This window comes from Salvia splendens, chromosome 13, assembly GCF_004379255.2.
Source record: "Salvia splendens isolate huo1 chromosome 13, SspV2, whole genome shotgun sequence".
NCBI classification, from domain to species: domain Eukaryota; kingdom Viridiplantae; phylum Streptophyta; class Magnoliopsida; order Lamiales; family Lamiaceae; genus Salvia; species Salvia splendens.
This window is the reverse complement of record NC_056044.1, coordinates 21,232,183-21,375,615: the sequence shown is the minus strand read 5'-3', so window position 1 is coordinate 21,375,615 and position 143,433 is coordinate 21,232,183. Positions and strand designations below refer to the sequence as shown.

Sequence of the window (143,433 nt, the reverse complement as noted above, 5' to 3'; positions counted from 1 at the left end):
ATCGACCCCAAAGAAGTGTTCTACTCTACTCAATTCTCGTACGCTATGGTCAAATTGTATTAGGAACAAATTGTAAAGTGAAAAACGGTAGACTTTATCCTGTCCTGTATGTGTTTGATGAATTTTCCAGCTGAATTTCCGATTCTCAGTTTAACTTTCATTTGCTTTAACTGTTTCTTATGAGATGAATGGTTTGTCTCACACAGTTGTTTGATGAGAATAGCTCAAAACTGGAAGAGAGATTAATGTTTTATATTTTCGAAAATATTGCTTTATTTCACCTTTTTTATATCTTCTGCATTTTTGTCTTGTGACTGTAGTTTGTTTTTTATTTCTGTTGCAGGTCATATCCTTTAATCTATATGTATTCATAGGGCTTCTTCACCGCAAATTTTTGGGTGATCATGTTTTGCATGTTAACCGTAGTGATTAAAATGGCACAAACATCCTTTCAACTCATTTCAGTTCTAAACTTTTGTAGGTTTTCTTGGCATTGAAAGTATGTGCTTTGTTATCAAGAATTATATATATATATATATATATATGTATGTGTAGTAAAGCAGTGCCATGTTCATATTTCTCTCATTTGGTTGAATTGACACAACATACACGTGCTTGTCTGCCTAAGACGTGATGTTAAGCGCTTCATTGATCTCACTGCTGATGAGACGAGCGATCTATAGCTTGAGTCCTACCACAATTCATCTTCACTGACACTTGCAATCCAAGTAAGATCAATGATGAATGAGAAGGAACCGTTCTTTGTCTTCGTGATCTCTTTTTAGGCGAGAGTGAGATTGTTGGTTTCCATTTTTGCTGTCGACTAGAACTCCTCTTGTAATGTAATGTTGGGGAAAATCCAATAAACTTTATGACAATGATTTGATTTCTTATTGACAGTAGCTACATGTCTTCTTCTGGTTCTTCCGAGTTCTGATATCTGGATTTTCCGTCTTGGCATTAGGACGGGCATCAGGCTGGACAGACCGTTCCTCATGTCCACATCCACGTAGTTCCACGGAAAGGTGGTGATTTTGAGAAGAATGATGAGATCTACGATGGTGTAAGACAAATAGCTCCTATCCTAATCCGGTCATGAATCCCTCCCAACTAATCCTTCCGTTGAACAGATTGATGTGAAGGAGAAGCTTGATCTCGACAGGGAAAGGAAGGACAGAAGCATGGAAGAGATGGCCGAAGAGGCGGATCAATACAGAAAACTATTCATATAGAAACCACTTGCTATCTTCCTTGTGTGACCGTGTCTAACATTTTCACTTCCGCTCTTTATTAATAAGCTTGAGGTTCAAGCAATTCGAATGGTGTGTTCTTGCCTTGTAAGTGACTAAATTCATTATTTGCTATAGTATCTCTTTTTTTTTGGTTTCATTTGGCTTGGCTGATATCATATACTAGTAGTATACTACATTTGACCTTCTACTTGTCTCTTGTAAAAATACGTTATTACTCACTTCTAACTGAAAAAATAGGGCTGTAAATAGTGAGTCAAGCAAGTTTTAACTTATATTCCACACTATCACGAAGAATCTGCCACCAATATTATAGCCGTGAATAAGGTTGACCAAAATAACCGAAAATCAAATTTCTATTCTTAAAATCCAGCTCGATTTTTCTGTTCAGTTTGTTTAAAACTTTTGGCAAATCTTGGTTTTTTGGTTCGAGTATAAAACCGAAAAAAAAATTAAAAAAAAATAAAAACAAAACAAAATCCTGAATTTTTTTGGTAGTAATGTATGAGTATATTTTATCTAAAAAAATAACCTCTATTTGTTTTTATTTATATTAATAAATGTAATACTAGTATTTAAATTGTATAAAGATTTTAATTGTTTGGGTATGTTATTTGGTTGATGCCATATATAATTTTTTGTATTTTCAAAAAAAACTCAATTTTTTTAATATAGCATTGTGCAATTTCAATTTTTGGGTTCAGTTTTGAAGTTTGGATTTCAGTTTTTGAATTTTTTGGACGTATTTATGCAATTTGATTTCTCGATTCAGATTGGTTTTTATAGTTCGTTTTTTTGAATAATTCAGATCGGTTTGGCAAAACCCCAAACCGAAAACCAAATACCCACCCCCAGGTGTGAAATCTTAAATAGATGGTACATAAAAGATATAAGCAAAGCGAAGCAGAATTGATCAAAAACTTGGATTTTCTCCAATTATGAACCTTCCAGCTTCTTCTCCTCTCCTCTCCTCAAACACACACGAAAACGGTGGTAGAGGAAAATATGTACACTCTTTGCCTATTTCTATTATGGAGTCCAGCAGCAACAGCACCAAATGAGCATCTCCAGCCATGCTGCATCGAGGACAGCCTGTCCCTCCCTCATTTCCCTGTGTCAGAGCCTGAGAAATTGGCTGCCGTGCATTGTGTCGTTGGTGCCAGTCCTAAAATGCTGCAATTATTTACTAACACTCTTTTACTAGCACTTAACAGCCAGCCCACAATGTTTCTTACCTGTGGCTGTTTTGATCTATACAAGAGATGCTGCTGCAAGCTTGGTCTATAGGCCAGGGCAAGGCTTCAAGAGCCCATTTACGGCTGCATTGGCCTGATCACGTGCACTGTCTTTCATACTCCATTCACTCTGCAGAAGAGGGGAGCAGTCATGAGCATAACTAACAGCTGCAGCAGTGTCAATATGGCTATTCCAATTCAAGCGCAAGCACTGACCTGTTATCCGAATCTGTGATTTCTTCGTCTTGCTTGATGTGGAACGATGACAAGAGGCATCACATGAATGCTGCACAAGTATGGTATGGTCTGCGAGCCACTGATGCATGCTTTTCAACCATGCTCGTTTCATTCTCAGAAAACTAAACAACAATATACAGGGTGTCGATTGTAAAAATTGTAGATGACAAAAAAAACATAGTTCATCTGCAAATATTCGTTGAGTTAATGAGGAGTTCATAATTTCATTTGTGTTACTAATAGCCACAATGAGATAATTTAACACTAGCAATCATAGAAGCCAAGGAATGAATGTACAGCACAAATTGCAATATCATTAAGGTCAATTTTGTATGCATCACAAAACTATATATGTCACCTCAAAACAGTCAGAAGCTGATACATATTACTAGGGTGAGCAGAGTTACTTTTCAAGTCCTCTGTGGTCTACAGTTAAGAAGTATTGAAAATTCCAACTTCAAGTCCAAATATTGGCCGAGGCAGCACAAGAAAAATCATGGCAATTTATGGAGCTTTTGGTTAATTGTGAGACTTTTTTTTTCTTAAGAGATATAAAGTGAAAGCAAGTAGTACTAGCTAACAAGGTATCAACGATTGTGAAGAAGGTCCTCCGGTTCCAATTCAACCCCAGTCCGTTTCTTGATGGATGAACACGTATCATGAGGCACCCTGCATTTCTTCTGCAACTCCAACAGCCTCTGGATATCAAAATTGTGCCTCTTGATGAGCTTCCTCTGCCTGGAGAGGAAGAGCCTCTTCAGCAGATCTTGGTACGACGGATCTCTTGAAGTGATCAGGAAATAGGCGTAGCCTATGACTATCCCCGTTGTGGTTGTAAAGAAGGCAATTGGTTCCATGACGTCCCAAGAAAATTCCCAGAATGTGAGACGAAAGAAGAGTCCAACCTGGCACACAGCAAGCCCCAATCCAGCCCACAATATACGACGGACTTGCTTGTGTGCCAGCATATCAATTTGTTCCTTCTTCTCCTGCAGCTCCTGGAGCTCGACTTTGCAAGGGTCGTCTTCCGGCATAAGGGAAAGGGGCACTGCCTTCCTAACCAAATCAACCACCTAAAACACCCACATTTTATATCATCAGAATCAGAATAAAGCCAACATTCTCTTAAACAATCCAGTTTCAATATCATTTTCTCAATCAATCAAGACATCATCGAATACAATTTGATTCAATTCACAAATAAGCCATCACGAATCCAAATCACAAAAAATGAGTATAATAAAGCTAACTTTCTCAACCAATCCCCTAATTTTCTCCTGTTCATGATCCCACACTCGCAAAATCATGAATTGAAAATTAAATTAGGTTTACCCCACAAAATCGATAATCATCAATCACCACACCTTTACAAACACATACACACACACAAATACGATTTAACACGTGAAGCAGCAAAAAACCTAAAAAAATCCAGCAATTAGACCTTATCGGGATGGAGATACACTCTGTCGCGAAACAGCAATACAACCCCAGCCTCATCCAGCACTCGAGCAAACTCCGCAGCCTCCGCCGCCGACTTCGCGACGCCGATGCTCTCGCACGCTTCGAGAAGCTCCGCGTAGGGAATCACCTCCTTGTCCTCCATCCCTAGCTTCTCCTTCAGCGCCCCCACATTCACCAGCCTCATCAATCTCTTCGCCTCTACATACGTCATGGCATTCCCATTCCCATTCCCATCCCCCTCTCCCTCGCCGGCGCCGGCGCCGGCGCAGTAGCGGAGGGATAACGGCGCCGGTGACGATAAACGAGCGGCGTGAGACGAAACCGGGGATCTCAGGGCACGCCTCAACAAATTGGCAGCTGGATTTCTCCACATCTTCCTTTCTTCTTGGCGAAATCTCCAATGGCGCTTTGATTGTTGAGATGTTGAAACGTAACTGCTCTATTTTTTAAGACAATTATTACTATGCATAGGGCTCAGCCCGGCCCGAAAACAGCCCGCTTATGTCGACAGTTTTTGGTAAACAAAATCTATTCCACATTTATGAAATACGGAGTAATTAATTTATTATTAACATAATAATTTATAGATTTTGGCGTCTTTCCAAACTGAAATTAGGCAATTTTAAGAGCGCCACGTTTTCCCCATTAGATCTGAGATCTGTAAGGTCGGATTTATTTTGGTATTTTTGAGAAGTTAAAAGTATTGTTTCCATAAATATGAAATTAAGTGTTTGGAGGCAAAGTGGGTGTTGTTGTTTGACGCTTCAACTGCCATTATTCCGATTTACTATTAATTTATTGAATTTATTATAATGAAGCCTTTTTATGGTGTAGAAATTATTTTATTGAATTCGAATTGCCCTATCTACACTATATTCATGCATCTTTCTAACTATTACTTGCGAAATCTCAGCGGCTCCACAAATAGTTACTTTTTGGAGGAAAAAGGCATTATTTTTCTAGTAAAAAGGCAATATTTAGTTCACGAAATTCAAAACTTTCTTTAAATTGCCAAATCCACAAAATTCATAATTCGATTATCTCAATTATAAGATAATCGAATTATGAATTTTGTACATTTTCAAGATGTCCACCTCAATAATATTGTCTGTAAATAAGATAGGAAGCTTCCTTGTGAATGGTGGACCGAAATCACTGAAATAGCCTTTTTGTCCAAGTCAATCACTACAAATCTTCAATCTTTTGCCGACCATAAAATTATCTATATTTATTATTCTCTTGGTCCCATTTATCCTGATACTATATTTTTTGGCCCACAATTTAATGAGCCAGTGTCTTTAGACTTTATATATATGACTTATGATAAAGTAGGTAAAATAATTATATCCTTCTTTAAAACTTTTGTGAAAAAAATAAATCTACATATTTTAGTTATATTTTTAGAGTATAATTGGTCGATTCATTTATCCTTAGTAGGAGTATATATTTTTCGTTATTTTTTAACACTGCCATTTTAAAATAATAACATTAATTTAGATTATTAATTCATTACGATAGTACTACCTCTTAGTTAACACACCACATAATTAAATTTATATATTCAATTATAAAATAATTTATAACTAAAGTAATATTAAATATTATATGAATAGTGCTAATTTCGCATGGTGGGTCAATCATTGGACCCGACTAATGGATGTGACAAATTTGCTCTTATTTGGCACAACTAATCCTACGTATATTTTTTAAAATATAATTAAAAAATAAATAATTTAATTTAAAATATGATGTGGATTTTCATCCTTATGCTTATGCATCATATTTCAATATTATAAAAATAATATAATTTAAAATTTGTTGTGAGTGACGCAACGGCCGTGGAGCCACATTTCCGGCCGGCATCAAACATAAATCAGCATCATCCCCACCACCATCCTTCAATTTGCAAAACAATACACCTCCACAAATATGGGATTAGCACAAGAATGTCCTTCAAACAATGGGATTCAAATCTCTAATTAACACTATAAATTTATTTTAAGAAAGATAGCCACGGACAAATTTTTCCCTCTTGCTGTCATAGTTGAATTGTGTTCAAGTCCTATCTGTTTACCAATATTCTCCATTATTTGTTTCACAAAAATTAACGCGTCAATTCTTATTTATAATGTGATTCAAACCTGTGATTAAAGGAACAAAAAATTGTTTGGAGCCTCGAAAAAGAAAGATCCATCAATTTTCAATTTTAATATGACACGGATTCAACCAAATACCACAAAACAGATCAGGAATTTAACATAATGGCACAGACAATGTTCAAGTGACGCTGGCAAAAGCAGCAAACTTTCATAAGAACACAGAACCATCCCTCTGTACAAAGCTTTCATCAAGAAAAGGGTCCGAGCCTCGCATATTTTGTGGGCTATAGCTCGGATGGAGAGGAGGGGGGCGACTTTACAGTTGGTTGCTAGCGTATAGATCCTATAAACCGCAGTCTCAACAGGGCCAGCTCGAAAGAATTTACATCCTAGATAGTTTTATCACTATTTTAGGTCTGTTTCGACTTTCTCAAGGTTTTTATCATACCTCTCGCAATTTTCCAGAACCAGAACAAGTTCATCAGTGACAGCACTGGAGGTATTGCAATCAAGCTGTAGAACCCCAACCAGTAGACTTTCTTCACCTGAGAGATGAGCAGAAAACACTTATAGAAAGACGCGTGTCGTAGCTGAGCTGCAGTCTCTCCAATATCCAAAAATTCTAAAAGGATGCCTAAATATTCCTATTATATTTGACAATGTACTGCTTCAAATTCAAGAAGACAGAATCATGCTAATTTCAAATTCTTGAATAGCATTTCCTACTAGATGGCAAATATGATAAATGTAACTCAAGAAGCGTTAACCAGTAAACATGCACGAACGCACCTGATCAAAATGGACAAACATGTGGAAGAATAGGAACACAAACAAAATGATCCTTGCAACCTGAAAGTAACAAGTTCACATGTTAAGACTGATAACAGTAAAAATATGACAGCCAAAGAAATTAGGTGTCTTAACCGACCAAGTAAAAGACTGATATGCCCTTAATGGCCGCAGGGGCAAAATGGTAAAAAAAAATGGCACCTAAAATGTGATTATCCGTTGTTTTGGACATTGGGTACCAAAAAGGTGCGATTGCCATTTTCTGGGTACCATTTTTGTAGTTCACTCAATTAACTACTCCATTTATCTAGTTAAAACCATTATACAGACAGATTTCTACAGCAGTAATAAGACAGTAGGTTGGTTTTGAGCACATATTTTGATGACTGGTCATTGGCTAAAAACAATTAATCAACTAATGATTTTCATTTAGCCGTTGCGACTTGCATGAGTAGTACTACCTAATTTTTAGACTAGAAATAAACAAATGAGTCTTCTGAAACTGAAACAAGTTTGATAGATCATACCAACCACCCAATGAACAACGCCACACCATTGTAAATGTAGAGTTTTGAATTCTTCAGTCCGGCAGCATCAAGACGCCTGAATGTGTGTGAAAAGAATGAATAGATGTATAGATTAAGAAAAATGGAATTGAAAAATGGGTTGGCGAGTTCATGTCTCCTAAGCTTACCATCTTAAATTAACAAACGGGGTAGTGATTTCCGTAAACAGAACAATGAATATGTAAAATTGTGCTTGACCACTCAAGAGGGACTGAACGATGGAAAACATGGATAGCCCATGATGTAGGATCTAGCAAAACGGATGAGCACATATGTTATATCAGCCAAAAAGTGAAGGATTAATCAAAATTATAAGGCCCTTCAAAAGCTTGGGTCAGACGAAAGATACTACAGTAGCCCATTTATGTACTTTAGAAACAATATGATAGATAAAACAGCGATTCAGAAAAGAAATTTCTGATGAATTCAGGTGTGTTCCCATACTTACATACTCAATTCCACCTAAAGCTGGATAATTATAAATAATCATTGCCAGGTCAGACAGAAAGTAGCCAATTGATACCTGTGACATTGAACGACAGGGAACATCTAAGTTAATACCTTCTCCTCTATATCACGAAGGAAACCTCAAAATACAGAAACAAAAGAGTTTATATCTGTAATTTACAAAAGGGGAAAGTTGTATTAAAGGAGCACATTGGACGATAGAATACCAATAGAGAAACATCTCAAAGATGCATAGACGGGAAGCCAGAGGCATTGAGATACAGATGGCAATAAGATGTTCCCTCTCATTAGTCATATGAAACCCAAATAGTTTGTAAAATCTTCAAGAATATTATAATGATTTACATTAGCTGAAAGCCTGAAACATACCCCCATTATGGTTTCTGACAGAGTCGAGGACTTGTTGATAAATAACACATCTTCACTATCGATAAAGAGATCTGAAAACAGAAGCAGATATAGAGAACCAGCAGCTACGACAACGGAGTGGAAAGTGGAGAACCCCCTGCACAACCAACCAATAGTAACATACCAAATCCAAGGTAGCAAACAATGAAACTGATACTAAGAATTACTACCTATTGTTCCATTCGAGCTTTTCTTTGTTGCTAAGCTTGCTGTATCCCTTGAAAAATGAAGCACTGATTGCTCCTGTTAAGTCATATACCTTGAACAGCAAAACAAGAAAGGGGATTCAGAAATAACTAACATGCTTGTTAGCTGTGAGCATTTCAATGGTCATTGTCTCATTTAGTGTCGAGAGGATGGTCAATATAGGAACCAACCACACAGTATCAACATTAGACCGGACTAGGAGAAATTCTTGATTTGCAGCGAAACACAAATGACAAAATAAAAAAACAGCATTAAATTCGTCACCACACTCACTCACGCATGCACATACCTCTCATCATCAAATGCACACAATTTGACAACGGAAGAAACAAACAACTCAATATAGAACAACGCGGCCATATTCTTGAAATCGACTATATGATCATCCGTCCCACCCAAAGTTCTTTTTACAACAACTCAATCTCTATTCCCATGATACTAATATAGACATGCGCAAAACAAATGAAGAAAAGTAACACCAATTACCATAAGTCCACCACCTCTAAATTCCATCAACACGACAATACCATTAGCATCCACACCTCAGGAGATGAAATCTACACACAGCATATACAACACAATCAAGAAAAGCAGACTCACAATCTTGCACATAAAAATCCCACAAAAAACAGACGAGAGCCACTGCAGTTTCTTGATTGGAACCATATCCATCAGCTCAGTTTTTATATGATCTTTTCCCCCTTTTTCCTTCCCCTGCAGAATTGAGAGTTGCAGTAGGTGAAACAAGTAATCAAAATTCAACTGGAAGAAAGAAGAGTGTGGGATTCAACCAAATATTTATATGTGAAAACAATTATTGGAATAGCAATCAAATATATCAAAAATTATGGAGCTGATATATAGAGTGATCAAATTCGATGACACATGATTTACCTGGTAAAGAGAAAAGTGTGTATAACCAACAGGAGGGAAAATGACTGCTACGTATAACTATATATATATATTGATTGTCAGGCAAGAATGAATTTACGCTTAATTTTGATTTTATTCTCCATGAACAAAGTGCTGGAATTTTGAAACGATCAAAATTGGGTGGGAATTATTTGTTTGGATTCTCCTCGAAAAAAAAAGTTCATCTTTGACCTAATTTTGAAAGAAAAAAAATAGACGAAATCATTGAGATTCCACCATTTATTTCTGTGTATTTTTCATTCTCGTTTTTGTTTAATGGCACACGGGTTATCGGGTCTACTTGGAATTAGTAAAAATATGAATTAATACTATTTGATGATTTTGCGAAAGTAACATTTTTGGGTTTATTTTGTAAACAAAACTACGTATTCCAATTGTAAGGTCGTGGTTGGTCACTTTATTTTTTAGTATAAACTTTGTTCCATTTGCATCAACTGTTAAGTTATATATTTGGACGCGTGTGTCTGTTTTCTATCAACGTTGAAATTACAATTTTTTGATGCCAGAATTAAAGAACCTCATCATAATTTCCTTTTTGGCGTATACCCCTAATCTTAATGACACATTTCTAGATATAAAAATATCACTCTCTCTATTTTAATCTCTGTCTTATTATCTCCATTTTACACGAAAGACAACACTACATAAAATAATGTGCTGAATTATAAATGCTCCACTTAGAATGTAACGGAGAAAATAAAGAAATTTTATATTTTTAATTATTTAAAAATTAAAATTTATCAAATGAATAAAAAAGTAAACAAAGTTCAAATAACATTAAAAAAATTGTTTTACAAAATATATAAAATAACATTGTCTTACAAAATTAAACTAAACTACACATTTTTCATTAAAAAGATGCATCATTCGCTCTTCCATCTGTTGCTCCCTCTTAGCCGGCCGCTTCCTCCCGTACTATTGTAATTTTCCTATCCTAATCAGCTTGCATTTGTTGTTCCCTCTTCTCTGCTTTATCCTGCATCTTTACAATTTTTCTATCTAAATCGGCCTGCACTTTTTCAATTTGCAACTGCAGTTGTTCACGATGTTCTTAAACTCATTGCTCAGTCATTTCATCGACCTGGCTAGCATTGACGGTGGCAGAACCCACAGATGAGTAAGTTGCCAATGGGAAGTATATGCTTGTTGCTTGTCCCGTGAGCGCGAGGTTGATGAAATGGTTGAGCAACGAGCTCAAGAACATCGTGAACAAATGCAGCTGCAAATTGAAAAAGTGCAAGCCGATTCAGATAGGAAAATTGCAGTGGTGCGGGAGGAAGCGGAAAAGAGGGAACAACAGATGCAAGTTGATTTAGATAGAAAAATTGCAATGGTCCTGAAGGAAGCGGCTAAGAGGGAGCAACAGATGGAAGAGCGAATGATGCGTCTTTTTAATGAAAAAATTGATTTTTCTTCTTCACCTTCCTGTATTTAGTCGTTCCATGAAGATGGCTTCATGATCCGGGTTCTCTATTTCTTGAGCCGTTTGTTCTTCGGCCCTTGCCATAACGCCATCCTTCCATGAAACAAACACGAAAACATTCAAAATGTGCAAGAACAAGGGGGAGAACCTCACAAACAGACAAGCCCATTATAGAATATCAATTAAACTTCACATTCAATCTATGTAGAGGAAGTTAAGACTCAAACCTCAAGGTTAGTCTAATTTTATCACCCATTACCATCATGCAGTACCAAGATGGCTTTCTTGCTTAGGAATATTCAAAACAGAATTTGTGTTCAAACTCCCTCACACACCACGAATGCACCATTGCTCCAGTAATTTCATGTACTATATCTCTTTTTGCTTAATTAAATCTGTTGGAAATATTGCAGCCTTTACACGGGAAAACTCTTGCTATTACAAAAGAACAAAACTGGAAGGTAAATATAATAATAAAAATTACAACGAAAGTAAAGAGATGCAAACTATAGTATTCTTCAAGTCGAGTCGAGGTGACCCTCTATCCGCAAGACGAAATACGCCCCGGCTAGTGCTCACGGATTGGCGTAATGTCTCCAAAGATGAAACGACTTTCCTCCTATCGAGTTGAAGCACCTCAAACTCGTAGGCACCGGTGAACTTGAATTGGAGGCGAGAACCGAGATATGCAATGCGAACTAGAATGCTTAAACTAGAGAAAGTAGATAGTGTAAGTTGTGGTGTGTCTTCCATCTCTCAAAACAAGCCTATTTATAGGCTAGGAAAAATAAGTGAAAGGTCTTGCAATTAGGGCACCTCATAAACATTTGGAGGTTACACCATATGAAAGGCCAAAGGCCTAGCCTTTTGACATTTTCACACGTGTTTTCCTACAATCCCCCACATTGGTTAGAGCGCTGCAAGCTTAAACCAACACCAGACACAAATGCATGTATGCAGACTCTTTTGCTCAGTTCTCAGGAAACGATACTGTATTTGGAGAGGTAACTTGTGGTTTTGAACCTTCCATAGTCAACACTATCGGACATACCGGCGGACTAGTGGACGCGATGCCTTGAACTATTTCTCCTTGGTGTATGCCTAGTCAATAGCATCAACACAATATTGTCTCAACTCCATCAGTTCTCACGTTTGTGTCCGTTTCGGCCGTGGAACACCTCTTTGGAATTCATAAGTGACTCACACACACGAAGCGGCCTCACTTCTCACTTATATAGGTGATTCTTTCATGAGTATCCTGCCATACTGCATCTCCTTGAGATTTCAAGAATCATTAAAAGTCAAAAGACTTAACCTCTTACCACGTGTAGGTTACAACACTCAATGCTTTCTAAAGAATGGGCGAAGATTAAAATCTTCTGAGTGTTACAGCTAGATTTGTATAGCTTCATTTTCCCATTGAACCAATCCCATGGGATCTCCAATCGTATGGTTGGGTTACCACTATACTCATCTTTTAAGATGTGGTTTTCAGTCCCATTCCTTTTAGCAATTTATGCATTTGATCACGGTTTAAACCTTTTGTTAACGGATTCACTAAGTTATCCACTGACTTTACATAGTCAACTGAGATAACGCCACTTGTGATCAACTGCCTTACGGTATTATGTCGCCGACGAATATGTTGAGACTTACCATTATAAAAGCAACTTTGTGCTCTACCTATAGCTGCTTTGCTATCACAGTGTATCAATACTGCGGGCACTGGCTTCTTCCAACATGGAATACATTCTAGGAAATTTCTGAGCCACTCGGCTTCTTCCCCTGCTTTATCCAATGCGATAAACTCAGATTCCATGGTGGATCGAGCTATACACGTTTGTTTCGTCGACTTCCACGAAACAGCACCACCCCCCACAGTGAACACATAACCACTTGTCAAAAATGAGTCTTTTGAATCAGAGATCCAATTTGCATAACAGTACCCTTCAAGTACTTGGGGGTATCTTATGTAATGCAACCCAAAGTTAATAGTATAGTTCAAGTATCTCAAAACTCTACACAGAGCTTTCCAATGTTCCTTACTCGGGTTACTCGTAAATCGGCTCAACTTGTTTACAGGACAAGCAAGATCAGGTCGAGTACAGTTTGTGATAAACATCAAACTTCCTATGACCTTTGCATACTCTTCTTGAGCAACAGAATCACCCATATTCTTGCTCAGATGGACATTGAGCTCCAAAGGAGTCTTTGCTGGCTTACAATCAAACGAGTTGAATTTCTTAAGCATTTTCTCAACATAATGAGATTGCGTTAAGGCAATTCCCTCATTAGTCCTCAATATTTTGATTTCGAGAATCACATCAGCTAGACCCATATCTTTCATATCGAAATTTCTTTTCAACATGTTTTTTGTCTCGTTAATAATGACACTATTGCTGCCCATTATCAACATATCATCAACACACAGACACACAATAACAAACTCGTTATTTGTGTTCTTAATGTAAACACACTTATCACACTCATTGATAGTGAATCCATTTGCCAACATCACGTTGTCAAATTTCAAATGCCATTGTAATGGTGCTTGCTTCAACCCATATAATGACTTTACCAGTTTGCATACTTTACGCTCTTGCCCAGGCACAACAAACCCTTCGGGTTGCTCCATATATTTCTTCTTCTAGATCACCATTCAGAAACGCATTTTTCACATCCATTTGGTGAATCTCAAGATTGTGCAAAGCAGCAATCGCTAGAAGCACCCGAATGGAAGTAATTCTCGTAACAGGAGAATAGGTATCAAAAAAGTGATACCCTTCTTTCTGCTTAAAGCCTTGGACAACTAGGCGAGCTTTGTACTTATCTATAGTACCATCGGACTTATATTTCCTTTTCAGAATCCACTTACACCCTAAAGGCTTACAGCCTTCAGGCAAGTCTAATAACACCCAAGTGTTATTTCTCATGATGGATTCAATTTCACTGTTGATAGCTTCTTGCCACCACGCCGCATCTGGGCCAGACAGAGCTTCCGCCAATGACTTTGGTTCGTCATCCAACATAAAAGTTATGAAGTCAGGACCAAATATTTTAGCAACTTTAACTCTTTTACCACGTCTTGGTTCAACATCCTCAGGACTTGACCTCGTCCTTTTTGGAGGATTAGAACTAGTGGATTCATCCATCATTCTTTCGCTAGAACGATCCTCTTGCCTCTTGCAAAGGTATACATTCTCAAAGAATATAGCATTCCTTGACTCAATCGTTGTTCCTTCAGCCACGCCAGGCACAGCTGACCTATGGACTAGGAAACGATAGGCACTACTATTAACTGCATGGCCAACAAAGATGCAATCGACTGTTTTAGGGCCTATTTCAACTTGTTTCGGAGGTGGCACTTCTACCTTCGCTAAACACCCCCACACTTTGAGGTATGAATATGAAGGTTTCTTCCCTTTCAACAACTCATAAGGAGTCACATCCCTATTTTTTAGTGGAATTTTATTCAGGATATGCTTCGCTGTTAACACAGCCTCCCCCCACATGTTCTGGGGTAATCCTGAATTAATCAACAAAGCATTCATCATCTCTTTTAGTGTTCTATTTTTTCGTTCAGCAACTCCATTTGACTGGGGAGAATATGGAACCGTTGTTTGGTGAATTATACCACTTGCATGACATAATTCTGCAAACGGGGCTACATACTCACCGCCTCTATCACTTCGAACACACTTAATTCGACTATTAAGTTGATTTTCGGCTTCATTTTTGAAGTCTTCAAACGCTTCAATTTCCTCATCTTTACTTATTAACAAGTAAAGGTAACAATACCTTGTGCAATCATCTATAAATGTGATGAAGTACTTTTTACCAGCTCTAGTTTGCACAAATTTTAAATCACATACGTATGTATGGATTAACTCTAGAGGTTTTGTGCTTCGTTCTACCGAGCGAAACGTTAGCTTGGTCATTTTTGCTTCAACACAGACTTTACATTTTTCTTGTGAGTTAAACTTATCTATTTTTAGTAAATTAAGATTTACTAATCTTTTTATAGCATTTAGATTTACATGTCCCAATCTTTTATGCCATAAATCAGAGCACTCAAGCAAATAAGAGGATGTGTCATCTTCCTTATTTCTTAATCCTTTTCCACGGTGAATGACCGTAACATTCAGCTCAAAAAGCCCATTCACTAGGTGACCTTCACCTATGAACTTTTCATACTTGGTCAATATAACCTTTTCACACTCAAATTCTAGTGAAAATCCATGATTTACTAGAAGTGAGCCTGACACCAAATTATTTCGGATGTCTGGGACATGCAGCACATCCTTGAGGGTAAGAACCTTTCCGGATCCTAATTTTAGGAACACATTACCCACACCAACCACCTCGAAAGAGGCTTGGTTTCCCATACGTACTTTTCTACCTCCAACAGAATTGTAAGTAGAAAAAACGCTTCTCTCGGAGCACACATGACATGTGGCACCCGTATCAACAAACCATTCATTTGGATTATTACCATGGTCCACGTCGGAGACCATTGCGATCACCTCGTGATCTTTGTTGTTTATAACAACACGTTCAAATAATTTGTACAGTATTGTTTCCAACAATAAGTACACAATTATATTGAACCAAATGTGCATTGGTATATTCATCAACCCATGCATCCCAATTACTACTACCAAATCTAAATTGGTCTTGCTTGTCAAATGACAAACGATAAACATCATTCTCAAGAGAATAGATCTCAAGAAATTAACCACTCCATGGCGCATTGACATTGCGACCGTTCGTGGCTTTATTCCAGCTTTGAATTTCATGTTTCCTCCAGCTTCGGTCGACATGATTTCAACAAGAGTACAATATTTCGTCTTGCGGTTGTTGGAAATATTGCAGCCTTTACACGGGAAAACTCTTGCTATTACAAAAGAACAAAACTGGAAGGTAAATATAATAATAAAAATTACAACGAAAGTAAAGAGATGCAAACTATAGTATTCTTCAAGTCGAGTCGAGGTGACCCTCTCTCCGCAAGACGAAATACGCCCCGGCTAGTGCTCACGGATTGGCGTAATGTCTCCAAAGATGAAACGACTTTCCTCCTATCGAGTTGAAGCACCTCAAAATCGTAGGCACCGGCGAACTTGAATTGGAGGCGAGAACCGAGCTATGCAATGCGAACTAGAATGCTTAAACTAGAGAAAGTAGATAGTGTAAGTTGTGGTGTGTCTTCCATCTCTCAAAACAAGCCTATTTATAGGCTTAAGCCTATTTATAGGCTAGGAAAAACAAGTGAAAGGTCTTGCAATTAGGGCACCTCATAAACATTTGGAGGTTACACCATATGAAAGGCCAAAGGCCTAGCCTTTTGACATTTTCACACGTGTTTTCCTACAAAATCATCTTCTTTTACCATATAACAGAAACTCATTACATTCAACAAAACTCATCTCCTTTCATGAACAAAAGGAATTGAGCAAGAAAGAAATTGTCTTAGCAAGCAAGAAACATGCATTCTGGCACACACAGCAATCAAGCAGTACTGACTAGGAATTGAGCTCAAACTTCAAAATCAGGATTGAGCACTTACTGAGATTGTCTCCGAGATTGAATGTGGTAATAGCATCAAACTAATCACTAGTACTCATCATATCAACTAACTTTGTGCATGCATAAATTGACAATATATGATATGGTAAAATAACTTCGTACTCGCATCAAATGATATATACCATAATATCAAGCCATGTGCTAAGTGTTTACCTGCAAACTCAAAAAATGACAGTGGTAATATTGCTGGAGCTAGTAGAGCTTGTAACTGTTCACCAGTCTTTATGTTTTAAACAGGCAAACAACTATCTGTTGAACAGTGAAACAAAAAGGGATGAGTCAACCATACCTCATGCTTTGACAAGTGTATAAAGCTGCTTACAACAAAAAATAACTGTTGAATGTGAATGCATCAAGAAAGAGATTTTCTACAGTCTGAAAAATCATACAATAGCTGAGATGGATTAACTTATAGGTCTGAAAACAAAAGTATACTACTATTTATTTACAGAAATGATGACTCTCAGCTTCTTAAGCCAACAAAGTAAGAAATCTCACAGCATTTGCTAAGCTACTAAGCTAGAGAAAAGTCATGCTCAGTGCTAAATTTCTAATCTATCCCGCTAAACACAGAATAGGTAAACAAAGTTCAGCATTCGTGAATCTGAATGCAGAAAAAAAATTCAGCTGACAAAACCTCAATGAAGCAAATATAGTGCAATAGCAATGCCAAGATCAAATAATAAAAACACCTCGCAAAAATGTAGAAGAATTCCAGCTATAAATCGAGTATATACCTAACTAGAGCTCGAGTCGTGAATCCTCAGTTCGTGCATCTCCTAGTACCAACCCCCCATAATATCTAATCACTCCCTCCGTCCACGATTAAGTGTCTCAAGTTTCCCTTTTTTGTCAGTCCACAATTAAGTGTATCATTTACTTTTTACTACTTGGTAATGAACCCCACATTCCACTATCTCATCTCACTCACATTTTATTTTAAAACTAATATATACAAATAGGACCAACACTTACTCGTGGACGGATGGAGTATCACCTTGAATAACTAGTCACAAAAAAAATGATCTCCCCACCATCAGCAACATATACATCGAAAGCCTTATGAGCAAGAAGGGAGATACTTAATGGCATATATATGTATTACAAATGATAATAATGTGCTTAATAGTGAAAATAATACAAAATAGAATAACCAATTACACTAAATGCAAAAAAAACATATAAAAACCACATTGAAATGCAATTTGTAGCATTATCTAAAGAGATAGTCTGCATAGCTGACAAATACAACAAGAGAATGGTAATGAAACTGAACATCCATTTTTGAATTGGATGCACGGTCTGCACCACTTGTCACTCATTAAATATATAAAAAAATTATGCAACAACTGATTTGCTGCAAACGAGAATGTTCATATGATATCTGATAATTAGCGAAAATTCAGTTCTTTAAACTACCAAAATCTAATACTAACAAACAGAATGTTCTATATTAAAGTGAAACTATTTAAGTTCTCATTTAAACTAATGAGTAATTATTCCAAAAATTTAATCCTCAAAATCCAATTTTAATTGAAAAAAGGTGAGTCGATCTATAGAGAAGAGTCATTCGGCTTACCCGAAGATCTCCAGAAGGAAAGTAATTAATAGGCACATATCGAACACACCGAAGAGTTTAGCCGATGCAAATTACGGGGGGAAAAGACCAGAATCGAACACACAATAAATCACAAATGTACAAACATAATGTGATTCAGAACCTCACCGATCTCGGCTCGATGATCTTCTCCAACAAATGAAATGCTTAAACGCCACCCGACCGGTGCGACACTCATTCTAAACCAAATGAAATGCCTAAACGCCACCAGACCGATCGAATCTCGCCGCCGAGAACTGTTTACCAACGGGTTTTTTCTTCTTTTGTTCTAGACTAGAGATATAATTTCGTGTTTGTACTATACCTTTTTTTGTTCCGATTTAAGGAGAGACGCATGACCCTCATGCGTCTCCTTTTAATGAGACGCATGACGATAATGCGTCTTTCTTAAAGACGCATGAGAGTCATGCGTCTCTCTTTTTTTTGTTTTTTTAACGACGCATGAGGGTCATGCGTCTTAGGTAGAGACGCATCTCCCTCATGCGTCTCTTATTTTTTAAAATTTTCACGGACGACGCATGAGCGTCATGCGTCTTAGGGAGAGACGCATGATGCTCATGCGTCTTTAATTCGAATTAAATCAGTCGACCGAGAGGCAGAAGGCTCATTCAAACGCGGCAGAAAGAGTCTAAGGCGAATTTGGCGATTTTTCCTTGGCAAATCCGGCGAATCCGACGATTTCCCCTTGTGTTCCGGTAAGTTTCGTTCAATCCTTCAACATTCCTTCCTTATTTGATGTTAATTTGCATAGTTTGTTTAGATTTCCCCTAATTTTTGTAAATTAGGGTTTATAACAAATTGCTCAATTTTGGCCGATTTTTTGTTGTGTAGTTAATTGTGATGGAGTTTAGTGGTTAAATTCATTCTATTGTATAGTTATTGATATGTTTGAGATGCTTGGTGTTGTGATTTTGGTTGTTATTGGAGAATAGAGTATAGGTTGAAATGCATCTTTTAATTTAACCTTCTAATTTAGTAGTTATATGTAAATTAGGCCATATAAATCATGAATTGTGTTGAATTGGAGTGAATCATTTGGTTTATGATGTCTTGTTATTTTGCCGATGAATTTGAATGTATATGTTATTTGTATTGCAATTGTGAGTTTGTAAATGTTGTTTTGTGAATATGTACTTAGATTAGATAGAGACTTCAAGTTCTAGCGGACAATTATTATATGGACCCGAAGACCCGTCCGTGCTAAATATGCAGAAACATCATATTTCAAATAAACTCATGAAAGAGGGCACAACACAAGTATTTAAAGTCCGAAGGATATAAAGTACGACTTGGGACATCGACATTCATGAGAATGTTAGATATTGGCTTGACGCCTTTGGTTTCAAAGGCGTGATGGATTGTGGGAGGCCCATGAAGGTCGACAATGAGCTGATCACGACTTTGATTGAGCGTTGGAGGCCGGAGACGCACACTTTCCATCTACCGATCGGTGAGGCGACGATCACCTTGGAAGATGTGCAAGCCATTTGGGGCTTGAGGGTGGATGGTCGCGTTTTCACATGGCGTGACTATCATGTCAACTTTCCAGATTGGACCAGCAAGTGCCGCGATCTGTTGGGATGGATACCAGATACTTCCACATAGACAAAGCAATGCGGTTTGCTGATGACCGCGCTTATCAACCAGACAAGGATGCCTCTGGGTGATGACCTACCTACGTACGTATACATCCAAAGGGCACGTATCCATGCCCTAATTTTATTAGGAGGTGTCATTCTACCAGACACCACGGGGTGTAAGGTTCCATTTATGTGGTTGAATGCGCTTGGGGATCTATAGAGGTGAAGACTATTAGTTGGGGAAGTGCGGCATTGACCTACCTTTATCATTATCTGTGCGAGGCTTCCATGGATAAGAGGAAAGAGTTGGGCGGGCCTATGATCCTTCTGCAGCTATGGGCGTGGGAAAGAATGCCCACATTGAGGCCTTCGTTCATAGGATCAGTTGTGCACGAGCCATATACACCATGTGGCGTCAGGTATATATCTAAGTATTTATTTATTTATGCATATTGGGTAAATTTCTTACATCAATTTTATGTATAGGTGGAAAGGAACAACGCAGATAGGAAATGCGCCTAGATACTCGGTTGAGCATTACCGTGACCAAATAATTCTTATATTCACCCAGCCATGTGAATATTATTTCGGTTTAGACTTCATTTATGAACTTATTATGGAATTAATTTGTCATTTGAATTGCTGTTTTGTAGTTTATCTGGACGCCATACGCACATTGCATACTGCCCGACTACTGCAATGATGTGAATGGATGCTCTTTGTGCGAAACCTACTTGGTATGTTGGGCCTATGTCGAGGCACAAGAGCCTGGACGAGTGCGGCGACAGTTCAATCGGTATCGGGATATACCTCAGTATGTAGACATGATGCTAAGGAACGCCGATCATTTAGGCAAAAATGATCGGCGTGGTAAGAAGGGCAACAACTGGGAAAACACGCATCAGTTCTACATTGGGGAGTGGGACCTGAGGTACGAAAGGTTCCATGCTGCCGAAGACGTCGCACCGATGTCCATGAATATTCCTATGAGCCCGGGGTATATGGCGTGGTATAACAGGATTACCGTGACGTACCTGACTCAGCCTGGGGCACGGTCCACTGCTGGGATGAACGAGTCGGTTGCTTTGATGAGACAATTTGTAAGTTTGTTATATTAAACTATATGCTTTCATGTGATATAGATTGTTTCGTATTGATATTTGTATCATTTTTTTGTATAGGTTGAGGGTTTTCAGCAGGTTTTCCATTTAACTACGGACGCCGAAATGGACCCACGAGTATCCAGATTCAAGAAATTGTTAGGAATGTCCTCGAATCTACGAACAACGCTGATGTCATGGAGTACCCCGCTTCTCAACATCAGGATGTGGTCATGCCTTATCAACCAGAAGTAGTTCCACGGCGTCGTGGAGTGCCTGGTGTTCGGACTGGGGGACACGGCTACACAAAGCAGTTTAGGATGTCGCAGCCGCATCCCGATTATGTAGCACCAGAGCCGCAGAATCAAGAGCATGACCCACCCCAGCGGTATTCATACCCGGCGCATGAGTCTCAGTCACAGTGGGACCGTCCCCTGTATTCCCCAAGCCAGCCTGAGCCCGATTGGAATCGTCGCCCATATTCACAAAGCCAAGACGTGCCGTAATAGAGTGGGTGGAGTGGGGCCTGAGCGTTGGTCGATTCATTCTTCCAGAATTATCAGATCGTGCCTCCTGTACAAGCTGAAGAAGAGGATGATGATGAAGGAGAAGAAGAAAATGACAACATAGAGGAGGAAAATGAGGAAGATGACGTTGATCAGAGCATCCATGTCCAACCTCGACCAGCTGCGGAGAGTTATCACGCGGCGGTGTTGGGAAGCTCATGAGAAAAGTGTACAAGAGACTGTCAATGAGGAAGAATAAGGGGATTGAACCGTCTAAATACACTCTGTCGTCGTATAAGTAGCTCAGGTTCTTTGTTTATTTAAGTATTATTCTGGAGAAGATGAGCTGATTCGGATTTTAATTTAGAGAACTTTTGTTTATTCAAGTAGTGAACTTTTTTCACGTTCTTTTGTTTATTCAAGTAGTGAACTTTTTTTAGTAAATTATTTAGAGAAGTGGTTCAATGAAAGAAAAAAAAATACATAGTAATTTTCCAGATTGATTTTGAAGGTAGATGATAATCTGAACTTTTGTTTATTCTGACATGATCCAAAAAACACTCCCCACTGTCGTCAGTTTCTTCATCAACAACAGCATATGCAATAGGCAGACATTTCTTGTTAGCATCAACGCCACAAGCAACAAGCAGCTTACCTTTAAATCTTCCTCGAAGGTGAGTCCCGTCTATTATTAAAACTGGTTGGCACTCCTGGAAAGCATGTATAGCAGTCCCAAGTGCCTAGAACACGTAATAGAAGACTTTAGTACGGGCCCTGACTCAACAACTCGTTATGCCTCCACTCAACGATTGTGCCTGGATTCCTATACTGCAGTTCAAGCATGTAGCTTGGCAATTCCCTAAATGACTCCTCCCATCCACCAAATACAATCTCTAAAGCCCTTCTCCGTGCATACCATGCCTTCTTATAACTGATTACCACATGAAATTTGTCATGAACAAAATTTCTTACGGCTGCGGCACTGAACTCGACATTTTTTAGCAACTGATGGCGAATACACAAAGCAATCATTGGTGATGAAAAGTTAGCATGTCCTCTATCATTACGATGGCCTTCACAACTATGGCGTCCGCACCACTTCCTAATCTCCCACATATCATCATGGGCCATGTGTGTAACAGAAACTTCCCACCGACATTCATTCGCTTTTTCAGCATCGGTCTCGCTGATAATAGCTGTCCCATCTTCTGTCCTCCCTGCTGGATATTTGCACTGCATGCCACCTTCTTAATTTGCTCTCAACCACCCTAAATTGTCGGTGTAGCCTCAGACTCCACATAGTAATAACAGTCTTCACATGCAGCTTGCTATCAAATTTTGTTCCCGCATTAATCCGATATGTGTGTTCTTCATCCCAGTACATGGTACTGCGTTCATTACCAACTTCAGGTACCTCAGAAGGACCACTCGGCAGTCTGCGAAAATATTTCAACCCAGTGTGAACGTATTCTGGAAGTGGTTGTTCACCTTGCACGACGGGTTTATACACTACCTCCTCATCACTAGAGTCAGCACCGGAATCATCACTTAAAATATCATCAGACGATGATGACGACAATGGTGGATCAAGTTCTCCTCGTACAACATGAACATCAGCATGCTCTTGTACATTCTCTTGAGTATTCAATCCAACATCAGCAGCATCTGCAACATCTGTTTGCTCATTAATACCGCAATTCATACCGCAATCAATGCTCATAGGTTCAAACCTCGTAGATGATCCAACACCATGATCAACAATTGGTGGGATGAAGGCATTTCCAACAGACGAATACTCAACAAATAATTCAATATGCCGAGTAGAATTTAGAGCCATATTGAACACAAAAAACACACTTTCATCATTGTCAACCTCAGTACATACATAACTCGTACCGGTACCCAAGAAACAATGCCTCCAAGATATTTCGATGGAGTGTTGGTTTGAATCTATTCTTATCTTAGCACATATCATTGCAACTAATTCAGATAATGAAACACATGAATTCAATACGATGGAAGCTCTAGCACGAGGAGGATCATAACAAATGCCCACTCGAGGAAGTTGAAATATTCTACCACCCCAATATAAACTCACGAATACTTGCATGATTTCTGCAATAATATATATACAAACCAACAACAATTAAAGATAATTTTTTCAATAAACCCTACTCTAGTAAGTTTAAAATAAATTTATCAAAAACCCTAATAATATGCAAATAAACAACAAATAAGGGAACAATGTTGAAAGATTGAAGGAAACATACCGAAATATGAAGGGAATCGCCAAGGAAATCGCCAAGTTTTGTCTCCCTCTCTTTCTCGGGCAAATTCTGCCTATTCTGCCTCGCTGGGCACTGATTTTAGCAAGTTAGAGACGCATGAGTCTCATGCGTCTCTCCCTAAGACGCATGACGCTCATGCGTCGTCCGTGAAATTTAAAAAAAATAAAAGACGCACGAGGGAGATGCGTCTCTACCTAAGACGCATGACCCTCATGCGTGGTTTAAAAAAAATGAAAAAACAGAGACGCATGACTCTCATGCATCTTTATAAAAGACGCATAATTGTCATGTGTCTCATTAAAAGGAGACGCGTGAGGGTCATGCGTCTCTCCCAAACACGGAATAAAAAAAAAGTTCAGTACAAACACGGAATCTAAGTTCTATTCTAGAACAAAAATAGAAAAAACCCGTTTACCAACAGAGTGAGAGAGATGGACGGTGAGGTTTTGAGAATTTTGAGAAGTAATTTTGTTCCTAAATGCGTAAACGCAGCCAATTTCTCTCAAAACGCAGCTCATTTTTTTTTCTATATTTTTCTCGATTTAATATTTTTTGTTTATTGTAGTATTGAATATAAGAATAATATCATTATTCATGTTTTTAAATTGACAAAAAGTACTGCTATGCTGTGCCGGCCTGGTGTATCGTTATTTTCCTTTATATTAGGATTTTTTGTATTGAATATTAACCTATAATACTTTTTTCACTATTCATGTTTTTAAATAGAGGTGTGAAGCTGCGTTTTCAGACAAATTTGCTACGTTTAGTTCCACAGCAGTCTCTGTTCATCTGTTGTGTTCTAAACACACTAGAGAATCTATTCCCGATTTTTAACTCATAGTTTTCTTAAATATAAAGGTTTACTTAATAACAATCAAATGGCTATTTATAAAGTTGGCAATATTATTAAATTTAACTCACAAAATATAAAGGTTTACATGATTTCATAAATCCTACTTAATCACACAAAATCATATAATTGTACAAAATATAATGTTACACTTTATATTTTGTATACTTAATAACAATCAAATGGCTATTTATAAAGTTGGCAATATTATTAAATTTAATTAAATTAAAGAGAAGACACTAAAATGAGGCCAACATGGATTGAAAACTATATTCTTCATCGTTGTCGTCATCGTTATCCTCTTCTTCTTTTTCTTCTTCATCTTCTGCAATCTCTCAAAATTGGAATAAATGCACCACTAGGGTCATAACGTGGAGGTTCTACAAATTCCATACCATTAGAAATGTCATTAACTTACACTACATCTTCTTGGAAAGTCGTGTCTTCATTTGCATCTTTTGTGATGGCATAGCTGGCATCGAATTTCATTACTCGAACTTTCAACACTGCTCACCAGTTACCTTACCTTTTTTCTTGTTTGGAAAAGATACAAAGTAGATTTGAGATGCTTGTTGAGCTAAGATGGATGAATCATATTTTGGATACTCCTCTGAATATTCACTTTTACAATTCCGTACTTCATATGAACAATTATACCACCACATGGGGGCGGAGCCGAATTATATCATGCAGAGTTGAACAATACAGCTTCTTCTTTATTGGTGATGCACGATATTCCACCCCCACAGCTTATTTCAAGATGCCAAGAAGTCATCCTTGTCATAGTTGCAATATTCAAAATAACCCAACAAAAACCAATAAGAAAAATACATTTAAAATAGTGATAGTGGATAAAGAATGTGAAAGTGCTATGAATTAGATTACTGGTTCGAAACCTTGGAGCTTTTCCAAGACAATGAAATGATGATAGCCCAAATTTTACTCACCAAGCAAAAACCTAAATGACTTCACTAAACTAGCAACATAAGAATACTTTAACATTAATCATAGCCCGACAAAAAGATTAAATGCATCCATAAATGGATTTTGATAAATTTTCAAAGTTGAAGAGGAAGATCTTAGAGAGTTTCTAGGGTTTTACAATGTTCAAAAGTTGATGTGGAAAAACTCCAACATACTGTTTATATTAGAAGTACATATAAAACAAAAATAAAACAAGTTTGGATAAAAAAGAAGGATCCAAGCCAAATCAAGCCCTTAGATTGCCCAAGCTTGAAGACTCTCTCGAGTGTGAATCCCCGAAAAGCCTAGTCGGGCAGTCTTCTGTCTTCAAAACGTTCGGCCCAGTTAAACTCTCTGGAATGTGCGACTTTTGTAAAACGGTCCTAACTTTCTTTAGCGGACTCCAATTAGGCTGCAATCACAAATTGCGTTGTAAATAAATGATTGTATCCATTAATGAATCTAATTACATGTATAAATCAATCCAATTAGCACAAGGTAAATTGTGTAGTGAATTTACAGTTTAATAGAAAGTCAAGTCTACTTTTACAAACACGGACATAAATTAAATGACAAAAATGAATCAAGAAAAACTTAAATTAAATTGGCAATAGAGAGAGTCGGACAGCGAAGAACAAGGATATAGACACAGATATTTTATCCTTGAGAGAAAAATTTGAAAACCCTAAATCGAATTTCGTCTCCTCTCTTTCCAATTCCCAACTTGCAACAGTTAATTACCTCACTAATCTCTGCCTATACATGCACCATTTTCTGTGCGTATAGGTTCAGATTTCCCCCCGCCGAAGGCTCAATTGAGACCGCGATCATCACTCCAACGAGCATCCATTCTCAATCAAAGAGGAATCCATCTGATTGGAGCATTTGCCACATCCGATCGCGCTCGATTTTTTCCGGATCCAGCCAATTTTGGTTGCCGGCTGGGGTCGATTTCCAGATTAGATCTGCCGCTTTTTTATTTATTCGGATGGACGATCTGGATGTGCTCGCCCGCGATTTTGGATTGGGAGCTCGGGGGAAATCCAATCCGATGAGGTCTAATGCGCCGGAGCGTCGATCGATGGACGATCCATTGTTCAGCGACGTCTTCGGCGGCCAGCCAAAGTACACCTCCAGCTCAAACTACGGCGGCATGAATAAGCAGAGCGATTTCGACTATGATTCAATCTTCAAGTCATCTGCTGCGGCTGAACCGCCGAAGAATGGTAGTAGCAATAAATCTTCGATGCCAGTGTATGATAAGCCGGTATATGACGAGGATATATTCGATGGGCTCCCCGGATTGAAGAGCAAATCACCGCCCCCTTCTGTGAAATTTGACGATGACGTGTTTGTGTCCATGTCCTCGCCTTCAATGGGCAATGGTCCAAATAGGGAATATGAAGATTTGTTGGGGAATTTGGGGAGGAAGGAAAAAGTGGGGGATGAAAACATTAGTAGTGGTGCTAAAAGCAGCTCAAGTTCGAAGGGCTATGATGATTTATTTGCTGGGTTTGCGAGTAGCAATTCCCCTGTTAGAGACAGGTAAATTCTGAAGATCTGATTATGTGTTCACCCTTGCACTCTGATTCGTCTTCATATTAGTTTGTTGCATGTGTATTGTTGGTCCAAGTATGCAATATGTGGCGCACTAAATAAGTGTTCGATTGATATTGCTATGGCCTGAAAACGTAATGAGTTTCTTTGTTGTTGGTTTCTGATATTATGCCTCATATTTGGTTGAATGCAAATTTATTTATTATTAATACGCGTCACCTGTAAATGCGGTAGAATTGTTGCTGATGCTAGTAAATATGAACATGTGATTGCAGTATTTTCCAGCATTAATTTGCTTGAAGTTTCTGTATTATGGTACAAAAAAGACCAAGGCTTAAAAATTTACCTTGCAATTGTGGAAAATTATTGCTGTTTGAATTATATCAGCTGTTACAAAATTAGTAATTCTTGCTTACAGCATTCCTTCCTGTTAGCTGAAATATCCATTATGGTTTCACAAATATGGACTCTTGGTTGGTTTTAGTAATGTACAATATCCTTCTAGCTTGATGTACACATCAATGGTTTTAAAGGGAAGGAGAGTTATGATAGAAATCTATTTGGTTCTTTATGGGTCTCTGAATGAAGGACAGGATTCATGTCTACAACTGATACAGTTTTCAATCCTTCATGTGCTTTGCCTCTGATTTCATATGGCTGGATATCACTTCATTTTGTTTCTTCCGCAATAAAAAATTGCCATTAAGTAGTACTAGTAACTTAGAATCACCAACTGTTGAATAATCAGCAATCAGCTAAAAACAGGCAGTTTATTTTGGGTGGTGCAGATGTGTCATGTGAATCAAGATCAATTGCCTGAAAGGGAACTAGTCTGTCTGTTGCAGTTAATGTTACTAGATTCCAGTGGTCCTCTCTTGCAAAAGAAATACTTTCATAACCTGTAGTCATCTTATTAGTTGTAGGAAAGAATTTGGAGTAAGGAGAATTGAATGACAACTTGACACAATGAACTCCCATTTTTTTGTACAATTGACACGTCAAGGTTAGATTTGGATTTACTTTTGGGTACCTTAGTGTGGGTTATAATTGAATTATGTAACCCAAATTGAGAGAATTCCTTGAACTGCCCCTTCTCTGACCCCACACAGAATTACACTTAATGTAAATTTCTCTCATATCAAGTGATGCCGTTGCTCTTGATGCTTTTTCCCAATATATTTATCACTGTTGGGGCTGATAATGCTGTGTCATTCTGGCTAATTTATGTTTACTAAGATTCTCTGAAATAAGGTTTAGAATAAATAAATTATTACCAGGCGCCATTGAAGCTTCTTTGCTTTCCTTGTAGAACCAGATCAGTTCCAGAGTCAGGATGGAGTTCTATGCCAAATTCGGGCTTAAAGAATGGCTTGGATGATCCTTTTGTAGTTCTGGAGTCAAGTTCGACACAACACTCATCGTTCACAGTACCTAAAGATCCTCTTGACGAAATTAGTAAATTTAATAAATCTAGGAGCACGAGGGCTGAAGTTTCATCTGGTAGTGGAGGAGCATTTGATTACATAGATCCTCTCAGCACTTTCGCAAAACCTGCATCATTTTCCTCTGGAAAGGATAAAAGAGAGAAGGGTGGGAGTCCTTCTCGATCTGAAACACCCAAACCTGCTAATGCCAGAGAACCAATGGAGAACTCTTATTTTGGATTTTCGGAGAGCAACAACATGAACAATGTTCCTGTAGATCAGGAACCTCCCTTGTTTGACGTGCCAAATGTTTCTTCAGATTTTCAAAAACCTTCTGGCCAAACTTCTCCTCCCCAATATTATGAAACGGTCTCAGAGGTTGATATGTCTCCTACATCTGGACAAGGAAATAAGTCTGATGAAGTATGGCTGACTGTATCAGAGATTCCTCTTTTTACACAACCCACTGCTGCTCCACCACCATCACGACCACCTCCACCCATACCTCGACAAGCTTCAATGTCAGAAACAGGTTCCTTTACTTCCAGTTTCCAAAAGCAGAGTGATGGGTTTGTATCATCATCAAATTATAATCAACACCCCCAAACCAGGCCTTCTGCCAAGAGCCCTCCCGTCTCACAGTTTGATGAGCTTGATGACTTTGCCAGTGGTAGGCCACATAACAGTTTCGACGAAAGTGCCAATCTTCACCACGGTACAGAGACCAATGATTTCTCTACTGCTGCTGCATCAGCTGCTGCTATGAAGGATGCTATGGACAAAGCAGAGGCTAAATTCAGACATGCTAAGGAAGTCCGTGAAAGAGAATATGCAAAAGCTTCCAGAAATAGAGAGCCTGGGCCAATTGAGAATGATGAACAAGATAGCCAGGAGGAATATAGGGAAAGTCAAGAGAGATTAAATCGTGAAAGGAGACAGAAGGAAGAGGAAGAAAGGGAGCAAAGGAGACTTGAAAGGGAGAAATTAAGGGAGACTGAGAGGGAGAAGGCTAGGCAAGCTGTAGAAAGGGCTACCAGGGAAGCTCGTGAAAGAGCAGCAGCCGAGGCACGTGAAAGAGCGACTGCTGAAGCTCGATTAAAAGCTGAAAGGGCTGCTGTTGAGAAAGCGAATGCTGAAGCCCGAGGACGCGCGGAAAGAGCAGCAGTTCAGAGGGCACAAACTGAAGCCCGCGAAAGAGCTGCAGCAGAAGCTAAAGGAAGGGCGGAGAAGGCTGCTGCAGAAGCTAGGGAAAGGGCTGCTGCAGAAGCAAAGGAGAAAGAAGCGCGGGAAAGATCTGCAGCAGTAAGGGCAGAAGCAGATGCGAGGCGCCAAGCTGAACGAGCTGCTGTTCAAAGGGCTGCAGCAGAGGCTCGGGAGAGAGCTGCCGCAGAAGCTCGAGAAAGGGCTGCCTCAGCTGCAAAGATGAATCAACAAAAGAACGACAATGATTTAGAATCATTTTTCAGCATGAATCGAGCAAGCAGTGTACCAAGAGCAAGAACAAGCTCAACCGTAAGGGCTAATGCATGAATTTCAGTTACATATCACAGTTATGGATCCTATTCATTAGGTTTTGCATTCACACTAAGTCATATTCTTCTCTTTGTTTATGTTTTAGGATCCTTTCTTCGATCAACAATTTCAGAGCAAGGGTGAGTCTGAAGCTGCAAGGAGGACGCCGCCATCAACTGGGGCATCATCTAACTTAAAGAAAGCTTCTTCCACTAGCAACTTTGTTGATGACCTATCTTCTATTTTTGGAGGTATATCACCTTGTCATGTCATTTTAACGTCAAAATGCTGTTTAGCATTTGTTTGTCGCTGACTGTTGTCCCATGGGAATTACTTTGCTTCCAAAGCTACTACAGCATCTGGAGAATTTCCGGAAGTTGAAGGAGAAAATGAAGAGAGAAGAAGAGCCAGAATGGAACGCCATCAACGCACTCAAGAGAGAGCGGTATACGCCATGTTACTTTAGAATTTTCTTCATCTTCTATTTGTCATTCTTCATTCTATGATTTCTATCATTGAGTTGTGGATCTTGTGGTTTTAGGCCAAAGCATTGGCTGAAAAAAATCAGCGGGACCTTCAAGCTCAGAGGGAACAAGAAGAAAGACACGTGAGTTTCCGAAACAAAAGTAGATATTTTCTCGTGAATACATAGCTAATGGCTTATGTACCTTCAAAGGATGCATGTGTATTAGAAAAGGCCTATGCTGTACTGCTGGAACAAGAATAAAAAATATCGAAAAAGGAAGAACCAAAAAAGGAAAACATAAGGCAGAAAATAAACAAAGATAAAGATAACTATCCTCCTATGACTAAGAGGCCATCCTCTGAAAAGGCCACTGCTATAAAGCTGAAATCTTAATATAATTCTGAACAATTAAACTGAAGAATACAAAGCCCTATTTATAAGAACTAATGAAGACTCCTAACTAATTATAATAGTCTAAAGGATAAGCATGAATACAATATTCCTAACAAATTATAATATCTAAACAAGAAATCTACAATCATTTGTTCCTATCAGTGTTTGCCAGAGGATCATTTTTTACTTTGAAATTAGTGTACTTTTTTTTTATCGAAAAGTATTAGTACTTTTTAGTTTTTTTTTTCACGAAAGTCTGATTGCAAACTCAAGCTGCTCCTTTTGATATGTCTTTTGTGTGTGAAAAGGTGTTCCATCAATTTAACCACAATCTTATTTGGTTACAGAGGATTGCTGAGACCTTAGATTTTGAAATCAAGCGTTGGGCAGCTGGAAAGGAAACAAATTTGCGAGCACTGTTATCAACATTGCAATATGTGTGTTTGATTATCTTCCTATCTTACATATGATCTTTATAAATTATAGTCTCCCTCCTTCCTGCCATAAGCGAGGCATTCTTTTGGGCACGGGATTTAAGAAAAATGATGTTTGAAGGGTTAATTGGCGAGAGAATAAAGTAGAGAATCTTACATATGATCTTTATAAATTATAGTCTCCTCCTTCCTACCATAAGCGAGGCATTCTTTTGGGCACGAGATTTAAGAAAATGATGTTTGAAGGGTTAATTGGCGAGAGAAATAAAGTAAGAGAGAGTAAATGTGTTGTTTATTGCTAAAAAAGGAAATGACTCATTTTAGATGGGATGTCCCAAAAAGGAATACGAATCACTTATGGTGGGACAGAGGGAGTATTAGATATTGGCAGAATTCTTAACCCGGCTATAGTACTATTTTGGGTGGTGTGCTTTATTTAGATTAATACTCCCTCCGTCTGCCATTAAATGTCCTATTTTTCCTTTTTCGGCCGTCCGCTAATAAATGTCTCATTTCACTTTTACTATATTTGGTTAGTGGACCCTACATTCCACTAACTCATTCCACTCACATTTTATTATAAATCAATATATAAAAGTAGGTCTCACATTCCACTAACTTTTTCTACCCACTTTACTTTATAAAGTCAAACAATTTCTTAAAACCCGTGCCGGTCAAATATGAGACATTTAATCATGGATGGAGGGAGTATGAAATTGGTATTTGCTAAATGGTTATAAAATGCAAACTGGGTATACCCTGGGTGACAGGTGCTTTGGCCTGAATGTGGCTGGCAGCCTGTGTCATTGACAGACTTGATCACTGGTGCCTCTGTTAAAAAGGTTTATCGGAAAGCCACTCTTTGCATTCATCCTGACAAGGTGCAGCAAAAGGGTGCTAACCTCCAACAGAAATACATTGCTGAAAAGGTGTTTGACTTGCTAAAGGTACTCTTCTTATGATGAGGTTTTACCATTTCCTAAAACTCTTATCTAAAAAATCCACATGTTGCATGTTTGATTAATTATTGAGCACAAAACATGGTAAGCTGGGAAATAATTTTGGGTATTCATCTTCGGACACTATTTACTTTCTGCTAGAAACTCCATTGATATCGAGTTTAATTTGCCCTAATAGGAAGCTTGGAATAAGTTCAACTCAGAGGAGCTCTTCTAAATACTGCCACAAATTCTTGTACTCAGTCATCTACCTCTCAACCTTGCCATTCGATGGATGAGATTCTCTCCCTGCTCTCAATCTACAGGTGCGTTGATGCACCTACATTTTTGTGCTTTATTTTGCTTGTTGCAAAGTGCTGATTGAGAAAAGAGACCTCCATGCTGCGGCTATGCTCGAATGGCGTGTACATGTATGCTCGATGTATATTGATGTCAACATCGAAGATCCAAGCAAGAGTTAAATGGTTGTTTTTCAGTTCTTGTGGTGCTGTGGAACAATTTAAGTTACCTTTGATTGTTATATCATTCATCTTTTGCTTTTTTTGTCTTTCTTCTTTTGCTGATTTCTTTAGCTATTCATTTGCATTATTATGTCTGAGCTGTTCAGTACTCAGAATATTAATGAATTCTCCTTGTATTATTGTTGTGTTGAGATTTATCTGAAGGTGCATATAAATTTGGTTTGTTTTTGTATGATTTTGAATATAATGAGATTCTTGTTCAGTTGGGATTTTGTGGTTGAGATTTTGAATTATTTTTTTGGATTCTTCTTGCGACGTGCTTGCTGTATAAGGATTTAATAGGAGTAGTATTCATTTGAAGATAACTCATCTTGAAGATATATGACTAAAAATGATCTAAAATACTATGTGTTTTTATCATGTTTTATTTATTTATCTTTTCTGTCGAATTGCCTCTAAAATGAGACTATATCCACCTACGTTAACTTTTTCTATCTACTGAGACTGGGATGAATCTCATTTTCGTTCAACAATTTTTTTTCTTATTTTATCAATTTTGCATTAAAATTTGTGTTGTTTACAAGTATTTTCATGACTTTTATATGGATGAATAGAGTATTAAGGATATGATTTATGTGAACATTTTTGTTTGCATTATACCATCTGAAAAATCTCTTCAGGTATTTTTTTAAAATTCTCTTTAGGTAAATTACCACTATAACATTTCAGCATAAAGACTTCAATTTCATGCTAAGTCCTTTTCTGTTAATAGAATTTGTATACCTTGTAATCACTACTTAGTTTTAATTTTTATTCCCGTTCTTTAAGAGCATCTCCAATAGCGGCGAGCGCACTGGCTCGCCGATTTTTGGTGCTCGCTGAACTATTGCAGCCGGCGAGCGCCAAATCGACGAGAAAAACGGCGAGCGCACGCCGATTCTTGAGCGCTCACCGATCGGCTGGCCGCTATTGCAGGCTCTCGATCGGCGAGCGAAAATTTTAATTTTTTTTTATTTAATATTTTTTTTATGAAACTCATTCTTGGTTGTTTCTCTTTTATAGAGACATCTTTGAATGTTTTATGTTCCACTTTCGATGTGGGACAAACTCATTCTTAGTTGTTTCTCTTTTATAGAGACATGCTTTAATGTTTTATGTTCCACTTTTGATGTGGGACAAACTCATTAATGAGGATGTTGTAATGTTATTTTAATTTTAATGAAGTGTATTTTTTTAATTAATGTACTTTTTAAAATTTTAATATTATTATTGAATTTTTCCGTATCTGTGTCGTAAATTTAATTCCGTATTTTGTGTGATTGTCAATTATTTGTTTTATATAATTTTGAGTGATGTGGCTAGGCTATTGCTGGGCTATTTGCTTGTCCTGATGATGTAGCAGGAGGATTTTTCGTGCTGATGATGTGGCAGGAGGAATTTGTGGCTAGGCTATGGTTGGGCTATGACTGAGATATTCTTATCGTGGATGCTCCACCCTAACATACGATTTTAGTATAACACTAATTTTTATCCTAATCATTCTTGTTATCTAAATTGAATATTGCTTAAGAGATCAAACGGTAATAATTAACAATTTAATCGAACGTTGAACAAAGATATTTATAATTGATTAATGAATATATTGATTGAAAACTGTTGATTCTATTTCAATTAAAAAAGCTTATTAGCGATCACTAAAAATCATAAAATTTCTAAAATCTACGCGACAATGATTGGAACATAAATTAAAAATCAAGTACTCACGTCCCATTCAAAAGTCCATCTTTCTTTTATAATTTATGTTATTCGAGATATCCACTTTCCATATTTAAAAATATATATTTTCCGTATCTCTTTTTATTAAAATATTCAATTACTTTTTTTCACTCGATTTTATTACAAACAATTGCTCCACCTAAAATTCCGTGTCACTAAAAGATATGGACATTTTTAATGGGACGGGGGAGTAACATTTTTGTTTCCTGACCCAATCTGTTCCTACTAGCCAGCTTATTTGATAGTGACAAATTTTGGTCTTTAGAAAAAAAAAAGAGGAAATCAACTTTCATGATTTAGTTACAATGGTTTGGGCAAATCTACCCCTCGATCCAATTGAGTAATGAGTTACGTCTTGCGCGGGCTTATTAGGTCATCCACAACGCTGTTCCTATACCGTTCCTTAAACCACTATTTGAAGGCCCCACTGTACTTTTTTACTCCATTCCTTAACTAAGGAACGAAACCTGCAACCCTCAGTTCCTTAACCGTTCCTTAAATTACTATTCATTCAATTTCATTTTTTTTTATTTCCAACCCAATTCAATTTAAATAAACACACTTTAATAAAAAACAACCACACTTTATTAAAAAACACACAACATTAAAAAAAATTCAACTTAAACTTAAAAAAAATAAAAAAAGCACACAATTAAAATCCTAAAAAAAATAAAAAACACAAAATAAAAAACACACAATTAAACGTGGGAAAATAAAAAAACTACTCCGCTGGCGAATCATCATCCGGAGGCGGTCGAGGTTTAGGGGGAGGAGGAAGACCAAGTAGTCCTGCCATATGCACAATTCCGTTCCACCAGGCCGTGAATTGGGCGTACGAGAAGCGGGAAGTGTCCGCCATTGTGGCGGTTATGTACGCCACCATAAGTGTGTCCGAGCCTCCTCGCGAGCCCGAACCCGAGGCTGACTGGCTTGATTCGCCTCGGCCCTTCCTCGCTCTAGCCGCCTTCGCCCCTTGCGGCCGACGGCGCCCACGGCTGGATCCCCCGTATTCGTCGGGCGTTGGATGCTCCGTACCCCCAAACACCTACGGTTCACCCTCGCTGGCCTCACCGGTGTCACCAGACGAGTAGTTGCCGCTCGCCGTGTGCTTCGTGCGCTTTGAGGTTGAGTCCGAGCTCGAGCGGATACCGCCGGCCCACCTTTCCTCGTCCTTGACGAGCTGCCAAATATCAACATATTTGAACTGTAGACCGGTGTCCTAGTAGAAGACGTGCAAAGCCGCCCTCAGAATGTCGGCGCCCGAAGCTCCGCTTTGGTAGTTCGCCGCTTCGGACGAGTAGATGCCGCAAAATTTTTTGACCTGTACGTCGACTCGGCCAAAGTGAGCACGGAGCATTGTATATTTGCGCTTCCGGGCCCCTTTCGGCTTAGTCTGGTGGTAGACATCACGGACCTTTTCCCAGAAACACTTGGCGGCTTGTTGGTTCCCGACGATGGGATCGTACGAGACGGTGAGCCAGGCGGTGTACACCGCCTTAGTTTCTTCGTTGTTGTACGGATGCCGGCCCAGATCCTCCAGTTCCTCCTCCTCCTCCTCGGGTGCCTCAGACGCAGCCCTAGAGCTTCCACCGCCTCGGCCTCCTCCCTGGGTGGGTTCAACAGGGATATCCTCCCGAATCTGAGACAAAACCTGAGAAAGCCGCGAGACGGGTGGTCGAGCGTAGGCATCCACATCGAAAGTGGGTGGTTGGTACCCACCCGGCGTCGCCGACCCCTGGGTGCCCGGCATCGACGACCCGGAACCACCAAGTGTGTTGCACATGGTCTCCCAATCGCCTAACGCGTTGAGATCCCACCCACCGGAGCCGCCACCGCCGTAATTCCCGTCGCCGGACATTTTGTGAAGGAGATTGAAATAGAAAATTGGAGAGGAATTGATGTTGATTTAGGAAGAGTAGATGTGTAGTTGTGTGTGAAATGTAATAAATTAGGTGTATTTATAGAATAAGAAAATAAAAATAAAAATAAAAAAATTTAAAAAAGTTTAAAAAACGGTAATATTGCCGTTAATTTTTTTTTAAAAAAATCAATTTTTTTAAAAAAAAATTAATTATTGCGTCATCGCTGACGTGTCCCACTCGCGGGCCGGCGAGTGGGAAGCACGCACGAAGCGGGGAGCGCCACGTCGCCCCAGCGCGTGGCGGCACAAGCCGTGCCGCGTTACGTGCCGTCGGCACCCGGCACGGAATGGGAACGGAATGGGAGCGGAATGGTGCGCCGCAACGCGTTCCGCGGCGAAACCGTTCCGGCGGAACGGCACGCGGAACTCCGGCGGCACGCGTTGCGGGTGCTCTTAGTTTCATTGGAAAAGAAAATGCTCCTTTTTGTCACTGATTTAAATTCTTATTTTGAGATGCCAATGATTTAAAATATCACTTGCATTTTTCCATTTTAAGTAAATTGACCTATTATTCAATTAAATCATTACACTCACATTTTATTATAAAATAAATATATAAAAATGTGGTCTATATTCCACTAAATTATTTCCTTATTTTTCTTTACAAAATTAAATAATTTTTTACAATTTAGAGCCACATCGGTGCTCTTAGCTAAGAGCATGAGCCGTGCCGTCGGCACGGCGGGTACCCTGCTGACCGTTGTGCTCTTGCCAACGGCACGGCCCTGCTCTTAGCTAAGAGCACCGCAGTGCCAACGACAAGAGCACGAGCAGCGATGTGGCATGCTCTGATTGGCCGTTGGTTTACCATTTTTTTTTAATTCAAAAAATATAAAAATTTCGGATTTAATAAAAAAATATTTTTCCACTTCCCAATAAAATATATCCATTTATTCCACACTTTTAATTTATTTTTTCATTATTTTTATCCCAAAATTCACACTTTCATCTATAAATACCTCCATTTCAACACAAAAAATCACACTACACCAAACAACTCTCTCAACCTCAATTTTTAGGATTTTAATTATGTAATTTTTAGGATTTTAATTATGTAATTTTTAAAATTTTAATTATGTAATTTTTAAATATTTAGTAATTTGTAATAGTATTTCGGGTATTTTTAATGCATTTTAATATTGTTGAAATGTTTTTAGTAATTGAAGTATTTAAATTGAATAATAGAATGATGTGACCCTTGAGTATGATGTTCTTGCGGAAGAGCAGAGAGTAAAAGTGGGTCCAGACCCACTTCCATTCTCTTTGACAAGAGCATGAATATGGATACTCTGATATACCGAGTTAAAATAAAAATAAGAGACTATAAATAATAGACAGAATATTTAATTGTTTGAACCAAAATCGGTTGCAAAAATTGACAGAGCAGTCCAAAAGCTTGGTTTTTTTTCCATTTTGATAGAGAATAAAATATTCCGTATTACTATATCTATACGCAAGGCAGTAGAACATCCGCGTGTAAAGCGTGTGATATAATAATTTGGTTTTATGATCTGTTTGGTGTGAACTGCTCTAAACCAGCCATCAAAGTCCTAAACTTTTAATTCAACTCTCAATTTTAAGTTGAGTGTAACTAATGTTTATATTTTATTTCAATTTTTGAATTTCATCCTCGTCCATTTAACAAGGTTGAGAATCTGATTCTTCTTTTAGAAATACAGGTTTGTATAGATAATTGAGTAGGCGTGGTTTAATATTATGGAGTACAATTTTACAAAAGATAAATAAAAGCGTTATATTCTCGATTTCTTATTTTCTTGTAAATTAGATGAAAGAATCCATGGGAATATAACAAAAAAATCAAGTCAAATTTCCATAAAAAAGAAAAACTCATTCACCATAAAACATACATTTTTTCAGACTAACAAATGTAGTCAAATTAAGTAGAATAATAGGAGTATTCAATTTCCTTTATTTATTATCGACCTATTATTTTCGATTTCTAAAACGAATCTCTTACCCCACTCTATAATAAATTAGATGAACATGCCATGTAAATATAAAATAACACAATTCATATTTTCTTATTTAAAAAGTTTAAGATGTTAAAAAAGAAAAAATATAAATTTTGAAAAGTTATTTATTTTATTAAGATTTTAAATTTATAAATTAATTAACTTTAAATAACTAATTAGCATACTAATTGACGTAATAATCAAAGCAAAAATTATTAATCAGATGCATAATAATAGTAATTATATACTTATAACTTATAAGTTTAAAATCCTCATAATTTTTCTTAGATACTATATTCAAACACATGATAAATAATATACTATATCGAGAATCATAATTTTGATTTTGAATATCATAGTAATCTGTAATAAAAAGACTTTCTAGGCAAATAAACGGTCAGTTATTTATTTGTGAAACCAAACACGCCGTTAGTAGATGCCAACTGCAATAATCAGAGGAATTTTGTGGAAATTCATTCACTCTCTTAACTCAAAACTCCACTAATTAACGCGCAGATAAATCTCGCCTGCATTTACTCAGATTAATTGAACTCCATTATTTATATCTTCAGCGCCTCGCCTCGCCTCGACTCGCCTCGCCATTGTTATTTATTCCTCACCACTTTTTTCAATCTGTAAATCTCTATGCTTTTTGCCCCCTTTTCCGTCGTGATTTGAAGTGGGTTTCGCGAAAAGACTCGACTTTTAACGGAAAATGGCCGGCGGAGAAGGAGAAGGGGTGAGCTTGGAGTTCACTCCGACGTGGGTGGTCGCCGCCGTCTGCACGGTCATCGTCGCCATCTCTCTCGCTGTTGAACGCTTCATTCACTACACTGGAACGGTAAAGGACCCATTTTTATTTTATTTTATTTTATTTTTTTGTCGTGGCCTTGTTTGTAGAGCTGTCCCATTGTAGAATGTAACTCGGAGAAGGAAATGGTTGATTTTGCTTTTTTGATCTGAGTTTATTTGTGAAGAAAACTAAAAAAAAAAATGGTTTTTTATATAAAAAAAGTATTGGAAGTGGTGGATTTTGTGATTTTCATGTTTTTGGAGTTTCTGTTTCTGAAAAAAATATTTATTCTTATGTGGCGTTTCTTGAATTCTTGGGTGTGCTATTGAAACTGTCACTGTTAATAGTTACTAGTATTTGAAGAAGCTCAGTGTGTTTTATGTGTCTGATTTCCCCTTTTGTTGAAAGATTCTGTTTTTAGCCCTTTCTTGAAATACCTGCCGCTGCTAAAAATTTGCAGTATTTGAAGAAAAAGAAGCAAAAGCCACTCTTTGAAGCCGTACAGAAAGTTAAAGAAGGTATCCCTTCATCTTCTGTTTATGCCAATTTTTTTACTTATACTGCAACAACTGGTGAAGAATTTTTGGGTGGAGACAGAGCTGATGCTGCTCGGGTTCATATCTCTTATGATGACTGTATTTCAAGGCCGCATAGTAAAGATCTGTGTGAATCCTGGTGTCATGGATGACTTCCTGCCATGTTCGCTCTCGGCTAGACCTTCCTCTGGTGGCGAAGGATCCAATGGCACTCATGCCACCCCCGAAGTGAGTGGGGGCCATCGTCGCCTGCTAGCAGAAGAAGCTGCTGCTGGTTATTGTGCTGCAAAGGTATCTATCTCTTCTCATGAAATTCGATCTAGGAGATGCCTTTTCTTTACTGTGATCGAGTGTTTATCATCAGTGTGGATAGAACGTGCGTAGACCGTCTAGTTGCTGCTCATATATGGATGTTTTAGTTAAACTTGTGCATAATTGAGACACATTAGGTATGAGAGGCGAGAGCACATGTTGTTTACCTATCTTTTTTTGGGTAAGACTGTTTGATGGTGACTTTGGAATCTTGGAACATGGTAAATGTTTCAGTTAATTTTCCAAGAATGGCATTTCCGGTCTATCATTATGTGTATTGCCACATGCTTTTGATGCATTTGTATATGAAAGAAAAAGTCCATTAGCATGTTTGGTAGTTTCACTTAAATGAAGAAGTGTCATATCACGTATGAGTTTGTTGGTTCGAGAATCTAAGCCTCTTAAACCGTGCTTATTGAACTCCCGGATCCAAATTGTATTTATGGTCGTGAGGTGATATGCCTAATGAAAATTGTCTCCCACATTTCTAGAACGAGTAATTAGTTTTTTTAGTTATGTAAATATTGCTTCTCAAATATAAATTTTTTTATATCACCCAGTGCTCAGACAATAGTACGATTCATTCTTACGTAATTTCCCCAAACATCAATTCGCTTAATTTGGAAACTCCTAATTTTTTTCAAATTTCTCAACAACAAATCTTGACAGTGGACTTTCTGAAGTGAAATTAGAGATTCTACATTCTTATGGTATCATATGTACCTACAGTCTGTGGTCGCCTTTTCCACGTTAATATGCTATACAACATTTTGTGCATATGTTTGGATGTTTTTCATGTTTTATAGAGTGCGGGGATTCTGCAACTACTCGTTTTATCTCTTACCCATCTTATCCGCAGGATAAAGTTCCGATGTTATCTCTGGAAGCGTTGCATCATCTACACATCTTTATCTTTGTTCTAGCGATTGTTCATGTCACATTTTCCGTCCTTACTATTGTATTTGGAGGGGCAAAGGTGAGCAGTGTAGCCATTTCACCTTTTTACTACTTATGTTGGATGTTCAGTTAGTCCTTTTTGTAAAGCTTTGAATAATATTGAATCTTATGTGTAGATACGGCAATGGAAGCATTGGGAAGACTCTATATCCAAAGATAATTATAATGTGGATAACGGTATAGATTCACTGCATTGTAAATTAGATATTGGGAACGGCTTTCTTAGTTAACTTGAACCTTGAGTGTATTATACCGTTCTTACTTTAAGAAGCGGTGTGAGCTTCTGTATTCTTGCATATAAACCGTGGATTACGATGTGCAGCTCTGAAACACAAGGTCACACGTGTTCAAGATCACGATTTCATCAAGAAGCGATTTTTGGGCGTGGGTAAAAATTCCGCCATATTAGGATGGTTGGTAAGTTGAAGTTTTATCCTAAAGAATTCCAATAACTTTCCAGATTATGAATTCATATTCAACACAACCATTCTCGTGTTTCCTTCTATAAGAAATTATTAACTTCTCCGTTCGATATATTTTAGCATGCCTTCTTTAAGCAATTTTATGCTTCTGTCACCAAGTCGGATTATGCAGCTCTTCGACTAGGTTTTATAACGGTATGCAACCTACGTGCCTCTTCATCTTTGATTCACTTCCTATTTCTGTTTCTTTTCAGTTTTCGATGGCATGCGCTAATATAAAAATTATTCCTTTTCTCACAGACACATTGTCGAGGGAGTCCGAAGTTCAATTTCCACAAGTACATGATTCGTGCTTTGGAAGACGACTTCAAGATTGTCGTTGGCATAAGGTGATTCATCATTTAGCCGGATTGAATATTGCTTGTGCATATGATTAATTTCCTCTTCGACTTTTCTGCAGTTGGTATTTGTGGGTCTTTGTCATCGTGTTCTTGCTGTTGAACGTCAATGGTATGACACTGTCATTAGATCTCAACTGTTCTCCACTTTCCATTTCCCGTAGCCATTAGAAACAAAGCACATTAACACGAGACAATCTCCCGTTTTGCAGGTTGGCATACTTACTTCTGGATCGCGTTCGTTCCCTTCTTCGTGAGTACCCTCACGAGCTCAATACAATATTTGTTACTTTCCATGGTTTATCCGTCCGTTTGCTTTCATCCTCCCCCCGTTTCTGCAATGAAACGATAACATGATTCGTGACAATAAAATGATCTCGGTTTGCAGCTTCTTCTTGCTGTCGGCACCAAATTGGAGCACGTGATTAGTGAGCTTGCCCACGAGGTTGCTGAAAAGCACATTGCCATTGAAGGCGAACTGGTTGTACGGCCATCTGACGATCATTTTTGGTTCAGCCGGCCGCAAATCGTCCTCGTCTTGATCCATTTCATTCTTTTCCAAAATGCTTTTGAGATAGCATTTTTCTTTTGGATTTGGGTGAGCTTATCAAAATCTAAATCCTAAACCCTAAACTCCGTTCTCTGTTAAACAGCTCCCTTTATTTCGACGTTTTTATCAGGTCCAATACGGCTTCGACTCATGCATAATGGGACACGTCCGGTATATCATTCCTCGCCTCATCATCGGGTAAATCCTCACCTCCTCCGCCTCCTGAAAAACTCGTTGCTGAACCCGCTTGTCACGAGTCTTGAACCGTTGCGTTTCTTTGCAGTGTATTCATTCAGGTTCTCTGCAGCTATAGCACGTTGCCGCTCTACGCTCTCGTCACACAGGTAGTTAATTTTCCGGGATCTCCCTCGATTGTCTAGCGTCGTTATAACTCGATAAACTCACCACTGAAAAAACTCATTTATCCGTCTTGTGTCGAACGAAGATGGGAACGAATTTCAAGAAGTCGATCTTCGACGACCACGTGCAAGCCGGCCTCATCGGGTGGGCGCAGAAGGTCAAGGGGAAGAAAGGGCTGAGAGGCGCGCTCGGTGGTGGCTCGACCGAAGGAGGCTCGACAGAAGGAGGCTCGTCGGCTGGAGTTCAGATGGCTTCCGCCTTTGGCCGTAGGGCGGCCACTCCGTTGCCGCCGCCGCCACCACAAAACGAAGTTCAACCTGCTAACGATTCGTGAGAAAAGGTTGTAAAAACTAGTAAAATGAAGACTCTTTGATACTGTATTTATCTGAGCCTCCCTTGTTTGCTAATATCATGAATATCTGCTTGTTGATAAATTTGACTTTTGGAAAAATGAGTTTGCACCTTTTAGGTTCTTGAAAAATGAAAATATTACCAAAATGTGTTTTGAAATGAAAAATATCACTAAAGGTTTTTTGTTTTTACTTTTGTTTTTTTTTCGGTTTTGTCTTTGAATCTATTAATTGGAACAATTTTTTGGGCACAAATTAAAAAATGACGTTTAGAGGTTAAGTAGAGAGAATAAAGTATAGAGATACTAAAATATAGTACTAGTATGAGAGAAAGAAAGAAAAAAGTTTGACAGAGAATAAAGTTTTTGCCAAAAATAGAAACAATTTAATTACCTTATAAAGTCCAAAAAAGAAAAAATGATTCATAGACGGAAGAAATATTTTATAATCAAGTTTAGATCATTATAGTAGTTTTTTAAATAAAAGTTGAAATTCATTATAGGTCCTATTTTTTTATTTATGTCCATACTCCATTTAATATTTTTAATATACTTTTTTTAATATCGTTATTAATTAATTAGAGTACTTAAATAATAATCAGTTTTAGTGACTATTCGTATGGTTGGCTAATAAATTGATGCAATAAATTCAAGGATGATAGAGACAGTATGGATCCAAAAACCAGTTATGAGCATATGACCTCTCATTTTTTCTAAGTGTTTTTCTCTAATTAGAAAATTAATTAATTGTAAAGACTTTATCTCTGATGCCACTGAATTACGTTTGAAAAGAAAATATATTAAAAATATACTTTATGACATTTTTGATACACTGTTATTCAAGCCATCAATTCATTTTTATAATATTTTTTGAAAAATCATGATCTTTTGATTGAAGAATATTATATCAAACGAAAATACTTAAATAAATTGAATACTATAAGTTAAACTATAATTTAAAAAATAAATTACAATCACAATATATTATCAGAACCCAAAAGTCTTACTCCATCCGTCGCAGTTTAAGAGTCACATTTTGTCATTTAAGTTAGTCCCAGTTTAAGAGCCACATTTAGAATTTAACATATTTAGACATAAAATTTAACCTCATTGTTCATCAAATTTATACTCAAATATCATTATTTTCATAAAAATAAAATAAAACAAAATCCTAAACATACAAAAAGTCAAAAGTGTCTCAATTTCCACTACCTCACTTCAATTATTACACACTCCAACAATCACTACCTCACTTCAATTATTACACACTCCAATAATTTCTTAAAATCCGTGGCATAACTAAATCTTACTCCTAAACTGGGACGGATGGAGTATAATATTAAACGGATTTCACCATACATAATTATAAAGTACTATTAATGCCATTAATGTTAGGTGTGGGTCGGTATTTAATGTATATAAAGCGTTAAGCATTTGTCATTAGTCTATCAAATGAAACGAAGCAACAATTAATGAAGAATTTTATGTTTTTCGTTTGCTCTTTCAATATTCTTCGAATGACAAGCTATCAGTCTAACATAATTTAGAAAAACAAACAACGATTAATCAGCTCGTTATTTCTAATTATGTTGCTTCTAGTTTAAACAAGATGGTAGAATTAAAAAACGATATTACAGTAAGATGAATTTATGAGATTAATTAGAAAATGAGGGCAAGAGTGATGATTAATTAATTGGAGAGTGAATCCACCCAAGAGCAAAACCAATTCAAATTAACAAAAGATGTGGTCTTTTTTAATTTTAGAATCACTTTATGCTAGAAGTATAGAGTGAAATCATGAAATAATACTACAACCTATCAGCTCGAATATATGTTGTTTCAAGCTATTGCTCAATAGATTTGCCTCTGCATTGCATGTTTTGCTATCTACATTGCTTCTGTGCTGCTGATTACAAATTAGCGTAATTTGATGAATGTTTTGAAAATCTATGCATAATCTACGATGGAAATGATGTGTTAAGGATTTCATCCATATGCAGGATCTGATTTTATGAATTTTTGAATGAGCTTTTGGGTTTCGATGAAGAGGATTTGGACTTGAGGGCTAAAATTCTGTTCCTTTATTTGTTAAAACTGCTAATTGGTATCATCATGTTTGATTATTTTAGGTAATCTTCAAACTGATGCAGAAGATGATGATGATGAAGAAGAAGTTGATGATGACATAATTTGGTCGCGGTTTTGCGTGTAACAGAATTGAGCATGGCTCATTCCCAACCCCTACTCTGACTTAGCATGCTATCCACCGACCATACACGTCGTAGTTCTTACCCTCAAACACCTTAGTATTTCTCTTCTTTCATAGTCTTCAACAAATCAACCAAAAAATGTACTCATAGAAGAACCATCTACTTCTTTCCTTTAAGTTTTGATTTTCAATCAACCAAGACTAAAATGGTTGGAACAATCTTGCTCCAAACAGAAGAGGTAAAGGGGGCAATATCTCAGGACATTATCAATGGATTCTTGAGCTCACACAAACAACACAAGTTGTATCATTCGTAATATGTTGATGACACCTCTCAACGTTGATCAATAGAAATGCTTTTTTTTAAAAGCACACATGAAAGCATTTTATAACATAAATCAGGCTAGAAATACATGTTAACTTGGTTGTATAATTGGTTAAGGGTTATTTTCTGTATGGAAATGGGTTTGAACTTTGAACCTATTGGTTTTCTGGATTACAAGAAATAAACACTAGACGGACGCAATACAACCCAAAAGAAGGAATACAGAATGGAAAAACTGAAACTGAATTACAAGGAAAATCGAAACAATAAACCGTAAAATAGTGGAAATAAGCCGAGTCGAGGATGTCTCTTTCCGCAATACGAGATACGCCCCGATAGTGCTCTCGGATTGGCGTGTCATCCCCAAAGATAAAACGACTTACGTCTATGATGAAGCAGCACCGCAATCAACAAAGCTCCGACGAACTGGATGAAGGTGATGACAGAGTTTCGACAGAAGAACAATGCAAGAGAGAGAGAGCTTATGCTTTGTATGCTTGTGAATTGGTGTAGAGAATGCAAGAGTATGCATGCCTATTTATAGGCCAAGTCCAATGCATGTGGAGGTGGAGTCAAAACACCCATTAAGGCTAATTGTAACGGTTGGCGGTTACAAACGTTACAACGTCATGGAGCATGAACCTGGACGGATGTACCTATACATCTCTCACGTAGTTGTTCATTCCATAGATGTATCTGGACGACCCGATCAATGTGCATGCATTCTACGAAGCTTTCTCTGTATGCTCATTTGCCACATTGTTTTGTCTACGTGTCCAAAATAGATAAATAAATAAATTAATTAATTAATTTCATATCTCTATATATCGTGACATATTTTAATATATTATTTTCACTCATCAGGAATTAGTTTAGAGAAAGTGAATATACCACAATCATCTACTCGGAGCGTAGATCGATTATAAATTATTATTTTTTTCAAAATTAAATATTCCTTCACTTGAACGCTCCGTCAAATTACATTGACCGGACTACGATTCCAGCAGAACCTTGCTTCCATCACAATTGTATCACCACCTCCCATTTTAATAAACCTAAATAAACCAAGTTATAAACATGTGGACAATAAATAAATAAATAAGTGACAAACATGTTGACAACTCCACGAGCGGGAGAGGTGTGGAACACACCCCGTCTCCTATCACTCAACCTCATTATGCAGGTCAGACTGAAGAAGGGGGATACATCATCGATGTAGATGGCATGTGAGATGCACAACGACATGATCATTGCACTTTGCGCCAAGATAAGGTCGATGAAATAGTTTTCTATTTTTTATTTTTAGGATGCTTTTAATGGAATAATTTCGTTATATATTGTTCATTTGTATTTCAGTTTTATAAATTGTTTAAAGTTTAATAACTAAAACTACAATTAATAATCTAGCTACAACTCAAGTAGTGTAAGAGTGTAGCACGGTGTTTTTGAATAGAATCTGAAGTGAAGTAGGACTCACTTTGTGATCTCATTTGCATTTGGAATTTGAGTCCAAATTTTATTGGGTGTTTTTAGGAATTTGATTTTACTTTTGTACTAACAATGTTGAATAGTATTCCTAAAGTTCTGACATGAGCATCGAGCTTGCAATTCATTAATGGAAATATGAAGCCATTATCATTTATAGGGATTGGGTTATATTGCTAATTATTCTTTAAATTGCTAACTACAACTACAACTAAATGATATGCATTAGATCTTCACATCAAAGTCTAAGATCATTTAATTCCGAATATCAATATATTAAGATCAATTAACAACAAATTAGTTATAATTAACTTTTGAAAAGTATCACAAAACTTTAAATACATATAACTATCACAATTTAAATTATTTTTGCACATAACATATATCAAATTAAAGATAATTTTATAAAGATTCTAACGAAATCTCACTTGCATATGTTCTAATGTCAATTTTTTTAAAAAAAATCTTCAATTTTCGGATTTTTATGAAACAGTTTAATGTCAATGGAGTTATCAAAATATGTCAATATAATATGTATAAAATGACAATTCGAAATTGTATTGACACATTCAAGAAATCGTATTTATATTTTTAATACACTACATTGACATTTTGATCCAAAACTCTAATTTTGGGAGTTTTAATTATCCATTTATATTTAAATAATAAAAAAATGCCACTAAATCTCTAATTAGTTGTAGTTAGCAATTTAGGGAGAGTTAGCAATTGATCACACTCCATCGTCTATATACTATTATGGTAACTTTATTCTTTTAGTTTAAAAAATGAGTAGTTGATACCTATCCCATGATTTAGGTATAGTACAATCTGAACTAGTTTGGTGTTCCTAAAAACGGTTGTGGAAACAAATTAGTGGGACTAATAAATTGAACCATAATGTTAATTTGATTGGTTATTATTGATATTTGAAGGATAAGTTAATGAAACAAGATTATTTTTATGAATCCATCCTATCAATAAAGGAAACTCCCATACCTTTATCTGACAAGGAAAAGATATTGGCCAGACTTAAATAAATATAGAGCTATAATTAATAAAAATTCATTAGCCCAAATGGCTATTAATCTAGTCGGCCATTTCATTTACTTGGATGGAGTGTTTACAAGAATGTACTGAACACAAAAAAAGTCACCAGATAATACATGAAGTAGTCTTGTCTCTACAAGCACATTTCCTATATTTCTTCTATAAAACAATTCCTACAACAGATTGAAATAAATACTAATGGACCTCCACAATATGGATTCAACAATCTGATCCAACCTGCAAGAATCGAACACAACAAGTAAAGTTTATTTACTGCTCAAACTACAAGTTCTATTAAAAATCAATCTAGGTCTATATTCTTATATGCTAATTCTGTTGCATGATTACAAGAATCACTAACAGATAGTTGGAGAATAGAGTAAAAATGAGTATTTATTCCGCGTTTCAAATTATTTACAGGGACGTCGTCGTCTGGTCCCGGAGATCTCCCCTCTTTGATAAGAATCAATTCTAAAGTTTGTTCTTGTGATCAGAATCACTAGCTTGTTGGTTGATTTTGCAGGTTTGAGATATTGATTCACTATAAAAAAAAATGTAGATTTTTGTTAGTGATTTCATGCTCAATTGGTCAATAGAGATTTTTGGTTCAGTTAATTCTGTGAAAATTTGCTTGCAACATCGTTGTTAAATAATTGAATGTGTGTCATGCAAGTTTACTAATCACTTTATCACATTTAGGCAAATTTCTAAGCTTACGTCGATATTAATTTAGGTGAACTCCCTTTGTATGGTTTGGGTAGTTTTATTTAAACCATCATATAGTATTTATTTGCATTCAACCAAAGCATCAAACAGTTGAAAAATAAGTTTTTAATTCATAGATTGATGTATAGATAATTGTTATGATAGTGTGATGGAGTGGGACTGGAGATAGTTTCCCTATCGATAGTTGCCAAATTGTAATTCAATTATTTAATTAATCTAGTGCTTTGGATATAATGGAATCCCTACTTTTCAAATATTAATATATTATGCTTGGAGGTAATGGATATATTCCAAGTGCAAGATGGCTCATGGATTTGATCATTTTAATAGTATTACCCTACATATGGTCCCCACTATTAAATATTGCATAATTTGTAACCTCTTATCCAAACTTGTCTCACCTTACATCTTGCCTAAATAATTTGTCATTAATTGAATGTTTTAAATGGACGTTAAATATTTTTGTTTCATTTGTCATAATTTTATGTCTTCCAACATAGTATATTTTTCATTATAGGCAATTAGGCATCAATCTGTCTACTTAGGAACTAGGTCAAATCCCCGTAACAATTATTTATAAGAGAAAAGATAAATTAACAACAATTGTATATACAAAATACCCTTTAATTTATATTTTGGGGATATAATTTTATGACTAATTTACCCTTAGTAATTAATATTGGATATTTCTAAGTTTAGGAATATATCATTGATTGAGGTTTTAAACTATTTATGGTAATATTGATTAACACACTACATAATTAAATTACTATATTTAATTAGTATAAAATAAATACTAGTATATAATTTAATAACGTACTGCAGTGGCGGATCCAGGGGGGCAGGAGGGGGCGGTCGCCCCCTCCACGCGACTAATTTTCCCTTATCTCGGATGTATATTTTCCATATCCGCCCCCTCCGTTGTCTCCGACGTTGCTCCGTTGACCGAAAAAAAATAACCATGATCTCCCAAGCTCAATTGAAATAAAATTTTAAAACTCAACTCAAGCCCAATTAAAAAAGAACTAAAAGCCCAATCGTATCTACCTTTTTAATTAAGTACTTTGGAATACTTACTTGGACTACTAAAAGTCCCACTGAGTGTTATGTTAACACTACTAAAAGCCCATTTAGCATTTTAAAAGAGTGCCCAGATTAATTAACTGGCCCAACTTCAATCAAATGAGGAGGAGGGTCCAATTAGAAAATAGCCTCCCAATCCCATGACCATCCGTCGGCCTCTCCTTTTCTCTCTCAAATTCATCTTCACAAAACAAATCCCCAATCCAAAACCCTAGCCTCTCTTCCTCTCGGTGGATCTCGACGGGTAAGGCTATTATAATTTATATCTCTACCACCAAAACCTTGAAATTGACGCATTTGATCAAAACTTGAAGATTATTGATGATGATACTTTGATAATTAAAGCTTCTATCAAAGGTGTAGGTGCTGGATGGGTTTATTGATGCTGATACTTTGATAATTAAAGCTCAAGTTCAGGTTATCAGGTATAATTCGAAGGTGTGTTGTGTTTTAAAATTCAAATTCATGTCTTTTAATTTGTAGATTTAGGCATTTAGCCATTGAGGAAAGATTAAATATTTTCCTTTTGGAATAGGAAAAAAAAGTAGCTTAGAAGATTAGTGGTGTATATATAAAACATTGAGTGGGTTCCATGTGGCATGTGGTAAATGCCAAAATCAAGAAACTTCTTTGAAGAGACCAGGTGATACTCGATGGGGAAAATCGTTTCTCTGAGGCATCCACAGACTTGCTAAGTTGTATGGCATGCCTCGATCCAAAAAATGATTTCGCTGCTTTTAATGTTCATAAGCTTGTTCATCTTGCTACTCTTTACCCAAAGGACTTCACATCGACTCAACATACTGAATTGTTTAAACAACTTGAAACTTTTGTTGATGTTGTGAGAAGAGATGCACGATTGAATGGTATTGAAGATTTGGCTAGCCTATCTCAGAAGATTGTTGAAACCAAGAAAGATAAAGTTTTTCCGTTGGTTTATCGTCTGATTGAGTTGGTATTGATCTTACCTGTAGCGACTGCATCTGTTGAAAGAGTATTTTCAGCAATGAAATTTGTCAAGACTGACTTGCGGAATAGGATGGGAGATGAGTGGTTGAATGACAGTTTGGTAGTATACAATGAAAGATCCATCTTTGCTAGTGTTTCTAATGAAAGAATCTTGAAACGTTTTCAAGATATGGATACCCGTAGAAATCAGTTGTCTCGGTTAACAGATGCTAGAGCTACTTGAATTGTAATAGACTTTCATTTTGCTAAAAAAACATATTGAAGTATTATATTTAATATTTTATTATTTAATATTTCATTATTTTATTCCGCCCCCTCCGTTTTTTAATCCTGGATCCGCCACTGACGTACTGTACTATTTCTTTTTTAAAAGAAATTTATATTTGATCATTTTATAGTTTGGTATCTAGTTTTTTTTTGTCATTCATATTATTTTTTCATAACTTGTTTGGGTTTTTTTTGTTAATATTTCATTCCAAATTGTCATGCGATATAAATCATCAATATAGTTACAATGAAATAATTCAATATATGAAAAAAAAAATTTAAAATAATAAAACGATTTTATAACTGAAATGTCAACTACATGAGAAAATACTTATAGTCATAATGATTTAATATTTTTTGTGTTTTCTTTTTATTTTTGTGTTATTTTTCGTTAATATTTTCCTAAGCTTGTTCCTTTTTTTATTAAATATCCAAAAGCATATATATAAATTTTTTATTTTAATTACTTTTAGCGATAAGTATTTTTATATTAATAAAATTTTAATCATTATTCTTTCTTAATTAACATGAAGGGTGTTTATACTACTTGAAATTAAGTATACACAGATAAAACATGTAGGCATTTATAATTCTCAGAGTAATTCCATCATAAAATAGTTAGTTGCAAATAATAATAAAATAGTTGAATTTGAATGACTATTATTGTTTTAATTTAATTTTTACTACTTAATTTTATAATATAAATTAATTTTATTTTATAATTTTGTAGTCAAGATGTAGAGTAGACAAGTAAATCAACTTAATGATCATTAATTGGTTAGATGATGGTACTAAGAATGTAAGTATATAGTAGTTAATTTACAATTTACAATTTTAAGAAATATTAGATGTGAATGATTTTATTGTTTTAATTATTTGTTACTATTACATACTCCCTCCGTTTCAATTAAATATATTTTTATTATAAATAAATCAAAATAATAATCTTTAATTAGTTGGAATACTAAAAATTGAAATAATAAATTATAATTAGTTGGATGATAATCCTAAATATTTAAATACATTATTTGACGTTCATTTAGTGACTAAAATTTTATATGTCAATTTATTCAATTAAATTTTATTGTATATTAGTGTAGCATTTAAGTGCTGAGTCTTTAAATACTTACTCCAGATTTTATTAAAATGTATGATGAAAACTGTGATGAATCCCTCTTTTTATTTTTGATCTATCAATAATTATGTAGCTTTAAGATAGAACTACTTATACTTTCCTAAATCTGTAGTTATTTAATTAATAAACTTAAATTTTCCCTAAATAGTTATGAAAGGGTAAATATGTGATATATAAACTAATTAATCATCATCAATGTAATTATAGATGTAAAATACCTAAAATGTCCAATTTTATATATACAATTTTTGTTAATTTATCACTACTTATAAATAGTTTTTTTAATCTTTTTTTTTTTATATTTCACCCAATCAAGAAACCCTAAATATATATCCGTTTTTATACTTACAATATATTCGTTTTATATTTACGATATTTTCGTTTTATTAATTGAATTTCTTGTCTGACGCCTCTATGTATAGAATATTAGTATTATTTATAATATATAGTCAGGTACTTGTTCAGATATAATTTCTCAGTCTCCAAATTCCCTTCCATTCCTTAGAAAAATTATCAAAGTGAGTAATAATTTTCAATTCTTGAAACTTTTTATCAAAATACGTAATATTTTTCATTTTCAATTATTCATAAAATCAATCACCTTCTATTTTTAATAGATTCATCACTCATAAATTTCATTTCTCCCTAATAATTCTCGTATTATCTTTTTTTATATATATATATTTCTCTCATTTATCAATTTTATAAGTACTATATAAGTAGCTCAGTATCATTCACTACCAATTCTCCATAAATAGAACTTCAATCATATTTTCTACTTATTAACTTATTCTAATTATATATTAGTATTATAAAATTAATAAAGGAATCTCAATCGAAAGACGTTGTAATTCATTGAATCTAATAAATATATAATGATTCTCAATAAATTAGTTCTTGATATCGACGTGACAATGTACTATGATTAAAAGACAGATATTGTTAACTTCAATAAATAATTTCATACCAGAAATATGTAACATTGTCCCACCACTTATTGTCTCTCGTTGATTCACAAATATACCCAACTCCTTTCGTCCTAATCTTATTTCTAATTTGCATAACAAAAACAGGATCTTGAAAATCAAGTAACAAATTAAAGTGTTTTTACCTACAATGAAAACCGTTTCAATCTTCAATCTCAAATTAATCGCAATTGGATAATCCTTAAAAAAACGTAAAATTGGAGAAAAGGGCTATCAAAAAATACTATTACACTATTAAAGTTTCGATCTTGATATTAAATAAATGTAAGAAATTGAAAAAGAATGGTGATCAAATCACGCTGTAGGTGACAAGTGGCCATTTGCTGATACAGAGTGACCTCCATAATGGATAGAGAGAGAGAGAGAGAAGCGGTCTTATTAAATTTGTGAAAGTAGGGATTGGTCTAACTGCATAGGGTTTTCTTCTTGTGCCTTTTGCTTTTTCACTTCACTCTTCTAACTCAGTCCAAACTCCCACTTCCACAAATTTATCACTTCAGGTACTCTCTATCCCTCTTTCTCTATGTGTGTGTGTGTGTGTGTGTGTGTGTGAAGAATGGGACTTTTTAATGTCTGATTAATCATTCTTGTATATGTGAACTGTGTTTTTTGTGTGTTGGGAAGATTTATCTCTGTTTTGATTATGTTTTCAATCTATGATTCATGAATTTTGTGATATGGGATTTTTTCATTCTTGTGTGTGTTGGAGAAAAAATCAAGCTTTGTACAAGGTTATATTGGAGTAGATTGGAATCTGAAATGTTTAAATGGTTGAAGCCTGAAAACTGTAAGGGATATATAATATGTTTATTTGATTAGATTTATTTGAATCCTCATTTTAGTAGTCTTGTTTGGTAATAAGAAATAGTTTTGCTTTATGTGTACACATTCTTGTTGGATCTATCTATCTCTAGCTACTTATTCCCTGCTGTGTTTGTCAATCTTTCCTTGAATTGTTTTGTTGAATCTTGCAAGAATAGTAGTATTTGTTAATTGCTAGTTTGGATACTAAAAACTGTGATTTTTGTGGAATCATATTGTTTCAGCTCCAGAGGCAAAATGCAAGGAGGAATTAAAGCAATCTTCTCAAACGGGGGCGTGCTCATGAACGCTGTCCTGCAGCACGTGCGTGTCGTCCCTCCAGCAATGCGGGCGCTCATGTTCTCTCGCCACGAGTCCACCTCTGCAGCCTGCATTGAGGAGCACGGCTTTGAGAGCACCAAGATCTCTGATGTCCTGACCGCCAAGGGGAAGGGGGCGGACGGATCCTGGCTCTGGTGCACCACCGATGATTCTGTCTACGATGCTGTCAAGTCGGTATGCATCTGCATCTGCCTTTTTTTGATGTCTTCTGAGGATTATTGATTGAACCGTTCCATTTCTCTGTTGCAGATGACTCAGCACAATGTGGGAGCTCTTGTTGTCGTTAAACCAGGGGAACAGAACTCAATCGCCGGGATTATCACTGAAAGAGGTACCTCTCTTAGTACTAATGAGTTTTGCCTTCAATCTTGCACATCTACGCTTAAATACAACTTCCCTTTTTGTTAGTATAACACTTCTTACTATCAACATAATATGTTGAGTAAAAGACATGATATTGTGAGCAGAAATCTGAGACTCGGATTATTCGGGGTAACTGTTTGGTCATTTCGTTTAGGTAAACTATTGAAATGATACACGATTTTTCAAAGAATCTTCTAGGCTAAACCAAAACTCGGATAGATGAAATACTTGCTTGGGGTCGAGTATCTTGTTTCCATAGCAGCTTCAATACTTATAATTTCGATGTTATCCAGATTATCTCCGGAAAATCATAGTCCAGGGAAGATCATCCAAGTCGACAAAAGTCGGGGACATCATGACCGAAGAGGTATTCATTCTTCTCCGCTTCAAAAACCTTAATTCATGCCTGATGAAAAAATGGAACTAACGCCTCACGTTGATTGCAGAATAAGCTCATTACTGTAACCCCGGACACGAAAGTTCTCAAGGCAATGCAGCTGATGACAGGTACTCGTTTTGTTTCCGTGAAGAGTTAATACCTAAACTGGTCGGTGACGGGGTAAGGTCTTGATTGGCTCGTTGAATTGGCAGATAATCGCATCAGGCACATTCCGGTGGTGGACAACGGTGGGATGATGGGGATGGTGTCGATCGGGGACGTGGTGAGTGCCGTTGTGAGGGAGCATCGCGATGAGCTGAACCGCTTGAACGCTTACATACAGGGGGGATACTAGACCTGCGAAGACGACGACGAAAATGAAGGAGGTTTGTGGAGGAGAAAGGACCTTAACACTGTAACTAATCTGCTGTTGGTTTTATGCATCTTGTGGAAATGTGTTTGAGACATTGATGTGAAAATTTGTGAGTAATAATATGCAGAAACTGCTTACTGCTCTTCCTCTAATTACTCAAATTGCAGTTATAATTTTTAATTTTAAGCTGTGTTTGGATTGAAGCATGTCACAGGTTTAGGGTTAAAGATATAAATACGAATTAAAGAACATCCAATCTCACATCTCTATTACTCTATATATGAGCAATAATATTATACTAGGTAAACTAGTAGCATTTTCTTTTGCAAATACAATATCTACTACAAAAAATTGAACAAAATTTGACTAGTTTCTTTTTATTCTCAATTGACGTTGTGTATTGACCAATTAAAACATACTAACAAATATAAATACTTCTTGTATTTATTATTTGTGCCTATCCAAATAGCTAAATCACTCATCTTATCTTTATTATCTTACCCTTTTGATCCTATTCGATTACTTCAGTTGAATTGTATATAATTGCATTGTCCGTTAACTCAATTAAAAAAAAATTGTAGACAATACGAGAGTTCTCTAAAAATCACAAATGATGAATGATTCTCATTTTAGCTCAACTAAAATTTCCATTTGTCTCATAATGACCCAATACAATTTCGTGTCTCTCTCTCTTTTTGGAGTCGAGAATTGTACATGGTCGAAACATACTATACTTGACTAATAAAACATGCAATGACCTCAGGTCAAGGGTCATCTACCATCCCGTCCCAGCACAGCCCTAAGCTCCCTCCACATTATCATTCGCTAGGCCACATCGCACAACCATGCAGACTCCATCCAGGCCCCATCAGGTCACAAATATTAAATTGGACTATTCACAACTTTAAACAATTTTACAATTAAAATTAAAAACGTTGAACAATTATATTACGGAAAATTCATTGTTCATTCTAAAATTAAAAATTACAAACCTTAGAAATTAAAAAAAAATTACAAACTCTATAAATTAAAAATTACAAGTCCTAAAAATTCAAAAATTACGATTTCCTAAAAGTTGAAAACGTTGAACAATTATATTTCAAAAAATTAATAGGAATAATGCAGAAGGAATGAAATGTTGTGGGGTTTAAATAGGAAAAAAAATCATTTAAAAAATGGAGTTGGAGTCCGTCCTGAGCGCCCACAACGCCGGGATGGGCATGACCCGTGCGCTAGCAACGCAGAGCCAGACCACAACTGGGCGCAGCCTCAGGCCTCACCACCGGCCCCAGACGCGTCCCTGACCCGTCCTCCCCCACCTCCAACCCATGCAGGCCCGAGCCGAACCCTAGGTGCGGTTCGACTCCTGTTTTGTCCACCGCATTGATGGCCTTTAGCCATCCGCAACGCTATTGAAAGTCTCTCGTATCTCTTCTCTGTTATTCTATCTCCATTCCTAATTCGTAATTGATATGGAAAATATTCGCAGACTGATCAAGAGGATGTCGATCGACTGATCCAGGTGATACGCTTCAACCTGATCTGCAATTTCTCACTAGGATGCACACAATACAAAATGATCAAGTTGAAACAAACGCAGACTGAGCCAGAGAGAATCGACAGACTGATCCAGACGACTCCTAAAGTCAAGCTACGTGCCGTTGGTTACATAAACCAAAACAGGGAACGAGAAACCTTCGAAGCCTTAACCCACGATACTATTAGTTAGTAAAGGGAAGTAAGGGTCGAATCCCACAGAGATGAAGTGTTTTAACATTTGTTGTTGACATTTGAGGGTAGCTACTGCCACGCATACAGAGTGGGTTAAGATTTATCCTACTTGACTGACAAGAACTAAACTAACTGATCAACTTGATTCGACTATGCTGGGGCCGGGACTACCGACGCTAACTCCTAACTGATCAACCTAGAAATCAAGAAGACATATGCGACGAAGCAGAAAAGTAACTGGAGCTTAAATCTACGCTAACAGCTTGTAACACATACGAGACAATCATATACAAATCTACCATCATCAAGTGCAAACAAACTCAGATCGGCAACATCAGACATCAATAAACTAGACCTAAGCATCCTACAACAACCAAATCTAAAAAATCATTCACAAGCTGAAATTCTACATCAGTAAACCAAACCTCCACCGAAAATTGATCGAGAATAATTCTAACATAGATGAAAGCAAAATTTAACAATCTAGCTCAAACACAAATGCTTCCAACAAATTCAGCTCAAACATAAACAGCAAGACAAATAAATGAAAACAAAACAGCGGAAAAACTTCATAATATCAGGTACGAGTTCAATAATCGATTCAAAGTCAGCTTCACAAGCACAAAGTTTAAGAACCAGGAAAATACTTCATGACGAAAGTGTATCAAACAGAATTTAAAGAATTGTTTCTTTGCCCACCCCGGACGGTGTTACACAACTTAAAACGAAATCAAACCACCACCATAGCCAGAACAACCCCCTTCCAAGTGTGTAGAAAATTCAAGAGAGAAAATGTGAGCTTGGGAGACTTGAGCTCAAAAGAAAGGAGCCCATGTTAGGTTTGGTATACTAAAAAGCATGTTTCGAGCACGAATAGAATCTTGCTTGTATACGAAAAACTCTACAATCCACTTTTAACCCGATTCAGTATTATTCGAGCAGTTTCACACGAATAGAATCACTATTGTTATTACATTGTGTTTGCTTGTGCGTTTATAAGATGTTTTTTAAACATTTAAATGCATAAGAAGCAAACAAAGTCTAAGCCTTTGTTTTAGTAGACCGATTATGGGCGGCGTCCACTTTAAGGTAATACGGTCAGTTCTGAACAAAGAAAAAGAAGAATTTCACAACCCAGATATTCTTAGACTACCTATCGTGAAAGGTTGCAATGTCAGTCCGCATATTTGTAAGCCTTACTGAAATAAGATGACATTGGTGTGGTATAGCACTGAACGGATCTAACAGCAAGACGTGTCTTTATGCTATCTACTGAGAGACGAGGTCTTTATAAACATTTATTTCTTAATCAATATAGGTTAGCATTGAGCATACGATATTGATTATGCACTACTTCAAAATTATCAAATGGTGCGGGTTTTTCACAACCCAATAATCCTGATATATTGGGTAGTGGTGATTAATATCTAGCGGTGCTAGGATTGCTATTATATTGAATCGTACGCGAGGTGAGTCTCGTTTGATAATGTACTCAAGAGGAGCTCGAACAAGGTTTTATTATTCGGAAAACTGGCTAGTTAGAATTTAATTATTCCATGAATAACAAATAACCGTTTCTTGCTGAGTCCACTCTTGGAATTAATAAGATGTTAATTAATTAAGTCCATAGCAGACTTTAATTAATTAATGGATACTTATATCTTAAGCGCGGGAAATGAAAGTTAAAATGGAAACTCGGATTACTTGTAATTTCGGATTTGGATGGGTAAGTCAATATTACTTATGTAGTGGTTGCTCGTAATATTCTAATGTAAGTTTGTATTAAATTGTGGGTTTAATTTAATTAGTAAAAAAGCTAATTAGGTGAGGTCATATCCAAAACCTTCCATAGATCCCTGACTGGGCCCAAATATGAACTTAATATAAATAGGAGAATAAAAGAGAGACAAAATTAATTAATTTTTTAGTCATAATTTTCGTCCCCTTCTCTGTCTTTTAGAGGAGCTCGAAAATTCTCTCAACTCTCCTCTGTGAGATTTTTTTGTCTTCTTTATTCGAGTCCTAGTATTTTGATAAGATCAGCCCACACTGATTTCGAAATACAGTTCGAGAACCAGTTAGAAGATCTGTGGTCTAGTATTGAAGATCATCACATGGAGAAGGCGCGAGCTATCAACGATTCTTTGGAGAATCAAATCGGTAACTCTACACCGTACAATTCATGTTTTAGGATTTATTTTCTTTAGGCATGAATTATTTGCGTTCTAGCTTGCAATTATCTGTTTAACGTGTGAATTGCTTAATCTCATAATCGGTCAAATAGATCCTTGTCTTTTTTATTTATTTTATACAAGTCTTCCGCTGTGCAAGGGGCACCAAACCCCCACCCAGCCCCCTCATTCTTCTATTCTCCTCTCTTATATAGGGAGGCTTGAGGCTCTGATCCGTAGGGCAACCTGTCTTGGAAATGTCGGTTGTGCCCCTTGCAAAAGGATCCTAAGAATATGCTCCCTATGTCTCCAACTTCTCCGTTCGTGATTTTCCTTGATCAACTCGGCAGCATGTTGTGGTTCGCTCCATTTCTCTTTGATTTCTCCATCTGCCCGGTCGCTCCATAAAACCTTCTAATCCTGGCAGATTCTTTACACACCTGGCTCTAAACTACACATTAGTTCCCCGAAAAACACAGAATTTTACCCCAGAACAAATGCATGAAACGAGCCTTATCAACGGGTAAAAAGAGGGGTTGGACCTCACCTGGGTTTCGTCTCGAGTCCGCGCATATTGGAGGTGGGGGGAGGTGCATCCTCAACTGCGCTTGGGGATAGTGGAGAGGCCCAGGCCGCGCCCAGATGTGGCCCATCCCGGCGTTGTTAGCACAAAGGTCGCGCCCGGTTGCGGCTTGTCTCGACGTTGTGGGCGCACGGGGGGCCAGACCCCACTCCCAAAAAAAATTTGTATAAAAAATATTTTTGGCCTATTTAAACTCACAGCATTTTCATTCCTATCACACCAATTTCTCTTTCCTTTATATTCATATCAATTCCTCTAGTATGGAGTGGTTTAACAATGACCAACGACAGATGGAGGAATTCGGCGCGTCTAACAATTGATACTTACAGGCATCGCCCTAGCAACACGTTGCTCCTAGTCCGGTAATGGGGTCCACCACTGTCCCGATAGACTTGCCCTCGCCGGCTAGTACTGATGAGTACGACATCAGTGAGATGGAGCCCGTCGCCCAACGTGTACGGAAGGGCAAGGTTGCGGTAGCTAATCATGAAAGCGGGCCAAAGAAGTACAGCCCCGAGGAGACCTTTTTTCTGGCCAAGAACTTCATCGACATCTCTAAGGACCCTATCATCGGCAACCAGCAGGCTAGTAAAGTGTTCTGGGAGCGGGTCACCGTGAAGTTTAACGATGGTCGACTAATAGGGACGTTCAAGCGTGTCTACGTGAAGCTTCGGAAGCACTGGAGCTGATTGACAGGAGTACAAAATATTTTCTCCAAACTAACAATACAAGTAGCCCTATGACAAATTCTCTACAAGGATTATAAACTCAAAGTAATAAGTAGAGATTAGAGAGAGAAAATATAAGTGTAGGAAGAGCTATGAATTTGGCTTTGAGTGTGGCATGTGCAACAGCAGATCCCGGTGGGTCGCGTGGGGTAGGCCGACCCCACCGGCAGTCCACCGAGCACTGCCTGAAAACATCATCTTTTTCCTTTGACACAGTGCAGTTGCGCCTCCGACCCCACGACAGCTTCAACTCCAGAATCCTTCTACCTTTTCCAAGTAATAAGAGGACAAAGGAACAATACTAATAAAAATAAAGGAGAGATATAGAGGAGAGGTTGCAGAAATTTTAGGGAATAAGATGTTGGAAGATGAAAAACACGATGGTTCCCTTATGATTGAAATTTTTGGGCCCATTTTATTCTTATTTGTTGGGCCACCTAAATGTTAGTAGCAATTAATTAAATAGGTTGGCTCATTTTGTGGATTAAGTAAGCCTAATTATTTTTATAATTTTCGTTTTATCAACTACAATTTCATTATATTTATATTTTATTTAATCATTTTTTAAAACTATTACGTGTGAAATATTTGGTGTGAAGAATTTTGAATTGGCAATGTATATACAAATGACGACTTAAAATATAATAATTTTTAATTTTATATAATTATTTACACATATTATATTTATTACTATGTTATTGTTATATTAGACCCACGGGTTTAGGGTTTAGGATCCGCCATTGGGTGAGTGGGATGCATTTACAAAATGGATAGTTGATGTCTATTTATAACTTTTGTTTTAAGATTAATAGTCACAATAGTTGAACAAAGAAATCTAAGGGTAAAAGTAGGGATAGCTATATTGAGTTTGAGTTGCAACTGTTGACTTCAATTAAAGGAGAGCAACCCAACAACTGTCTTCACCGATTGTAGTCGATCTTCGTGTGAAACCCGACTGAATTCAAGGATTGAATTTAGTAGAATTTCACCCCACTGAATTCTATCATATACTACAAGGATTGGATTTAGTAGAATTTCGTAGCTATCAAACAGGAAATAGAGTTTTTCTACATTAGTATATATAACAGTTTGGTAAATGGATCAATCTTAATTGAATGATGAAATCGGTGTTAGGATTAAATTGACAATTGTAAAAAAAAAAAGATTAAATTTTTAATTAGCATCATTGAATGAGGTTATTGACAAAATCTGGTAGCATAGCCGCTCAAATTTGAGTTCAATGGAGGCCGATTCCTCTCCCTCCTCAAATCCAATCCCCATTTTCTCTACTCTCAATTCCCAATTCGATGATTCAACCAAGAAAAATGTCCCCAATTCTTCAGTTAAGAAACCCTTGAATTTGTGGCCTGGAATGTACCACTCTCCGATGACAATCGCGCTCTGGGAGACTAAATCCAGCATTTTCGAGAGGCTTCTTGCCTCCCCAAACAGAGTTTCTCACCAGAACCCCATCGCAGAGTAGAATGTCCATTTTGTACAACTTCTCTACCGATTACATTTTGAGGGAGCAGTATAGGGATGCTTGGAATGAGGTCAGAATTGGGAAATTGCTTGAAGACCTTGATGCTCTCGCTGGCACCATTTCGGTCAAGGTACACTTTTTTCCAAGATTCCATTTTTAATGTTTTTACGCTGTTTTTTTGTAGATTGAGCTGTGTATTTGTGTAGCAATTTGATGTGTTTGTTGTGCGTAGCTTATAATGATGTTAGGGTATTGTTTTTTTGGTTGAATTCTTGAGCATTGCTGAAGAAGATGAGCCATGTGTGTGAGGACTGACAGATTGTGAATGTGAGGATTTCAACCTGTGATTTTGTGGTGTATTAGTTGCTTCTGTGTGTTTGTGAGTGAATAACTGGCGTCTGTCATTATCGTCCCCGTCTTCTCGCATGATTATGATTTTATCAGTGCCTAATTTGCAATGCCAGAACCTTGCAGGATTTGAGTAGTCTTAGTGTTGGTGTGAATGATTATCTTCCCTGTGTTCATGCTATCTTATGACTTTATCAGTAGCTACTTTACAGCGCCAACAGATAGCTTGCTGGATTTGAAGTTTTTGTGCGTGTGCGTGTGATAATCTTCCCCCTGTTGTTGCACAATTTTGGTTTTTTATCAGGTTGCAATGCCAGCAGAAGGCTTGCAGAAATCTGAATGTGTATGCGTTTGATTCTTCCTTCCCTCTGTTCTTGCACAATTTTGGTTTTATCAGTAGCTACGTTGCAATGCAAGTAGAAAGCTTGCAGGGTTTGAAGTGTATGTATGTGTGTGCGTTTTTGTGTGTATGACTAGCTTCTCTGTGTTCTTGCCTGATCTTGGTTCTCTCAGTATCTACTTTGCAATGCCAACTTGCTGGAACTTGTGCTGTTTCTTGTTGTAATATTTCTTTTTCGTCTTTGCTGATTATTAGCACTGTTCAGATGATGATAGCACAACTCGACCACTATACCTTGTGACTGCTGTTTACAAAATTCTGCTAAAGAAGCCAATCAGTGTCAATGCTGATCTCAGAATAGGCGGTGCTGTTACTTGGGTTGGTCATTCATCTATCAAGATTCAGCTCGATGTTACTCAGACCACTCCTGGTAATATCTCGAGCCCACAGATTCCACCTCTTCTTGTAGTCAAACCAATTCTTTTTTGCTCTGCAGAGACAGCAGATCCTTCTGACCCAACCGCTCTAACTGCCAACTTCGTCTTCGTGGCTCGTGACTACAAGACGGGGAGAGCTGCTCAGGTGAACCGCCTCGTCCCAGAAACCGAACGGGAGAAGCTGCTCCATAAAGAAGCAGAAGCAAAAAGTAAAGTGAGAAAGAGGAAACTTCGAGACGAGGAGAGTGAGATGGAGAACGGGGAGATGAACAAATTTGAAGCTTTACTAGCCGAGGGAAGAATATTCTGTGACATGCCGGCCTTGGCGGATAGAGACAGCATCCTTCTCAAATACACTTGCCTTGAGAACTCATTGATCTGTCAACCTCAGCAGAGAAACATTCACGGCCGTATATTTGGAGGGTTTCTTATGCACAGAGCGTTTGAATTGGCTTTCTCTACAGCGTATGCCTTCGCAGGCATAATGCCATCTTTCACAGAAGCTGATCACGTCGATTTTCTGAAACCAGTGAGTGTCTCGAGATGAACTCCGTCTAAATTTTATTTAGAATTCAAAGTCTTCTGTTTCCTGCCACACCTTACCAGATGTCCACAACGTGATATCCGTAGCAAGATAAAATTACTAACCCTTAACCTCCCAGAAATGGCTGCAATGTTCTTTAAAAGTTAGCTCTTACTTTTCTTGTTTCTTTGCTTGCTTTGTGCTACCTTCGATTTGTTTTCTTGAAAAGTTAATTGCTTTGTTGGTAATGCAGGTGGACGTTGGAGATTTCCTTCGTTTCAAATCATGTGTTTTGTACACGGAAGCTGAGAATTCAGACCGACCTCTAATCCACGTTGAAGTCGTTGCACATGTCATGAGACCCGAACTGAGATCTAGTGAGGTATGTTTCAGCTGAAAACTATATTTGCAGGAATTTATAACATGTTAATTCATATAGTAATTTGCAATTGCATGTAAATACACAAACTTTACCCAAAATCGAAAGGTATCTTCGAGATATGTCCAACTGTATCTATGGATTCCAAAACGGCCTCCAGACAACCGAATTAGTGGCCTACAAAATTTAGGCTCATGCCAAATTCCAAAAAAATTAAAAGTTGATGTATTTTGATTTTTGACCAAAAAATCAAAGTTGGTTAAAAACTAAAATTTGGTTATAGTTTGTGGATTTACTGGCACTAACGCTTTATGATCTTGGAAATTATTATCAATTTGTTGGAGTCATGTATGTTAGATTGAATCCATTGAATGAGAAATGGTGTGTGTGATTTTGTGGAGAACTGCTTAGAGGTGCTGATTTGGTTTGCAGTTGCAGGTGTCGAATACGCTGTACTTCACCTTCACCGTTCGGCCTGAGGTGAAGGCAAGAAATAACGGGCACACGATCAGGAAGGTTGTGCCTGCTACGGAGGAGGAAGCGCGCAGAAACATTGCTCGAAAAAGTGCTGTTTCTTTGTAGGTCTGCATAAACTATTTGATCATTGCTTATAAAGAGAAGGGGAGTTGGAAGAGAGAATGTAGGCTTTGTAGATCCTTTTTGACGAAATTGTAGAAATTATTCAGTAATGACAAACTTATTTAGCTGCTCGTGACTTGTATGTTATCGTGGAAAAATAAATATTTTTTTCATTTCATTAATTTATATCTGTTATTGCTACATAATATCACATATCTATGAATTTAACACATCAAACATGCCCACGGATAACCATCTCTACAGCCACAAACCCAACACAAGACTCGCCTACACATTGAGGGGAGGGTTCTCATCATCCAAAGAGGTGTGCTGCCGCCTCTGAAACGTCCCTGTCGCCTGCTGCAGCATCGGGTTAACTGGGACCGGGAACCTGTGGGCTGAGCTTATGATGGTTCGCTCGTTGATCATCCCAACTTCCTTGCACACGCGGTCCAGCACCGTGAGGAAGTCCCGGACCACCATGAAGATCCGGAACGGGTGAGGCTCCTCCATCGCCGAGTTCCCATGGAAGTACTCAGTTATCTCCTTCACCAAAGAAAGTGCTAAGCTCTCCTGTGCTTGAATCCTGCAAATCTCCTCTTCTGCATTCTTGGCGAAGCCATTCATGGATTCTGCAAATCTATTTCCGCTTTCATCCAATTCAAGAATCTCCTTGACATTTCTCATCCCTTTTGCAAGCTTGGCGACGTAGGTGCTGAGCACTTCCGCGTCCATCACAGCGGCTTTCTTCACGCTGGAGAGCTCCGAACCGAGCGCTGACACGACTTGGAGGCCGAGCTTCCTGCACTTGGCGTCACTGCTTGCCGACAATTCCTCCACCACCACCTCACCAGAGAGACGGGCGCCCTCGCTCCTTATGATCTCCTGCACAACAAAATGCAGGAGTGTGGTCTTCCCGTCTGCCCCCTTGACATCCACGAGCTTGAGGAGAGTGTCGAGCTTGAAAGCATGAGCATCACCACGGTTTGTTCCCACGTTCATCCGGTTCCCCGTCTTCAGCACTGCTTCCAGAAGCTTCAGGAACATCCGACTCGTCCTAAGCTCCTCGCAGGCGGCCTGAATCATCAATTTTATACATTATATGAACTTGAAATAGGAAATCAAAAGCTCATGTTAATGTGATTTAAATGAAATAATATATATACCTCCAAAGTCGCAAATGACTTTATCAGGTAGTCAACCTCGGATTCGAAGTTGGAAGCATAGAGCAACGCTTCTACTCTTCTGAAAGCGTGAGGTATGTCGACAACTGCCTTCAAGAACCTCTCCGCAGGCCCAAGCTTAATCGGGGACTCATCTTTGTATTCTCTCAGCTTACGCTCCTCCTCCTTGCTCGGAGCCATCTTCAACAGACTCTCAAGAAGTTCGGCCCCGAGAATCTCAGCATTGCCTGTGTTTCAAGCCCAAACAAGCAATTCTTGAATGTATATGTAATGTACCACAAAATTCTCATCAAAGTTAAAGCGAACGAAATGTTATAGAATACCTTCCAAAAGGCCTTCGCAAACTTCATCAACAGTGACATGGAGTGCCTTCAACAAGATGGCAATGTTTTGCGATTTCTTCGGGTCAAGAACCTTGTCGCCACTGTCATGGCCCGGAGGGGGGAGAACTTGCCACCTGCTTGCTTCGCTTGGATTTGGATTTGGATTTGGCTTCGGAGTGTTGACAACAAACAACGTCTCGATCATCTCCTCGTTCAATCTGCAAATGAATTCAATGAGAACACCGCAGTCAACATATAAAGTACTCCTAGCAGGAAATTATTGAGAGGAATTGTACTTGAATGAGCTGCATTTAAGATGATCCCACACCATCTCCCTATCAGAACTAGCTCTCACTTTATCCCAATGCAATGCCTTCAATTTTGGCTTGGGATTCAATTCATCTTCGTCGTTATCGGAGGGAAGCTGCATCGGAGATATCGACGTGGAAGCTTCAAAGCCGATTGGTTGTAGTGGATTGATCAAGGCGGGTGGATGAAGAGGATTCTTGGCTGCTACCGGGGTTGGGGTTGTTGGGCTTAGCCATGCTTTGCTCTGAGGCAGGGGCGGAGGAGGAGGTGGAGGTGGAGGGATGGCTAAAGCTGGCAGCACTGGGGGCGGAGCAGATGGAAGGACATCAGGGATGTATTGTGGTGAAGACTCCATATTCCGACCAAAATCCTTCAATGTGGTTGGAAGTGTTTCTTCACTTTCTTTCTGGTGTATCTCCTGCGATAATGGCGGCAGATCATGAACCTCGGGACTGCTGATTCTTGCCGGAGAAGCCACCGGAGATTCAACATCTTGATCGGATGCCTTTGAGATTCTAGGCGACGTGTCATCATTTTCCCCTGAATGATTTTCTGATGGTGAATGCGATGGAGATTCTGGCAACATTACATCTTCCATAGCCGGTGAAGATGTCGGGATTTCGCCGGAAATGTGGTTTTTAGGGCTGCTGATTCCCATTGGATCAGAGACATTTGAATTCCTCGGCGATGATTCATCACTACTCAAATATCTCGCCGGAGATGGTGGTATGAAGGCCAATGACGACGCAGATTCCGGCAATACCAAAGCTTCTATCTCTGGTGATGCCGGAATTGCATTGGAGTTGTGCATTGCAGGACTGGTGATTCCAACTAGAGGTTCCACGTTCTGATTGCTAATATTTGAAATCCTAGGCGATGATTCCTCACTGCTCAAATTTGAATCCTCAGCCAACGGCGATGTAGATTCCGGCAACACTAAAGCTGCCATCTCTGTTGGAATTGCAGTTGAGTTGTGCAGTTCGGAACTGCTGATTCTCAACGGAGATTCTATTTGATCGGAAGCATCCGAATTCCTCGGAGATGATTCCTCGCTTCTCATCAAGCAATTTTCTGGTGTGAGTGAAATTGAGGGCAAAGGCAGTGCTGATTCGGATATCATTTCAGCCGCGTTTCTCACCGGAGAGTCCTCATTCCAATACCAAACGTTGAAAATCGGTGTAGCCTCAGATGCAGATTCCGTCGCCGACGATTCCTCAAACTGATCTGAAACATTTGAGTTTATCGGCGATGATTCCGCACTCATTGTCGGGCATCTTTCTAGTGATAATGAATTCAACGTCAACGGCGATGCAGAATCTGGAACCGTTAAACCTCGTATTTCTGGTGGAGTTGGAAAAGTATGCTCGAGAAGACTGTTATCTCTCACTGGAGATTCCAAATTTTGATCCGAAACATTCGAATTCCTCGGCGATGAACTCAGTGGCAACTGCGTCGCAATTTCTATTGCGCTGTTACTTCTCGCCGGAGATTCAACACTTCGATCCCAAGCATTAGAATTCCTCGGCGATGGCTCCGGTGAGGATGAAGTAGCCGGCGACGGAGATGACTGAGGGTCTAAATCTCTTGTTTCCGACGGTGCTGGATTAGAGCTATTGATTCTAGCTGGAGACTCCGGTTTCTGATCTAAAACACTCGAAGCACTCGGAGAAGATGAGATCGGCGATGCAGATTCCTGAATCACCGAACCCCGCGCCTCCGGCGGCGACGGCATTTGCGGAGGCCAGTGTGCAACAGTTTGAATCTCGGTTAAATCCGGCGATTTAGGGATCGAATTGGTCGGAATCTGAGTATTCGCAGGAGAAAGGGAGAACGACGCAGACGGCGCCGGAGAGCCCGATCCAGGGAGAGAAGAAGAGTAAGTAGAGGAAGAATTCGAAGTGGAGCCATTGAAATTCTCCTCTTCCACGGCGGCGAAAGTTCTCCTAGAAGCTGATCCGTTGCCGATCGAGCCATTAATGGAGCCTTTAGGAGAGTAAAACTCCTCGCTCTCATCATCCTTACTCGAAATAACTTCAGCACTGTTGACCGGTCGCATGCTCAGCGGCGGCAGCGGGCGGAGCTCCGGCGAGTCAAATTTCCGCGAATCAGCAGCATTACTGTAATTAGCTGTAGTCGCAGCGGCGGGGGCGGGGGCGTGTGAATTGACTAAAGTGCCGAGGTAGAGGAACTCAGCGCTGGATTGCGAAGGCCGGTGAAGCTTTGGAATATGGCGGCGATTGGGAGCCTGAGCCTGATTGAACGAAACCACGCTGCTAGTATCGGAATTCGGAGGTTTTGATTGATCGAAGTGAGGCGATCGAGGGGAGGAAGTGCGATGGCGGAGGTGGAGGAAGACGGCGAGGGAGACGACGGCGATGGCGGCGACGACGGAGGAGACGGCGGCGATGATGAGCTTGGAGGAAGTGGAGTTAGGTTTGGAGGGGGCGGAGACGGTGAGGGAGGAGATGTTGGCGGGGAATGAGGCGAAGGAGGCCGGGGAAGGTGGCGGAGGGGGGGTGGGGTAGGATTGGAAAAAGGGGGCAGAAGCGGTGAAGGGGTATTTTGGGGGAGAGGGGGCGGGGGGCGGCGATGGGGGGGAGTCTTCGGGGAGGAGGGGTTGGTGGAGAATGCGGCGGGGCTGGGGAGTGAGGGTTGAGGATAAGGGGCGGAGGGTGAAGGATAGGAGGAGGAGGAGGAGGAGGGTGGCGGCGGCGGTGGGCATTTTGTGGTGATTTTTTTAGCTTTGGTTGGGTGTGTGAGTGTGTGAAATTTTCACATTTCTGCACACTGAGTGTGTGAGAATTAAGGGGAAGAAGGTGAAGCAGTGGTAGTGGAGTGACAGTTTATAGGCTAATAGTAATAGACTATAGTTGTCATTATTAAGATAATGATGGGCGGAATTGACTAATGTTGTTTGCGTTTATTAAATTTGAGTATATATATTGCAATTATTTTGTGAGTTACGAGCGTCATGATTCTGTATTCATTGTGATATTATTGTGTTCGTATTTGCTTTATGTATATACATCACATGATGATAAATTACAGATGAAAAGAAACATTGGAAAATTTGAATTTTCGGATGTTTATCAAATTTTGAATATAAATGAAATAAGTGATGTGGATTGATGGAGATGTGAGAAATATCTGAAACAATATTGTGTGTAACATGTTGTAGACTTGTGGTTCATAACTGCATATAGCACAAATTAATAAAATAAAAATGATCAAACTGCTGATGAGAAAAATCAAGTTAGGTACTATGCTATTTCGGAAATTGAATCACGCTATATGGAGTATAATTCAATTTCATGTTTTGTACTTTTGGATTTTTTTATTTAATTAGTAATTATTGGAGATTAGTTTCGTAAAATAACAGTGAATCTAGGATGTTTAACAGTACATAAAAATAGTAAAATCTGCATGAGACTGTGATGATGGCGGTGGTTAAATGGAGATAAAGTTGAATGATAACTCCAACTTTACATGGTCCGAAATTAATTACTACTACTATGTTTTTTCATTATTCCTAAATCTTGACGTTAAATTTATTAAAATAGTAATTTCCTTCCATCCAAAAATAGATTAACAAAAGTTATTCTTTTTCTTTTAAAGAAAAAACATACTACTATACTACAATCATTTCATTAATTTAACGTGACCACAATTTAGTAGGTCATTGAATATTAAGCACACTCACTTATTCAAAATTGTTCTAAAAAGGCCAAGCTAAACTTAATGTTACTATTAACTTGGAAATTGGAATTGCTATAGCATGATCCAAACCTATAAAATTAATAGATTAAAATATATTTACGTGGCCAGCTTTGGAATGTCACTAAAAATAGTAGCAGTAACTTGAGTTCTTTATAAGTGAGCACGTACTTAGAGCACCCGCAACGCGTGCCGAAACCGTTCCGCGTGCCGTTCCGCCGGAACGGTTTCGCCGCGGAACGCGTTGCGGCGCTGCATTCCGCTCCCGTCCCGTTCCCATTCCGTGCCGGGTGCCGACGGCACGTAACGCGGCACGGAACAAGCCGCCACGCGCCTGGGCGACGTGGCCGATCCCCGTGCGTGCGTGCTTCCCACTCGCCGGCCCGCGAGTGGGACACGTCAGCAATGACGCAATAATTATTTTTTTTTTATAAAAATCGAATTTTAAAAAAAAAAAAAAAAAATTTTAAACGGTAACATTACCGTTTTTTTAACTTTTTCTTAATTTTTTTAATTTTTATTTTTATTTTCTTATTCTATAAATACACCTAATTCATTCATTTTATACACAACTACACATCTATTCTTCCTACATCAACATCAATTTCTCTCCAATTTTCATATTCTATCTCTTCAAAAAATGTCCGGCGACGGCAATTACGGTGGTGGCGGCGCCGGAGGGTGGGATCTCAACGCGTTCGGCGATTGGGAGACCATGTACAACACACTTGGTGGTTCTGGGTCATCGACGCCGGGCACGCAGGGGTCGGCGACGCCGGGTGGGTACCAACCACCCACTTTCGATGTGGATGCCTACGCTCGAGGCTCCGGCTCGCGGCTTTCCCAGGGTTTGTCCCAGATTCGGGAGGATATCCCCGTTGAACCCACTCAGGGAGGAGGCCGAGGCGGTGGAAGCTACAGGGCTGCGTCTGAGGCACCCGAGGAGGATGAGGAGGAGGAGCCGGAGGATCTGGGCCGGCATCCCTACACCAACGAAGAAACAAAGGCGGTGTACACCGCCTGGCTCACCGTCTCATATGATCCCATCGTCGGCAACCAACAAGCCGCCAAGTGCTTCTGGGAAAAGGTCCGTGATGTCTACCACGAGACTAAGCCGAAAGGGGCCCGGAAGCGCAAATATACAATGCTTCGTGCTCACTTTGGCCGAGTCGATTTACAGGTCAAAAAATTCTGCGGGATCTACTCCTCCGAAGCGGCGCACTACCAAAGCGGAGCTTCGGGCGCCGACATACTGAGGGCGGCTATGCGCGCCTTCCACCAGGACACCGGTGTACAGTTCAAATATGTTGATATTTGGCAGCTCGTCAAGGACGAGGAAAGGTGGGCCGGTGGTGTCCGCTCCAGCTCGGGATCAACCTCAAAGCGGACGAAGCACACGACGAGCGGCCAGTACTCGTCTGGTGACACCGATGCGCCCAGTGATCGTGGCACGCAGGAGGTTGGGGTTACGGCCGCCGAGTACGAGGGATCTAGCCGTGGGCGCCGTCGTCCGCAAGGGACGAAGGCGGCGAAAGCGGCTAGAGCGAGGAAGGGCCGAGGAGAATCAAGCCAGTCGGCCTCGGGATCGGGCTCACAAGGAGGCTCGAACACACTTATGGTGGCGTACATAACCGCCACAATGGCGGACACTTCCCGCTTCTCGTACGCCCAATTCACGGCCTGGTGGAACGGAATTGTGCATATGGCAGGACTACTTGGTCTTCCCCCTCCCCCTAAACCTCGACCGCCTCCGGAGGATGATTCGCCGGCGGAGTAGTTTTTTTATTTTCCCACGTTTAATTGTGTGTTTTTTATTGTGTGTTTTTTATTTTTTTAGGATTTGAATTGTGTGTTTTTTTAATTTTTTTAAGTTTAAGTTGTAATTTTTTTAATATTGTGTGTTTTTTAATAAAGTATGTTTGTTTTTTAATAAAGTATGTTTGTAGTGTGTTTATTTAATTTAATTTAGTTGGAAATAAAAATAAAAATTGAAATAGAATGAATAGTAATTTAAGGAACGGTTAAGGAACGGTTAAGGAACGGAGGGTTGCAGGTTCCGTTCCTTAGTTAAGGAATGGAGTAAAAAAGTACAGTGGGGCCCTCAAATAGTGGTTTAAGGAACGGTATAGGAACGGTATAGGAACAGCGTTGTGGATGGCCTTAGCACCGACACTCTCTACTGATCAACAAAATGACACGCACGTTATACTGCTACAGATAAATATTCATCGACAAGTATATATATTCCTTCAAAGAATTACATCTACTACAAATTTTGTATTACTATAAAGACTAAAGTCCAAATTTGGTCCTTTTTTATTTTGGTCTAAAACATTATCTTTTGAATTATTTGGTCCCTCACATTTGAAATCGGATCACATTTGGTCCATTTTGGACGGTTCCGTCAAATTTTTGTCGGTTTTAATTACCGGGTCATAAATCCGTCACTAATCCGTCACTAACTGGGAGAAACTGACCCGTCACAAATCCGTCACAAATCCGTCAATAATTATCATTTTAGTCATTTACGTGTAAATTACATAAATTAGGAGGAAATTGAGGCATGAAAGTACTATTATTAGAATAATGATAATTAAATAGTAATATATTAACTAACTAAAATATAGAATATTAAGTTGTGCCAAAAAGTAGTACTTCTACATTTTATTGTTGAAAATCGACGGACACGTATTTACATGTTTCTATATGTAGCCTAATAAAATTTGGCTCTTTTCTATAAGTACACAATTACATACACTTTCATTTAATTATAAAGTCTAATAAAGTAAATACCTATATTTATATACTTTACAAGGGTGTTCGGTTGACAAGATTAAATCTCATGATTAAATATGTATCATGTTTGGTTCATAAGATTGAACCCTTCAACCTAATTCTAGATGGATAGTCTCATGATAATTAGTCATAGCCTCCTCCTTCAACTAAAATAATCTCACAACTTAATTCTAGATGGATAGTCTCACGATATTAGTCATGGCAACCGAACGCCACCTACAAATACTAATTTTATGCATGTGTACGTAGTGACGGATTAGTGACGGATCAGTTTCTCCCAGTTAGTGACGGATTAGTGACGGATTAGTGACCCGGTAATTAAAATCGTAAAAAATTTGACGGAACCGTCCAAAATGGACCAAATGTGATCCAATTTCAAATGTGAGGGACCGAATAATTCAAAAGATAATGTTTTGGACCAAAATAAAAAAAACGCAATATGTTAAGGATGAAATTGGGACTTTAGTCTACTATAAACGAGCATCTTGTGAGTGCATTGTTTCTATACAAAGTAATTAAACCAGTTTCATTGATCAAATAATGAGCACAAATATATACTCCAAATCATTACACAACAAGCCAAATATAACACCACCACATTTGAAAGAAAAACAAGCAACCACTTCCATGTCTGAATGTGGTCTGAATCTCAAGTGAATAAATTAAAAATATTTAATTATTCCGCATGTGATGGTGAAATTACAGAGTGTTGATTGTTCTAATTATTATTTTAATACTCTTATATAAAGTTGCGATTAGCATTAGTCATAGTTTAGTGATTTGTGTTAAACACTTTGTCGGGCTACCAAGATGAAGACCAAATAGATTTACATTTATTAGTCTAGTGCTGCTTAATAAATTAAGACTATTATAGATCTTAAACATATTTTAATTTTAGTTGAAAACATTAGGTTTAATAGTTTCAAATGCTTAACATTATACATTTGTTTATTAAAAGTGACAGAACAATCAAAGTAATTTTGATCTAATAATAAATTACACAGTCTCAATTAAACATGTAAATATTAAAATCTAAGTAGTATTTTGGTAGTACTAAATATATGAACATTTTATGATAATGATTCAAAACATTTTGTTTATTAGCTTAAGGTCTTAACATTATGTATTGCTTATTTTTTCTCATTATATTATCCAATCTTTAATTGGCTATTACAAGAATTAATACCGGCAATGCAACCCATAGCGAGTTGCATATGTTTTAGATATAATTAATTAATTAATCATCCGTAGATTAGGAAAATATTTAAAAAATTAAAGGGCCGCATAGCATAGTCAACAAATTAGGCAGAAAAGAAATATATTGTTTAATGCAATTTAAATCCAAGCTGTTAGTGGAGTTTTGTTCTTGATTAATAGAAATGGGTTGATGATATTGGAATAGAACATCTGCAACGCTCCTTTGCACAATAAAGTTTGTAGTGTATACAATCCTTTAAACCACTTTTTATCTCTATATTACTTTATTAATTTTAAATTAAATTTTTGTCATCCATAATTGAAATTATTTTTTATAGATGAAGATAGTATAATCTATCTTTAAAGATGTAGTACTACTTTGAGAATTGAAAATTTATTTCTAAAGTTCTAAAATAGCAAACCCAAATTAAAAAATTAAATCATTTACAATAATAAAAAGAGTGAACTATATATTTAGCACTTACACTTTCAGCACTGCACATCTGCATACTTATACTTTCAAAATATTGTTTTCATTTTCAGTTTGTATACTATATTTAATGCATATTTCAAGATTCTATTAACCTTTTTTCTCTTTTTTTTGGACTAAATCACTATCAAATGAGTGGATGGAAAATTGTACATTCAATCCGATAATTCTCAAAGTACAAAGATCGGACCATTAGACCATCCACAATAGGCGCCCAGCGACCGCCCAGCCGAGCGCCGGCGCTGGGCGGTTCGCTGGGCGGTCTATTGCAGCCGCCCAGCAGACGATTGGAGAGAGAAACCGCGCAGCGCTGGGCGGTTTCGTGGCGCTGGGCGATCCGCTCGGCGCTATTGCAGCGCCCGGATCGCCCAGCGCGATTTTTTTTTTAAATTCGAATTTTTAAAAAAAAATCAAATATAAAAAAATATTATTTATTTATAAAAATTGTTTTCTATATATAAAAATCAATTTTTATAAATAAATTTATACTAGAAATTCGTAATAGCCCATATATATTTAATGGGCTTGTGAATTTATGAAACTCATTCTTGGTTGTCTCTCTTTTATAGAGACATCCTTGAATGTTTTATGTTCCACTTTCGATGTGGGACAAACTCATTCTTGGTTGCCTCTATTTTATAGAGACATCCATGAATGTTTTATGTTCCACTTTCGATGTGGGACAAACTCATTCAAGGATGTTTCTCTTTTATAGAGAGATATCCTTGAATGTTTTATGTTCCACTTTCGATGTGGGACAAACTCATTCAAGGATGTTTCTCTTTTATAGAGAGATATCCTTGAATGTTTTATGTTCCACTTTCGATGTGGGACAATCTCATTCAAGGATGTTTCTCTTTTATAGAGAGATATCCTTGAATGTTTTATGTTCCACTTTCGATGTGGGACAATCTCATTCAAGGATGTTTCTCTTTTATAGAGAGAAATCCTTGAATGTTTTATGTTCCACTTTCGATGTGGGACAATCTCATTCAAGGATGTTTCTCTTTTATAGAGAGATATCCTTGAATGTTTTATGTTCCACTTTCGATGTGGGACAATCTCATTCAAGGATGTTTCTCTTTTATAGAGAGATATCCTTGAATGTTTTATGCTCCACTTTCGATGTGGGACAATCTCATTCAAAGATGTTTCTCTTTTATAGAGAGATATCCTTGAATGTTTTATGTTCCACTTTCGATGTGGGACAAACTCATTCAAGGATGTTTCTCTTTTATAGAGAGATATCCTTGAATGTTTTATGTTCCACTTTCGATGTGGGACAAACTCATTCAAGGATGTTTCTCTTTTATAGAGAGATATCCTTGAATGTTTTATGTTCCACTTTCGATGTGGGACAATCTCATTCAAGGATGTTTCTCTTTTATAGAGAGATATCCTTGAATGTTTTATGTTCCACTTTCGATGTGGGACAATCTCATTCAAGGATGTTTCTCTTTTATAGAGAGAAATCCTTGAATGTTTTATGTTCCACTTTCGATGTGGGACAATCTCATTCAAGGATGTTTCTCTTTTATAGAGAGATATCCTTGAATGTTTTATGTTCCACTTTCGATGTGGGACAAACTCATTCAAGGATGTTTCTCTTTTATAGAGAGATATCCTTGAATGTTTTATGTTCCACTTTCGATGTGGGACAAACTCATTCAAGGATGTTTCTCTTTTATAGAGAGATATCCTTGAATGTTTTATGTTCCACTTTCGATGTGGGACAATCTCATTCAAGGATGTTTCTCTTTTATAGAGAGAAATCCTTGAATGTTTTATGTTCCACTTTCGATGTGGGACAATCTCATTCAAGGATGTTTCTCTTTTATAGAGAGATATCCTTGAATGTTTTATGTTCCACTTTCGATGTGGGACAAACTCATTCAAGGATGTTTCTCTTTTATAGAGAGATATCCTTGAATGTTTTATGCTCCACTTTCGATGTGGGACAATCTCATTCAAAGATGTTTCTCTTTTATAGAGAGATATCCTTGAATGTTTTATGTTCCACTTTCGATGTGGGACAAACTCATTCAAGGATGTTTCTCTTTTATAGAGAGATATCCTTGAATGTTTTATGTTCCACTTTCGATGTGGGACAAACTCATTCAAGGATGTTTCTCTTTTATAGAGAGATATCCTTGAATGTTTTATGTTCCACTTTCGATGTGGGACAATCTCATTCAAGGATGTTTCTCTTTTATAGAGAGATATCCTTGAATGTTTTATGTTCCACTTTCGATGTGAGACAATCTCATTCAAGGATTTTCTATAAAATTGTATTTTAAATTATGTCATTTTTATTTTTTTAAGATTTTAATTATGTCTTTTTTTTATTTTTTAACTTTAAGTTGTAATGTTATTTTAAATTTTCATTTGTAAATTTAATTAATGTAATTTTTTTTAATTATGTAATTTTTTTTAATTATGTACTTTTTAAATTTTATTAATATTAGTGAATTTTCCCGTATATGTCTCGTAAATTAAATTTCGTATATTGCGTTATTGTTAATTATTGCATTTTGTATATATTTGTTAATAATGATGTGGATAGTATGTGGCTAGGCAATGGCTGGGCTATTGCTGGGCTATTTGCTTGTTTTGATGATGTGGCAGAAGGATTTTTAGTGCTGATGATGTGGCAGTGGCTAGGCTATGGCTGAGCTATTGCTGGGCTATTTCTATTGTGGATGGCCTTAATGAAATTTTTGAGCCAAAGATTAGACCGTAAACTAAAACATTTCCTCCCATAAATCTTGATCAGACAAAAAAAACGTGGGGTCTAATTTCTTTATGGGATAGCCTTCATAGTTAGCTAACAACCACTCAATTGATGAAACCATAAATTTTGCTACTTTTTTCATATTTTCTTGCTTTGTCAACTTTTGTTTTAAGAGGTTCCTTTGACATTTATTGCAACGTATTATTAGATTTTATGAGCTAAATTCATCAATAAATCTCATTAAATTTTCTTTTTCGAGAACATGAATCCAGATCTTCATCTTGTATCCTCATAGTTGTTTTATTTCTACATTAACGTTGTTATTTTTTAAGGGAAAAACTAGGTGACTACATTATGGACAACCATAATCTGGTTTAATAGCAAAAAAAATCGATATATTTATTACTTCCAGTTTAATAACAACTTAAGTTACTTTTCTGTCCTTTATACTAAAAATCCACCCCTTCTTTCCCTCCCCTTAAGAGTATCCACAATAGTGTGGACACTTCCACCTGCCCGCCACTTTTTGGTCCACAACCACAAAAAAAGTTTCCACAGCAATAGTGGACACTTTTTTTTTGCCACATTTCACTTTATTTTATTCTTTATATATTTAAATTCAATGAATATTAAAATTATCGGACTATACATAATTAGAAAAAAAATGGCTAATTAAATAAATTAAAATTGAAAACTAAATTTTTGTCGTATTAAAGTAAGGGGAAAATTATACAACGAAAATTTCATCTATGGAAAATCACACTGCGCCCACTCCCCTACGTGCCCAGACCTCTTCAATCAAATCGGCTTGGAGTTGGGTATGTGTTGTGCTCCTGCGCATATCAGTGAAACGTTGGAGCAGATATTCATTACTACGTGGTACACCCATTTGTATCAGCGCAGAGGCAACACCGTGACTTGTACTTGCACCATCTTCTGGTGCCCAACGCTCTGCAGTAAATCCTTCATCTTCTATTATCATATTGTGCAATATGATACATGCTAACATAATATTCGCGACATCATCTTCGTGCCAAACTCGTGTCGGGCACTGTATAATGGCACATCGCGCTTGGAGCACACCAAAAGCTTGCTCAACATCCTTCCTAGCAGCCTCTTATTTTCGCGCAAAATATTGTTTCTTCGGTCCAACCGGTGGGCGAACTGTCTTGACGAATACGGGCCAACGAGGGTATATCCCATCTCCCAAATAGTATCCCATGTGGTACTGCGTTCCGTTGGCTACGAATCTGATTTTTGGACCCTCCCCCCGGCACTCATCATTGAAGAGAGGCGAAGTCTGTAGAACGTTGATGTCGTTGTTCGAACCTGCAACACCGAAATACGCATGCCAGATCCGCAAACGGTAGTGAGCAACGGCTTCCAGAATCATAGATGGATGTTTGCTTTTGAAACCCGTAGTGAACTGGCCTTTCCACGCCACCGGACAGTTTTTCCACTCCCAATGCATGCAATCGATGCGGCTTATCATCCATGGGAAACCGTGCACCGAACCGTGCATATCTAGCAGTCTCTGGCACTCATCAGAGGTTGGCTTTCGTAGGAACTCCGGACCAAAGATTTCCCGGATGCCCTTACAAAACTGCCGGAGCACCTCTAAGCTAGTCGTCTCACCCATATGTAGGTATTCGTCGAACATATCAGTCGGTCCGGCATATGCAAGCTGCCTAATTGCAGCGGTGCATTTCTGAAAAGAAGACAGCCCGATCCGGCCAGTGCAATCACTCCGGAGGGTGAAGCACCTGTACTGCGCCGCCAATGTCGTCGCTATATGGGTGAAGAGCTGTTGCGACATTCTGAAACGCAGACGAAAAATCTCTGGTGGGTAACGGGGGTTATCGCCAAAGTAGTCTGCCATCAGCCGCTGGTGCGCTCCTCTATGGTCTTGTGGGATTGTCCGACGATGATGAATCGCACGAGGGAGCGCCGCCTCCGCCAATTCCACCGCCAGCGCCGCATCCTCCTCGTCGGCTTCCCTCTGCACCTTTTGAATCAGAGAATCCCACGCGTCATTCCGCAAATCATCCATTTTTTAAAAGTAATGGAATCTACAAATTTTAAGGAGACAAAGTATGAACAAAGAGTTGGAATGATGTGAAAATAATGTGGGGAATGAGGTGTATTTATAGGTAATTAAATAAATTTTTAAAAAAAACAAAAAAAATTGTCCGCTGCCGCGGCAGAAGCGCCGCACAGTAGACCGCCGCGTCCTCGCCGAATACTCGGCAATGACCCTTCCGCCCCCTCCCATCCGTCCACGCTGGGGCGGACGCTTTCTCCACTATAGTTCGCCGCGGCTGTGGCGTCTCTGAGGCGGCCGACGCGCCACCCCTATTATGGATGCTCTAAGTGGCGCCTAATTTTTTTATTTTTCCCTCTCTCCCACTTCCTGGTTTATTCAGTTTTCCCTCATTTCCTTCTCTCCAAAATTGCAACTACTCATAATTATTTCTACATTCCCACTTCCTGGTTTATTCAGTTTTCCCTCATTTCCTTATCTCCAAAATTGCAACTACCCATAATTATTTCTACATTCCCAACTCAACTATCAATATTTATTCTCTCTCTCCCATTACATTGTTTTTTTCATTTTATCCCACTCTCCCATTTCCTTCTCCACACAAATAGTTACGCCCATATTTATTCCCAGTGAAAAATTAATTTTGATTTTTTTTTGCATAATACTACTCTTTAATTTAGTTATATCATTAGGATATAATCTAATGACTAGCGTATCTTAGTCTATAATTTGTTTACACTAGTTTTTACACTAGCTATTAAGTAAATATCATTACTTTAAATTATAAATTAATTATGATAGTATTTAATTTTGAAAAAATTTACAACTTTATTAAGAAGTAATATATTTTAAACTAAATTTCAGTGAGGTATAAATCATTAATGCAGTAACAATAAAATCCTTTATCTTAGCCTATGAAAAATAATAAAAAAATAATTAAGTATTTTATTTATTGAAATGTGAATTAGATAATATAGTTATAATGATTAAGTATTTTTCTTTTGTGTTATTTTTTATTTTTGTTATTTTTTATTTTTTTATTATTTTTAATTCTTTAGTTCGTTCTTTTTTCATTAATTATCCAAAAATATATTATGCGAATTTTTTAAAAATTTTAATTTACTTTTAGAGATGAGTATTTTTAGAGTATTAATCATTATCTCTTCCTTAAGTATGTTTACAAGTGGTCAATTTTATATTTGTGATTTTTAAAATTACTTTATAATTAAATAATTGGATACAAATAATTATTCACAATTTATTTTTTTATACTATCATGTATCTGATTAATTATGATTTGTTATTTTCAAGTAAACATATACAGTTGTAGATAAGGAAATCACTTAATAAAAATCAAATAGTCGGAAGATGTACGTAACTAATAACTTAGATATATATAAATGTGGTTGATTTTATAATTTTAACAACTAATACTAATAAAATAGTTGGATGTGAAGGACTATTTTTAATATATTATTATTAACTAATAAATATATAGTATGAAGTAATTATATTCCGTAATTTTGACTCAATATGTCGAGTACACAAGATGTTACTCGACAATTTTAATAAATTAGTTGAATAGTAATATTAATAAATTAATTAATTATATATATATGTTGTTGACTTTATAATTTATAATTATAAGATTGTCTAATAATAAAATAATTGAATGTAAATCACTATTTACAATATTTTTTCAACTATATCATACACTCCCTAATTTTAATTACCTTTCAAAAATTTTAAGTCAAGATGTCGAGTACAAAAGAAAATATACATGATTATTGTCGATTAGTGGATAATAGTAGTACTACTAAGGTAAGTATCTATACATACTTTGCAAAATAGATAGATTTATTAATGATTTAATCAAATGTTTTGTTAATGTGCTAGGGATTTATTTTCATCCAACCTTTTGACTTATTGGAGCAATTGCAGTGAATTAATGTTTGATTAAATATTTTTAAAATTTATTTGGGTTATATATTATGTCAGAAAAATAAATAAATCAAGCATTGAGTTATTCTTATTTAACTACGTACGTATTTTATTTGTATAAGTAATTCTATGACATTAATGTTTGATCAAATAATTTTTAATGTGCTTGAGATTTTTAATGTTGTAAAACAAATAGATTAATTACTGAATTATTGTCATCTAATTATTTGGTTTGTGAGAAAAAATACTTATGACATTTTAGTCTTTGTTTAGATCTAATGTTGCAAAATAGATAGATCAATTAGTGATTTGATTAAATGATTTGTTAATGTGCTCGAGATATAATATTTCAAAATTCAACTAGTGATTTATTCTCATCCAGTCTTTTTGACTTATGGCATTATTGTTTGATTGAATATATATTTTTTAATTTACTTGAGTTCAAATTAATATCATAAAATTTAAATATACCAAATAATGAATTATTTTCATTGAACCATTTTTCTATAAAAGCAATACTCTAACATAGTGTGTGATTAAATAGTTCTTACTTATAACATGGTTGAGACTTGACATTTAGTGTTGTAAAATAAACAGATCAATTAGTGAATTAATCTTGTCTAATCATTTGGTTTTGTAACATAAATAGTACTATAATAATCTTGATTGAGATCTAATGGTGCAAAATTGATAGGTCTAGTAATTTGGTTATATGATTTTTTAATGTGCTCGAGAACTAATATTGCAAAATTCAACCAGTGATTTATTTTCATCCCACCTTTTGACTTATAACATTATTGTATGATTAAATTAATTGGAAGAGACTAATAATAATTAAGTATATATGGTTGATTTAGCAATTTATAACTTTAATAATTATTTGATAATATATTGTTGCATATTAAAATGAATCGATCTAAAAACTATAATATTTATGAAGAAAATATTATTTAATATATATTTAAAATATTATATAGATGAGTTAAAATCGTGTGATTATTTTTTACATCGAGGTTTGATTGTAACGTTGCAAAAGTTAAGAATCAAGAAATTACTGGTTTAAGTCATGGAAATTATTTTTGTGATGAAATGAGCTATGGAAATTATCGACATCTTATTTCATATTTTTGTGATGAGATGAGTTATAAAAGTTATTATTAGTATATGAATATTTTCTCTAAAAAAATCGGCTAAACTTTATGAAATTCTCTAGTATATGAATATTTTAACTTCTAGTAGTAGTATAGCAAATATTATTTCAGAATATTGCTATATGGTGGTTGCTATGGGAGTAATAGCAATATTATTTCAGATTATTGTAAATTAAAGATTTGTCATACGGTTGTTTCTACAATACTTATATTCAAGATTTGTGTATTGATTTTTTACTTATTTGGGAACTATAAAATGTAATTAATGCATGTTACTTTAATTCAAATTTAAAAATGAGAAGATGATGAATGCAGGTTACAAAAAATCGAAAATAGGCTGAAAGGATAATAAAGTCTTTTTAATTTATCCACTAACAATAATTAATATTTTATTATATAATTAACACCCAATTTTACTTTTATACCCTTGTGTGGTTGTCCACAAGGTGATTGTTTAGCATCACTACATTTTTAATTGGATGAACATGAAAATTGATAAAATACACTTGACAATAATGTGATCACGATTAATTAGGATATACGATGAGTTCATTTTGGAACATGTGGACTCATTTGGATTAGAGCTTTTGGTTTTTATGTAGTATAACAACTAGATATACTTTTATTAAATAATTTCATAATTTTACTTAATTGTGTAAAAAAATAATATAAATATACATTATATGTATGGGAATGCTCATTTTCTTTTTCCTTCTTTTTTTCTGAAAAAGTTATTGGCTTTTCAAGGACGTTTATTATCAATCTTTAGTCTTTTCTAAGTTAAATTTTCTCTATATTTTTTTTGTTTTTGCTTTTTCCTCATTTCAAGATTTTGTCTAATCGTGCAACGAGAAAAAGGAAACTTAATCTTTCCCAAAAGAAGTAGCTGCATACGTAAGTTTAGTAAGAAAAAGTTTACAAGATTCTACCCAATTCTGTTATTCTAGATTATCATTATTTTTCCTAGATTCTTGGTCTTTAAAACTTTTAGGCCACCCGAAACGCGTTACGCGGGTGGCTCGAATCCCGTAGAGACGGGCGCGGGACGCGTTGCAGCGTCCCGTCTCGTCCCCAGCCCGCCGAGACGCCCGGCTCGCCGAGACAGCCCGCAAGCTGTCTCGCCACGCGCGCGCGATGCGTGACGCCACTCGTCGGCCCGCGAGTGAGTTTCGTCACGCTGACGCAATAAATCATTTTTTTAATGATTTATTTAATAAAAAAATTAAAATTCAAAAACGGTAATATTACCGTTTTTCGACCGTTTTCCCAATTTTTTTTTATTTTTTTGCTCTATAAATACTCATATTTCATCCTCATTTTACACACAAACACACATCTATTCTTCTCAAATCATCTCTCTTTCCACTCCAATTTTAATTTCAAATCAACTCTTTTATTCTTCCCCCAAAGTTAATCGATCTAATGGATCCATATGAACAAATGCGTCGAATAATGGAAGAATCACTTAAAGAAGATCGATGCCGGGAGGCGGAGGAAGCCGCGCCGCCCCAAAGACGCTCTCGGACTTACATCCATCGTAACCGGGAGGAAGCTGCCGCAAGGTTAGTACGCGACTACTTCTGCGATAACCCGGTTTGGGGAGATACCTACTTCCGTCGCCGTTTCCGCATGCGGAAACCGCTATTTCTCCACATCACTAATACATTGGCAGTCCGGGAAGAGTTCTTCCAAGGAAGGTTCGACGCCGTCGGCCGTCCCAGCCACACGACGCTGCAGAAATGTATTGCAGCAATCTGTCAGCTTGCGACTGGACAAACGGCGGATGTGTTCGACGAATACCTCCACATTGGAGAAAGCACTGGGAGAATGTGCTTGATCCAATTCTACAAAGGCGTCCGGGCAGCCTTCACCGACGAATTTCTCCGGAGGCCAAGCACGACAGATTGCCCGTTTCTGTTCCACCTTCACGAAGAAGTGCACGGATTCCCCGGGATGCTCGGCAGCGTCGACTGCATGCACTGGCAATGGAAGAATTGCCCTGTGGCGTGGAGGGGGTCGTACACGAGCGGCCACAAAGGCACCCACCCCACCGTTATACTCAAGGTCGTTGCCGACTATCGGCTATGGATCTGGCATGCGTACTTCGGGGTCCCCGGATCGAACAACGACGTAAACGTGCTCCACAATCCGACCTCTTCGCTAGAGTTTTGGATGATAAAGCGTCGGCCATCAACTTCATCGCTAACAACCGGCGGTATAAAATGGGGTACTATCTTGCCGACGGCATCTACCCGAAGTGGCCAACCTTCGTGAAGACGTGCAGCAGGCCTGTGAACGCAAAGCAGCCTCTTTTTTCGCAGAAGCAGGAGGCTGCTCGTAAGGATGTGGAGAGGGCGTTCGGGGTTCTCCAAGCGCGCTTCAACATTATCAAAGCCACGACTCGTACGTGGTTTATGGAGAGTATGGTCGAAATCATGTATACGTGCATAATCTTGCACAACATGATTGTCCAAGACGAAGGACCTGAGGCGGGAAACTGGTTCGACCCTGAAGCCCCCGGAAGCTCTACCGCAAGTAGTCCGCCTCGCAGTGGACTGCATCCGTCTATATAAGAACGATTGTCTATTCGAGCAAGGACACGTGACTCTACCGCCCACGCCCAACTCCAAGATGATCTAATTGAGTACATTTGGGCAAAATTTGGCAACCGGTAGACGCACATCATCGTCGTTATTCTGCTTCTTTGAGCTTTAAAGATTTTGAATTAGTGAGAGTGAGCGGAAGAAATTAAATTATGTATTTTTCATTTTTTAGGATTTTTAATTATGTTTTTAATTTTTTTAAAGAATTTTATGTTGTAAATTTATTTTATTTAATGAAATGTGTTTTTATTAATTTAATTTGTTGGAAATAAAAATAAAAAATGAAAATGAATGAATAGTAATTTAAGAGATGGCTAAGAGACGGATAAGAGATGGAGGGTTGCATTTTCTGTCCCTTAGTTAATAGATGGAGTAAAAAGTATAATAGGGCCTAAGAATAGTAATTTAAGAGACAGTTAAGGGACGGATAAGAGACAGCATTGCAGATGGCTTTAGAGCATACAGTGTTTTGCAAGTATAAATTTACAAATATGAGCAAATCACACAAATCCCTTTAAGTGTTCAATTTTCACACATCATCACTTTTAAATGTACTTTTTGTATCTAAAATATCCTAAAAAAATCAGATTCATTTAGTTTCCTATGATGAAAGGGAGGGAAATAATAAAATCATGATATACGTTGTGCCTAATATGGTTGAATTAAATTATAAATATTTATGTGTTCCATTTAGATAATATTGAGTGGTGTCACAAATTGCTATGCGGCAAAATAATATAATTAGTACATAGCAAGTTTTGATGTTAATAATCTAGTAAAGAGAAAGATTCTATCTTGGTGAATATCTAGCTAGTATACCATCAAAAGGAGTGAAAAGAAAAAGGGGAAAGGAAAAGGAAATTGAGTTGGTGCATGCATTTTTGTCCTTTCCAAATACTTAATGATCAACATATCTTTTATTGTAAAAGATAGGAAATTAATACTATAAAATTAATACGTATCGAGGGAAAGAGAGAAGCATGGTTGCTTTACAAAACCCACGTTCTTTCTCCATGCATAAATGGAAAAAGTTTTGAAGATAAGACTACTCAATTTCATATTGACGAACATTTCAATTTGGGAAACTATTCTTGCCATATAATCGCACTTTCACATCAATACCTAAAAAACAAGACGACGTGATTAAATAAATTCAAACATACTACTATTTGCAATTCTACAAAAAAAAAAATTATAAATTTAAAATCTCGAGTCTTTAAAAACAATGCGCCCAAACTCGTCTCATTTAAAAGAAATTGCCCTAAAAAGAATCTTGAAAAGAGTCATATATAATTATTCAAACAAATGAAAAGGTGGACATACAATCACACATTTATGTCTCAAAATGTCAACATTATTGGTCGGTCCACCCTTTGGGGCCACACCCAATTCAATATGCGACAACTTTCATTTCATTTCATAAATTTTTGAATACTTAATAAATTGTTAAATAAATGAATAAAATCTTAAATACGAACAACGTATCAACCTCATCCCCCATATTTCAAATTCTATTATCTAATTATCAATACATATAATGCCTCTTACGTTTTCCTTAATCTTCGCTACACACTATTTATAGAAACTACTAATATATTAAAAAATTCGAACCAAATGCATTTTCATCATCACTCGAAATTGTAACACCGTTTCAAAATTGGTTCCATATATCCGATTTTGTGTTTTGAAATAGAAGCATGATACTTAAAAGCTAAATCATCATAGTTACATGTCCAAAATTTAGCACTAGCAATCAATCATAGCAGTAAAATTTTCCGTGATTGAAGCCAAGAATGCAAAAGCTTCAACTATATGAATGATTTATCAAAGCCAAAAACAATAATCATACACAATTATTCAGATGAATTATTCATCATATATTGTCACACATTCATTGTCACCACTTTTGTGCTCAAGTAGAATACTAAAAAAACACATACATATATCACCAAGTGCATACTCAATCCACAATCAAAACATCAACAACCTCAATGGGATGGATCATTACACAAACAGGATCATGATGGTCGCGTTTATCTTTTTTTCTTCTCCGTGTCCTTCCTTGTCTTTGCTTCGATCTTTATGCCGATGTTTCTCCGTGCTCTTTGTCCCTGTCCTTGTCTTTGTCTATGTCCTTATGCTTCTCCTCCATATCTTTAGACTCATTCTTTGATTTTCCAGCAATGATCATAGGAGTGCTCTTCTCAGGCTACAATGAGCATCAATCTCTTGAAAGATGATACAAATGCTATCAAGCATTGACAACAGATTGTGATACTAAAAAATTCAGCTAGAAAGATCAACTGGAATAAAATTTCCAACAAATAGAAAAGTTCACCAGATAAGCTTTACTCCTCCAGTACAAGATAAATTTTTTCTGACACTTCCTTGTACGATATGATTAAAATGATTTGCTGACCATATATAAGGAAAAAAAAGATTTAGTTATATGTGAACAATTAGATATCTTTGGTGAAGAGACTAGACTATTTTAGTTATCAACCAGAATCCATGACCAATATTTGGCATCTAATAGAGGGAATACTGAGTGTTAGTTACTCAGTAACTGTAACATCCAATCCAATCAGGGTAGAGATAATTCTTTAAACCATCATACTTACAATGCAATGCTAGAAGTCACTGCAATTCAGCTACAACCATAAACACTTGGTGTTATTGCCTTGAAGAAAGTATTCATTCTTCGAATGCATTGATAGAAATGAGGTTTGCTGCGACCGCGAGTGGCGTGCATCATGAGCCAAACCCGATGAAGGATGGATATAAGTGGGTCTCTAATTAGATCAATGACGTTTCAACTACACGAGGCTCGGAGAATGAAGAATGGTACACATAGTCCAAGCCGAAGGATCAGGCCAAGGAATCCTGGGGGTGCCACCTACTGGAGGAAGGGTCACCCGGGCAATCCGGTGGCCTCTCTACACAACCGGGTAGACTCGGACACCCTTATAAATCACATATTCACATTATTATTGATTTACAATAAATCAGAGGATCTGTCGAAAATCCCACCCAAAATCAGAATCAATCAATAGAATTGCAATAAATAAATAGCCTTGTAAAGCGGAGGACCCATCTTTTAATATACGAAATAGCGTTGTTGTCGATATCATTTGATTACTTAATTTCTCTAACACCATGACCATACGAGATTCGATATCAAGTAGTAGCAAACATAAATATTTAAGTGTTTATATCTTAAATTCTTGTTCATTTAACAAAAAATGTAATGAAACAGTAAAATATACGAAAAATGTACCGTGTAATTTAAGTAACAAAACTATCGACTATATATTAAATAATCAGTTTTTACATTTAATCGCGGCACATAAATAGTCAATTCTCAACGATATTAAGGGTTCGTTTGTTACCCATGTTGGCCTAACATGGGTTAAGAAGATGTAATATCCAATATCAGGTTTAGTGATAGAGTTAGCAATCTCTGGCCTATGTTTGTTTGCACAGACACATATCCCCACCTCCATAAACACGCTGTTTGGTATGCGTTTACGAAACTAGAGATACAAGTGTGCATTCCCGATTTTATCCTCATTGTTTTTCAAAACTAAACTGCTGCATCAAAGACAAGGCAGGCACATAAACTCAAACCAAGAACTGAACTTCCATTCTTCAAGTAAAAGTGAGGGCAGTGACCAACCAACATTCTTCGGGAAGTATGAGGTGAAATTACGCAATCCTTGAGCCAGAAAATTAGGATGTTCATTAGCCTTTTCTTCACTTGGATTTGCACTAGTTTTCTCCCGGGCCATCTAATCTAAACCTGTGTAAGATAGTGAAGTTAAAAAACCATAAACAGGGTCGGTCAGTACAACTAAATTGTCCAACCATCAAAACAAGATACTAGCTAGCTATACAGATAAATCACTTAATTTGACATGGAATTCCAGCATAAATGAAATGAAAACAATCTAACACATATGTTCAAGTAATTTTATGAATTAAATCAAAAGTAAAATCTTGATTCAAGAATCTCTACTACATAATTGGGGAAAGCAAGGCTTTCGGTATAAAAGTGTTCAAAGAAGTCCAAAATTGCAAAAAGAAGCAGTCTTTAGAAACAGAAAAATCATGGGCTCTCAGCTAATATTCATCAAAGAATGAATACGCAAATACAATTATGAATCCTGGATGATAGATTCATACAGTTAGTTATACAAATTAAGCTGAGGGAAATGTCGATTACCTTCAACAATCTACCACAACAATCCCAGAAAAGTTTGGCTATACTGAGTTCATTTCATTCAAAGTGAGATTCCCTCCTTTAAATAGCTGTGTTTCTCATCATCATCAGAGGAGGAGGAGCTACTGCCACTTGAGAAGTAAACCATCTTTATTAGAGAACCTGTAGATAATAAAGGAAAGATCAATGCAAAATCTTGATTGGTTCATCAACTCACTATTTTAAAACTTTGCATCACCGAGGGTACAGCTTTACAAAGTTGGAAATTATCAATAAATGAAGTAAAACTATACCAAGCAGAATGATAAATGATCTTGAATCCAAGTTGTAAAATTCGACAAGTCGAATTTAACATTTCCTCATAACGGAGTAACTTGTAAGAAAAATCCTACTACTTGAAAAGATTGCTTTTTTACGGGCATTTTCGTATAATTAAACTAGGAAGCGCCCAAATCACAATTGAAAATGGGAAAAGGGTAATCAATCGCAGTCGCAAATCAAACAAAAGCAACAACTGCAATTGCATACGAAGGATATCCAGCAATTAAACAAGCGATCACCTCCTATATCAAGAGAAAGATGCGAAACGTGATCACGATGACTGGACTTCAATTCCGAATTCGCAACATGAGTTCCAACAGTCTCCATCCCGTTGACGAATGAATCACGAAATTCGATTCGGCGGAGTCTCCGAGTAGCGACTAAATCATTTATACATAGAAATTGGTTAAGCCCATTATGAAATTATAATTCAGACGACCACCAACGGCAACCACGATGTTCGACCCAAACCAATTTTGTAGATGAACGCGTCGCGATACAGCAAGTGCTACTTGATTGTGCTGCAATTTTGCCGATCCATGGAGTGAATGGAGAATAAAGGTCAGGGGTATGGAAGTCAATTGGGTGAAATGCCAAAGCTTCAAGCTCCTTTCTTCCTCCCTATCGCAGGTTAAACTAGAGATTGAGTTATCTGCATTTTGGTTTCCCGTGTCTACGTTTCAGTCGGGTCGTGGGATGGAAGATCCGGGTCAGGTAGATAGCTAACATGCCAACCAAACAAGGAAGTTGGGGTAGATAGGGAGGCCTAACATGGACTAACATGGGTACCAAACGAACCCTAAGTAACCAACACCAACCAGTCCTAAAATCCGTGGACTTTCACAATAAATAAACAACTCTAAGAGACTTATTTCATCACGCAATTCAAACTAACCAATCTCGATCAATTCGCCATCCTCAGGCAACACCATGATCCCTTCTAATCTCACCGCGCCGCTCAAATTCGCGCCTCGGCACCTAGTTTTTGCACTGGTTCTATCGATTGGTTTGGTTTGCGTTGCGGTAGCCTATGCCGGCGATGTTCAAGAAGAGTTGCTGCTGAGAGGAGTTGCCGAGCAGAGGGAGTTCGATTACTTCAAGCTCGCCCTCCAGTGGCCCGGCACCTACTGCCGCAAAACTAGTAAATGTTGTGCCCAAAATGGCTGCTGCCGGGGGTAATTTCACTATTCTTGTTTATTGTTAAGTTTCCCCAAAATTTGCATGTGTTAGGTGTTTGCTCGTTCTGTTTTAGATGTATTGGCTTCGGTTGTTGATAATTGGCTAGTGTAGATTGATTTTGCTCACTGCTATGAACCTTACTTCAATTTTCTAATTTATTTGTGCAGGTCAAATGGACCCACGGGGTTTACAATACGTAAGTGCACTGATTTACATGGTTTACACTGAAGTCTGAAACTTAGAGTATTCATATATTTGCTTTTTCAATTATGAGTACTGCATCTGCATGAGCATACACAGAACAGAATGTTGTATATCAAAATATTGGATATAAATAATGATAAATGAATTTGTTATCCACTTTAGTGATGCAAATTAAGATTACGAGATGTTGCATTTTTCTTTGCAGATGGACTTTGGGCTGATTACAATGATGGAACGTGGCCTTCGTGTTGCTCGGGTAAAAAATTTGATGCTACAGAGGTACAAAATTGCTATAGTTTGAAAACATATGAGAAATATTATGTGCTTTCGTGCAAATAAAATTTTTGTACACTTTGATTTGGCCAAAGGAAAGAGAAGTGGAGCGCAAATACTTGCGCCCTTAGTAGTGTCTCATCATTTGATTTCTTGTGAAGGACATTGGTTGCTGCCAGGGATAACCAAGATATTAGTTCCTTTTGTGGACTCACTAGATATATCATTGTTTAATATCCTGAGTAAGACAATTTCCTAGAAGCTTCACTGGCTTCACAAAATTTGGTTTTAAGTTTGGTTAGAGGGGGAGAGTGAGTGTCTTCATGGGTGGTTTTTCAAACTTTACTGGTCCCTATCATATTTCAGGGTCTTTACTTTCATACAATCCTAATAATTTGTGTTCTCGGAGTCCTTAGTTTAGTTCTACAAAAAATGATTTAATGAAACTCAATTTTCCCAGTATTAATTACTCCGTAAGCAACACAGGGATGTGTTTACTTCTCCTGGAAAATGAACACTGCCCTTCATAAAAAATTATTGTTGTTGTTGCTATTACTATTATTATGACTCATTGTCATATCTTATGAAACCTGTTAACGCAGATTTCAACATTGCGTGAGGCACTGTATAAGTATTGGCCAACTTTAAGCTGCAGTAAATCAAAGAACTGCCATGGTGGAAAAGGATTATTTTGGGAACATGAGGTTTGTTAATTATCTTTGCTGAACTTAAGAATTTGTGATAATATTTCACTTAACTAATAAGTTCTTCTTTCCTTTTTGCCATTTTGGGACTGCAATCGTCTGGAAAAAAGTGGGGTAAGCATCTCTTGAAGTACAGATTCTAATTTTGTCTAATCCTGCTTTATTAATCTTAGAAAGCTGATCATACACACGCTGACTTGCACATGTTTAGATTGACATTGACTTGAGATAATGTTTCTGGTTACGCATAGCAATTGAATTGCCAAATCCTTGCTATGGCATAAATAATTATCTCTCTTTTAGTCATTTTGGTTGCGTCTCCCGCCCGGACTAGGCCAGCACTATATTCCGTGTAACATTTTTTAATGATACTGACTACATGTGATTGGACTTATCGAACCTGTATACTAGTATTGGTATAATCCTATTTTCACCTCCAACTCTGCTTTAATTCTCAGCAACCTGACCTTATAATAGAAAAACCTAGATAGACCAAATTATTTCATAAATCATCAAGAAGCTTGAAAATTCTTTGCAACTTTGCATGATTTGCTCTTAAAGTCTGTAGGTGTTGTTATGTCTATCTACTAGGTTTATGTACAACCGGAGAAGCAGAATATAATATTGAGCCCTGGGTGTTTTCATGTACCTGAGTTTATGTATGTCACAATACAAGAGTCTTTATGAATTTTCATGTAAGGTTCTTCATCTGTCAATTAACATAAAGAACCTACACTTCGAATAGGGAAATTTGGTTCTAGTAAAATTCATTTGAACTAATTGAACCATCCACTATCTTTAAGTGCTTGTGCTGCGCAAAGCAGATGTACTCTAGTTACCAGGATTGCTCCTCCTCCTAGGAATATGTCATTCATGCTTGTCATTTTCGATCTGCATCACTAGGGTACACAATCTGGATCACTGACATGGGTGACCCCATTACACATTCAGATAAGGCTTTTGGTGATTTATATGGTCAGTTAGTCAACATAAATATTTTTTTTAATGTCTTAGTTGTTTGTCTAATGAAATGTCCCTTTCTTCACTTCAAATTCTTAATATCTATATTTGTAACAAGAATTCATTATACTCCTTAATTTTATGTTAAGAGTTTTTACATCATACAGTACAATTTTCTAATTATCAAGCCAAATGCACTCTTCAAATGTTTTGCCTAAGTCACTAAGCATTACCTCTGATAGCCTGATACCATATACCACCCAAAGTACTGTTGTGCATACCCTTGCTTGTCCCTCATTCTGAATTATACCGCATTCCTAGTAGCTACGAGATGTACAATGATATTGATTTTCAGAACTTCAGAATCTCAATCATTGGTTTCGTATAAACACGTGTTGTCTGTGTTTATTCTTTATTGTGCATATAATATAGTATTTTATATGTTGTAAAATTATTGCAGAAGAACCTAACTATTTTCTTTGTTAATGGTCTGTAGAAAAACATGGAACATGTGCTGCTTCAGTAACAGGAGATGAATACAATTACTTTGTGACAACTCTTAATTTGTACTTCAAGTATAACGTCACGGTATGGCGCTATCCCTATTAAAGCTTTTGTATTTGCTTTGCCCCTTGAAAATTCTGTATGTCTTCATTCAGGCTTTTTATGTACAGTCATGGATATTTAGTATGTTGCATTGCCCTTTGTTTGCCTCTTAATGAGAAGTAATCACAAGCTCATAAAGTACAAATTTATGGAGCTGCTTCTAAGGGAAAGTTTGATTTGATCAAATAGCCTTGACTTAGTTTTATGAGCATTCTTTTTATCAAGATATGGTCAATGTGGGTCCTGCTGGTTCTGCTCTCATGTTGTTTCCAACAATAATAGATCCTCATGAACGTTGAGCTAGTTAAAGTATTAAAGTGTAGCATGTGCCAGTTAACGGATAAGTCAATGTCAACATCTTCAATTTTATTTTGTGCTCTCCAGTCGTTAAACAAAGAAGATCCATCTCCACCCTCCTCTCTGTCTTTTAGGAGCTCCAACAAACCCAAACCGTAGTTTTTAGCATACATGCACTTATTCAGTATCCCACAACAGAGTTTGAGTTATGCTATCTAGGTATGCCTATGGAGACATGGCTAGGAACTGCTAAAGGTTACTTGGTTGGGTATTAAAATGGACGAGTTTTAATATAAGTGAGGGATTCCCAATGATGGTTCTTGGTATGTAGTATCTGAACTCATAATCATATTGAGTCCATGATATAACCTTTTTCCTAGCTACTCCCGTCATTAAAAATTATTAGTAAATTGCAATACCATTGCCATTGAAGGATTTAACCAAGGGTCCCTATTCTTTTCTTTGCCTTTAATATAGGCTGGTTTCTCTAAGTGACTTGCAGCCAGGGTTTAGTTTTTTCCAGACAACTACAGGTTACCCGTGAGACATGAACTGAACATATAATGAATATTGGTTACGAGTGATCAGTTGACTAATGATATGGCCCGACTTGTTTGTGATGATTAATACTCCCTCCGTCCCACTCAAGATGTCCACATTCTTGAGTGGCAAGGGATTTTAGGAGGAGTTATTAGATGGAGTAAGTAGAGAGAAAAATGTAATTGAATATTTTAATGAGGATAGAAAGGAGAGATGGATTTCCAAATATAGAAAGTGGTCATTTTGAGTGGGACAAACTAAAAAGGAAAGGTGGACATCTTGAGTGGGACGGAGCAGTATATATTGGAGAAGGGGCATTACCTCCATTGGAGTATAGTAAATTTCTAATACTAGTTTTATTTCCATGGAATAGTGCCTATATAATTGGAGAATAGCATTTCAGATTATGACTGTTACAATCACAGCTATGCATGTTTTATTTTCCATTTAAGTCTCCCCCGCCTTAATTGATATGTATTTTACCCTGTGCAGGAAATTCTGGCAGAAGAAGGATATGTAGCGTCTAATTCTGAGAAATATCCGATTGGAGGCATTATTTCAGCCATTCAAAATTCGTTCAAGGCAACGCCAGAAGTTGAATGCTCAAGTGGTGCTTTGGAGGAACTGTACTTATGCTTCGATAAGACTTTTAAGGTTTTGTATCCATATCCTGTTAATTCCCTTATCATTAGTGGAGTATTATTTATTTTTCCCATCCTACTCTTACTTGCTATAATCTCTTTTGACTTAATTATTTGACTGCTGACTATAGTCACTAATCTGAAATTGTCATAACTCGTTTTTTTTTGCAGCCTCGTGATTGTGTGATTGAAACCACCACAAACAGCGGCACACTTACTTCATCGAAATGCCCCACCTATGTCTCCTTGCCGGATCTTGCCTCGTCAAGTAAGTTCAATTTTCTATCCTCCTCTTATACACCATATTTTTCAGTACATCACCTCATAAACCTGTCCCTCATAAACTCTATCTCACTTATGAAAGCAGCAGAATTTCCTACAACAGGCTTATTAATGCTAAAATCTTGATGATGATAGGAGACATGACACTTGTACAGCCCGAGTCTTATCCTAGATATATAAAACATTTTGAGCATCTTTAGTCGTCTGATCCTTCAAATTCCCAATTATATGTCTTACATGCGATATAGTTCAGATCACTTTGTTCGATTCCTTCCTCATATCACAAAATAGCTCATCAAAGCTACGTCTGCTCTACTTTTTATGCGTCTCTCATGCCTGTAATAACCCTTTCTGGTTGCAGATCTTGAACACAGCAGTGCATATCCCACTCTGAAATCATCCATCTGAACGAGATGAGGTTGGGGAGACGCAACTCATCTTGCTACGCCTATCACGCAATAAAAATTTCCAGGAAATTCATCTGCAGTTAAAACCTGTTTACATGTAGTATGTACTATGTTTAACTTAAGATGTGTATCATGCCATATTATACTGTACTGAGACGTGAGATATGAATTTCCTGGTGTAACAGAAATGAAGCAAATTTAAGTTTGTTAAACACTTGGTAAATATAATTGAAAATGAAGATAATTTATTCAAAAGAAGGCCCACTTTCCTTCATGGAAAGCCTCGGCAAAACCGTTCTAATTTTCCTTCAAAATCCAAGGACATCTTTTTATAATTATTGAAAGAGGAAATATAGAGCATGTAATTCTATATTACTCGAGGCATTACTGCTCCACTTCTCCAAGTAATAGTTGCAACCAATATTTGTATAACCTGGTCTTCAAATAGTTCATTAATCTGCAACCATTAACGTTTAAAGTTCACTTCATACTCTTTACACAATCTTCATTAGTTTAATTTAAAATTTGTGTTTTCTAACTACTTTTTATACTCCCTTTGTCTTTATATAGTTGGGACCATTTTTTACACAAGATTTAACAAAAATAGAAAATTGTATTAAATGAGTTAAATGGATAGAAAATAGATGAAAACAATAATAAAGTAAGAGTGAAGAGATTTATTGCTTTTTGCTAAAAAGTAAAATAACTAAATTATAGTGGAACAACCTAAAAAAATACGACTCAAGTGCAGTAGGACGGAGAAAGTAATATTTAGAGTTTTTCTTACTCTCATTTGACGAGATTATAATGTTCTGTTGCATGTAGGGGTGAGCAAATACTCAAAAACTGAATATTCGATCTAAACCAAATCGAAATTCGAAAATTGGACTCTATTTGGATTTTGGTTGGGTTTGATTCAACATTTGATAAGTAAAATTTAATTATTGATTCAGTTCGATTTAGATATATTAAAAAGCTAAAGAAAAAAAATTAACATACTTCCTCCGTATAGAAATAGGCTGAATCTCCTTTTTCGTCTGTCATATAGAAATAATTAATATTCATTTATTGAAATCTTCTCTCTTCTCTTTTACTTTATCATTTATTGAAATCAGCGGCCCCCGCCTCACCATCGTACCCTGCTGCTAGGGATGTCAATCGGGCCAACCCGTTCGGGTACGGGCCAACCCATTCGGGTTGTCGGGCCATTCGGGTACGGGCTATTCGGGTTATGATTTTTTCGGGTTATAAAAGTCCGACTCTAACCCTAACCCTTCGGGTTTCGGGCTAACCCACCGGGTTATTCGGGCCAATGCGTATTTTTAATTCTTTTAATATTTTTAAAAAATAATACGTATTTTAAATTTTCTTTAATTATATACGTATTTTTAATTAATCATTCAATAATGAAATACATATTTTTAATTTTCTTTAATATTTTTAAAAAAGATTAAGTTATTTAAATTTAAATAACTTATTCATTAAATAATTATTTACAAAATATCTATCAATAGTATGTTTATGTTTATGTATTTAAAATATAAATCAACACTTTGTTTCAAAATTCAAACATAAATCAATTCGTAAAATATTAAATAAAATTTTCATAAGAGTGAATTATCAAGATGCTAGCTAATTGGAGTAACTCTAAGTTTTCTTGAATTATGATTGGTCAAATTTAATTTATTCCAACTGTAAATAAGTCAAATAATAATTTATCTTTGTTTTAAGAATCATCAAAATACGCATAATTCAATGACGAAGCAGCGTCAAAATACTTTGCACTATTATATTGGAAATATACTAAAAGAAAGCTTTTATATACGAGTATTTATGAATCCATGAACCACATAGTGATTTTTTTCGTGATCTTATATAGTCGGTTGACGTATTTGGATTTTGCATGGTTTTAGAGGGTTGTCTTGGATTATTTTGATTATATTTCTATATTTTGGTATGTTTACATGTTTGTTGAGAAATGATAGAAAATGGATTAGAAAATGTACACAAAATATGTGGATGTGTAGCAGCCCTGTTTGAGTCAATGTTTCTCGCGATTTTGAAGTCTGATAAACCTCTAATACATATCATTCTCTTCGTCTTCGAAAGAGCTTCGCGTGGATATATTGCACGCCTCAATCGGAGCTTTATAGAGAAAGTTATGATCGTTACAAAAACTGCTCGATGTGCAGAAGCCTTCAACCCGACGGGCCGACCCGTAACCCGAACGGGTCAGCCCGCCTAACCCGACAACCCGAACGGGTCAGCCCGAATGGCCCGATTTTAAATTCGGGCTTGGAAATTACAACCCTAACCCTGTATTTTTATCGGGTTATTCGGGCCAACCCGCGGTTTCGGGTTACATTGACATCCCTACCTGCTGCAGGCGAGGTAGTGCCCCGTCCCATGCCCCTCCATCTCCTTGTCCTCCCCATCCTCCCTGTCGCCGTTGGTGCGTCTGTAGGAGAATCCCGGATCGGAGATAGCCCCAACTCCTCCATCGAGAACGTCTCGATGCCAGTGAACTGAGTTTCGAGAGGAGTACTTGGGGGGTTGTCCGTCGATAGTAAATCCAGATAGGGGCGATAGACATTGTCCATCGTTGATTGGGGGACCCCCTGCATACTCCCCCCCCTCCCGGCAGCGACAGGCGAGCCCTGCATCATCCCCGGCATCATCATCTCGGGTATCTGGGGCGGCATCATCCCCGGCATTCCGAGCATCATCCCCGGCATTGGGGGGCACTCACCCTGGGCATTTGGGGCATCATCCCATACCAAGGCGGGTACATGTTGTAGTACCCGGGCATCATCCCCGCCGTCGTTTGGGGTTGGGGCATCATCCCTGCCATTCCGGACATCGTGTCCGACATTGGGGTACTTCCGCCTGAAGGGGTTGGTAGCGGAAGCGTGCACTAATTATCCTATCACATGAGTTTGATCTATTTAGCAGATTATTCAGACAAATTCTATTCGCGCAATTATCACATGTATCATGCTCATAACTTGAATTAAAACATGTTTTAGCATATAAAATCCCTAAAACATGCTTACTACGGAATTAGCCAATTTACCTCGTTGATTCAATCAAGAATCGATGATGGCTTGCTCCGTCTCCACGTGAAGATCTTCAATACAAGACATATTTCGAGAAGTCATCAATAAATGTAATGAAGTATCGAAAACCACCTCTTGCCTCCGTAGACATTGGTCCACATACATCGGAATGAACGAGCTCAAGTACTTCCTTGGCCCTATTGCTCTTAGCCTTAAAAGGCCTCTTGGTCATCTTGCCTTCTAAGCATGACTCACACTTATGAAAAGGTTCCTCCTCTAGACCTTTAATAAGATCTTGTTGAACAAGAAAATGGATCCTCCTTTCATTTGCATGACCAAGTCTAAGGTGCCATAAGTACGTTTCGTTCATTGAACTTGAAGGTTCCTTTCGTTTCTTTGAAATTTTCGATGTTGTATTGAGTTCTGATTTGTGATTATTAAATTGTGTAGCAGTGATTGTGTACAGATTGTTTTCCATGATACCACGACAGATATAAGAACCATCTTTCTTAATAACGCAGTTGTCATTAAAAGAAATCGAATATCCATCAAAAATCAATTTAGAAACTGAAATTAAATTTCTTATAAAAGAAGGTATCAGCAAAACATTCTTCAAAATAAAAAATATATCACTACTAAAATGCAAATAAATTTCTCCCACTGCAACAGCCGCCACTTTGGTAGCGTCGCCCAGCTGGACTTCGATCTCACTATCATGTAACCGTCTTGTCACCTGCATTAAGTCAGGATCAAAACAAATATGATCAGTGGCTCCTGTGTCAATAACCCAAGTGCAAGTAGATGTCAGAGTCAAACATGACTCAACTACTAAAGCTTGGTGCATACCTGTAGCCTTGCCCCTTTTAGGATAGTCTGGCTTCCAATGCACCTTTTCTCCGCACTTGAAACACTTCCCCGTGGGCTTCTTGTTTGCCCTCTTCTTCTTCTTTCCCTTAGCTACTTTGCCCGATTCTGAGTTCGGTGCCTGCCTTTTTCCTTTGCTAGGCTTGAAGCCAGAGGAACGAGGTGCCGAAGTCATCATGGCAGCCTTAGCCCGAACCATAAGGTCCTCTGCTGACTGAAGTTCAGTCAACAGTTCTGCCAAGGTGTAATTCCTTTTTTTCATCTCGAAGTTGAGCTTGAACTGCTGGAAGCTAGGGGGAAGACTTTGAAGGAAGATTGTTACCTGGGACTCGGGATCGATCGTCCCTCCCAACACCTCAATCTGGCTGAGGTGGCCCATCATTTCGAGGACATGGTCCCTCACAGACGAGTCTTCCTTCATTGTCTTCGACATGATACTCCGAAAGGCTTGAGACTTAGCCATTCGATTCTGAGTACCAAAAAGATTCTTGAGATTCTACATAACCTCGGCGGCAGTTTCCATAGCAGAATGCTGATGCTTGAGTACTGATGACATAGATGCCAACATGTAGCACTTAGTCATCTCATTCGCCTTATGCCACCGTCTGTGTGCATCTCTGACTCCTGCCGCAGCGGTAGCCGCTGGCACTGGAGGTCGCGGGGTTGTAAGTACAAAGTTGTACTCTTCAGCCGTAAGAACGATGTCCAAATTTTGTTTCCATTCTATGTAATTTTGGCCCTCGAGTTTGTTTTCTTTGAGTATTGCAGAAAGAGGATTGAACGACATATTGACGATTTGATTTGCACTGCAAAACAGAGTATTCTACTATTGTCATAAACTTATGTAAGAAGTTTGATTAGATTAACCATAAAACTTTTCAAAATCTTACAACTGTAAAATTAAAATTTTGTACCCTCCAGAGGAAGTCAATACGCATTAAAATCTTACAATTTTACTGATCACAATACCGACGAATAGTCCAGAGACCACAGATTGGCATGGCCGCCTAATGTTGCCTAAGCAAGACCATCTCTTTAGCATTACATAGTCTCATTTCTACAACACACTCCCATAACAATGTTCATGTGCTGCTAACAAGATCAAGCTATCTCATAAATCCTGTGTGAACTTCTGAATCTCGTAGTTTCTTAGAATTATTGTCCCCACAGAGCAGGTGGCGATAATATTGGAAACTACATTCTAGTTCATACTATTTATATTTGAGAAGTCCGCCCTCATGAACTTGCTATTTTCTTTGGATTATTGTCCCCACAGAGCAGGTGGCGATAATATTAGAAAAAGGCTTCATAAATTGCAGACCAATTGATGGAGATCATATACAAACGTTGAGTTCGTAATTATAGCTTAGATATTTGGGTTATGGTTTTTCTTTAATTATCCTTAGCCTTAGGGCAGAGAAAGACTTGATTAAATTCTGTTGGTATTTAATTTGCTGGATAATTAAATCTTTAGATTAATGTTATTATCTTCCTTTAGGAAATTGTTGTTCTAGAATTTAATTCTTATTCATGTCTACTATAAGGTATATGTAAAATAAATAAATTATTTAATCCTTAATAAGACATGAAAAATAAATTCAAATTATTTCCTTGTTCAAGATTAGGAAGAGATATTTTATTATTTAATGTATTCATACATATCTATCCTTATTAGGATCTTAAATATATAAATATTAGGAAACTATTAAATTATTCTTATCCATATCATCTAGGAATCAAAATAATATTATTTATTTCCATAGATATAGAAAATAATAAAAATATTCCTTAAATCTAGATTAATATTAGGAAACTATTAAACTATTCTCATCCATATCATCTAGGAATCAAAATAATATTATTTATTTCCATAGATATAGATAATAATAATAATATTCCTAAAATCTAGGCAAATCTTCCATGAAGATTTTATTTCCATTAAATAATAATATTTTAATGATATCTTTTAATAAAATAATTAAATAATCATTAAAATAATCCTTCATCGTACGAGGTTCGCACGAACGATGAACGACGAAAATCCGACGAGTTCTTCGTCAGACCACGACGCTCGCAGCGTCTCGGCCACCAGCGCGAAGGTGGCGCACCAGCGTCTCGGCCCGTCGAGCCATCGGGTGTCGCCGCGTCTCGGCCAGGGGTGAGCGCCCGTCTCGGTCTTGTCGACCGTCGGGTGCCTACGCGTCTCGGCCAGCTGCGAGCTCCCGTCTCGGTCGTGTCGACCGTCGGGTGCCGACGCTCCTCGGCCATCTCGGTACATCGGGTGACGCGGTCCTCGGCCAGCAGCGCGCACGACGGTGGCGCTGCTCTCGACTAGTTGCTGTCGCCCGTCTCGGCCTATCCGAGCGACGATGCTCCCATCTCAGTGGCACACGGCGCGCGACTCGGCGCATCCGTCTCGGCCAGTGGCTCGGGACTCCGTCTCGGACCTTCCGCCTAGGGTTGGAGTTCCCTCGCGTCTTGGTGTCTCGGCCGGTTCTCGGTCGAACCGCCGCACCACGCCAGCATCCATGTCGGTCTTGACGCGGGTGCGTCTGGGGCGTGCCATCTCGGCCTGCGACGCGCACGAGCCCTCGTTCGTCCACGCGTCGCCCCGTGATCGCGAGTCCCCGGCTCCCACTGTCTCGACATCCCTACCTCGATCGCACGTGGTGCGATCCGTCTCGGTGCGAGCGCCGACGGATTGCACGTCTCGTACGATCAAGCAATTCAAGTTCTTTGATTCGAGAGTTCTTGAGTTCATCATGCATAATAAATTAAACAAAATACCAAGAACATGCTTCGTAATCAAATTGGACATGCATACATGAATTTCGCGAAATTTAAATCCAAATAATCAAAGCCAAAGACTGGCTCTGATACCAATTGAAGGGGTTGGCAGCGGAAGCGTGCACTAATTATCCGATCACATGAGTTTGATCTATTTAGCAGATTATTCAGACAAATTCTATTCGCGCAATTATCACATGTATCATGCTCATAACTTGAATTAAAACATGCTTTAGCATATAAAATCCCTAAAACATGCTTACTACGGAATTAGCCAATTTACCTCGTTGATTCAATCAAGAATCGATGATGTCTTGCTCCGTCTCCACGTGAAGATCTTCAATACAAGACAGAAACTGCTAACGGAGGAGGCACAAATTTCGAACTCTCTCTCTCTAGAGGGGGACGAAACTTTTTTGTAGAAAAGTAAATTTTTTTTCTGTCTCCTTTATTCTCCTATTTATATTAAGTAACAAATTGGGCCCAGTCAGGGATATAAGGAAGAATTGGATCAGGCCTCACCAAATTAGCTTTTTACTAATTAAATTGAATCCACAATTTAATATAAGCTTATATTGGAATATTACAAGCAGCCACTACAGAAGTAATATTGCACTGTCTTTCCAAATCCGAAATTACAAGTATTACGGGTTTCCTTTATTTGCGTTCAATTCATTTCCCGCGCTTAAGATAGAAACATCCATTAATTAATTAATATTTGCTATGGACTTAATTAATCAACATATTTAATCTCCAATAGTGGACTTAGCAAGAAACTCTTATTTATTATTCATAGAGTAATCAAACTCCAACTAGCTAGGTTCCGAACAATAAAACCTTGTTTCGAGCTCCTCTTGTGGATGTTATCAAACGAGACTCTCCTCGCGCACGATTCAACGTAATAGCAATCCTAGCGCCGCTAGATAATGATCACCACTACCCAATATACCTGGATCGTTGGGTTACGAAAAACTCGCACCTTTGGTAAGTCAAAGTAGTAGATACTCAATATCGTATGCTCAATGCTAACGTACATTGATTAAGAAATTATTATCAAGACCTCGTCTTTCAGTAGATAGCATAAAGACTCGTCTTGCTGTTAGATCCATTCAGTGCTATACCACACCAACGTCATCTTATTTCAATAAGGCTTAGAAATAATTGGACTGACATTGCAACCTTTCACGATAGGTAGTCTAGGCCTATCTGGGTTGTAAAATTTTTCTTTTTCTTTGTTCAGAACTGACCGTGTTACCTTAAAATGGACGACGCCCACAACCGGTCTACTAGAACAAAGACTTAGACTTTGTTACGTTCTTATACATTTAAATATGCAATAAACAACCATTAAATGTAAAACATAACAACATTACGACAAAAATAATCTGTTTTATTCATTGGAAAATAACAAGTAGAGTTTTACAGTATCCAATCACTCGAAAGGTGATTTCTAGTATACAAAACCCTAACACCGCCAACGGGAAAGATCTGTCCTCGTGACTCGCTCGTGGCTGGGGAATCACTATCGTGGTACTCTATTTATCTTCGAAAGAAAAGTATTTAGAGAGATAGAGATACTCGTTAATAAAAGTGGGGCGAATTAAATGAAATTCAACTGCTATTGTTAGGCTAAAGCCACTGTGGATGCTCTTATGACTTTGTGTATTAGGTATAAATTGCAAACTGGACAAAATAATGGAGTAATAGCTTTTACTTGAACGGAAGTTGTTTACTAAGCTCCTCTTGGTTTTTGGCTTTATGTTAGTAAAATAACAACTGTATGGAAGTGGAAATAAAGAATTGACTACTCCAACACTGATATAATTACTTCCCACTTCTTCACATCATCTTTTATATACACATGACTATATTTATTCTCAGTATGAGACGTCAGAGTTCACCAAAATTTATTTGTCACATTTCAGAGTAACCTCACAATAACATAAATTGCAGAAGCTAGAAGACAGATTTTACAAGTATTGTTTGAGATCCAAAAGGTTTCATAGCAGACCGCCAAATTCAGCATCTATGTCACAACAATACTTCATTTCTTGCCTTTGTTAACTGTAACCTCTTCATTTTCCTATAAGGCTCTATGACTTCTCTAAGTATTTAAACAGTTAATTTACAGACAAAATGGTGCCGGGTAAAACTAGCTAGCTGTTGGAGTTAATATTTTGGCTGTTAAGATTAGAGTCGACACCATTACTTGCAGAAGATCTATCATTGTTCACCCTTTTATAGAATAGGACATAAGCAGCAGCTGACTTCACGTCGTCTTCATTGATCGGCGATATATGGTTATCATCAAAGTTGTACCACCTGTTTTCATCCAGAAGCTGCAAAATGAAACCAGAGCAAGTTACTACCTTGTGGAATTCAATTAGATTTCACATCAAAATCAATTCATAGAAATATACAAACATGATAATAGCATCGTGAAAGTGTCAGGACAGGGCAAACCTTAATGTGCGCGGTGTAATGTCCACTGCCCATGCCACCATAATGATTTGTCAGGGCATAGAGTTCATATATCTGACGTTGTGTGTTGTTCTTGTTTGCAACATAATTCGTCAAATCGAAGTCATGAATGGGAATATTAACATATGTGTCAAGCTTGTGCTTCATTGACCTACTGTAGGAGAACCTTTTCAAGTGAATTACAAGAACTTCGGGAAGCCTCCAAAGGTCCAGTTTCTTGCTTGCCTGGCGCCTCTCTTTGCATTGAGGACAGTACCTTGATCATGAAAACAACCTAGTTAGATACAATATAGCTAGAGCTGAAAAATTATGACTACAAACATATCAAAGACATTATTCTTATGAGTGTATTCATAATATAGTTGTGGCACAGAGAAACAGATAAGAGGAAAGCAGCTCACCACATGTCCTCAGGCACCAAGGGCTCCTCGCGCAGGAAAGCTTCCAAGCAAGTGTACAATGAGAGAGGTTCATTACGAGCTTTTTTGCTTACATGCACATGCTTACAAACTTCTGGAAGATTCTCTATGTGGTTGGTATCATAACTTGCCAGAAGCTTCTGGGACCAGTCAACAAATACAAGAATTGACATGGAGGGTAATGACAACTTAACCACCTTATCATCACCAACAGTCAAGTCAATGCAAGCATTATTTTCATCGACCAGCTGCAGTGGAAGCTTCTCTGAAAGCATTGATTTAGAACTGCCACTATCTCCTTTTATTGGATCAGCTATACTAGAATCTTTATGAGATTTAGTTGAAGCATTGCTCGTGGTCATAGCACCTGAACCTTTTGTTCTTAACATCGGTGAGAGCATAGTATGAACTATCTGCTGTATATCACTTCGAGTTATAGTATCATCACAGGATATTGGTGAAACAAGAGGAGTTCCATAAGGCTTCCACCCAACAGGGCTCTGAGCATTTCCTGTACCCCTGTCACCAAACACAAAAAAGAGAGGGGGCATTAATTAGATGAAATAGCAAATAAGGAAGACGGCTACATTACATGAAACAGAAAGAAATAGTTATTGAACAAAAAATTTCATTTAAGGAAAAAAGTAGCTATTTTTTTCAAGTATCTTAATTAAGTGCACTTACTGTTCTTCCCGCCGGTGTATCAGTTGTAGGAACTTTGTTTTCTTCAACACTTTTGGAATCTTGTAAGCGGTAAGGTGGTCATCTTCTTTTATGGTAGATAATAATATCATTGGATCTTCCAAGAATCGGTAAATTAAGTGGCCTCTTATCTGTGACAGAAAATAAATAAATCAGTTACCAATACATGCACATACATTCTGTGATGCCACCATATAATTCACTTCACCAACCTCAGCAAGCAGAAGTTTCTCATTGAATTGCAAAGAACAAGCATTACTGAGTGCTTGGATCAAATCCCTGCAACGCCCATGCTTTGGCACAGTTAATGTGTAGGCTGCTGGCAATGCACTTCCATCACATGTAAAAATAGTTACCGTCATACTACGAGTGGCAGTAGACTGAAGAGGTAACGACAGATACATGAATGGGTCAAATGTCACTGAAACTTTATTGCATACAGGACACACAAGAGTTGATTTGTATTGACCCTGCAAAACAAATAATCCCTACTTCAAAAAATGGCTGAGGTAACATAACAACAAAGATGACATCAAAGAGGAAGCCAATTACGTAATGTTTAATTGATAAATAAGCAAAAAAAAGGAGTTCAAACTGAGTTCTTATAAATATTGGTTGCCCAACTTACTTGACACACATCCACAATAATCGAATCATTACGAGCAATATGATTTGCCCAATACTCATCAGCAACTTCTTCATCGGGCCGATCATCTGCATCTTTAGATTTTATATATGGCTTGTGTTTTACACGATTTAGATCTTCATGAAGCCCATCTAAGAGAAATGCAAGTAGCTCCTACACAGAAGGGTAACATAATTGACTTTCTTCAAGTAAAATTACCATTAGTTCAAGAGGGCTATTAAAAGGTACCAAACCTGTGAATCATGTTGACTACATCCACTGAATTGCGGAGCAAAGCGAACTAGCTTTGCCTTAAATGGCCTAGGAGCAACTGGAGCTCGTCCTGGTGCCCACAACTTTCTAAGTAGATCTCCAAATGCTAAAGCAAGCTCCCCCTAAATGATACATCTAAAGTTAGTAAAAAGATAACCCTCAAAATCAATAACAATGTTCATATAGAACTCTAGCAGGTGCCTGTTATTTATCTTCCAGAAGAAACAATCAGAAGCTCATGTAAATGCAATCCCAGGAAGAGGTCCTAAGCTAATCAGGCTTCATGTTTTATAAAATATACTACACATACAATAAACAAAATAAATAAATAAAAAGATTTGTTCCTTCACGGATAAACAAAGTGATCAAGTCATTAATTTGAAAAAATGCTTTTAACTGAGTCACATACAAAACTTCATAGAATGAGGACATAAGGGATTATTAACAGGAAAAAAAATCAATTATGAAAAAGATTTTTAAGTTTTGGAACTTACAACCATGCCCAGAGGATTCTGTCGATTTATCTCTTGATGGTAATCTTCACGAAAATACCGAGCAAATTCTGGTGTATGAACTAGGCATTGTATAGCACTGTTCATAAAACAAGTGTTCCCAAGATTCAACAGTCCAGTGAGACCGCAAGTAGCCCCTCTTGTACTGATACTGCTTGTTCCATACGCCTTGTCTGTATTTAGGTTTTGAAAGTGGGATTCTGAATTACCGTTTCGTGATGAAAACTTGCTCGCAGATAAACCTCCAGAAGTCGCAATACTTGAATGTGAAGTAGCAGGAGCCAGGCTTCCATTATTAATTGATCCATTCTCTTGGTGGGAACTCAAACCACCTGTTTTAATGTTGATTACTTCTACCAAGATCTGTGTCATCCATTGCAAGGAACATCAGAACCAAATTATAGAAAAATACCCAATAACTGGTGAGTGTATATAACGCACAAATACACTAAGGTTCGAACATGGAGGAATTTGAGAAAAAAGAAGTCTGCAAACACTTAACAAGTAAGAGCATAGGTGGCAGTAAAAGGGAGCGGGAATTCAAAGAACTCTAGAAATATATAGAAGTCAGAAATAAGCTATTATAGATTACTAGTAGTATGTATATGCATAGAACCAGGAGCACTACTAAAATTAACCATTGGCCAAGGTTAATAACAGGAACCAGGAGAGAAGAATAAGAGCAACCAAAGTCAATGTAAATAGATCTGAAGCCTAAATTCCTACAACCAGATCAGTTTGAGAACATGTGTTGCATAAGGCACTATAGAACTTGGCAATTTGTTTGGAGCATATGAAGCACACACTGACACCCTAAAGATTTGTAATTAGCAAATGTTCAATTAAAAAAACTAAGAATTCATAATCTTCCGACAGTGAACGTATACAAAAGCAAATATTCCATAATAGTGTCCTTCTAAGTGTAGTGAAAAAGGAGGTTATTAAAAGTTCCTTAGGTACTCAGCTATGGCATATCATGCACTACCTTGATCCTGTTCTTAACCAAGTGCTTCAGTAAGATTATCATCCAAGCAAGTGAATATTATGTCCTATATGAGGAATAGGAGTAAAATTAAAAGATAGCACTAGCATATTAGCCCAAAAGAAAAAGAAGAAGTAAAACACCAAATTAGACTATTCAATATAATGATACCACCCATACCAAGATCAAATCAAAAAAGGAGAAACAGATAGCAAATCTAATGATACAAGTTAATAGTGAAAAATACAAAAGTGACTCCAAGTGAATAGGTAAACGTCAATTTTGAGTTCAAATATAAAATTATATGCACAGATAGTTCATCTTATAGTCCAAAGGTACACCAGCGCAAACTCATTTCATGAGGGAGGGGCTACAGTCTTGAAAACAAATTATAATGGCAGAATATATAATCACCTACATCCTGATCCATTTGAATGTTTGCTTCATCAAGTGTCCTTTCCATGTCATTCATCAATGCATGCTTTTGATGGCTGAAGTAATCCCAAATAAATACCTGAGAAGATCAAAGAGCTCAATTTCAGAATTAGAGTGAAAAATCAAAATCAATACAAATATATAGGGGATGTACTCCCTCCGTCCCATAGTAGATGTCACACTTGGGAATTGGCACGGGATTTTAGGAGGTGTTGTCTTGTGTGTTAAGTGGAAAGAGAAAATAATATATTTATATTTATGTGAGAGGGAAGTTTTTTCCAAAAAAGGAAATGTGACATCTTTTGTAGGACAAACTAAAAAGGAAAGTGTGACATCTATTATGGGACGGAGAGAATACTATATAGGAAAACCACTTACTTGCTTCGGCGTAAGATCAAAAATTTCACAAGCTTTTCGGTGAAGTTCTCCAATTGTTTCCTACACAAAAAAAATACTCATGAATATATATGTTCAAGGCAGGAATTGATTTTTTTCCATGAAGGAGAAGGAATACATTGTTGTACCTTTTTGCTAATTCTTATGGACGAACGATCACCTTTTGGCATCAAATGTAACTCGAGGCGTAGTGGATAAACTTCTACTGACAAGTCTGTTTGAGAATGACCTGTGTTGATTACTTTGCGGGCCAACACAGGACCACCTCCGTACCTATTAAGCAGCCATGTTAATATTCTTTGATATTTTTTTTATCTTCTTTACATAGAAGTAATTACAACTTGCTACAATAACCCAGTATAGCTAATTAGTGATTTGGTAATAAGCATTGGAATACATCATGTATATATAATTATATATCCATCAGTTTGGAAGAGAAGATCGTAGTATTACTATCATCAATTTCCTCAACAGCCAGATATATTGTTCCGCAACAAGTTCTAGCCAGAACTAGTGTATTCTAGAGAATGTTATGCGGCTAAGTATCTCTTTGGAATTTTAAACATGAATCATGGAAAATTAATATCAGATTTTTCCCAACACTAAGAATAAAACGAATAGTCCTATGAAAACAAAATATAGAGAAGGTGGATGACTGAAAACATTAACTTCTCACTTACCATGAATGTAGTTTGTTCCATACTTCTTTCGGAAGCAGTATATAATCAGTTCCTTCAACTAAGGTATCATGAAGTTCAACGCCCGTAGCAGAATCCTCATATACTGCTTCATCTATTAAATCAGAGTTGTTAATGCAAGATGGTTTCTTCAATGCACTCGAGCTGACTGCTCCCTGATGCTCAGAAGAAGATCCATCATTAACAATGCTAGTTTGGTTTACATACTCAAGCCAGTCTTGCCACCATCTGGAAGTAAACGAGTACGAAAAAATTACAGTTCTGAGCTGAAATGCAAAATAACTAAATAAGTAGATCTAGATAAAGCATGATAACAAGTTTCATCGAGAATGGGAAAGATAAAGCAAATATATAATTCTGGGACTAACACTAGAGTGCACACTTTTGCTAACACTCAGAAACCTGCAAACAGCACTATCTGTTTAAATTTAATCAAAGTAGTACATGCATAATTCATACATATGCATCTTTCAGGTAGTGATTGTTCATTTGTTCCCAATTAGCAGTGTTATTACTAGCATTCATCTCCTTAGTGTACCTTACCATGGATCAATCATATGGTATAACAACATATATATTCCATTTACTTCACACATAGGGATTTTATTCATTTGCTTCACAAAACAAAGGCTAAATTAAGTGCAGACCAAATGTTTTGTCAAAAAAAATCAAAAACCAACTTCATTTCTCTAGTCCCCAAATCCAGCCATATTTCGACACTCCCAAAGCACAAAGAGCAGATGATTCAAAACAAAAGCCTAAGAAATCGACCAGAACCAGGAGAAGACAAAAAAAAAAAAACTACAGTCACCAACGAAGCATCCTGCCAGCTAAACCCTATCCCTCTCGGAATACAAATGAAACCAAAAATCAACACAAAAAAGAAGGCCAAACATACACGCCGCCTCTCAACACAGATCTACAGCATCTCCGAAAATTTACCTTTGGGTAATTAAATAAAAAGTGTCTCCGACTTTAGTCTGGGCTTCGGTGGCCACAGCAATGTCTCTAACGGCTTGCTTTTCCTCCTCCGGTGTCAGCTGCGGCGCCACCTCCACCATCTTTCCCTTCCCCAAAAATTGGGGGAAATTTGAAGCAAAAAATAAGAAGACGAGTTTTCCGGAAGAAATTGAAGATTTGTATACAGAAATCGGATGGTGAGAAGCTAATCTGCAGTGATTTGGGCGTCAGTGAAAGCAGCTTAGCGGAGAGGGAGGGATTTTGGGTTTGTACAGTTGAAGTTGGAATAGTGCCACCTCACAGAATAGAAGGCCTTTTTTATTTTTTTATGTATATTTGAGGGGAGAGGGAGAGTTGTTTCCAGTTTTAAAGCATCTCCAATGGTCCTGACAACCATAGGCTAGCCATAACTCATCCTGCCACATTATTAGTATTAAAAACTCCTCATGTCACATCATTAGGATAAGTAATTAGAGCAATAAACTAGCCACAATAAACAAAATTATAAAAAATAAATAATTACCAATCACACAAAATACGGAATTAAATTTACGACACAGATATGGGAAAATTCAATAATAACATTTAAATTTTAAAAAATCACATGAATTAAAAAAAATTACAATAATTTTTAAAAAAACCCTTCTTCCAGGCACGAGCCCCCGCCTCCGCCTCACTCGTCGTGGTCGCCGCCGTCGTCGCCGCCCACGTCTAAGCCCCCCAACTGTGCCGCGGCGGCATCCAAATCGACCCGCATACTCTCGAGCATTGAGTGAAGAAACCTCTTCTCCACGGGGTCAGTTGCCGCCTTTCAGTCAGCTAAGATCTTGTACATCTGAGTAGGGCTGGCAATTTTTGACACGACACGATAATCCGACACGAATCCGCACGAAATAATTGAGTTTGGATCAAGTCTTATTGGATACGGGTCATTATTGGGTTGACCCAATAAGAACACGAAAAATGCGGGTAGAATGCAGGTAACCTGTTAAAAATTAATATTTTATTATTTTTATTTTTTATTAGATTTAATCCACCAAAACCTATTGTACTCCTTTCACCATCGGCACATTCCTCTCTCTTTCTTCAAATCCCCAAATTCAATATTCCCTTTCAAAGTTGAGGAACCCTACTCTCAAAATCCATCTTTCTCTGATTCATTGCCAGAATCGGCTCGCCTCGCCACAGCATCGACACTGTGTCGCCAGAGCTCGGCGGATTTATGCCGTCGGGACAGAGGAGGCGTCGCCTCCCCTCACGGACACAACTCCGCACTGCCTCTGTGACCTCTCTCTCCGGCGAGCTCTCTCTTCGCGGTGACCTTGCACCGCTACTTCATGTATCGTAGCGTGACAATCGACGCTGCTCTTTCTTCCTCCATCGAGCTCTATTCTCCCCAACAGACTCCCGGTTCGCTCTCGCAGCCTCCCATCGCCTTCCGTTGACTTCACAGAGGAGTTCTCCGCTTCTCGTCACGCCATCGCCGGGTCAACCCAAAGTGGTTCGTGTTGTTATCGTGTTCAGGTCGATATCGTGTTGCTATCGTGTCGGGTCAACCCAAAGCGGTTCGTGTCGCTATCGTGTTTGGGTCGTGCCCGGGTCGTGTCCGGGTTTGGAGGTGGCGGGTCGGATTCGTGTTCGGGTTTGGGGTTTCCTTAACAGGTTGGGTTCGGGTTTGGCCTTATTGGGTTGGGTCGTTATCGGGTCAACCCGATAACAACCCAATCCGCACGATTTGCCAGCCCTACATCTGAGCCCACGTTTGTTGAAGCGCGAAGAAGGCGAGCTCGGCTGTCGACTTGCCAACAGGGGGGATGCCGACTGGACCTCCTGGGACCCCTGGCTAGCCCATTGCGCCCGCCTTTGACCAACCGAGCGAGTGAGGCGAGTAAACGCGGGAGGGGACGGGAACTCCTGAACATCCTCGGGGAGGTCGTGGGAACCGCCGCTGCTGCCGCTATAATCACCGGTATAGTTCAGTCGCTGCTTCTTCGGCCAGCCAGCATCGACACCTGCCCGAAACTTCTCGGAGTCCATCAGCACCTCATAGCAGTTCCAGTAGGTGAACTCCTTATAAAGCCCGGGCACGGGGAAGGCTTTCTCCGCTATCCTCCTGCAGTCCTCGTCAGTTTGGCCACTGGTCTGCATGCGGAGGCCGTTGGTGTACAAGCCCGAAAATCGGGAGACCGCAGCCCTGATTCGGTCCCACCCCTTCCGGCACTCCTCCCCGCTGTGTGACCTCCCCTCCGGGCAAAATGCCTTGTAGGCTGCTGATATTTTAGCCCACAAGTTGACGATCCTCTGATTGTTCGAATCGAGGAGATCATCGCAAACACTCACCCACGCCTTGGACAGCGCGACGTTCTCCGCATCCGTCTACTTCCTCCGTGTCGGGCTGTCGTCATCAGCCGGCTGCGACGACTCGCCGACCACCCTCTTGCCCTTCCCCTTGCCCTTCTTCTTCTTTGGCGCGCCCCGACCCCGCCCTACTCCCCCTGTTTGAACGGGAGTGTCCGCATCCCCGAGATCTATCCACAACTCCTCTAAGGAGAAAGTATCACACCCAGTGAACTGCGTCTCCAATGGGGTCGATGTGTGCGAAGAAGCAATCAAAAAATCAAAACTAGGATGATAGACGTTGTCCCCCCCCCGGCGTCCCCTGCATCCCCGGCTGCCACCCCGGCATCATCTGCATCCTGGGTGCCCACCCCGGCATCATCTGCATCCCGGGTTGCATCCCCGGTACACCCTGCCCGCCCTGCATCCCCTGTCATCCCGGCATACTACCCCCGGATGCCATCCCGAGCATCATTTGCTGCCAAGGGTACATGTTGTAGTACCCGGCCATCGGACCCCATCCACTTCCCACGGGTACCGTGGGAGTTTGAGACTCGCCCTCCATTTCGCGTTGTTGCTCTTGTACAGAAATTAAGATAGACAAACTCGTTAAAACAACTGGTGCGAATGAAAATGACGTGCAAATCGCGTATATATAGTATTTCGAAAATTAAATAAAAATAAAAAAAAAATCGGCTGGCTGATCGCTCGCCGATCGGGAGCCTGCAATGGCGGCTAGCCGATCGGCGAGCGCATCGGCCAGCGCCCGAAAATCGGCGAGCGCTCGCCGATTTGCCGCTCGCCGGCCAGCGCCGGGAACTAGCCGGTCCGCTCGCTGCCATTGTGGATGCTCTAATAATAATAATTTTAAAAAAGGTAAATAACCATTTAATTTCATCTTGAAATCTCAGGCTAATTGATCAAATTCCATGTAATTATACTTTGGATTATACACGCATTTTTTCATAATTTAAATCTCACTCGATCTTGAAATCTCAATCCACGTCAATAAAGATTCCACTTAAAATTCAACCCATGAGATAAATTAGAAAAATTGAAACTTTGTGATTTAATTAGCATTTTAAACTTTGTAAGATAGACGAGATTTTAACCAAATTTGGTGATTTAAATGACTATTTTTCCTTTAAAAAATGAGGATTGATATTAGAGACAGGTGACCTTAAATAATTAAAGTGAGGGATATTTTGTTTTAATTTTTTATATGAATACATGGATATTAAGTTAAATACTGTGTCATGGCAGGGGAACTCAAACCTTCATCTGAATACCGCTAGGTCAACTCATTCTTATTAAATAGTAGTAGTATTTTGTTTTTTCTTCTTCCTTGCGTATTTATACAGCGTAAGTAACTAGATAGATAAATTGTTGCAAAGAAAAAGTAATTTGATAATCTGCACAATTTCTTTTTGGATAGTCCCTCCATCCATAATAGATACTCCTGTTTCATCTGGATATGGCACATTAAGGAAAAGTTAGTGTAATATAAATTTTATTTTTTATTTTTAGGTAAATTGCATTTAAAGTCATAAATTTTCAAAATAGTTTGGTTTTTTTCATAAATTTTAAATTTTGTATGAAAAGTCATGAACTTTACAGGACTGTGTAAATTTCTCATCTGACTCGACCCGATAGATTTCCGACATAATTATTTATCCTACGTGGCACGCCGGAGGCGTGACTTGGCAAAACTCCACTAATTCTAATTGTTTCTCTTCTATCTTTGCAATCTCTGACCCTGAACTTATCACAAACATACAAGTAGAACAAATGAAGACATACAAATCGACATAAACATACAAATCGAATTCCACAAATCGAATTCAGCATAAAAGTAGCATTAATTCCACAATTCGAATTGAACCGTAAATTTGTCAATTGCCAAGTCACGCCTCCGGCGCGCCATGTAGGATAAGTTTGTGTCGGAAATCTATCGAGTCGGGTCGGATGAGAAATTTACACAGGCTGGTAAAGTTCATACTTTTCATGCAATATTTAAAGTTCACATGAAAAAACAAATTGTTTTGAAAGTTCATGACTTTAGAGACAATTTGCCCTTTTTTATTTTTGGTTTCACAAATCTTATTTTTATTAATTAATTTTATATTAGTAATAGCATGTGAATGACTTGAGTTAGTGAAATGTACAAGATTTATTTACTCAAAAAAAGTAAAAATAACATAAGACATTTAAAATTAGACATTTCAAAATGGTAAGATGAGAAATTTAATGGCTGACAGAATGAGTAATATATTTCAACTAAAAATAACTTGTAAAGTACTCCCTCCATCCACTAATACAAGGCTAATTTGACCAGACATGGGTTTTAAAAAGTATAGTAGAAAGTGAGTGGTAAAGGTTAGTGTAAGGTAAATCCTATTTTTATATATTAGTTTTATAGTGAAATATGAATGAAATAAAGTTAGTGGAATGAGGGGTTCATTACCAAAAGTAATAAAAAAAAGAGAACATCTTTTTTGGTCCACGAACTTTGTCAAAGTATTATTTTAGGTCTGTCAACTATAAGTTAATATCAATCGAAGTACTTTTTTACTATTTCCAAGTTTTTTCGGACGAAAATGCCCTAATACCTTAAAGGGTACATATTTTTAATAAACTTATCACATACTCATATTTTTTATAAATATCTTTACTATATATTTTTTTTGACGATTTGACTTTTAATATTATCACTTAATTTTGTGATATACAAGAAAAGTTCCTTCTACAACTTTTTATAATTAAAGAATTTTAAAATATTTTTGAGATATGGATACTCGTAAACATTAATGTCACCGTCAATAGACGATACTTGAATATTGATATATTGTCAAAAATATACAGTCAAAAATATATAGTAAAGATATTTATCAATATTCAAGTATCGTCTATTGACTATGACATTAATTTTTACAAATATTCGTACCTCAAAAATATTTTAAAAGTCTTTAATTATATGAAGAAGGAACTTTTCTTGCATGTCACAAAATTAAGTGATAATATTGAAGGTCAAATTATATTTAGGAAATCCGTCAAAAATATATAGTAAATATATTTATAAAAAAATATGAGTATGTGATAAGTTTATTAAAAATATGTACCCTTAAAGGTATTGGGGGTATTTTCATCTGAAAAACTTGGAAATAGTAAAAAGTACTTCGATTGATATTACCTAACCCATAGTTGACTGACCTCAAATGATATTTTTAAAGTTCACGGACCTAAAATGATATTTTGACAAAGTTCATGGACAAAAAAAATGTTCCCTCTAAAAAACAAATGAAACATTTATTGATGGACGACTTAACATAGCAAAATTAGGGCTGGGGAAAAATACCGAAATACCGAAATACCGGCCTTATCGTACCGAAAAAATATCGAAAATACCGAATTTTTGGTATACCATGACTTTCGGTACGGTATGATACCTTACCGAAAAATTTTGGTAAGGTAACGGTATGGATTTTCGAATACCGCGGTATACCGCTGCATACCGAAATTCGGTATATACCGTAAATTAAGGTATATACCGTAAACTAAGGTATATACCATAAAAATATAAGCACAATTATATTTAAAATATATTTTATATATTTTTAAATTATAAAATCTATTGTGAAATATAAATATAATTATGAACAAATTATATTTAATTTATTTTTAAAATTATAAAATATAAATAATATTCTAAAAACTCTAATTTTCTATTTTAATTGATGTTGAAAGTCAGGTATACCGAACTTCGGTATGGTATACCGAAAATGAGGTAAGGTATCGGTATGGAAATTCGTCATACCGAAAATAAGGTATACCGAAGTTCGGTATACCGAAAACTTTGGTAAGGTAAAGGTATGATTTTTTCGCATACCGTATTTACGGTAAGATATACGGTATGGTAGTTTCGGTAAGGTATACCGTACCTACCCACCCCTAAGCAAAATGGGAGAATCATTGGTGTACGGAGGGAGGGAGAATCAAAGCTAATAGATATCTTCAACTTCTAAAAACTAAAATACAACTGTTACTTTTTAACAAAAATGACCCTTGAAAATATGGATGAGTTTTTTCTTTAAAAACCTATTTAGTGTCAAAAAATTGGAGATCAAATCCTCAAAGACTTAGGGAAGTTTTTTTAATAAAACAATGAACTTTTTTTTTCACCAGAAATCACACCCTTTTATAGGCAAAAAGGAGAAAGGCAACTAATCGGTCAAAGTTATAATCGACCGATTTCAATCGGTTGGGTTTCAATTCAAATACTAGTTTGATTTTTTTATTGATCGATCATTCACTGAACAGACTGATAAACCATCCTAGTAGGCGCACGCGCACCAAAGGGAGACTAGCAAAGATATCAAATTGATACTATAACTTTCTTGCCCACAATTATTTACAACACTAAGATGATAGATAAATCAACTGAAGCAAAAACACAGAGAAATTTCAACCAAAAATAACACCACCACAAGGAACTGGTGATCATGAGAGGCCAGCCAAGCTCCGAGTTGCTGAATCTTCGACAAATTTTCCATTTAAACTGAGCGGACTGGCTGCAAACCAGATAGAGTCATGGCCCCCTGTTTTTTGGCAGCATTTCACAGTCGCTATATTTAGATGGCGCAAGACAATCAAGACTTCTTAGGAAGGGGTGTTTGAGGGAGAATGGAGTTGGCTAGCTCCTCATTTAGCTTGACTGGAAGTGGCGGCATCTGCTTCATTGATTCTGGCATGTCACCCAAGCTGCGTAAAAATGTACCGCATAAGATTTTAAGATGAACGTAAGTTTAGAACTCTACAATTTGCTATGGGAAAAAAAGATAACAGAGCATAACGGAAAAGTGGGTCCATACCAAAAATATACTAAATTAATTTCTATGAAGTCAAAACTACCTTCGAGTTGTAAAATAGCACTGATCATTTATCTGATGAGATCATTTATAGTATAGGAAGACAGGATTACATGTAAACATCAACAAATTTTGATATAACGACATAAAACGCCATTAGTATTTCCAAAGAAAGGAATAGAATGAATGAGAAAACGGGGCAAGTAAGATGACACATTACTCTTCCCTTATACCCCATTTTCTTTTTGTTCAAAGTAAGTCACCAATTTGGAAACTGTTGAGATTAGTAGTCTTGCTCTTGCAAGTAGAAAAGGTCCATACAAACATTTGATGAAAAGATACTCAAATCCAAACCTCTAAGATGCACATGTTGTACTTGAAGGACAATGGAGTAACAAGTAAGAAGTTCCCAGATCTGGACTGAATATTTTCCATCTGTGTTTCAATTTGGGGTTGATTACCAAAGAATTCACCAGCTTTTACCCAAATTTGGTTTTAAACAATATTGTAAAGGGTTATTGGTCCCGAAAATCATAAAATTTGGCCGAAATTTGGTATTTTCCACAAAATTATGCACTGCATTGAATTTCACACGATTTGGAAAATTGGCGAAGTTTGGGAGAGATTTTAAACTTCAAGTACCGCACAAAACAACATCATCTACACCCTTAAAAGCTACGTCGTTTCTTATGTTGACTTCTATGTTCAACTATAAAATCAAACATGCCACGTCGAAGTTAATTTAGGGGAAAATTGAACTCGTGGGAAATTAGCTACAAGATGTAAGTTTATGGTAGTATTACGTATAAAGTTTTAAGTTCGTGGGAAATACCAAATTTCGGCCAAAATTTGCAATTTTAAGGACCATTATCCCTATTTTAAAATATGTTTTAAACTTTTAATAGTGAACACTTTTATTTGTAGCAAAATAAACAAGCCCAAAATTTTCTGATAGCTAGAGAAAATGTCACTGCATGATCTTTTCAATATCCAACAGTTTTATTCTTCCAGATTTCCAGCGAGCTCGCTGGAAATGGAATCTTGTGCAGTATACTTATAGTCGGTGGAAAGCTGTGGTCATGTTTATATTGCTAAAAAAATGTGAAATTATTATTAAAATATTTTTGGAGTATGTCTAAAACCAAAATCAGGTCAAAATTTATGTTTGGCAACTACCCTTCAGTTTATATTCATCTGGAGTGACTTGGGGCCAACGTTACACATGTTCATATAATTATTTAGAAAAGGTAAACTGTTCGCAGCGAACATTTCATAAATAAAAGAAAACATAAAAAGGAACAAATGAATTAGGTGAAGCTGGGCTGTAGACTTAGCCCAACATCACCACTCGCACAACACAAAAAGTACAAAGCCTATTGATGCAGCAAATATCAACTCTACAATACATGGAAATTAAATCATGCTTTGGAAGGAATGTAAAGCTGTATTAAAACATAAAAAGTAGTTATGCTTTGGACGTACTCATTCAAGATTGAAACGATATTATCTCGAGCTTGGCAAAAGAGAATGATGTTCTCATGAATCTGCAAAAAAAATGCAAACATGATATAATCAATATTAGCATTCAAGGGAGTAGCTTCGTGCCATGTCATAACGAATGATAAAGTAGTCAAAATTTTAATCTATATACTATATGAACAAAGAAATTAAGAATAATACATTAGTTAATTCAGCTACAGATTCAAAGCAATATAACAGACTTGACACAAAGATGATCATGCAAAACCAAGAGAATTCAATTTTCTAAATGCAAAAAGGATTGTTATTATAGGAACTGGAATGCAAAATTGATTATTATTCTTATCCACTCATTTTCCAGTATGGTATCTTTCTTCTTTCCAGATTTATAAATATATGTCCTTGGATGTTGAAGGGGAAATTACGAGGATAGTATTGAACGGCTTTTCCGAGGCTTTCCGTGAATGAAAGAGGGCATTCTTTTGAAAGAGTATATTTATTTTCAATACTATTTCACATTTTGTTTACTATGTGTTTGACAAACTTCCATTTGCTTCCTTTCTCTAACAGCTGAAACTAAATGTCATTGGCTGAGCAGCCATTTATGGAAAAATATCAAGCAAAGTAAACAGGATCATGGATTTTCAATTATAAACTAGTCTACAATATTTCAACTAGTATTTGATATCCAGTAACAATTGGTGGAAAATGAATACTTATTATATCAATCATGATTATATGACAAAATCTAGTTCAGTACTCAAGGTACTGAAGCTGCAAATACCTTGCAAGCAGAAAAGTTGGTAGAAATTTGATCCAGGGCCTGAGCATTATTCTCAAGAAGTTGTCCAGCAGCACCACCGATAGCTAAAATTCACAAGTTCAAAGTGTCAAATTTGCATATATGTAAATGTTCAGAAAGAAAACCAATGTCATCAAGAACTAATAGGCATCAATCTTCATAAACAATACAGAAAATATCATTGAATTTATATGCATTATGATCTTTCCACAAAACACATATTTGCTATACATGCCCGGAGCATCTAGTTGTGCAGTAGGTAAATCAAAATCCAAGTAAGAAACAATAATCAAATTCTATATTTAAACCTTTATTTTCTTTCTAGGAAGTTAAATGAAACATAAGGGCATATGCTGCATGGACTACTGACCATTGAATGGGATTCCGTCATCACTGTCCACTGACATCACTGACTGAGCATAGGCAGGGCAATTGGTGCGGTTTGATACTTGAGATGATTTCGGCAATGTATCTGAAACTTTATCCTGAAAATCCAAAATGTGTCAAAATATACATTAGATCAGTTCAACAGATAAGTTATAGATTAATATCTATTAAAAGCTGATTATGTCAACATTACAATCGAGGTAAGAAAGTCCCCTCAGTTTGGAAGATCATAGCATGAATTATCCTTGGTACCTTTTTGTCTTTATTTTTCCTTGATGAACCATTATCATCTTTCCTTCTCTTGCCATTCTCCTTTTTCTGTAGATCAGAAAACCAAAATTAGCATTAACATAAAGCAGATCTATAAAAGTTGCCTCTTCTTTGTTCAACATTACTTCTTGCTGTTCATCATCATCATAGATTACACAAAATTTGAAAAAAGGAGATTCTATAATCATGTTAATTTAAATTTCATTTCTTCCAAAAGACTAAAAAATTTTCATCAATCAATGGGAACTTTATGTAGAACAATCACCATCTTATATACCTATAACTATACGACTGGTTCTTGTTTTCATGGACACTAAACTCAACCGTTTAACCTCTAGTTGGCATTGCCCCAAACATATATGGGAAATATATCACCACCCCCCTAAAAACTCTGCAACTTAATTCTTCTAGAAAAGGAGTCATCATAAACAGCTAGCTGTATAATATTGAAGCATATAATGTATTGATATTTTTATCAATGTTACAAGAAGGCAGCAGAGATCATATTTATAAGAGACATACTTTTTCCTTTTCAGAGACGGAGGCAAAGAAATTGCGATTACTTAGAAAATATATTTGTTTCTGTGGCAGGAAAACATTGTGGTTATCATGTAATAAAGTGGCACATGTTATCTATATCATAGAAAAAGTTGCATACTACGATCACAGTTGTACTATGTCCTTAGTTCTCCCCATGCCCCCATCTGTTATCTCCAGTTCTATTGTAATCATTGCATTTCAAAGACAAACCATGAATTTACATTAACATTGGCATTTAGAAGCAGATGGAACTTCACAATCCAGCATTTCTTATCCCATAAAATTCTTTCTGAAAGTTATATCCTAGAAACTTTAGTAGCAAAACATGATAAATAAAACACAAAAAGTGAAAATTGAAGAAAATGTTATCTCACACTCATCCATCTGCAACGTAATGCAACATCCCGAACTGTCTTATCTTGTAGTGCTTTAGCAATTATTGCATACCGGACAACAGTTGTTTCTGAGGCATATCTACAAAAGGTAAGGTAAAAATATAAAAACAATGCAGGTCAAGATATGGCTTCACACCCAACCCAATGTAGGTAAGAGATTTCCTCTTTTGGCATAAATTATTCCTTTTAATCTCTCCTACTCTATTCGCGCATTAACAGGAGTATTAGTGAAAACAACACTAGCAAATGTGCAAGTAAGGGAATCAAAAAAACCAATCACCAAATATGCAGTTCCCCATAAATGGCACAATCGGTCGAAAAAATTCAAGGACGATAAATTACTATGCTGAACCAAACCATACCAACAAACCAAATTCTCACATCCGAAACTATTCCGAGCAACAAAAATTCAAATTAACCCTACCATAATCCGAACAAGAATCTAAAACACACACAGCACATATTCATGATTTCAAACACAAATAAACCACAGCATCTCAACTCAATTAAACTAACTTTGCCAACAAATCTTCGAGCTTAGACTGTTCCTCTGTGGTCCAATCAAGGGATAAACCAGGATTGTGGCGGAGCCCTCTTTGGTTGGGCTCTACCGCCGAATTCTCCTTGGCCGACGCCCCGCCGCCGTTGGCCTTGTCTGACGTGGCGCCCTTACTATTGGCGGAATTAGCGCCGTTACTGACGTTGCTATTTGCAGGAGCTGAAGGGTTAGCACTCGCAGCCATAAAATCACAAAACTTGTATAAAATCAAACGCAATAGCAGCTCTGAACTGAACTTGGCAGCAATTTGGATAAAATCGTGAATAGAAATCGCGGAAAAGGAGGAATAAATTAATGAGTAATTATAAAGCAGATAAGCATGGACGGCAGGAGTCGAGAATCCGTTCACATCGGCGGTTGGGAATATATAATTATACAAGTATCACAATGCACGAATATGATATTTTAAATTTATTAATTTTAGCTTGTAAATTAATTAAATGAAATTAAAACAATATCACTATATCAAAATTATAAGCAAAAAGTATACAACAATAATGGACAAAATGAATAACAAATTTTAGCTACATCATGATTAAAAATCCTAACTTTTCTTAAATTGCTAACTTGCTAACTCATCAACTTGGTGTATTAAAAATGTCAACACGATCACGCTAAAATGTCAACACATATTTGTATTGACATTTTAATAAACTATGTTGACATTTAAATATTAATGTTAACACAATGTATTAAAATATCAACTTAAGTTTATGTTGACATTTTCAGTATCATCGTATTGACATTTTCAATACACTACGTTGATGAGTTAACAAGCTAACAATTTAAGAAAAGTTAGCAATGTATTCTTCTGAATCTTCTGCATATTGTTTTTGCTTTTAATATATATATTTATACATTGTTATTATGGCATAAGTTCACGTTCTCATCAAATAATTTTCTTAATTAGCATCAAACTTAAATATATGCGTTTATAACATATTGTTAATATGTAAATTATTATTTTTTGCTTAAAGTTCTTATATAGATGGAGGCAATCTGACACGATGAAAAAGATGACACCGGCGCGGGTGATACACTCGGATTTTGCACAGTTTTAATGTCCTTATTTGGTCCGTTTTGAGTGTCAAAGTTGCATTACATGTCCATTATTTGCATATTTTATAAATTTTGGTATTTTGACATGTTTTGTGAGAAATGTGCATATTTGAGATTAAAAAGGGAGTCAAAACGTGAAGTAGGAAATCTGGAGTTTCTGATAGTGTCCAGCGACCGCTGCAACACTGCCGGCGACCGCCGGCGCTCAGCTGCCGCCATATCTGTAGGGGTCCATTTCGGGAAATTTGTGCATGGAATGAAGACACGCCTAGCGACCTCTAGGCAAGGCGTGGCGACCGCCACCCAAGAGTCAGAAGCCTCGGATTAATGCATGGCGACCGCTGGCCAAGGTGCAGCGGTCCGCCACAAAATAGCGGCGAGTAGATTTGCCCTAATTTTCTCTCCAAGATTTACCATATTTTGCAACCCTTTTCCTTATTTGAGAAGAGACGATTTCTCCCCTATAAATAACCCATCAAGCTTCATCAAAATAATCCTCTTTTTGCAATATATTTTCCAGAGATTAAAAGTTAGAGTGCTTCATTGTGCAAGGAGTTGGAGAAGGATTCAAGAACACCAAAGCTACAAGGATTCAACATTTGAGTTTTATTTGCTTTAGTTTTATATTCCAATTGTCCCTTCATCTATGTCTTTAGATTATTCTATCATGTGTAACTAAATTCATAGGATTCTAGGGATGTGTTAGTAACGACTTTGGTTATACAATTCCTTTTCTATTTAATATCCATTTTGTTCTTACTTTGTTTCTTCCTTAAGTTGTTGAATAATGATTCACGTTTGAGTGGCACATTCAGTGATGAATTAATATAACTTTCTACATAATTGTGAGGGGAGGTTGGCGAGTTAGATCCACTTAATAGACACTACAATTAACCATAAACACTACAAGGGTCTTAGGAGCTTTTAGGAGTTACGTATTTAGGATTGACAACCCTAATGTTTGTAACCAACGTTTGCATCGCATGAACATAAACTAGGTGACTCGTTCTATCAAAGTAAGAACTGTGCTAAGTTATTGTAGTTAGAATTTGTATAACCATAACTGTGACCGCACATCCCTGGAATTCTCTTATCTCTATACTTTTATCTCCGTGATTTATTTGCAATTAGTTGTTTATTTGTTTTCAATTGTTCTTTGTTTTCAAAAATTCAAAAAAATCTTTCGGCTTTCCAAATAGTAATTGAGTTTTAGTAGAGGGTAGCCAGTCTGTGATTGTTTTTCCCCGTGATCGATATCCGGTACTGACCTTTAGCTATACTATTCCTACTCTGTATACTTGCAGGTATTTTTAGTGCTAATAAATAGTGCATCAGCGGGGCGGCGATGAAAGTGCTGGAGATTATGACCGGAAAAGGTGAGACTATTAGAGATATAGACAAGCGGATAAAAAAGGTTGGGAGTAGAAGTAAGATGAACGAGTATTGGAATTTGGAACAAAAGAGAAGATGGAGGCGGGTTAATTCTTAATTTGAACTCCATTGAACTTTTTTTTATTAATTCTAATTAGTTGGTCATTTATTTTACTGAGAAACTTTTGCTGAATTTACTAAGCAATATATTTCTACAAATTTATTGATTTCTAATGTTATTTGATTTTATATATTTGTTTAATAAATTTTAATTATATATTTTAAGCTTTTAGATTTCATATGATGATAGTTTTTATCATTTTATAAAATTATTTCACGGTGTAAAAATAGTTGGGGAAAATATAATGGATCGTGCAACGCACGGGTGTGATACTAGTACTATCTAATCTACAACTAAGACCAATCCTACACTATTAGATCTTAAAACGAGTTGATGAGATTAAAGTTCACTAATTTCAATAAATAAAAGATAAAATACCAACAAAAAGGGTAAAATAGTAAATCTGTTATAACATAAAAAATTTCACAATTTTTTTATACTAACATAGTACTGCTATATTACAAATATCAACTCAGTGACATTGGAATCTCAGCACAAGTCCCAAAAATATCAATACAGTTTTATGGATATTGTAAATGCATTATGTTGAAATTCTTTGATGCACTTGTTGATATAAAATATGTTTATCAACATATACGAAAATTAAAATTAAAATTTCATCATCTGATCATCGTCGGAACATATGCAAGTGAAATCTTGTTAGAATCATTATGAAATTACATTTAACCTGATACGCTCCATGTTTCACGAAAAATAATTTAAATCGAGATAATAGCGTAAATTTAAAGTTTTAAGAAGATTTTGAGGAAATAGAAAGTGGTTAGTTTTAATTATAATATATGAATTGACATTAATACCCTTTAAGTTTATTTAAAAAAATTTAATTTAAAATATAATGTAACTCATTTGACATTATTTCGACCACTAAATTTTCTAATCTAATGGCTAAGATTTGGTCTTAATTTGAGATTACTAATTATTTAGCAATTGATCATAAATTCGTTAAATAATAATTAAAAAAATAAATAATGCATAAAGTCACTGACAAGTGACGATCAGAGGTGATTCTGTGAGAGAATAAAGTAAGATAAAGAAGAGACAGTAAAGTAAAATAAAGAATAAAGTAAGTGAGATTATATGTTTTATTTTTAACTAAAAAAAGAAATGACTCTAGTAACTTGGGATAATTAAAAAGAAATATGACTCAAGTAACTTGAGATGGATGGAGTATAATATGTTGATACTCGAAGTTGAATGATCTTGGCCTTTGATTTAAAGATCTAATGCACATTATTAGTTATAGTTAGCTTTAACAATTTAAATAAAAGTGTGACTATAACTTCACTTTTGTTAGCAAAAAACTATAATTAAAATGACAATATGAATGATTATATATGTATAAAATAAACTAACTATATTAATAATTATATAGTGTAGCTCTTATTTTATATATTTTATAATTGCATTGAAATTTTATGAATTATACATTATATTATATTATAAAAAGAGTTAATATTAATAAAAAATTGATTTTATTATATTAATCATTTTCAATATAGCATATGAAAAACTTCATAAACAAAAATATGACAGATAATTTTTTAATGATAAAGCATTAAATTAAAAAAATTAAAAAACTAAAGCTACTAGTATAATAAAAAGTGATTGTGATCTCCAATTATATATTAGTATATGCGTATATACATCTAGAGTCTCATTATTCACAAATCCACTCTTAAAGACCGAACTAGAGACCAAATGAGGGCCCTTAGATCTAGATTTTAATGGATGAGATTAGACCATGTTATATTAATTTCGCTCCTTCATTAGGTACATAATTTACTTCAACCCGGGGATATTTAGGTAAAATTGCATTTAGGATAAAAATTTCATGGTTTACTTTCCATACTCATTCCCGCTGCTGCGCCTCCAAAAATATTTACCCTTCTTTCTCATTTCCCGATCCTCTTCTTCTGCAAATCAACGCTCCAACGCTGCTTCTTCTGCCAAAATTGACGCTTCCACATCTTCTTCTGCAAATCGACGACATCATCGTCTACCTCAATCGATGACATCGCCAGCTGATTCAACTATAGTCGATTCACCCCTGATTCATCCCCAATCCACTGATTCGAAATGGTTGACACAGGCCAATCGTCGACCGAAGGTAATCGACGGCTGTTGCGTTCTGGCCGAACGTCTAGTGAAGGTAATACACCTTTGAAGTTTTACAAAGTTCTTAATCTTAATTTACTTCATCTAATTCCTAAATTGGATTCTGATTTTCATCAAAATATTAATAAAATTCCACTCGAAGCTAAGTCTCTGTCATCTCCTTCGCGCTGCATCTACTCACCGTGTTCGTTGCTGCTGTCGAGTCACCACCGTGGACAGAACCGCCTCGCCGCTGTTTCTAAGGTGGTCATCTTAAATGGGACGGAGGGAGTACTAGAATGAAGTAATAAACCTATTGGAATAAAGTACAAGTCTACTGAAATGAAGTAATACCTACTGGACGTTGTTACGGTATTCATATGATGTACTATTGTATAGTTTGTTGCCGTTTAAATTTTTGGATGTAAAACAAAATCTCATTTCAAAAGCACATAATGAAGTAATACCTAGTAGAAACAAATTACTTCATATTGATCTGTTTATTACTACAAGCGTGAAAAAATTGAACAAAACCTACCTAGTAATGCTAATATTACTTCATTCAATCTGGTGATTACTTCATTCAGCTAAACTATTACTTCATACTGATCTGTTTATTACTACAAGCGTGAAAAAATCGAACGAAACCTACTGGGGGAGTTTAACAATTGAGATTGGTGCAGAAAAGGTGATGCAGTTTGTTTGATTACTCAATCCATTTGTTTAACAATTGGGGAGAGTTTTGATTTTTTGAAGCTAAAGCTCTTCAGTGGACACTGCAGAAATGAAATATGCATAAAAGCATTTGAAGTCCTACTGGAATGGAATGAAGTAAAAACCTAGTTCAATGAAGTAATTATGTTTTTGAATGAAGTAATAAATCTATTGGAATAAATTATACTATTGTTTACACTGAATAAATTAAAAACCTAGCTCAATATATTACATGCTGGAATGAAGTAATAAACTTACTTGAATGAAGTAAAAATCAACTAAAATGATGTAAAAACTAACTGGAATGAAGTAAAAACCTAGTTCAATGAATTCGAATGAAACATGTGTTAAATCATTTGAAAACCTACTGCATGCAATGAACTAAAAACATGTTTGAATGAAGTAACGACTCATTTAAATGAAGTAGTATTTAATGAAGTAAAAATTTGTTCATTTTCAATATATTACGTACTTGAATGAAGTAATAAACTTACTTGAATGAAGTAAAAATCAACTGGAATGAAGTAAAAACCAACTGGAATGAAGTAAAAACCTAGTTCAATGAATTCGAATGAAACATGTGTTAAATCATTTGAAAACCTACTGCATGCAATGAACTAAAAACCTGTTCGAATGAAGTAACGACTCATTTAAATGAAGTAATATGGAATGAAGTAAATTCTGTTCATTTTCAATATATTACGTACTGGAATGAAGTAATGAACTTACTTGAATGAAGTAAAAACCAACTAGAATGAAGTAAAAACAATTTCATTTTAAATTTATTAGATAATGAACTGAAGTAATAAACTTAATGTAATGAAATAAAAAACTACAAAAATGAAGTAATACCTACTGGAAATAAATTACTTCATATTGATCTGTTTATTACTAAAAGCGTGAAAAAATCAAATGAAACCTACTGATGAAATAATTTACTAATGCTCTTCTTCTTCTTCCTCCTCCTCCTCCCAGTGCTGCTAATATTACTTCATTCAATCTGGTGATTACTTCATTCAGATAATCTATTACTTCATACTGATCTGTTTATTACTACAAACGTGAAAAAATAAAAAATATACAAATTGTTAATCTTTTGTTAAACATAATTCATTCATAAACAAGGTTCAACCGTAGATTTTTCATCGGATGTGTTAAAAAACTTTAGCAAAATTAAAAACACATCAGTTATCCAAAAAAATGAATCGAAAAAACCGTGATCTTTCAAATGAGTAGTCGTCTTCTTGTACCTCTAAATCTGAATTTGTATGAAGAAGAGTGCCAATTGGTGTTTGTAGATCATCCACAATTATTCATCTATGTATCTCGCAACTTACTAAATCTATGCCATGACTACTAGCAAATATCGAAAAATATTCCGCAATTGTTAATGGTAAATTGTGCCCCCAAAGTAAAATTCTTGCGTCCGCCACTGTTTGGTGTGTCTGTGTTTGGCAGCGATTGAGAAGATTAGTTCATAACAAACAACAAGGATTATTCAACTTGAATTTAAGTTCATTCATACATGTTATTACTTCGTTCTATTAGGTAATTAGTTCATTAAAGTACAATTCATCACGCACTTATGCATACAATACACTTCAGATTAGCATTTCTAATTAACCGGTATTAAATTCATACCAACATGTTATTACTTCATTCGAACATGTTGCTACTTCATTCAACTAGGTATACAGCTATACGCAAACTTATGCATACAACATAGTTAAGTTTTTGTTACTTCATTCGACCTATTGATTACTTCATTCAAATGAATTGTTACTTCATTATTGATCTGTGTATAGTGCAGACATAAAAAATCAAAAAAATATTTATCAACAAGGTTCAACAAGAGATTTTCCATCATATTGGTTAAAAAACTTCATCAAAATTAAAAACACATCATGTATCCAATACAACTAATCGGAAAAGACGTGAACCTTCAAATAAGTTGTCTTCTTCTTCTTCTAGCTTTGGATCTGAATCTGAATCTATATCAGAAAAAGTGTTACCTGTTTTTTTAGATCATTCATATCATCCATGCTCTATGCTCTGGGATGTTGAATTCTCCATGGAAATTCAGATCTAAGCTTCAAAAGAAATCGGAATTACCCACGCACAAAATAATCGGAGTTCTTCACGCCAGGCTTCATTGTGCATATTTCTCAAGCTTTATATTCAGATTTGAATAACGATTCGATAAACATTGCAACACGATTGAGAAATATTGAGAGGGTAAGATAGAGATTTACGATCACGAGAAGCAGATCGTCGAGAATCACGCTGCGTATAGAAATAAGTGTCAGATCGTCGATATTCTCCATGAGAGTCAGAATATTGTCAAATTGAAGCAGAATGGTCGTGAATTGAAGGCAGATCGTGATCGTGAAATGAAGGCAGATCGTGAATTGAACGTGAATTGAAGAAGATCGGCGCAGATCGTGGACGGCAGATTGAAGAAGATTAAAGAAGATTATGATCGTGAATTGCGAGAATTGTGTGAAGATTGTGTGAGAATTGAGACAAAGAGAATAACGTTATGTATGTTAATAATTGATTTCCTAAAATACCCCTTAGCAAGTTTTAATTGAATAAAATATTAATTTATTTATAAATTAATCCTAGCCACAAGATTGAAAAAATGAAGGGCCCTAATTTGGTCTCTAGTTCGGTCTTTAAAAAGGGTTCGACATTGATCACTTCCCTATACATCTATAATATATAAAATGTGCATAAACTTTCCATATAAGTGAATAGTGTGTGGCTATTTTTTTAAAATTGTTTCCATAACTTATGTATCTAGCTGGAAATGGAGGTATGTAGTATTTCATTTGTCACAATTTTATTGATAGGACATACCAAATAGGATTGTCAATTTGGTATTCCTTGACTAGGGAATTTTTTCTCTACGTGTAATACACTATATTGACATTCTAATCCAAAACCTTAAATTTGATAGTTTTTCTTATCTTTGTAAATTTAAATAATAAAAAAATAAAATTACACATGCCAAATTATAGACCACTATACTCCTAGTCCTATATATATTCATTAAAAAAATACTCCTTCTAGTTTTAATTAAATTATACTTCATTTTTTTTTATTAAAAATGGCAGTTTTGTAATTATTTCCAAAATCTATTCTTTTTTTATTATTAAGAATGGCAGTTTACTGTACCAACTGATAAACCATTCTTAATTTGAGGCTAAAATGTGTTTGCGATGAAAATAATACTAACAATTGAAAAACACGACATGAACTGATTTGAGGCTAAAATAGCATTGATTCAATTTTTCATTAGTGAAAGACTAATAGTAGTAAAACATTACTTACTATTGATTTCACATATGAATATGTAATCACGTACAAACTACAAATAGACGATACTATATATTATTACACTTAGTAGACGCACGTGCACCAAATACACACCAAAGGGTAGACTAGCAAAGATATAAATTTGATATAACTTTCTTGCCCACAATTATTTACAACACTAAGAATTAGAGTTCTATACTACTCCCAACATTTCTTACATCAGATGATAGATAAATCAACTGAAGCAAAAACAGACACAAATAAACCAAAAAAAAAACACCACAAGGAACTGGTGATCATGAGAGGCCAGCCATGCTCCGAGTAGCTGAATCTTCGACAAATTTTCCATTTAACTAGAGCGGACTGGCTGCAAACCAGACAGAGTCATGGCCCCCTGTTTTTTAGCAGCATCACAGTCGCTATATTTAGATGGCGCAAGACAATCAAGATTTCTTAGGAAGGGGTGTTCGAGGGAGAATGGAGTTGGCTAGCTCCTCATTTAGCTTCACTGGAAGTGGCGGCATCTGCTTCATTGATTCTGGCATGTCATCCAAGCTGCATAAAACACCTTTCAGATTCATTAGAATGTCTGAATTACGAAGGAGGACTATCAGTAACCAGAGACATGACTCATAATTGACAGAACGCAGCAACTTCTATAATTCAACCGCAGCACATGGGATATTGTGATATTAGAGATGTAAGTTTTAAGTTCGTAGGAAATACCAAATTTCGGGAAAAAATTTGTGATATTAGGTACCATTATCCCTATTTTAGGGAACACTGTTTTATTTGTAGCAAATTAAACGTGCCAAAAATTTTCTGATGGCTAGAAAAATGTCAATGCATGATCTTTTCAATATCCAACAGTTTGATTCCTCCAGATTTCCAGCGAGCCTGGAAATGGAATCATGTGTAGTATACTTACAGTCGCTGGAAAGCTGAGGACATATCTATTTTGCTACAAAAAAATGTGAGATTACTATTAAAATGTTTTTAAGTCTGTCTAAAACCAAAATCAGGTCAAAGATATGTTTAGCAATTACCCTTCATTTTATATTCATAAATAAAAGAAACCATAAAAGGAACAAATGAATTAGGTGAAGCTGGGCTGTAGACTTTGCCAACAACACCACACGCACAACACAAAAGGCACAAAGCCTGTTTATGCAGCAAATATCAACTCCACAATACATGGAAATTAAATCATGCTTTGGAAGGAATGTAAATTGTAAAGCCATATTAAAACATAAAAGTAGTAGACTGCTTTGGACGTACTCATTTAAGATTGAAACGATATTAGCTCGGGCTAGGCAAAAGAGATTGATGTTCTCATGAATCTGCAAAAAAGATATGCAAACATGATATAATCAATATCAGCGTTCTAGGGAGTAGCTTTGTGCAATGTCATAACTAATGATAATGTAGTCAAAATTTTAATCTATATAGTACTTCAAATTAGAAAGGCTACAAATATAAATATGAACAAAGAAATGAAGAATAATGCATTATTTAATTCAGCTACAGGTTCAAAGACCAACACAAACTGACTTGACACAAAGATGGTCTTGCAAAACCAAGAGAACTCAATTTTCTAAATGCAAAAAGGTTTGTTATGTTAGTACCTGGGATGCAAAATTAGTTATTATTCTTATCCACTTAATTTCCAGTACATGGTGTCTTTCTTCTTTCTAGATTTATAAATACATGCCCTTGGATGTTGAAGGGGAAATTACAAGTATAGCATTGAACAGATTTGCCGAGGCTTTTCGTGATGGAAAGAGGACCTTCTACTGAATGAGTTATCTTTATTTTCAATACTATTCCACATTTTGTTTACTAAGTGTTTGACAAACTTCCATTTGCTTCTTTTCTCCAACAGCTAAAACTAGATATCATTGGCTGAGCATCCATTTATGGAAAAATATCAAGCAAAGTAAACAGGAACATGGATTTTCAGTTACTCCATAAACTAGTCTACAATATTTAAACTAATGGAGTAGTATTTGATATCCACTAACTATTGGAGGAAAATGAATGCTTATTATATCAATCATGATTATATGACAAAAGCAAGTTCAATACTCAAGGTACTGAAGCTGCAAGTACCTTGCAAGCAGAAAAGTTGGTAGAAATTTGATCCAGGGCCTGAGCATTATTCTCAAGAAGTTGTCCAGCAGCACCACCGATAGCTGAAATTCACAAGTTCAAAGTGTCAAATTTGCGTATATGTTAATTTTCAGAAAGAAAATCAATGTCATCAAGATCTAATAGGCATCAATCTTCATAAACAAATACAGAAAATATCACTGAATTTATATGCATTATGATCTTTCCACAAAGCACACATTTGCTATACATGCCCGGAGCATCTAGTTGTGCAGTAGGTAAATCAAAACCCAAGTAAGAAACAATTTCAAATGATTCTATATTTAAACCTTTATTTTATTTCTAGGATATTATTTGAAACGTAAGGGCATATGCTGCATGCACTACTGACCACTAAATGGGATTCCGTCATCACTGTCCACTGACATCACTGACTGAGCATAGGCAGGGCCATTGGTGAGGTTTGCTACTTGAGATGATTTCGGCAATGTATCTGAAACTTTATCCTGAAAATCCAAAATGTAGCAATAATGGAGGAAAATATTAGTTAGATCAATTCAACAGATTTACAGATAAGTTATAGATTAATGTCTATTAAAAGCTGATTATGTCAACATCACAATCCAGGCAAGAAAGTCCCCTCAGTTTGGAAGATCATAACATGAATTGTCCTTAGTACCTTTTTGTCTTTATTTTTCCTTGATGAACCATTATCATCTTTCCTTCTCTTGCCATTCTCCTTTTTCTGCAGATCAGAAAACCAAAATTAGCATTAACATAAAGCAGATCTATAAAAGTTTCCTCTTCTTTGTTCAACATTACTTCTTGCTGTTCATCATCACCATCATAGATTACGCAAAAATTGAAAAAAGGAGATTCTACAATCATGTTAATTTAAATTTTATTTCTTCCGATAGACTCAAATATTTTCATGAATTAATGGGAACTTTATGTAGAAAAGTCACCATCACATATAGCTATAACTTTACGACTGGTTATTTTTTTCATCGACAATAATTCAACCGTGAAGCCTCTAGTTGGCATTGCCCCAAACATTTATCGGAAATATATCACCACCCCCAAAACTCTGCAACTTAATTCTTCTAGAAAAGCACGGTCATCATAAACGACGTATTGAAGTATATAATGTATTGATAATATTGTCAATGTTACAAGAAGGCAGAGATCACATTTATAAGAGACATACTTTTTCCTTTCAGAGGAGCTTATGCAGTGAATAGCTCAGAAGTTCAACTAAGTAGGGAAGCAAAGAAAGTGATTACTTAGAATATCAAAAACTATTCAGAAAATATATTCGTTTCTGTGGCAGGAAAACATTGTGGTCATCACGTAACAAAGTGGTTACATGTTATCTATAGTAATCATTGCATTTCAAAGAAAAACCATGAATTTACATTTACATTGACATTTAGAAGCAGATGGAACTTCACAATCCTACATTTGTTATCCCATAAAATTGTTTAAAGTCATATCCTAGAAACTTTAGTAGCAAAACAAGATAAATAAAACACAAAAAGTGAAAATTGAAGGAAGTGATATCTCACACTCATCCATCTGCAACGTAATGCAACATCCCGAACTGTCTTATCCCGTAGTGCTTGAGCAATTAGTGCATACCGGGCAACAGTTGTTTCTGAGGCATATCTGCAAAAGGTAAAGATAAACATAAAAACAATGCACGTCAATATATGGCTTCAATATTCCTTATTGGGACGTCCCAACAATGTAAGTGATAGATTTTCTCTCTTCACTTATCTACTTTATTCTACTCTCCACTTAATTCACTAAGCAATGCTGGATACAGATTCATAGTTTTAACTTTAGTAAAGAAAATTAACCTGCAAGAGAATCAACTCAATATCTATGGGATGGATACATTCGGCATTAGCAATCATCAGCGAAAACAACACTAGCAAATGTGTAAGTAAGGGAATCAAAAAAACCAATCACCAAATATGCAGTTCCCCATAAATGGCACAATCAGTAGAAAAAATTCAAGGACAAGAAATTACTATGCTGAACCAAACCATACCAACAATCCACATTCTCACATCCAAAACTATTCCGAGCCAACAAAAATTCAAATAAACCCTACCATAATCCGAACAAGAATCCAATAGCCAATAACCACGCATCCAAAACACACAGAACATATTCAAGATTTCGAACACAATTAAACTACAGCATCTCAACTCAATTCACAATAGTTAAAATAACAAAAAAAAAACTAACTTTGCCAGCAAATCTTCGAGCTTAGACTGTTCCTCTGTGGTCCAATCAAGGGATAAACCAGGATTGTGGCGGAGCCCTCTTTGGTTGGGCTCTACCGCCGAATTCTCCTTGGCCGACGCCCCGCCGCCGTTGGCCTTGTCTGACGTGGCGCCCTTACTATTGGCGGAATTAGCGCCGTTACTGACGTTGCTATTCGCAGGAGCTGAAGGATTAGCACTCGCAGCCATAAAATTACAAAACTTGTATAAAATCCAACGCAATAGCAGCTCTGAACTGAAGTTCCCAGCAATTTGGATAAAAACCGGAATAAATTAATAACAATATATATAAAGTAGGGAAATTGCAATCAGATAAGCATGGACGGCGCGACAATCCGTTCAGATCGGCGGCTGATTTTTCTATATTAATATTTGCGGCTTTCTTTTTTTTTTTGGGTTTGACCATTGCTGCTCTTTTAAAAAGGGGATCTTGGTGAGATTAGACGCTTCCTTAAAAAAGTTTATAAAATTCACTTGAATTTGATGAATTTTTATAATTTAATAAATAACTATTATCCTTATCAAATCAAATAAAGTTGAATAAATATATGAGCACGCGGAGATTAGCGAAAAGATCACGCGGATGAGAATTCGTAGCATCTTCATTTTTGAATCTATTTTAATTTTTACATGTCTTGATTAGGAATATATGAATGTATTTTTTATTAAATAAAAATAATAATTGGAAAGTTTATTTTTTGTTTTATACATACTACAATTTTATGATTTTGCAAACATTATACTATTAATTAATTGCTTCCAGTTCTTAACATTATGAATAATTTCATAAATCTAGCATGCGGATACTTATATAATTTTGATTTGTTAAATTATGATTTATGGAGTACTTACTAAATTATAAATAGAGTACACATCTTGATTAATTATTAATAAAAAATAAATTAATAATTTTATAAATCATAGAAAGATTTTAAAATTGATATACAAAATCTTAATTTGACGAAAATTTAGCAATTTATAGCCAAATATCCTTTCTTAATTTATATTTAGACCTATTCATTAACATATATCGTATTTTATATGATGAAATGGAGAATACACTTGCTTTGGTCCATCAAATATTACGTATTATTTAATGAAAAGGAAAATATCCTTGCTTTGGTCCCATCAATTATGGATTCTTAGTTGTATATATTTACAAAATAGATTACTTATTCCTGCATTAACCTTTCTACAATGAAAAGAAAAATATACTCTTGTTTCGGACTTATGGTCCCATCAATTATGGAAGTAGTAGATCGGTTCCAATTTCAATTAATACATTATTAATGTCCTAAAAGTTTAAACTTTAATTTCAACTTATTCATTATTCAAGTCTAAAAATCAATTTAGTGACAAATTTAGATGTTATCGATATTATGAGGTTTGATACTTTTATTAAACAAACTTAAATAACATTGATCTATGTAAATCACCAAAGCCCAAAAAATAAAACAAAAGGGACACGGTAACATTGATCTACCATCGATTTGTCTACAGTTAGATAAACTATCTCGCAGTAATTTCAATTAAAGTATTTGACTTAAAAAGATATACTCCCTCCGTCCCCGATTAAGAGTCACTCTTTTCCATTTCAGTCTGTCCCCGATTAAGAGTCACTCTTCCTACTTACTATATTTGGATATCAAAAATACCCTAAAAGTCAAAGAGGTCCCACATTCCACTACCTAACTCCATTTATTACACCACACATTCAAACACTTTCTTAAAACCCGTGTCCGGTCAAAGAGTGACTTATTAGGGACGGAGGGAGTATGACACTATTACTATCTACAAAAAGAAATAGCACTCTAGGGTTTCTTCGCCTTCTTATCCTTTGGTAAGTTTCTTCGTGAGTACCGTGGCTATTGCTCTAATCAAATCAATGGCGTCGACATCGACTAAAAAGTACGTAAATCTTGAAAGGGAGTATGCTAATCTTTCTATGGATGATGATGAGGATAAAGGTTTTGACGTGGATGCGGAGGATTTGGTTGATGACGGAAACTTTGAGTTCTGTATGGTGGGAAGATTCATGAATGGGGCTTCGATTAAATTGGAAGTGATTAAACAGTTCATGAAAATGTTATGGCGGTCATCCAAGAATGTAAGCATTACATTAGTATTGAGAGTCGGGGATACCCGTTTACATGGGAAAGAGGTCAGGGCACATATAATTGGGCTGAGGAGAAACTCTACAGGGCGGTGGCATGTCCGAGCTGGACGAGGAGGCATCGTCTTGCTATTGTTGAGCATTTAGTCACAGCTATATCATATCATATTCCGATCCTCTTGCATCCGAGCTCACTAGTATATGTGGTGAAGGTTAAACCCTTCTATTTTGAGAATTTATGGATTCGTGAAAGAGAGTGTAAGCAAAGAGTGAGTGTGATTTAGAGGTAAAAGTTGAAGAAGTGGTTCTTGTGCTATTGCACCTATGGTTTAACATAAACAAAATTATTTGGCGGAATGAGAACGGGTCAGCTGCAGGAATTATTGGTGTTGCTCATAGTTGTCTGACGGTTTGGAGAGAAGCTCATGTTCAAAATGATATTGGTGCACGTGGTGGGAGACCTCACTTGGAGGAAAAATGGGTGAAGTCGCAGAATGGTGTGCTAAAATGCAATATAGATGTTGTTGTGTTCCCGGGTCAAAGAAAAGTAGGTTGTGGGGCGGTTGTTCGAGGTTTTGAAGGGACGGTGGTAGCGGCGATGTGCAGACAGGTGGGAAAGGTGGTTGACCCATCTATGGCCGAGCTTCTTAGCTTGAGAGAGGTGCTGAGTTGCGTCAAAAGATAAAAGGAGATAGAGTTCGAGATGAATGCCTAAACGGTAGTACTTGCGGTGGCAGGGTTATGGAAGGATGAATCCATCTTTGGGGTAGTGGTAGAAGATTGTCGCCAGCTTTTGAAAGATGTCTCTGGATCATCTATGAGGTTTGTAAGACGATCAGCGAATCAGGATGCCCACACGCTTTCTCGGGCATCGGATTCTATAGCTGATAGCAAGTATTGGTTAAATTGCGTTCCAATTTTTATTCGCAATATAATCGTAATGGATTTGATACAAAAGTTGAAATAAAAATAACAAAAGACAAAATGTAAATTGAAATATTCAGTAAAAAATAATAATTGGGCTGAGGTGACCCATTAAGATGAACAATGGGCTCCAAAGCCATTTTCTCTACCGCGTCTCATGAAGCTCGTGGAGTAATTGGAGGGTAAATCCGTCATTTATCCTTTCAACGAAATTTCGTGGAAGAAAATCAGATAAACATTCAGCTCTGTTACTCTTGTCCGATCATTTTATCATCTCTCCCCCCCTCTTCTCTTCAATTTTAGGGTCGAGGACCCTTTTGTAAATGGAGAATAACGGCCAAGCGGCAGGTATCTCAGCTGAATTTCGCTAATTCCATCGACTTTAGCTGCCCCCTCGTCGATTTTTATGCGTATTTTGTTATTTGCGTAGTTTGATTTATTTTTTAGTTGTTAGGATTAGCAATTGAATTGAATTCTCGACGATTATAAATCCGTAGAATTTTCCGCAATCTTGTTAACATTTTATTTTCCCGTTTAGTTGATTGAACTTCTGCTTAGCGCCTTTCAATTCTGCAGCTTGATCGAACACGGCAAATAGTTTCTTCGTATTTTACGATTTCAATCGATCTAGGGCTTTTGTTGTATCTTCATCCAGCTCTATCCTTCAAGCTGTGATTTCTCGTGGTATAAAGGAATTTAGGGAATTTGGCTAATAGAGTAAATTCTGTCATATATCACTTGTGTATAACGTGGCTAAATTCTGGTGCAGGTAGTGGTCCTCCTCCAAAGCCATGGGAAAGAGCAGGATCTTCTTCTGGACCTGCACCGTTTAGGCCAGCCTCTGCTGGAAATACGAGCGAAGTCGTAGAAGCTTCTGGGACGGCTCAACCTGGTGAAGTTGTTTCGACAACCAATACAAATGTTAACAGAAATACAGTTAATTCAGTCGGCCGTCCAGTCCCTACCAGGCCTTGGGAGCAGCAACAGACATATGGGAGCACTTATGGAGGTACCAATTAATTCTTCTTTTCAAATGAGCCGAAGCACGCTTATAAAGGGCTATTACGTGCGTGCCTCTTTTTGAATGAAATCTAGATGAAACTGCAGTCTCTGTATCAAGATCATTTACACAATCTATAGTATTTTGAGAAATTATAGCATCTACATGTTATCATGGTCACATTGATTAAAAGGAGAAACTGCCGGTATGATGCGCAGACTGACTTAAGGAGAACTGGAGAAGGAATCTGAAATGTAAACTAAACTTATTCATGAAGTATAGGCGCTCAAACGCAACATATGATAGTTGTCTAGGCCATAAATATGTGTCTGTGCATTTAATTTCTAGTGTGATGTATGTTTCCATTTAATTATGCTTCTTTGTGATAACATTTTCCCTTATTTAGGTTATGGTGCAGGTGTGAACTCTGGATATGGAGGTGGGATGTATGGTTCTTCATATGGGGGACTTGGTGGGGGTATGTATGGTGGTGGGATGTATGGGAATAGTATGTATAGAGGGGGTTACAGTGGACTTTATGGGGGCAGTAGCACGTACGGTGGAGGCATGTATGGCGGAGGAATGTATGGTGGTGGTTTAGGGGGTGGTTTGGGAGGTCCCGTGGGGGGATATGGAATGGGCATGGGGGGGCCTTATGGTGAGCAGGATCCAAACAATCCCTATGGACAACCTTCTCAACCACCAGGTTTCTGGATTTCGCTAATGCGAGTGGTGAGCTAAAAGTATCCTTTGTCTTTATTTCTTGTCAATGTTAGTTCAGAATGATTGTATATCATATGATTTATATCGTAGTTGGCCAAACTGATTCTTACAAATTTAATGATAATTAAAGAAACAATGTGTTATGAATTTACCCTATGCTGCGATTTGCAATCTATTCGTGTCACTAGATTACCAACGCTAAACCCCATTCCAAAAGTTAAAGAAACCATCACGCTGGGCATTCTATGAGTAGTATGAAAATCCACACATTTCGAATGAAGCATTCTTGAACATTCCTTTTTATGCACATCAACCTCTGAGCTAACTCAACAACAGTTCCATTGATATGCAGCTGTTTGCATAATCCCTGCTTATGAAAACATTTGATTTTTTATTTGATTCTAGCAACTTTTTTCGCTCATGTCTCAGTAGTTACCTATCTGAACTTTATACACAATTTTCTTGACAATGGCAGATGCAAGGAGTAGTTAATTTCTTTGGGAGGGTGGCAATTCTGATTGACCAGAATACTCAAGCTTTCCATATGTTCATGTCTGCCCTTCTTCAGGTATCTGCTTCCACTCGTGTCCATTTCAGTTTCTAAAATTGTGAGAGAGAAAAAATGAATTAGATAGTAATATCTTGCAAAATGTGTTCCCACGCATATTAATTCCCGATGGTTCTGTAGCTATTTGATAGGTCCGGAATGCTATATGGAGAGCTTGCAAGATTTGTTCTTAGAATATTAGGAGTCCGAACAAAACCCAAGAGAGTCCACTCACCAGGCGCTGAAGGTTTACCGGGACCTCACAACATGCCAGGAAATCCGAACTACATCGAGGGCCCCAAGGCCGCACCAAGTGGTGGTTGGGATAGCGTATGGGGTGATGCTAGGTAATGCATCTATGTAAGTATACAAAGTTGTGGAGTAAAATTCTCTCCTATAAAGACACTGTTCAGCTTCTAAGCTGCATCTCATATCTCAAGCGGCGGAGCCTGTTCAGTTTCTATAGTGATATCTGAAAATTTGTTTTTTCTTGACCATGTAACACTCTTCAATTTCACTGTGATCAGATTGTTCGCAAACTATGTTTGAGTTCTATTTTTTTGGAGGGTTAATGTAGCAAAAGTTGAAGATTCTTGGCTCTCCTCTTCGATATGATTAGAGATAATTGTATCCCCACTAAACAACAAATAGTGTGATATTGATGAAATAAAACAAGAAACATATAAATTCTACTTTTAACTATGAAAATATCATTAAGTCTATTAGCAATTGTATATTTTTATAATTAGAGAAACATTTTGCTTTAAAAAGTACGAAGTGCTAGTAAATACTATTCCAATTAATAAATTAGTAGAAAAAACTAATACAGATATGAAGAGTATGGCTCTAGATCTGCATTGCAGAGTCTATTATTATTAATATAAAGTTTATTAGTATAAGGTTCCACATAAGTAAACAAGAACAAAAGATCAAATAAAAAAAATTGTTGACGTGCTATATTGTTTACTAAATTCTTTCTAGTTAATTGTTTGATAACAACTTTTAAGTCATTTTTCGATCACATCGGCCTTAGGGCATCAACAACAACAACGATACTCACTTATCTATTCCGTCCCTTAACTTTTCAGGGTCACACATCACTTTTTACCTCTTCCCCTATTTAAGAAACAAAACTTGCAACTATTCATACCTTTCGTCTTTTCCATTCACTATTTATGAGTTCCACTATTTTATTTCTATAATTTAAAAAGGTCATTAACACAAAAATATTTTATTGATAAAACTTCATTAAAAATAAAAAATTATATTACAAATTCTTAAAAATTAAAAATTATGGAGTAATTAATTTAAAATTATAGTTAAAATTGAAATGAAAACTTTTAGAGAGAAAAATGAGTGAGATATAGTTTTTTTAGTGTGAAAAAAATTGTGTGATGAATGAGGTATTTGTAGATGATTTTGGAAAATATTGAATGATAAATTAATTTTATTTTATTTTACCATTTTTGTAAAAAATAAAAAAAAATCAAATTTTAAGCAGCCAAATCGACGCCCAATCACGGAGAAAGCGAGTGTGCGTCACCGTGCGACCAATGAGAGCCATGTGGCCTTGGCGTGTCCCGCAAGTAAGGGCTCAGCCCCTCATCGCGGGAGGCCCTCAGGGACGAGACACCTGCAACGGCAACCAGTCGCCATCCCCTCCCGGTGAGACGGGACAGCACCCCAACTGGCTGACCGTTATGGGTGCTCTTAATTTCACAACAATATCAATACTGTAATTTGTCAGAAAGAAAAGAAATCTTAGAAATCAATTCTTTTCATAACATGCATTATATAAGAAAATAAAAGGTTGAATATAATTATAAACCCCAATAAATATTTTCCAACAAATGTGCAAATTTTCCAAGCAGAAGAGTTAGAATACTCAACGAGGCGCAATGCACATAACTTCCTCATCTGAGACAACCACATCCCCTCTCAACAGCTTGAAAACCTCAATAGCCGTCGAGCTCACCCGGCAGCAGCGGCCTAGGTGCAGCTTGCGCAGCCGACCACAACCCTCTCTCAACGCCTGCAGCCCTCGGTCACAAAGGTTCCGGCACCGGTTCACATGCAGCCGCTCCAACGCACAACAGTACATCGCGATCGACTCCCAGCCCACCACGCTGATCTCATGGCAAAGGGCCAAGTTCCACTCCCTCAGCGACGGGCAGCC

At 37.0% G+C, this 143,433-nt stretch overlaps 11 protein-coding genes, 2 long non-coding RNA genes and 1 pseudogene across 19 annotated transcripts in view; 6 read left to right on the top strand and 8 right to left on the bottom strand.

The window, feature by feature from the left end:
• Positions 1-3,016: 3,016 nt before the first annotated feature.
• LOC121762544 (calcium uniporter protein 5, mitochondrial-like) lies at positions 3,017-4,724 on the bottom strand. Its single transcript, XM_042158448.1, has 2 exons — positions 4,167-4,724; positions 3,017-3,795 (listed from the first exon to the last, which is right to left on the bottom strand). Exons 1-2 carry the CDS (start codon positions 4,557-4,559, stop codon positions 3,310-3,312), a joined length of 879 nt encoding a protein of 292 aa, XP_042014382.1. The 5' UTR covers positions 4,560-4,724; the 3' UTR covers positions 3,017-3,309.
• A 1,643-nt stretch (positions 4,725-6,367) lies between these two features.
• Positions 6,368-9,904, bottom strand: LOC121762794 (TLC domain-containing protein 4-like). Of its 2 annotated transcripts, XM_042158794.1 has the most exons (10): positions 9,618-9,904; positions 9,358-9,437; positions 9,210-9,280; positions 8,687-8,775; positions 8,478-8,613; positions 8,089-8,163; positions 7,769-7,890; positions 7,602-7,677; positions 7,075-7,134; positions 6,368-6,830 (listed from the first exon to the last, which is right to left on the bottom strand). In XM_042158794.1, exons 3-10 carry the CDS (start codon positions 9,234-9,236, stop codon positions 6,696-6,698), a joined length of 720 nt encoding a protein of 239 aa, XP_042014728.1. In that variant the 5' UTR covers positions 9,237-9,280; positions 9,358-9,437; positions 9,618-9,904; the 3' UTR covers positions 6,368-6,695. The 2 variants fall into 2 exon arrangements, with proteins under 2 accessions (XP_042014728.1, XP_042014727.1); XM_042158793.1 differs by lacking the exon at positions 9,210-9,280 and having other exon boundaries at positions 9,324-9,437; positions 9,618-9,903.
• Positions 9,905-26,181: 16,277 nt separating this feature from the next.
• On the top strand, positions 26,182-33,008 carry LOC121761722 (auxilin-related protein 2-like). Of its 3 annotated transcripts, none has more exons than XM_042157348.1 (8): positions 26,182-27,115; positions 28,443-30,063; positions 30,170-30,314; positions 30,411-30,508; positions 30,605-30,670; positions 31,270-31,359; positions 32,127-32,303; positions 32,494-33,008. In XM_042157348.1, the coding sequence occupies exons 1-8, from the start codon at positions 26,559-26,561 to the stop codon at positions 32,530-32,532; spliced, it is 2,793 nt and encodes a 930-aa protein (XP_042013282.1). In that variant the 5' UTR covers positions 26,182-26,558; the 3' UTR covers positions 32,533-33,008. The 3 variants fall into 3 exon arrangements, with proteins under 3 accessions (XP_042013282.1, XP_042013283.1, XP_042013281.1); XM_042157349.1 differs by having other exon boundaries at positions 28,437-30,063; positions 30,420-30,508; XM_042157347.1 differs by having other exon boundaries at positions 28,437-30,063.
• A 5,899-nt stretch (positions 33,009-38,907) lies between these two features.
• LOC121763096 (MLO-like protein 1) lies at positions 38,908-43,225 on the top strand. Its single transcript, XM_042159159.1, has 14 exons — positions 38,908-39,287; positions 39,700-39,757; positions 39,837-40,066; positions 40,947-41,063; positions 41,161-41,221; positions 41,367-41,461; positions 41,587-41,661; positions 41,767-41,855; positions 41,927-41,976; positions 42,077-42,117; positions 42,253-42,462; positions 42,545-42,612; positions 42,698-42,758; positions 42,860-43,225. The coding sequence occupies exons 1-14, from the start codon at positions 39,162-39,164 to the stop codon at positions 43,106-43,108; spliced, it is 1,530 nt and encodes a 509-aa protein (XP_042015093.1). The 5' UTR covers positions 38,908-39,161; the 3' UTR covers positions 43,109-43,225.
• Positions 43,226-53,688: 10,463 nt separating this feature from the next.
• LOC121762940 (CBS domain-containing protein CBSX3, mitochondrial-like) lies at positions 53,689-55,765 on the top strand. Its single transcript, XM_042158970.1, has 6 exons — positions 53,689-53,855; positions 54,402-54,672; positions 54,748-54,829; positions 55,155-55,228; positions 55,308-55,368; positions 55,453-55,765. The coding sequence occupies exons 2-6, from the start codon at positions 54,415-54,417 to the stop codon at positions 55,593-55,595; spliced, it is 618 nt and encodes a 205-aa protein (XP_042014904.1). The 5' UTR covers positions 53,689-53,855; positions 54,402-54,414; the 3' UTR covers positions 55,596-55,765.
• A 6,223-nt stretch (positions 55,766-61,988) lies between these two features.
• Positions 61,989-65,121, top strand: LOC121760290 (annotated as a pseudogene).
• Positions 65,060-69,544, bottom strand: LOC121760289 (formin-like protein 1). Its single transcript, XM_042155945.1, has 4 exons — positions 66,719-69,544; positions 66,423-66,640; positions 66,082-66,326; positions 65,060-65,992 (listed from the first exon to the last, which is right to left on the bottom strand). Exons 1-4 carry the CDS (start codon positions 69,451-69,453, stop codon positions 65,204-65,206), a joined length of 3,987 nt encoding a protein of 1,328 aa, XP_042011879.1. The 5' UTR covers positions 69,454-69,544; the 3' UTR covers positions 65,060-65,203.
• Positions 69,545-87,248: 17,704 nt separating this feature from the next.
• Positions 87,249-88,348, bottom strand: LOC121762555. Its single transcript, XR_006042252.1, has 2 exons — positions 88,017-88,348; positions 87,249-87,604 (listed from the first exon to the last, which is right to left on the bottom strand). It is a non-coding gene; the product is annotated as an uncharacterized LOC121762555 (long non-coding RNA).
• A 337-nt stretch (positions 88,349-88,685) lies between these two features.
• On the bottom strand, positions 88,686-90,608 carry LOC121762554. Its single transcript, XR_006042251.1, has 3 exons — positions 90,175-90,608; positions 89,618-89,776; positions 88,686-89,194 (listed from the first exon to the last, which is right to left on the bottom strand). It is a non-coding gene; the product is annotated as an uncharacterized LOC121762554 (long non-coding RNA).
• A 147-nt stretch (positions 90,609-90,755) lies between these two features.
• Positions 90,756-96,240, top strand: LOC121762553 (ribonuclease 2-like). The gene is made up of 9 exons (XM_042158455.1): positions 90,756-91,110; positions 91,282-91,310; positions 91,524-91,597; positions 92,194-92,295; positions 92,406-92,409; positions 93,752-93,843; positions 95,191-95,352; positions 95,511-95,607; positions 95,983-96,240. Exons 1-9 carry the CDS (start codon positions 90,866-90,868, stop codon positions 96,027-96,029), a joined length of 852 nt encoding a protein of 283 aa, XP_042014389.1. The 5' UTR covers positions 90,756-90,865; the 3' UTR covers positions 96,030-96,240.
• An 8,477-nt stretch (positions 96,241-104,717) lies between these two features.
• On the bottom strand, positions 104,718-111,557 carry LOC121762443 (ubiquitin carboxyl-terminal hydrolase 5-like). Its single transcript, XM_042158323.1, has 13 exons — positions 111,201-111,557; positions 110,241-110,486; positions 109,689-109,833; positions 109,543-109,602; positions 109,148-109,243; positions 107,730-108,110; positions 107,217-107,357; positions 106,966-107,136; positions 106,550-106,807; positions 106,320-106,468; positions 105,618-106,154; positions 105,199-105,472; positions 104,718-105,074 (listed from the first exon to the last, which is right to left on the bottom strand). The coding sequence occupies exons 1-13, from the start codon at positions 111,317-111,319 to the stop codon at positions 104,892-104,894; spliced, it is 2,760 nt and encodes a 919-aa protein (XP_042014257.1). The 5' UTR covers positions 111,320-111,557; the 3' UTR covers positions 104,718-104,891.
• Positions 111,558-117,923: 6,366 nt separating this feature from the next.
• LOC121762483 lies at positions 117,924-136,379 on the bottom strand. Of its 3 annotated transcripts, none has more exons than XM_042158368.1 (7): positions 135,913-136,379; positions 122,273-122,372; positions 121,341-121,406; positions 121,072-121,186; positions 120,684-120,766; positions 119,903-119,964; positions 117,924-118,313 (listed from the first exon to the last, which is right to left on the bottom strand). In XM_042158368.1, the coding sequence occupies exons 1-7, from the start codon at positions 136,137-136,139 to the stop codon at positions 118,202-118,204; spliced, it is 765 nt and encodes a 254-aa protein (XP_042014302.1). In that variant the 5' UTR covers positions 136,140-136,379; the 3' UTR covers positions 117,924-118,201. The 3 variants fall into 3 exon arrangements, with proteins under 3 accessions (XP_042014302.1, XP_042014301.1, XP_042014300.1); XM_042158367.1 differs by lacking the exon at positions 135,913-136,379 and adding an exon at positions 122,810-123,200; XM_042158366.1 differs by lacking the exons at positions 117,924-118,313; positions 119,903-119,964; positions 120,684-120,766; ... (1 more) ...; positions 121,341-121,406; positions 122,273-122,372 and adding exons at positions 131,672-132,105; positions 132,829-132,890; positions 133,660-133,742; ... (1 more) ...; positions 134,339-134,404; positions 135,225-135,324 and having other exon boundaries at positions 135,913-136,371.
• Positions 136,380-139,207: 2,828 nt separating this feature from the next.
• LOC121762733 (peroxisomal membrane protein 13-like) lies at positions 139,208-141,849 on the top strand. Of its 2 annotated transcripts, none has more exons than XM_042158711.1 (5): positions 139,208-139,335; positions 139,757-139,996; positions 140,406-140,719; positions 141,186-141,278; positions 141,399-141,849. In XM_042158711.1, the coding sequence occupies exons 1-5, from the start codon at positions 139,311-139,313 to the stop codon at positions 141,606-141,608; spliced, it is 882 nt and encodes a 293-aa protein (XP_042014645.1). In that variant the 5' UTR covers positions 139,208-139,310; the 3' UTR covers positions 141,609-141,849. The 2 variants fall into 2 exon arrangements, with proteins under 2 accessions (XP_042014645.1, XP_042014644.1); XM_042158710.1 differs by having other exon boundaries at positions 140,394-140,719.
• Positions 141,850-143,016: 1,167 nt separating this feature from the next.
• Positions 143,017-143,433, bottom strand: part of LOC121762529 (F-box/LRR-repeat protein 12-like) — a 2,797-nt gene continuing 2,380 nt past the window's right edge. The window contains exon 2 of the mRNA XM_042158436.1: positions 143,017-143,433. This exon is cut by the window's right edge and continues 1,208 nt beyond it. Within this exon, the coding sequence (XP_042014370.1) occupies positions 143,143-143,433 (291 nt within the window). The 3' untranslated portion in view covers positions 143,017-143,142.

Excerpts from the sequence above, each read along its gene's own strand:
- LOC121762443 (XM_042158323.1), bottom strand. The coding sequence starts at position 111,319 with ATGGTGGAGGTGGCGCCGCAGCTGACACCGGAGGAGGAAAAGCAAGCC. Across the intron at positions 109,244-109,542 it reads TTGATCTTACGCCGAAGCAA|GTATTTATTTGGGATTACTT; the intron begins GTAAGTGGTTTT and ends TGATCTTCTCAG. Across the intron at positions 108,111-109,147 it reads ACATTCAAATGGATCAGGAT|ATCTTGGTAGAAGTAATCAA; the intron begins GTAGGTGATTAT and ends TGGATGACACAG.
- LOC121762733 (XM_042158710.1), top strand. The coding sequence starts at position 139,311 with ATGGAGAATAACGGCCAAGCGGCAG. Across the intron at positions 139,336-139,756 it reads GAATAACGGCCAAGCGGCAG|GTAGTGGTCCTCCTCCAAAG; the intron begins GTATCTCAGCTG and ends ATTCTGGTGCAG. Across the intron at positions 141,279-141,398 it reads TCATGTCTGCCCTTCTTCAG|CTATTTGATAGGTCCGGAAT; the intron begins GTATCTGCTTCC and ends ATGGTTCTGTAG.
- LOC121763096 (XM_042159159.1), top strand. The coding sequence starts at position 39,162 with ATGGCCGGCGGAGAAGGAGAAGGGGTGAGCTTGGAGTTCACTCCGACG. Across the intron at positions 41,977-42,076 it reads CTTGCTGTTGAACGTCAATG|GTTGGCATACTTACTTCTGG; the intron begins GTATGACACTGT and ends CCCGTTTTGCAG. Across the intron at positions 42,118-42,252 it reads TCGCGTTCGTTCCCTTCTTC|CTTCTTCTTGCTGTCGGCAC; the intron begins GTGAGTACCCTC and ends CTCGGTTTGCAG.
- LOC121761722 (XM_042157347.1), top strand. The coding sequence starts at position 26,559 with ATGGACGATCTGGATGTGCTCGCCCGCGATTTTGGATTGGGAGCTCGG. Across the intron at positions 27,116-28,436 it reads AATTCCCCTGTTAGAGACAG|AACCAGATCAGTTCCAGAGT; the intron begins GTAAATTCTGAA and ends CTTTCCTTGTAG. Across the intron at positions 30,671-31,269 it reads GGGAACAAGAAGAAAGACAC|AGGATTGCTGAGACCTTAGA; the intron begins GTGAGTTTCCGA and ends ATTTGGTTACAG.
- LOC121760289 (XM_042155945.1), bottom strand. The coding sequence starts at position 69,453 with ATGCCCACCGCCGCCGCCACCCTCCTCCTCCTCCTCCTCCTATCCTTC. Across the intron at positions 66,327-66,422 it reads TTGCGAAGGCCTTTTGGAAG|GCAATGCTGAGATTCTCGGG; the intron begins GTATTCTATAAC and ends CTTGAAACACAG. Across the intron at positions 65,993-66,081 it reads AGTCATTTGCGACTTTGGAG|GCCGCCTGCGAGGAGCTTAG; the intron begins GTATATATATTA and ends TTGATGATTCAG.
- LOC121762940 (XM_042158970.1), top strand. The coding sequence starts at position 54,415 with ATGCAAGGAGGAATTAAAGCAATCTTCTCAAACGGGGGCGTGCTCATG. Across the intron at positions 54,830-55,154 it reads CGGGATTATCACTGAAAGAG|ATTATCTCCGGAAAATCATA; the intron begins GTACCTCTCTTA and ends GATGTTATCCAG. Across the intron at positions 55,229-55,307 it reads GGGACATCATGACCGAAGAG|AATAAGCTCATTACTGTAAC; the intron begins GTATTCATTCTT and ends CGTTGATTGCAG.
- LOC121762544 (XM_042158448.1), bottom strand. The coding sequence starts at position 4,559 with ATGTGGAGAAATCCAGCTGCCAATTTGTTGAGGCGTGCCCTGAGATCC. Across the intron at positions 3,796-4,166 it reads TGTATCTCCATCCCGATAAG|GTGGTTGATTTGGTTAGGAA; the intron begins GTCTAATTGCTG and ends TGGGTGTTTTAG.
- LOC121762553 (XM_042158455.1), top strand. The coding sequence starts at position 90,866 with ATGATCCCTTCTAATCTCACCGCGCCGCTCAAATTCGCGCCTCGGCAC. Across the intron at positions 91,598-92,193 it reads AAAAATTTGATGCTACAGAG|ATTTCAACATTGCGTGAGGC; the intron begins GTACAAAATTGC and ends CTGTTAACGCAG. Across the intron at positions 93,844-95,190 it reads ACTTCAAGTATAACGTCACG|GAAATTCTGGCAGAAGAAGG; the intron begins GTATGGCGCTAT and ends TACCCTGTGCAG.
- LOC121762794 (XM_042158793.1), bottom strand. The coding sequence starts at position 9,395 with ATGGATATGGTTCCAATCAAGAAACTGCAGTGGCTCTCGTCTGTTTTT. Across the intron at positions 7,678-7,768 it reads CCGTTTGTTAATTTAAGATG|GCGTCTTGATGCTGCCGGAC; the intron begins GTAAGCTTAGGA and ends ACACACATTCAG. Across the intron at positions 6,831-7,074 it reads TGTTTGTCCATTTTGATCAG|GTGAAGAAAGTCTACTGGTT; the intron begins GTGCGTTCGTGC and ends CTCATCTCTCAG.
- LOC121762483 (XM_042158368.1), bottom strand. The coding sequence starts at position 136,139 with ATGGCTGCGAGTGCTAATCCTTCAGCTCCTGCGAATAGCAACGTCAGT. Across the intron at positions 120,767-121,071 it reads TGACGGAATCCCATTCAATG|CTATCGGTGGTGCTGCTGGA; the intron begins GTCAGTAGTCCA and ends TGTGAATTTTAG. Across the intron at positions 118,314-119,902 it reads ATCGTTTCAATCTTGAATGA|CTTGGGTGACATGCCAGAAT; the intron begins GTACGTCCAAAG and ends ATTTTTACGCAG.